This window comes from Stegodyphus dumicola, chromosome 2 (assembly GCF_044657685.1).
Source record: "Stegodyphus dumicola isolate Sdum_Otavi_A_Nest chromosome 2, ASM4465768v1".
In the NCBI taxonomy this organism is placed as follows: Eukaryota; Metazoa; Arthropoda; class Arachnida; order Araneae; family Eresidae; genus Stegodyphus; species Stegodyphus dumicola.
In genome coordinates this window covers 282,791,356-282,935,534 of record NC_140769.1, presented here as the reverse complement: position 1 = coordinate 282,935,534, position 144,179 = coordinate 282,791,356, and the positions used below count along the sequence as shown (strand labels likewise).

At 36.0% G+C, this 144,179-nt stretch overlaps 1 protein-coding gene and 1 long non-coding RNA gene across 2 annotated transcripts; both read left to right on the top strand.

Annotated features, from left to right (window-relative positions):
- The first annotated feature begins 48,984 nt into the window (after window positions 1-48,984).
- Window positions 48,985-52,372, top strand: LOC146998991 (uncharacterized). Its single transcript, XR_015039373.1, has 3 exons — window positions 48,985-49,152; window positions 49,399-49,464; window positions 52,252-52,372. It is a non-coding gene; the product is annotated as an uncharacterized LOC146998991 (long non-coding RNA).
- Window positions 52,373-64,643: 12,271 nt separating this feature from the next.
- On the top strand, window positions 64,644-112,442 carry LOC118205503 (ERI1 exoribonuclease 3-like). The gene is made up of 7 exons (XM_035377791.2): window positions 64,644-65,102; window positions 70,426-70,542; window positions 75,186-75,245; window positions 79,886-79,977; window positions 86,018-86,090; window positions 92,828-92,927; window positions 112,264-112,442. The coding sequence occupies exons 1-7, from the start codon at window positions 64,815-64,817 to the stop codon at window positions 112,359-112,361; spliced, it is 828 nt and encodes a 275-aa protein (XP_035233682.1). The 5' UTR covers window positions 64,644-64,814; the 3' UTR covers window positions 112,362-112,442.
- The last annotated feature ends 31,737 nt before the right edge of the window (window positions 112,443-144,179 follow it).

Here is a 144,179-nt window from a genome sequence, read left to right as displayed (position 1 = left end):
ATTGATGTACTCTTCGAGAGCAACATTTTGGCTATCTCGGATTTTTAAAATTCGCGAATGGAGTTTCTGTAGGGAATTTAAGTTCGATTTTTGGCCTATTTTTTAAACATTCAAAAATTCGCCATAAAAAAAGATGGAAGCTAGGACCACCAAATTTGGAGGGTTTGTAGGTAAATCTAGGGAGCCCTTTCACACCAAAATTTGCGACATTCTATCGAACCGTTTCGGAGATATTCGCGAGTTTTTGTTTTAACATTACGGCGAAATGGCACAGACCCCCCATGGTGATCCGCGATTGGCGAGCATGGGGAGGAAGGCCGAAACCCTGTTAGGTAACTTTTCAAATTTCAAGTCGATCGGACAATTAGGGCCCGAGATATGGGGGGGGGTCAAATTTTGGCCCATTTCCGTGACCCCATCGAAATTTCGGTCGCTTGCGCCGGGGTCAAAAATTGAGCTACGAGAAAACGCTTGCGGGGGATTGTTCATGTGTTTCAATGGGAAGTACTGTGTGAGCGGTTTGAAATTCGGTGCAACGGTTATAGGGAATTGTCGCGGCCGAAATGTGTCAAATTCGTGAACTTTGACCCTATGAAAGTGGGGTCCTATTGGGCCTAGAGAGAAACGTTTTTTTTTAAATCGATGTACTCTTCGAGAGCAACATTTTGGCTATCTCGGATTTTAAAAATTCGCGAATGGAGTTTCTGTAGGGAATTTCCGTTCGATTTTTGGCCTATTTTTTAAACCTTCAAAAATTCGCCATAACAAAACTATGGAAGCTAGGACTACCAAATTTGGAGGGTTTGTAGGTAAATCTAGGGAGCCCTTTCACACCAAAATTTGCAACATTCTATCGAACCGTTTCGGAGATATTAGCGAGTTTTTGTTTTAACATTACTGCGAAAAGGCCCGGACCCCCCATGGTGAGCCGCGATTGGCGAGCATGGGGAGGAAGGCCGAAACCCTGTTAGGCAACGTTTCAAATTTCAAGTCGATCGGAAAATTAGGGCCCGAGATATGGGGGGTCAAATTTTGGTCCATTTCCGTGATCATTGGGGCGGCCCCCATCGAAATTTCGGTCGCTTGCGCCGTGATCAAAAATTGAGCTACGAGAAAACGCTTGCGGGGGATTGTTTATGTGTTTCAATGGGAAGTACTGTGTGAGCGGTTTGAAATTCGGTGCAACGGTTATAGGGAATTGTCGCGGCCGAAATGTGTCAAATTCGTGAACTTTGACCCTATGAAAGTCGGGTCCTAATGGGCCTAGAGAGAATCTTTTTTCTTTAAATTGATGTACTCTTCCAGAGCAACATTTTGGCTATCTCGGATTTTTAAAATTCACGAATGGAGTTTCTGTAGGGAATTTCCGTTCGATTTTTGGCCTATTTTTTAAACATTCGAAAATTCGCCATAAAAAAATATGGAAGCTAGGACTACCAAATTTGGAGGGTTTGTAGGTAAATCTAGGGAGCCCTTTCACACCAAAATTTGCGACATTCTATCGAACCGTTTCGGAGATATTCGCGAGTTTTTGTTTTAACATTACGGCGAAAAGGCACGGACCGCCATGGTGAGCCGCGATTGGCGAGCATGGGGAGGAAGGCCGAAACCCTGTTAGGTAACGTTTCAAATTTCAAGTCGAGCGGACAATTAGGGCCCGAGATATGGGGGGTCGAAGTTTGGCCCATTTCCGTGACCCCATCGAAATTACGGTCGCTTGCGCCGGGGTCAAAAATTGAGCTACGAGAAAACGCTTGCGGGGGATTGTTCATGTGTTTCAATGGGAAGTACTGTGTGAGCGGTTTGAAATTCGGTGCAACGGTTATAGGGAATTGTCGCGGCCGAAATGTGTCAAATTCGTGAAATTTGACCCTATGAAAGTCGGGTCCTATTGGGCCTAGAGAGAATCTTTTTTTTTTAAATTCATGTACTCTTCGAGAGCAACATTTTGGCTATCTCAGATTTTTAAAATTCGCGAATCTAGTTTCTGTAGGGAATTTCCGTTCGATATTTGGCCTAATTTTTAAAACTTCAAAAATTCGCCATAAAAAAACGATGGAAGCTAGGACCACCAAATTTGGAGGGTTCGTAGGTAAATCTAGGGAGCCCTTTCACACAAAAATTTGCGACATTCTATCGAACCGTTTCGGAGATATTCGCGAGTTTTTGTTTTAACACTACGGAGAAAAGGCACGGACCCCCCATAGTGATCCGCGGTTGGCGAGCATGGGGAGGAAGGCCGAAACCCTGTTAGGCAACGTTTCAAATTTCAAGTCGATCGGACAATTAGGGCCCGAGATATGGGGGTCAAAGTTCGGCCCATTTCCGTGACCCCATCGAAATTTCGGTCGCTTGCGCCGGGGTCAAAAATTGAGATACGAGAAAACGCTTGCGGGGGATTGTTCATGTGTTTCAATGGGAAGTACTGTGTGAGCGGTTTGAAATTCGGTGCAACGGTTATAGGGAATTGTCGCGGCCGAAATGTGTCAAATTCGTTAACTTTGACCCTATGAAAGTCGGGTCCTATTGGGCCTAGAGAGAAACTTTTTTTTTTTAAATTGATGTACTCTTCGAGAGCAACATTTTGGCTATCTCGGATTTTTAAAATTCGCGAATGGAATTTCTGTAGGGAATTTCAGTTCGATTTTTGGCCTATTTTTTAAACATTCAAAAATTCGCCATAAAAAAGTTGGAAGCTGGGACCACCAAATTTGGAGGGTTTGTAGGTAAATCTAGGGAGCCCTTTCACACCAAAATTTGCGACATTCTATCGAACCGTTTCGGAGATATTCGCGAGTTTTTGTTTTAACATTACGGCGAAATGGCACGGACCCCCCATGGTGATCCGCGATTGGCGAGCATGGGGAGGAAGGCCGAAACCCTGTTAGGAAACTTTTCAAATTTCAAGTCGATCGGACAATTAGGGCCCGAGATAAGGGGTGGGGGTCAAATTTTGGCCCATTTCCGTGACCCCGTCGAAATTTCGGTCGCTTGCGCCGGGGTCAAAAATTGAGCTACGAGAAAACGCTTGCGGGGGATTGTTCATGTGTTTCAATGGGAAGTACTGTGTGAGCGGTTTGAAATTCGGTGCAACGGTTATAGGGAATTGTCGCGGCCGAAATGTGTCAAATTCGTTAACTTTGACCCTATGAAAGTCGGGTCCTATTGGGCCTAGAGAGAAACTTTTTTTTTAAATCGATGTACTCTTCGAGAGCAACATTTTGGCTATCTCGGATTTTAAAAATTCGCGAATGGAGTTTCTGTAGGGAATTTCCGTTCGATTTTTGGCCTATTTTTTAAACCTTCAAAAATTCGCCATAAAAAAACTATGGAAGCTAGGACTACCAAATTTGGAGGGTTTGTAGGTAAATCTAGGCAGCCCTTTCACACCAAAATTTGCGACATTCTATCGAACCGTTTCGGAGATATTCGCGAGTTTTTGTTTTAACATTACTGCGAAAAGGCCCGGACCCCCCATAGTGATCCGCGATTGGCGAGCATGGGGAGGAAGGTCGAAACCCTGTTAGGTAACGTTTCAAATTTCAAGTCGATCGGACAATTAGGGCCCGAGATATGGGGGGTCAAAGTTTGGCCCATTTCCGTGACCCCATCGAAATTTCGGTCGCTTGCGCCGGGGTCAAAAATTGAGATACGAGAAAACGCTTGCGGGGGATTGTTCATGTGTTTCAATGGGAAGTACTGTGTGAGCGGTTTGAAATTCGGTGCAACGGTTATAGGGAATTGTCGCGGCCGAAATGTGTCAAATTCGTTAACTTTGACCCTATGAAAGTCGGGTCCTATTGGGCCTAGAGAGAAACTTTTTTTTTAAATCGATGTACTCTTCGAGAGCAACATTTTGGCTATCTCAGATTTTTAAAATTCGCGAATGGAGTTTCTGTAGGGAATTTCCGTTCGATTTTTGGCCTATTTTTTAAACCTTCAAAAATTCGCCATAAAAAAACTATGGAAGCTAGGACTACCAAATTTGGAGGGTTTGTAGGTAAATCTAGGGAGCCCTTTCACACCAAAATTTGCGACATTTTATCGAACCGTTTCGGAGATATTCGCGAGTTTTATTTTTAACATTACTGCGAAAAGGCCCGGACCCCCCATGGTGAGCCGCGATTGGCGAGCATGGGGAGGAAGACCGAAACCCTGTTAGGTAACGTTTCAAATTTCAAGTCGATCGGACAATTAGGGCCCGAGATATGGGGGGTCAAGGTTTGGCCCATTTCCGTGACCCCATCGAAATTTCGGTCGCTTGCGCCGGGGTCAAAAATTGAGATACGAGAAAACGCTTGCGGGGGATTGTTCATGTGTTTCAATGGGAAGTACTGTGTGAGCGGTTTCAAATTCTGTGCAACGGTTATAGGGACTTGTCGCGGCCGAAATGTGTCAAATTCGTGAAATTTGACCCTATGAAAGTCGGGTCCTATTGGGCCTAGAGAGAAACTTTTTTCTTTAAATTGATGTACTCTTCCAGAGCAACATTTTGGCTATCTCGGATTTTTAAAATTCGCGAATGGAGTTTCTGTAGGGAATTTCAGTTCGATTTTTGGCCTATTTTTTAAACATTCAAAAATTCGCCATAAAAAAGTTGGAAGCTGGGACCACCAAATTTGGAGGGTTTGTAGGTAAATCTAGGGAGCCCTTTCACACCAAAATTTGCGACATTCTATCGAACCGTTTCGGAGATATTCGCGAGTTTTTGTTTTAACATTACGGCGAAATGGCACGGACCCCCCATGGTGATCCGCGATTGGCGAGCATGGGGAGGAAGGCCGAAACCCTGTTAGGAAACTTTTCAAATTTCAAGTCGATCGGACAATTAGGGCCCGAGATAAGGGGGGGGGTCAAATTTTGGCCCATTTCCGTGACCCCGTCGAAATTTCGGTCGCTTGCGCCGGGGTCAAAAATTGAGCTACGAGAAAACGCTTGCGGGGGATTGTTCATGTGTTTCAATGGGAAGTACTGTGTGAGCGGTTTGAAATTCGGTGCAACGGTTATAGGGAATTGTCGCGGCCGAAATGTGTCAAATTCGTTAACTTTGACCCTATGAAAGTCGGGTCCTATTGGGCCTAGAGAGAAACTTTTTTTTTAAATCGATGTACTCTTCGAGAGCAACATTTTGGCTATCTCGGATTTTAAAAATTCGCGAATGGAGTTTCTGTAGGGAATTTCCGTTCGATTTTTGGCCTATTTTTTAAACCTTCAAAAATTCGCCATAAAAAAAACTATGGAAGCTAGGACTACCAAATTTGGAGGGTTTGTAGGTAAATCTAGGGAGCCCTTTCACACCAAAATTTGCGACATTCTATCGAACCGTTTCGGAGATATTCGCGAGTTTTTGTTTTAACATTACTGCGAAAAGGCCCGGACCCCCCATGGTGAGCCGCGATTGGCGAGCATGGGGAGGAAGGTCGAAACCCTGTTAGGAAACTTTTCAAATTTCAAGTCGATCGGACAATTAGGGCCCGAGATAAGGGGGGGGTCAAATTTTGGCCCATTTCCGTGACCCCGTCGAAATTTCGGTCGCTTGCGCCGGGGTCAAAAATTGAGCTACGAGAAAACGCTTGCGGGGGATTGTTCATGTGTTTCAATGGGAAGTACTGTGTGAGCGGTTTGAAATTCGGTGCAACGGTTATAGGGAATTGTCGCGGCCGAAATGTGTCAAATTCGTTAACTTTGACCCTATGAAAGTCGGGTCCTATTGGGCCTAGAGAGAAACTTTTTTTTTAAATCGATGTACTCTTCGAGAGCAACATTTTGGCTATCTCGGATTTTAAAAATTCGCGAATGGAGTTTCTGTAGGGAATTTAAGTTCGATTTTTGGCCTATTTTTTAAACATTCAAAAATTCGCCATAAAAAAAGATGGAAGCTAGGACCACCAAATTTGGAGGGTTTGTAGGTAAATCTAGGGAGCCCTTTCACACCAAAATTTGCGACATTCTATCGAACCGTTTCGGAGATATTCGCGAGTTTTTGTTTTAACATTACGGCGAAATGGCACGGACCCCCCATGGTGATCCGCGATTGGCGAGCATGGGGAGGAAGGCCGAAACCCTGTTAGGTAACTTTTCAAATTTCAAGTCGATCGGACAATTAGGGCCCGAGATATGGGGGGGGGGTCAAATTTTGGCCCATTTCCGTGACCCCATCGAAATTTCGGTCGCTTGCGCCGGGGTCAAAAATTGAGCTACGAGAAAACGCTTGCGGGGGATTGTTCATGTGTTTCAATGGGAAGTACTGTGTGAGCGGTTTGAAATTCGGTGCAACGGTTATAGGGAATTGTCGCGGCCGAAATGTGTCAAATTCGTGAAATTTGACCCTATGAAAGTCGGGTCCTATTGGGCCTAGAGAGAAACGTTTTTTTTTAAATCGATGTACTCTTCGAGAGCAACATTTTGGCTATCTCGGATTTTAAAAATTCGCGAATGGAGTTTCTGTAGGGAATTTCCGTTCGATTTTTGGCCTATTTTTTAAACCTTCAAAAATTCGCCATAACAAAACTATGGAAGCTAGGACTACCAAATTTGGAGGGTTTGTAGGTAAATCTAGGGAGCCCTTTCACACCAAAATTTGCGACATTCTATCGAACCGTTTCGGAGATATTCGCGAGTTTTTGTTTTAACATTACTGTGAAAAGGCCCGGACCCCCCATGGTGAGCCGCGATTGGCGAGAATGGGGAGGAAGGCCGAACCCCTGTTAGGCAACGTTTCAAATTTCAAGTCGATCGGAAAATTAGGGCCCGAGATATGGGGGGTCAAAATTTGGTCCATTTCCGTGATCATTGGGGCGGCCCCCATCGAAATTTCGGTCGCTTGCGCCGGGATCAAAAATTGAGCTACGAGAAAACGCTTGCGGGGGATTGTTTATGTGTTTCAATGGGAAGTACTGTGTGAGCGGTTTGAAATTCGGTGCAACGGTTATAGGGAATTGTCGCGGCCGAAATGTGTCAAATTCGTGAACTTTGACCCTATGAAAGTCGGGTCCTAATGGGCCTAGAGAGAATCTTTTTTCTTTAAATTGATGTACTCTTCCAGAGCAACATTTTCGCTACCTCGGATTTTTAAAATTCACGAATGGAGTTTCTGTAGGGAATTTCCGTTCGATTTTTGGCCTATTTTTTAAACATTCGAAAATTCGCCATAAAAAAATATGGAAGCTAGGACTACCAAATTTGGAGGGTTTGTAGGTAAATCTAGGGAGCCCTTTCACACGAAAATTTGCGACATTCTATCGAACCGTTTCGGAGATATTCGCGAGTTTTTGTTTTATCATTACGGCGAAATTGCACGGACCCCCCATAGTGATCCGCGATTGGCGAGCATGGGGAGGAAGGCCGAAACCCTGTTAGGCAACGTTTCAAATTTCAAGTCGATCGGACAATTAGGGCCCGAGATATGGGGGTCAAAGTTCGGCCCATTTCCGTGACCATTGGGACGGCCCCCATCGAAATTTCGGTCGCTTGCGCCGGGGTCAAAAATCTAGAAAACGCTTGCGGAGGATTGTTCATGTGTCTCAATGGGAAGTACTGTGTGAGCGGTTTCAAATTCTGTGCAACGGTTATAGGGACTTGTCGCGGCCGAAATGTGTCAAATTCGTGAAATTTGACCCTATGAAAGTCGGGTCCTATTGGGCCTAGAGAGAATCTTTTTTTTTTAAATTGATGTACTCTTCGAGAGCAACATTTTGGCTATCTCGGATTTTTAAAATTCGCGAATGGAGTTTCTGTAGGGAATTTCAGTTCGATTTTTGGCCTATTTTTTAAACATTCAAAAATTCGCCATAAAAAAGATGGAAGCTAGGACCACCAAATTTGGAGGGTTTGTAGGTAAATCTAGGGAGCCCTTTCACACCAAAATTTGCGACATTCTAGCGAACCGTTTCGGAGATATTCGCGAGTTTTTGTTTTAACATTACGGCGAAATGGCACGGACCCCCCATGGTGATCCGCGATTGGCGAGCATGGGGAGGAAGGCCGAAACCCTGTTAGGTAACTTTTCAAATTTCAAGTCGATCGGACAAATAGGGCCCGAGATATGGGGGGGGTCAAATTTTGGCCCATTTCCGTGACCCCGTCGAAATTTCGGTCGCTTGCGCCGGGGTCAAAAATTGAGCTACGAGAAAACGCTTGCGGGGGATTGTTCATGTGTTTCAATGGGAAGTACTGTGTGAGCGGTTTGAAATTCGGTGCAACGGTTATAGGGAATTGTCGCGGCCGAAATGTGTCAAATTCGTGAACTTTGACCCTATGAAAGTCGGGTCCTATTGGGCCTAGAGAGAAACTTTTTTTTTAAATCGATGTACTCTTCGAGAGCAACATTTTGGCTATCTCGGATTTTAAAAATTCGCGAATGGAGTTTCTGTAGGGAATTTCCGTTCGATTTTTGGCCTATTTTTTAAACCTTCAAAAATTCGCCATAAAAAAACTATGGAAGCTAGGACTACCAAATTTGGAGGGTTTGTAGGTAAATCTAGGGAGCCCTTTCACACCAAAATTTGCGACATTTTATCGAACCGTTTCGGAGATATTCGCGAGTTTTTGTTTTAACATTACTGCGAAAAGGCCCGGACCCCCCATGGTGAGCCGCGATTGGCGAGCATGGGGAGGAAGGCCGAAACCCTGTTAGGTAACGTTTCAAATTTCAAGTCGATCGGACAATTAGGGCCCGAGATATGGGGGGTCAAAGTTTGGCCCATTTCCGTGACCCCATCGAAATTTCGGTCGCTTGCGCCGGGGTCAAAAATTGAGATACGAGAAAACGCTTGCGGGGGATTGTTCATGTGTTTCAATGGGAAGTACTGTGTGAGCGGTTTGAAATTCGGTGCAACGGTTATAGGGAATTGTCGCGGCCGAAATGTGTCAAATTCGTGAACTTTGACCCTATGAAAGTCGGGTCCTATTGGGCCTAGAGAGAATCTTTTTTTTTTAAATTGATGTACTCTTCGAGAGCAACATTTTGGCTATCTCGGATTTTTAAAATTCGCGAATGGAGTTTCTGTAGGGAATTTAAGTTCGATTTTTGGCCTATTTTTTAAAAATTCAAAAATTCGCCATAAAAAAAGATGGAAGCTAGGACCACCAAATTTGGAGGGTTTGTAGGTAAATCTAGGGAGCCCTTTCACACCAAAATTTGCGACATTCTATCGAACCGTTTCGGAGATATTCGCGAGTTTTTGTTTTAACATTACGGCGAAATGGCACAGACCCCCCATGGTGATCCGCGATTGGCGAGCATGGGGAGGAAGGCCGAAACCCTGTTAGGTAACTTTTCAAATTTCAAGTCGATCGGACAATTAGGGCCCGAGATATGGGGGGGGGTCAAATTTTGGCCCATTTCCGTGACCCCATCGAAATTTCGGTCGCTTGCGCCGGGGTCAAAAATTAAGCTACGAGAAAACGCTTGCGGGGGATTGTTCATGTGTTTCAATGGGAAGTACTGTGTGAGCGGTTTGAAATTCGGTGCAACGGTTATAGGGAATTGTCGCGGCCGAAATGTGTCAAATTCGTGAACTTTGACCCTATGAAAGTGGGGTCCTATTGGGCCTAGAGAGAAACGTTTTTTTTTAAATCGATGTACTCTTCGAGAGCAACATTTTGGCTATCTCGGATTTTAAAAATTCGCGAATGGAGTTTCTGTAGGGAATTTCCGTTCGATTTTTGGCCTATTTTTTAAACCTTCAAAAATTCGCCATAACAAAACTATGGAAGCTAGGACTACCAAATTTGGAGGGTTTGTAGGTAAATCTAGGGAGCCCTTTCACACCAAAATTTGCAACATTCTATCGAACCGTTTCGGAGATATTCGCGAGTTTTTGTTTTATCATTACGGCGAAATGGCACGGACCCCCCATGGTGATCCGCGATTGGCGAGCATGGGGAGGAAGGCCGAAACCCTGTTAGGTAACTTTTCAAATTTCAAGTCGATCGGACAAATAGGGCCCGAGATATGGGGGGGGGTCAAATTTTGGCCCATTTCCGTGACCCCGTCGAAATTTCGGTCGCTTGCGCCGGGGTCAAAAATTGAGCTACGAGAAAACGCTTGCGGGGGATTGTTCATGTGTTTCAATGGGAAGTACTGTGTGAGCGGTTTGAAATTCGGTGCAACGGTTATAGGGAATTGTCGCGGCCGAAATGTGTCAAATTCGTGAACTTTGACCCTATGAAAGTCGGGTCCTATTGGGCCTAGAGAGAAACTTTTTTTTTAAATCGATGTACTCTTCGAGAGCAACATTTTGGCTATCTCGGATTTTAAAAATTCGCGAATGGAGTTTCTGTAGGGAATTTCCGTTCGATTTTTGGCCTATTTTTTAAACCTTCAAAAATTCGCCATAAAAAAACTATGGAAGCTAGGACTACCAAATTTGGAGGGTTTGTAGGTAAATCTAGGGAGCCCTTTCACACCAAAATTTGCGACATTTTATCGAACCGTTTCGGAGATATTCGCGAGTTTTTGTTTTAACATTACTGCGAAAAGGCCCGGACCCCCCATGGTGAGCCGCGATTGGCGAGCATGGGGAGGAAGGCCGAAACCCTGTTAGGTAACGTTTCAAATTTCAAGTCGATCGGACAATTAGGGCCCGAGATATGGGGGGTCAAAGTTTGGCCCATTTCCGTGACCCCATCGAAATTTCGGTCGCTTGCGCCGGGGTCAAAAATTGAGATACGAGAAAACGCTTGCGGGGGATTGTTCATGTGTTTCAATGGGAAGTACTGTGTGAGCGGTTTGAAATTCGGTGCAACGGTTATAGGGAATTGTCGCGGCCGAAATGTGTCAAATTCGTGAACTTTGACCCTATGAAAGTCGGGTCCTATTGGGCCTAGAGAGAATCTTTTTTTTTTAAATTGATGTACTCTTCGAGAGCAACATTTTGGCTATCTCGGATTTTTAAAATTCGCGAATGGAGTTTCTGTAGGGAATTTAAGTTCGATTTTTGGCCTATTTTTTAAACATTCAAAAATTCGCCATAAAAAAAGATGGAAGCTAGGACCACCAAATTTGGAGGGTTTGTAGGTAAATCTAGGGAGCCCTTTCACACCAAAATTTGCGACATTCTATCGAACCGTTTCGGAGATATTCGCGAGTTTTTGTTTTAACATTACGGCGAAATGGCACAGACCCCCCATGGTGATCCGCGATTGGCGAGCATGGGGAGGAAGGCCGAAACCCTGTTAGGTAACTTTTCAAATTTCAAGTCGATCGGACAATTAGGGCCCGAGATATGGGGGGGGTCAAATTTTGGCCCATTTCCGTGACCCCATCGAAATTTCGGTCGCTTGCGCCGGGGTCAAAAATTGAGCTACGAGAAAACGCTTGCGGGGGATTGTTCATGTGTTTCAATGGGAAGTACTGTGTGAGCGGTTTGAAATTCGGTGCAACGGTTATAGGGAATTGTCGCGGCCGAAATGTGTCAAATTCGTGAACTTTGACCCTATGAAAGTGGGGTCCTATTGGGCCTAGAGAGAAACGTTTTTTTTTAAATCGATGTACTCTTCGAGAGCAACATTTTGGCTATCTCGGATTTTAAAAATTCGCGAATGGAGTTTCTGTAGGGAATTTCCGTTCGATTTTTGGCCTATTTTTTAAACCTTCAAAAATTCGCCATAACAAAACTATGGAAGCTAGGACTACCAAATTTGGAGGGTTTGTAGGTAAATCTAGGGAGCCCTTTCACACCAAAATTTGCAACATTCTATCGAACCGTTTCGGAGATATTAGCGAGTTTTTGTTTTAACATTACTGCGAAAAGGCCCGGACCCCCCATGGTGAGCCGCGATTGGCGAGCATGGGGAGGAAGGCCGAAACCCTGTTAGGCAACGTTTCAAATTTCAAGTCGATCGGAAAATTAGGGCCCGAGATATGGGGGGTCAAATTTTGGTCCATTTCCGTGATCATTGGGGCGGCCCCCATCGAAATTTCGGTCGCTTGCGCCGTGATCAAAAATTGAGCTACGAGAAAACGCTTGCGGGGGATTGTTTATGTGTTTCAATGGGAAGTACTGTGTGAGCGGTTTGAAATTCGGTGCAACGGTTATAGGGAATTGTCGCGGCCGAAATGTGTCAAATTCGTGAACTTTGACCCTATGAAAGTCGGGTCCTAATGGGCCTAGAGAGAATCTTTTTTCTTTAAATTGATGTACTCTTCCAGAGCAACATTTTGGCTATCTCGGATTTTTAAAATTCACGAATGGAGTTTCTGTAGGGAATTTCCGTTCGATTTTTGGCCTATTTTTTAAACATTCGAAAATTCGCCATAAAAAAATATGGAAGCTAGGACTACCAAATTTGGAGGGTTTGTAGGTAAATCTAGGGAGCCCTTTCACACCAAAATTTGCGACATTCTATCGAACCGTTTGGGAGATATTCGCGAGTTTTTGTTTTAACATTACGGCGAAAAGGCACGGACCCCCATGGTGAGCCGCGATTGGCGAGCATGGGGAGGAAGGCCGAAACCCTGTTAGGTAACGTTTCAAATTTCAAGTCGAGCGGACAATTAGGGCCCGAGATATGGGGGGTCGAAGTTTGGCCCATTTCCGTGACCCCATCGAAATTACGGTCGCTTGCGCCGGGGTCAAAAATTGAGCTACGAGAAAACGCTTGCGGGGGATTGTTCATGTGTTTCAATGGGAAGTACTGTGTGAGCGGTTTGAAATTCGGTGCAACGGTTATAGGGAATTGTCGCGGCCGAAATGTGTCAAATTCGTGAAATTTGACCCTATGAAAGTCGGGTCCTATTGGGCCTAGAGAGAATCTTTTTTTTTTAAATTCATGTACTCTTCGAGAGCAACATTTTGGCTATCTCAGATTTTTAAAATTCGCGAATCTAGTTTCTGTAGGGAATTTCCGTTCGATATTTGGCCTAATTTTTAAAACTTCAAAAATTCGCCATAAAAAAACGATGGAAGCTAGGACCACCAAATTTGGAGGGTTCGTAGGTAAATCTAGGGAGCCCTTTCACACAAAAATTTGCGACATTCTATCGAACCGTTTCGGAGATATTCGCGAGTTTTTGTTTTAACACTACGGAGAAAAGGCACGGACCCCCCATAGTGATCCGCGGTTGGCGAGCATGGGGAGGAAGGCCGAAACCCTGTTAGGCAACGTTTCAAATTTCAAGTCGATCGGACAATTAGGGCCCGAGATAAGGGGTGGGGGTCAAATTTTGGCCCATTTCCGTGACCCCGTCGAAATTTCGGTCGCTTGCGCCGGGGTCAAAAATTGAGCTACGAGAAAACGCTTGCGGGGGATTGTTCATGTGTTTCAATGGGAAGTACTGTGTGAGCGGTTTGAAATTCGGTGCAACGGTTATAGGGAATTGTCGCGGCCGAAATGTGTCAAATTCGTTAACTTTGACCCTATGAAAGTCGGGTCCTATTGGGCCTAGAGAGAAACTTTTTTTTTAAATCGATGTACTCTTCGAGAGCAACATTTTGGCTATCTCGGATTTTAAAAATTCGCGAATGGAGTTTCTGTAGGGAATTTCCGTTCGATTTTTGGCCTATTTTTTAAACCTTCAAAAATTCGCCATAAAAAAACTATGGAAGCTAGGACTACCAAATTTGGAGGGTTTGTAGGTAAATCTAGGCAGCCCTTTCACACCAAAATTTGCGACATTCTATCGAACCGTTTCGGAGATATTCGCGAGTTTTTGTTTTAACATTACTGCGAAAAGGCCCGGACCCCCCATAGTGATCCGCGATTGGCGAGCATGGGGAGGAAGGTCGAAACCCTGTTAGGTAACGTTTCAAATTTCAAGTCGATCGGACAATTAGGGCCCGAGATATGGGGGGTCAAAGTTTGGCCCATTTCCGTGACCCCATCGAAATTTCGGTCGCTTGCGCCGGGGTCAAAAATTGAGATACGAGAAAACGCTTGCGGGGGATTGTTCATGTGTTTCAATGGGAAGTACTGTGTGAGCGGTTTGAAATTCGGTGCAACGGTTATAGGGAATTGTCGCGGCCGAAATGTGTCAAATTCGTGAACTTTGACCCTATGAAAGTCGGGTCCTATTGGGCCTAGAGAGAATCTTTTTTTTTTTAAATTCATGTACTCTTCGAGAGCAACATTTTGGCTATCTCAGATTTTTAAAATTCGCGAATGGAGTTTCTGTAGGGAATTTCCGTTCGATATTTGGCCTAATTTTTAAAACTTCAAAAATTCGCCATAAAAAAACTATGGAAGCTAGGACCACCAAATTTGGAGGGTTCGTATGTAAATCTAGGGAGCCCTTTCACACAAAAATTTGCGACATTCTATCGAACCGTTTCGGAGATATTCGCGAGTTTTTGTTTTATCATTACGGCGAAATTGCACGGACCCCCCATAGTGATCCGCGATTGGCGAGCATGGGGAGGAAGGCCGAAACCCTGTTAGGCAACGTTTCAAATTTCAAGTCGATCGGACAATTAGGGCCCGAGATATGGGGGTCAAAGTTCGGCCCATTTCCGTGACCATTGGGACGGCCCCCATCGAAATTTCGGTCGCTTGCGCCGGGGTCAAAAATCTAGAAAACGCTTGCGGAGGATTGTTCATGTGTCTCAATGGGAAGTACTGTGTGAGCGGTTTCAAATTCTGTGCAACGGTTATAGGGACTTGTCGCGGCCGAAATGTGTCAAATTCGTGAAATTTGACCCTATGAAAGTCGGGTCCTATTGGGCCTAGAGAGAATCTTTTTTTTTTTAAATTGATGTACTCTTCGAGAGCAACATTTTGGCTATCTCGGATTTTTAAAATTCGCGAATGGAGTTTCTGTAGGGAATTTCAGTTCGATTTTTGGCCTATTTTTTAAACATTCAAAAATTCGCCATAAAAAAGATGGAAGCTAGGACCACCAAATTTGGAGGGTTTGTAGGTAAATCTAGGGAGCCCTTTCACACCAAAATTTGCGACATTCTATCGAACCGTTTCGGAGATATTCGCGAGTTTTTGTTTTAACATTACTGCGAAAAGGCCCGGACCCCCCATGGTGAGCCGCGATTGGCGAGCATGGGGAGGAAGGCCGAAACCCTGTTAGGCAACGTTTCAAATTTGAAGTCGATCGGAAAATTAGGGCCCGAGATATGGGGGGTCAAAATTTGGTGCATTTCCGTGATCATTGGGGCGGCCCCCATCGAAATTTCGGTCGCTTGCGCCAGGGTCAAAAATTGAGCTACGAGAAAACGCTTGCGGGGGATTGTTCATGTGTTTCAATGGGAAGTAATGTGTGAGCGGTTTGAAATTCGGTGCAACGGTTATAGGGAATTGTCGCGGCCGAAATGTGTCAAATTCGTGAACTTTGACCCTATGACGGGTCCTAATGGGCCTAGAGAGAATCTTTTTTCTTTAAATTGATGTACTCTTCCAGAGCAACATTTTGGCTATCTCGGATTTTTAAAATTCACGAATGGAGTTTCTGTAGGGAATTTCCGTTCGATTTTTGGCCTATTTTTTAAACATTCGAAAATTCGCCATAAAAAAATATGGAAGCTAGGACTACCAAATTTGGAGGGTTTGTAGGTAAATCTAGGGAGCCCTTTCACACCAAAATTTGCGACATTCTATCGAACCGTTTCGGAGATATTCGCGAGTTTTTGTTTTAACATTACGGCGGAAAGGCACGGACCCCCATGGTGAGCCGCGATTGGCGAGCATGGGGAGCATGAGCATGAGCATGGGGAAAATTAGGGCCCGAGATATGGGGGGTCAAAATTTGGTCCATTTCCGTGGTCATTGGGGCGGCCCCCATCGAAATTTCGGTCGCTTGCGCCAGGGTCAAAAATTGAGCTACGAGATATAAATTTGCGACATTCTACTTTGACCCTATGACTTTGACCGTGAAGTTTGACCCTATGACGGGTCCTAATGTGCCTAGAGAGAATCTTTTTTCTTTAAATTGATGTACTCTTCCAGAGCAACATTTTGGCTATCTCGGATTTTTAAAATTCACGAATGGAGTTTCTGTAGGGAATTTCCGTTCGATTTTTGGCCTATTTTTTAAACATTCGAAAATTCGCCATAAAAAAATATGGAAGCTAGGACTACCAAATTTGGAGGGTTTGTAGGTAAATCTAGGGAGCCCTTTCACACCAAAATTTGCGACATTCTATCGAACCGTTTCGGAGATATTCGCGAGTTTTTGTTTTAACATTACGGCGAAAAGGCACGGACCCCCATGGTGAGCCGCGATTGGCGAGCATGGGGAGCATGAGCATGAGCATGGGGAAAATTAGGGCCCGAGATATGGGGGGTCAAAATTTGGTCCATTTCCGTGATCATTGGGGCGGCCCCCATCGAAATTTCGGTCGCTTGCGCCAGGGTCAAAAATTGAGCAACGAGATATAAATTTGCGACATTCTACTTTGACCCTATGGCTTTGACCGTGAAGTTTGACCCTATGACGGGTCCTAATGGGCCTAGAGAGAATCTTTTTTCTTTAAATTGATGTACTCTTCCAGAGCAACATTTTGGCTATCTCGGATTTTTAAAATTCACGAATGGAGTTTCTGTAGGGAATTTCCGTTCGATTTTTGGCCTATTTTTTAAACATTCGAAAATTCGCCATAAAAAAATATGGAAGCTAGGACTACCAAATTTGGAGGGTTTGTAGGTAAATCTAGGGAGCCCTTTCACACCAAAATTTGCGACATTCTATCGAACCGTTTCGGAGATATTCGCGAGTTTTTGTTTTAACATTACGGCGAAAAGGCACGGACCCCCATGGTGAGCCGCGATTGGCGAGCATGGGGAGCATGAGCATGAGCATGGGGAAAATTAGGGCCCGAGATATGGGGGGTCAAAATTTGGTCCATTTCCGTGATCATTGGGGCGCCCCCCATCGAAATTTCGGTCGCTTGCGCCAGGGTCAAAAATTGAGCTACGAGATATAAATTTGCGACATTCTACTTTGACCCTATGACTTTGACCGTGAAGTTTGACCCTATGACGGGTCCTAATGTGCCTAGAGAGAATCTTTTTTCTTTAAATTGATGTACTCTTCCAGAGCAACATTTTGGCTATCTCGGATTTTTAAAATTCACGAATGGAGTTTCTGTAGGGAATTTCCGTTCGATTTTTGGCCTATTTTTTAAACATTCGAAAATTCGCCATAAAAAAATATGGAAGCTAGGACTACCAAATTTGGAGGGTTTGTAGGTAAATCTAGGGAGCCCTTTCACACCAAAATTTGCGACATTCTATCGAACCGTTTCGGAGATATTCGCGAGTTTTTGTTTTAACATTACGGCGAAAAGGCACGGACCCCCATGGTGAGCCGCGATTGGCGAGCATGGGGAGCATGAGCATGAGCATGGGGAAAATTAGGGCCCGAAATATGGGGGGTCAAAATTTGGTCCATTTCCGTGATCATTGGGGCGGCCCCCATCGAAATTTCGGTCGCTTGCGCCAGGGTCAAAAATTGAGCTACGAGATATAAATTTGCGACATTCTACTTTGACCCTATGGCTTTGACCGTGAAGTTTGACCCTATGACGGGTCCTAATGGGCCTAGAGAGAATCTTTTTTCTTTAAATTGATGTACTCTTCCAGAGCAACATTTTGGCTATCTCGGATTTTTAAAATTCACGAATGGAGTTTCTGTAGGGAATTTCCGTTCGATTTTTGGCCTATTTTTTAAACATTCGAAAATTCGCCATAAAAAAATATGGAAGCTAGGACTACCAAATTTGGAGGGTTTGTAGGTAAATCTAGGGAGCCCTTTCACACCAAAATTTGCGACATTCTATCGAACCGTTTCGGAGATATTCGCGAGTTTTTGTTTTAACATTACGGCGAAAAGGCACGGACCCCCATGGTGAGCCGCGATTGGCGAGCATGGGGAGCATGAGCATGAGCATGGGGAAAATTAGGGCCCGAGATATGGGGGGTCAAAATTTGGTCCATTTCCGTGATCATTGGGGCGGCCCCCATCGAAATTTCGGTCGCTTGCGCTAGGGTCAAAAATTGAGCTACGAGAAAACGCTTGCGAAGGATTGTTCATGTGTTTCAATGGGAAGTACTGAGTGAGCGGTTTGAAATTCGGTGCAACGGTTATAGGGAATTGTCGCGGCCGAAATGTGTCAAATTCGTGAACTTTGACCCTATGACGGGTCCTAATGGGCCTAGAGAGAATCTTTTTTCTTTAAATTGATGTACTCTTCCAGAGCAACATTTTGGCTATCTCGGATTTTTAAAATTCACGAATGGAGTTTCTGTAGGGAATTTCCGTTCGATTTTTGGCCTATTTTTTAAACATTCGAAAATTCGCCATAAAAAAATATGGAAGCTAGGACTACCAAATTTGGAGGGTTTGTAGGTAAATCTAGGGAGCCCTTTCACACCAAAATTTGCGACATTCTATCGAACCGTTTGGGAGATATTCGCGAGTTTTTGTTTTAACATTACGGCGAAAAGGCACGGACCCCCATGGTGAGCCGCGATTGGCGAGCATGGGGAGGAAGGCCGAAACCCTGTTAGGTAACGTTTCAAATTTCAAGTCGAGCGGACAATTAGGGCCCGAGATATGGGGGGTCGAAGTTTGGCCCATTTCCGTGACCCCATCGAAATTACGGTCGCTTGCGCCGGGGTCAAAAATTGAGCTACGAGAAAACGCTTGCGGGGGATTGTTCATGTGTTTCAATGGGAAGTACTGTGTGAGCGGTTTGAAATTCGGTGCAACGGTTATAGGGAATTGTCGCGGCCGAAATGTGTCAAATTCGTGAAATTTGACCCTATGAAAGTCGGGTCCTATTGGGCCTAGAGAGAATCTTTTTTTTTTAAATTCATGTACTCTTCGAGAGCAACATTTTGGCTATCTCAGATTTTTAAAATTCGCGAATCTAGTTTCTGTAGGGAATTTCCGTTCGATATTTGGCCTAATTTTTAAAACTTCAAAAATTCGCCATAAAAAAACGATGGAAGCTAGGACCACCAAATTTGGAGGGTTCGTAGGTAAATCTAGGGAGCCCTTTCACACAAAAATTTGCGACATTCTATCGAACCGTTTCGGAGATATTCGCGAGTTTTTGTTTTAACACTACGGAGAAAAGGCACGGACCCCCCATAGTGATCCGCGGTTGGCGAGCATGGGGAGGAAGGCCGAAACCCTGTTAGGCAACGTTTCAAATTTCAAGTCGATCGGACAATTAGGGCCCGAGATAAGGGGTGGGGGTCAAATTTTGGCCCATTTCCGTGACCCCGTCGAAATTTCGGTCGCTTGCGCCGGGGTCAAAAATTGAGCTACGAGAAAACGCTTGCGGGGGATTGTTCATGTGTTTCAATGGGAAGTACTGTGTGAGCGGTTTGAAATTCGGTGCAACGGTTATAGGGAATTGTCGCGGCCGAAATGTGTCAAATTCGTTAACTTTGACCCTATGAAAGTCGGGTCCTATTGGGCCTAGAGAGAAACTTTTTTTTTAAATCGATGTACTCTTCGAGAGCAACATTTTGGCTATCTCGGATTTTAAAAATTCGCGAATGGAGTTTCTGTAGGGAATTTCCGTTCGATTTTTGGCCTATTTTTTAAACCTTCAAAAATTCGCCATAAAAAAACTATGGAAGCTAGGACTACCAAATTTGGAGGGTTTGTAGGTAAATCTAGGCAGCCCTTTCACACCAAAATTTGCGACATTCTATCGAACCGTTTCGGAGATATTCGCGAGTTTTTGTTTTAACATTACTGCGAAAAGGCCCGGACCCCCCATAGTGATCCGCGATTGGCGAGCATGGGGAGGAAGGTCGAAACCCTGTTAGGTAACGTTTCAAATTTCAAGTCGATCGGACAATTAGGGCCCGAGATATGGGGGGTCAAAGTTTGGCCCATTTCCGTGACCCCATCGAAATTTCGGTCGCTTGCGCCGGGGTCAAAAATTGAGATACGAGAAAACGCTTGCGGGGGATTGTTCATGTGTTTCAATGGGAAGTACTGTGTGAGCGGTTTGAAATTCGGTGCAACGGTTATAGGGAATTGTCGCGGCCGAAATGTGTCAAATTCGTGAACTTTGACCCTATGAAAGTCGGGTCCTATTGGGCCTAGAGAGAATCTTTTTTTTTTTAAATTCATGTACTCTTCGAGAGCAACATTTTGGCTATCTCAGATTTTTAAAATTCGCGAATGGAGTTTCTGTAGGGAATTTCCGTTCGATATTTGGCCTAATTTTTAAAACTTCAAAAATTCGCCATAAAAAAACTATGGAAGCTAGGACCACCAAATTTGGAGGGTTCGTATGTAAATCTAGGGAGCCCTTTCACACAAAAATTTGCGACATTCTATCGAACCGTTTCGGAGATATTCGCGAGTTTTTGTTTTATCATTACGGCGAAATTGCACGGACCCCCCATAGTGATCCGCGATTGGCGAGCATGGGGAGGAAGGCCGAAACCCTGTTAGGCAACGTTTCAAATTTCAAGTCGATCGGACAATTAGGGCCCGAGATATGGGGGTCAAAGTTCGGCCCATTTCCGTGACCATTGGGACGGCCCCCATCGAAATTTCGGTCGCTTGCGCCGGGGTCAAAAATCTAGAAAACGCTTGCGGAGGATTGTTCATGTGTCTCAATGGGAAGTACTGTGTGAGCGGTTTCAAATTCTGTGCAACGGTTATAGGGACTTGTCGCGGCCGAAATGTGTCAAATTCGTGAAATTTGACCCTATGAAAGTCGGGTCCTATTGGGCCTAGAGAGAATCTTTTTTTTTTTAAATTGATGTACTCTTCGAGAGCAACATTTTGGCTATCTCGGATTTTTAAAATTCGCGAATGGAGTTTCTGTAGGGAATTTCAGTTCGATTTTTGGCCTATTTTTTAAACATTCAAAAATTCGCCATAAAAAAGATGGAAGCTAGGACCACCAAATTTGGAGGGTTTGTAGGTAAATCTAGGGAGCCCTTTCACACCAAAATTTGCGACATTCTATCGAACCGTTTCGGAGATATTCGCGAGTTTTTGTTTTAACATTACTGCGAAAAGGCCCGGACCCCCCATGGTGAGCCGCGATTGGCGAGCATGGGGAGGAAGGCCGAAACCCTGTTAGGCAACGTTTCAAATTTGAAGTCGATCGGAAAATTAGGGCCCGAGATATGGGGGGTCAAAATTTGGTGCATTTCCGTGATCATTGGGGCGGCCCCCATCGAAATTTCGGTCGCTTGCGCCAGGGTCAAAAATTGAGCTACGAGAAAACGCTTGCGGGGGATTGTTCATGTGTTTCAATGGGAAGTAATGTGTGAGCGGTTTGAAATTCGGTGCAACGGTTATAGGGAATTGTCGCGGCCGAAATGTGTCAAATTCGTGAACTTTGACCCTATGACGGGTCCTAATGGGCCTAGAGAGAATCTTTTTTCTTTAAATTGATGTACTCTTCCAGAGCAACATTTTGGCTATCTCGGATTTTTAAAATTCACGAATGGAGTTTCTGTAGGGAATTTCCGTTCGATTTTTGGCCTATTTTTTAAACATTCGAAAATTCGCCATAAAAAAATATGGAAGCTAGGACTACCAAATTTGGAGGGTTTGTAGGTAAATCTAGGGAGCCCTTTCACACCAAAATTTGCGACATTCTATCGAACCGTTTCGGAGATATTCGCGAGTTTTTGTTTTAACATTACGGCGAAAAGGCACGGACCCCCATGGTGAGCCGCGATTGGCGAGCATGGGGAGCATGAGCATGAGCATGGGGAAAATTAGGGCCCGAGATATGGGGGGTCAAAATTTGGTCCATTTCCGTGATCATTGGGGCGGCCCCCATCGAAATTTCGGTCGCTTGCGCCAGGGTCAAAAATTGAGCTACGAGATATAAATTTGCGACATTCTACTTTGACCCTATGGCTTTGACCGTGAAGTTTGACCCTATGACGGGTCCTAATGGGCCTAGAGAGAATCTTTTTTCTTTAAATTGATGTACTCTTCCAGAGCAACATTTTGGCTATCTCGGATTTTTAAAATTCACGAATGGAGTTTCTGTAGGGAATTTCCGTTCGATTTTTGGCCTATTTTTTAAACATTCGAAAATTCGCCATAAAAAAATATGGAAGCTAGGACTACCAAATTTGGAGGGTTTGTAGGTAAATCTAGGGAGCCCTTTCACACCAAAATTTGCGACATTCTATCGAACCGTTTCGGAGATATTCGCGAGTTTTTGTTTTAACATTACGGCGAAAAGGCACGGACCCCCATGGTGAGCCGCGATTGGCGAGCATGGGGAGCATGAGCATGAGCATGGGGAAAATTAGGGCCCGAGATATGGGGGGTCAAAATTTGGTCCATTTCCGTGATCATTGGGGCGGCCCCCATCGAAATTTCGGTCGCTTGCGCCAGGGTCAAAAATTGAGCAACGAGATATAAATTTGCGACATTCTACTTTGACCCTATGGCTTTGACCGTGAAGTTTGACCCTATGACGGGTCCTAATGGGCCTAGAGAGAATCTTTTTTCTTTAAATTGATGTACTCTTCCAGAGCAACATTTTGGCTATCTCGGATTTTTAAAATTCACGAATGGAGTTTCTGTAGGGAATTTCCGTTCGATTTTTGGCCTATTTTTTAAACATTCGAAAATTCGCCATAAAAAAATATGGAAGCTAGGACTACCAAATTTGGAGGGTTTGTAGGTAAATCTAGGGAGCCCTTTCACACCAAAATTTGCGACATTCTATCGAACCGTTTCGGAGATATTCGCGAGTTTTTGTTTTAACATTACGGCGAAAAGGCACGGACCCCCATGGTGAGCCGCGATTGGCGAGCATGGGGAGCATGAGCATGAGCATGGGGAAAATTAGGGCCCGAGATATGGGGGGTCAAAATTTGGTCCATTTCCGTGATCATTGGGGCGCCCCCCATCGAAATTTCGGTCGCTTGCGCCAGGGTCAAAAATTGAGCTACGAGATATAAATTTGCGACATTCTACTTTGACCCTATGACTTTGACCGTGAAGTTTGACCCTATGACGGGTCCTAATGTGCCTAGAGAGAATCTTTTTTCTTTAAATTGATGTACTCTTCCAGAGCAACATTTTGGCTATCTCGGATTTTTAAAATTCACGAATGGAGTTTCTGTAGGGAATTTCCGTTCGATTTTTGGCCTATTTTTTAAACATTCGAAAATTCGCCATAAAAAAATATGGAAGCTAGGACTACCAAATTTGGAGGGTTTGTAGGTAAATCTAGGGAGCCCTTTCACACCAAAATTTGCGACATTCTATCGAACCGTTTCGGAGATATTCGCGAGTTTTTGTTTTAACATTACGGCGAAAAGGCACGGACCCCCATGGTGAGCCGCGATTGGCGAGCATGGGGAGCATGAGCATGAGCATGGGGAAAATTAGGGCCCGAAATATGGGGGGTCAAAATTTGGTCCATTTCCGTGATCATTGGGGCGGCCCCCATCGAAATTTCGGTCGCTTGCGCCAGGGTCAAAAATTGAGCTACGAGATATAAATTTGCGACATTCTACTTTGACCCTATGGCTTTGACCGTGAAGTTTGACCCTATGACGGGTCCTAATGGGCCTAGAGAGAATCTTTTTTCTTTAAATTGATGTACTCTTCCAGAGCAACATTTTGGCTATCTCGGATTTTTAAAATTCACGAATGGAGTTTCTGTAGGGAATTTCCGTTCGATTTTTGGCCTATTTTTTAAACATTCGAAAATTCGCCATAAAAAAATATGGAAGCTAGGACTACCAAATTTGGAGGGTTTGTAGGTAAATCTAGGGAGCCCTTTCACACCAAAATTTGCGACATTCTATCGAACCGTTTCGGAGATATTCGCGAGTTTTTGTTTTAACATTACGGCGAAAAGGCACGGACCCCCATGGTGAGCCGCGATTGGCGAGCATGGGGAGCATGAGCATGAGCATGGGGAAAATTAGGGCCCGAGATATGGGGGGTCAAAATTTGGTCCATTTCCGTGATCATTGGGGCGGCCCCCATCGAAATTTCGGTCGCTTGCGCTAGGGTCAAAAATTGAGCTACGAGAAAACGCTTGCGAAGGATTGTTCATGTGTTTCAATGGGAAGTACTGAGTGAGCGGTTTGAAATTCGGTGCAACGGTTATAGGGAATTGTCGCGGCCGAAATGTGTCAAATTCGTGAACTTTGACCCTATGACGGGTCCTAATGGGCCTAGAGAGAATCTTTTTTCTTTAAATTGATGTACTCTTCCAGAGCAACATTTTGGCTATCTCGGATTTTTAAAATTCACGAATGGAGTTTCTGTAGGGAATTTCCGTTCGATTTTTGGCCTATTTTTTAAACATTCGAAAATTCGCCATAAAAAAATATGGAAGCTAGGACTACCAAATTTGGAGGGTTTGTAGGTAAATCTAGGGAGCCCTTTCACACCAAAATTTCCGTTCGATTTTTGGCCTATTTTTTAAACATTCGAAAATTCGCCATAAAAAAATATGGAAGCTAGGACTACCAAATTTGGAGGGTTTGTAGGTAAATCTAGGGAGCCCTTTCACACCAAAATTTGCGACATTCTATCGAACCGTTTCGGAGATATTCGCGAGTTTTTGTTTTAACATTACGGCGAAAAGGCACGGACCCCCATGGTGAGCCGCGATTGGCGAGCATGGGGAGCATGAGCATGAGCATGGGGAAAATTAGGGCCCGAGATATGGGGGGTCAAAATTTGGTCCATTTCCGTGATCATTGGGGCGGCCCCCATCGAAATTTCGGTCGCTTGCGCCAGGGTCAAAAATTGAGCTACGAGAAAACGCTTGCGGGGGATTGTTCATGTGTTTCAATGGGAAGTACTGTGTGAGCGGTTTGAAATTCGGTGCAACGGTTATAGGGAATTGTCGCGGCCGAAATGTGTCAAATTCGTGAACTTTGACCCTATGACGGGTCCTAATGGGCCTAGAGAGAATCTTTTTTCTTTAAATTGATGTACTCTTCCAGAGCAACATTTTGGCTATGTGGATTTTTAAAATTCACGAATGGAGTTTCTGTAGGGAATTTCCGTTCGATTTTTGGCCTATTTTTTAAACATTCGAAAATTCGCCATAAAAAAATATGGAAGCTAGGACTACCAAATTTGGAGGGTTTGTAGGTAAATCTAGGGAGCCCTTTCACACCAAAATTTGCGACATTCTATCGAACCGTTTCGGAGATATTCGCGAGTTTTTGTTTTAACATTACGGCGAAAAGGCACGGATATGGGGGGTCAAAATTTGGTCCATTTCCGTGATCATTGGGGCGGCCCCCATCGAAATTTCGGTCGCTTGCGCCAGGGTCAAAAATTGAGCTACGAGAAAACGCTTGCGGGGGATTGTTCATGTGTTTCAATGGGAAGTACTGTGTGAGCGGTTTGAAATTCGGTGCAACGGTTATAGGGAATTGTCGCGGCCGAAATGTGTCAAATTCGTGAACTTTGACCCTATGACGGGTCCTAATGGGCCTAGAGAGAATCTTTTTTCTTTAAATTGATGTAATCTTCCAGAGCAACATTTTGGGTATCTCGGATTTTTAAAATTCACGAATGGAGTTTCTGTAGGGAATTTCCGTTCGATTTTTGGCCTATTTCTTAAACATTCGAAAATTCGCCATAAAAAAATATGGAAGCTAGGACTACCAAATTTGGAGGGTTTGTAGGTAAATCTAGGGAGCCCTTTCACACCAAAATTTGCGACATTCTATCGAACCGTTTCGGAGATATTCGCGAGTTTTTGTTTTAACATTACGGCGAAAAGGCACGGACCCCCATGGTGAGCCGCGATTGGCGAGCATGGGGAGGAAGGCCGAAATCCTGTTAGGTAACGTTTCAAATTTCAAGTCGATCGGACAATTAGGGCGCGAGATATGGGGGGTCAAAATTTGGCCCATTTCCGTGACCCCATCGAAATTTCGGTCGCTTGCGCCGGGGTCAAAATTTGAGCTACGAGAAAACGCTTGCTGGGGATTGTTCATGTGTTTCAATGGGAAGTACTGTGTGAGCGCTTTGAAATTCGGTGCAACGGTTATAGGGAATTGTCGCGGCCGAAATGTGTCAAATTCGTGAACTTTGACCCTATGAAAGTCGGGTCCTATTGGGCCTAGAGAGAATCTTTTTTTTTTTAAATTGATGTACTCTTCGAGAGCAACATTTTGGCTATCTCAGATTTTTAAAATTCGCGAATGGAGTTTCTGTAGGGAATTTCCGTTCGATTTTTGGCCTATTTTTTAAAATTTCAAAAATTCGCCATAAAAAAACGATGGAAGGTAGGACCACCAAATTTGGAGGGTTCGTAGGTAAATCTAGGGAGCCCTTTCACACCAAAATTTGCGACATTCTATCGAACCGTTTCGGAGATATTCGCGAGTTTTTGTTTTAACATTACGGAGAAAAGGCACGGACCCCCCATGGTGAGCCGCGATTGGCGAGCATGGGGAGAAAGGCCGAAACCCTGTTAGGTAACGTTTCAAATTTCAAGTCGATCGGACAATTAGGGCCCGAGATATGGGGGGTCAAAGTTTGGCCCATTTCCGTGACCCCATCGAAATTTCGGTCGCTTGCGCCGGGGTCAAAAATTGAGCTACGAGAAAACGCTTGCGGGGGATTGTTCATGTGTTTCAATGGGAAGTACTGTGTGAGCGGTTTGAAATTCGGTGCAACGGTTATAGGGAATTGTCGCGGCCGAAATGTGTCAAATTCGTGAACTTTGACCCTATGAAAGTCGGGTCCTATTGGGCCTAGAGAGAATCTTTTTTTTTAAATTGATGTACTCTTCGAGAGCAACATTTTGGCTATCTCAGATTTTTAAAATTCGCGAATGGAGTTTCTGTAGGGAATTTCCGTTCGATTTTTGGCCTATTTTTTAAACATTCGAAAATTCGACATAAAAAAATAGGGAAGCTAGGACTACCAAATTTGGAGGGTTTGTAGGTAAATCTAGGGAGCCCTTTCACACCAAAATTTGCGACATTCTATCGAACCGTTTCGGAGATATTCGCGAGTTTTTGTTTTAACATTACGGCGAAAAGGCACGGACCCCCATGGTGAGCCGCGATTGGCGAGCATGGGGAGCATGAGCATGAGCATGGGGAAAATTAGGGCCCGAGATATGGGGGGTCAAAATTTGGTCCATTTCCGTGATCATTGGGGCGGCCCCCATCGAAATTTCGGTCGCTTGCGCCAGGGTCAAAAATTGAGCTACGAGATATAAATTTGCGACATTCTACTTTGACCCTATGACTTTGACCGTGAAGTTTGACCCTATGACGGGTCCTAATGTGCCTAGAGAGAATCTTTTTTCTTTAAATTGATGTACTCTTCCAGAGCAACATTTTGGCTATCTCGGATTTTTAAAATTCACGAATGGAGTTTCTGTAGGGAATTTCCGTTCGATTTTTGGCCTATTTTTTAAACATTCGAAAATTCGCCATAAAAAAATATGGAAGCTAGGACTACCAAATTTGGAGGGTTTGTAGGTAAATCTAGGGAGCCCTTTCACACCAAAATTTGCGACATTCTATCGAACCGTTTCGGAGATATTCGCGAGTTTTTGTTTTAACATTACGGCGAAAAGGCACGGACCCCCATGGTGAGCCGCGATTGGCGAGCATGGGGAGCATGAGCATGAGCATGGGGAAAATTAGGGCCCGAGATATGGGGGGTCAAAATTTGGTCCATTTCCGTGATCATTGGGGCGGCCCCCATCGAAATTTCGGTCGCTTGCGCTAGGGTCAAAAATTGAGCTACGAGAAAACGCTTGCGGGGGATTGTTCATGTGTTTCAATGGGAAGTACTGTGTGAGCGGTTTGAAATTCGGTGCAACGGTTATAGGGAATTGTCGCGGCCGAAATGTGTCAAATTCGTGAACTTTGACCCTATGACGGGTCCTAATGGGCCTAGAGAGAATCTTTTTTCTTTAAATTGATGTACTCTTCCAGAGCAACATTTTGGCTATCTCGGATTTTTAAAATTCACGAATGGAGTTTCTGTAGGGAATTTCCGTTCGATTTTTGGCCTATTTTTTAAACATTCGAAAATTCGCCATAAAAAAATATGGAAGCTAGGACTACCAAATTTGGAGGGTTTGTAGGTAAATCTAGGGAGCCCTTTCACACCAAAATTTCCGTTCGATTTTTGGCCTATTTTTTAAACATTCGAAAATTCGCCATAAAAAAATATGGAAGCTAGGACTACCAAATTTGGAGGGTTTGTAGGTAAATCTAGGGAGCCCTTTCACACCAAAATTTGCGACATTCTATCGAACCGTTTCGGAGATATTCGCGAGTTTTTGTTTTAACATTACGGCGAAAAGGCACGGACCCCCATGGTGAGCCGCGATTGGCGAGCATGGGGAGCATGAGCATGAGCATGGGGAAAATTAGAGCCCGAGATATGGGGGGTCAAAATTTGGTCCATTTCCGTGATCATTGGGGCGGCCCCCATCGAAATTTCGGTCGCTTGCGCCAGGGTCAAAAATTGAGCTACGAGAAAACGCTTGCGGGGGATTGTTCATGTGTTTCAATGGGAAGTACTGTGTGAGCGGTTTGAAATTCGGTGCAACGGTTATAGGGAATTGTCGCGGCCGAAATGTGTCAAATTCGTGAACTTTGACCCTATGACGGGTCCTAATGGGCCTAGAGAGTATCTTTTTTCTTTAAATTGATGTACTCTTCCAGAGCAACATTTTGGCTATGTGGATTTTTAAAATTCACGAATGGAGTTTCTGTAGGGAATTTCCGTTCGATTTTTGGCCTATTTTTTAAACATTCGAAAATTCGCCATAAAAAAATATGGAAGCTAGGACTACCAAATTTGGAGGGTTTGTAGGTAAATCTAGGGAGCCCTTTCACACCAAAATTTGCGACATTCTATCGAACCGTTTCGGAGATATTCGCGAGTTTTTGTTTTAACATTACGGCGAAAAGGCACGGATATGGGGGGTCAAAATTTGGTCCATTTCCGTGCTCATTGGGGCGGCCCCCATCGAAATTTCGGTCGCTTGCGCCAGGGTCAAAAATTGAGCTACGAGAAAACGCTTGCGGGGGATTGTTCATGTGTTTCAATGGGAAGTACTGTGTGAGCGGTTTGAAATTCGGTGCAACGGTTATAGGGAATTGTCGCGGCCGAAATGTGTCAAATTCGTGAACTTTGACCCTATGACGGGTCCTAATGGGCCTAGAGAGAATCTTTTTTCTTTAAATTGATGTACTCTTCCAGAGCAACATTTTGGCTATCTCGGATTTTTAAAATTCCCGAATGGAGTTTCTGTAGGGAATTTCCGTTCGATTTTTGGCCTATTTCTTAAACATTCGAAAATTCGCCATAAAAATATATGGAAGCTAGGACTACCAAATTTGGAGGCTTTGTAGGTAAATCTAGGGAGCCCTTTCACACCAAAATTTGCGACATTCTATCGAACCGTTTCGGAGATATTCGCGAGTTTTTGTTTTAACATTACGGCGAAATGGCACGGACCCCCATGGTGAGCCGCGATTGGCGAGCATGGGGAGGAAGGCCGAAACCCTGTTAGGTAACGTTTCAAATTTCAAGTCGATCGGACAATTAGGGCCCGAGATATGGGGGGTCAAAATTTGGCCCATTTCCGTGACCCCATCGAAATTTCGGTCGCTTGCGCCGGGGTCAAAAATTGAGCTACGAGAAAACGCTTGCTGGGGATTGTTCATGTGTTTCAATGGGAAGTACTGTGTGAGCGCTTTGAAATTCGGTGCAACGGTTATAGGGAATTGTCGCGGCCGAAATGTGTCAAATTCGTGAACTTTGACCCTATGAAAGTCGGGTCCTATTGGGCCTAGAGAGAATCTTTTTTTTTTTAAATTGATGTACTCTTCGAGAGCAACATTTTGGCTATCTCAGATTTTTAAAATTCGCGAATGGAGTTTCTGTAGGGAATTTCCGTTCGATTTTTGGCCTATTTTTTAAAACTTCAAAAATTCGCCATAAAAAAACGATGGAAGGTAGGACCACCAAATTTGGAGGGTTCGTAGGTAAATCTAGGGAGCCCTTTCACACCAAAATTTGCGACATTCTATCGAACCGTTTCGGAGATATTCGCAAGTTTTTGTTTTAATATTACGGCGAAATGGCACGGACCCCCATGGTGAGCCGCGATTGGCGAGCATGGGGAGGAAGGCCGAAACCCTGTTAGGTAACTTTTCAAATTTCAAGTCGATCGGACAATTAGGGCCCGAGATTTGGGGGGGGGGGTCAAATTTTGGCCCATTTCCGTGACCCCATCGAAATTTCGGTCGCTTGCGCCGGGGTCAAAAATTGAGCTACGAGAAAACGCTTGCGGGGGATTGTTCATGTGTTTCAATGGGAAGTACTGTGTGAGCGGTTTGAAATTCGGTGCAACGGTTATAGGGAATTGTCGCGGCCGAAATGTGTCAAATTCGTGAACTTTGACCCTATGAAAGTCGGGTCCTATTGGGCCTAGAGAGAATGTTTTTTTTTTTTAAATTGATGTACTCTTCGAGAGCAACATTTTGGCTATCTCAGATTTTTAAAATTCGCGAATGGAGTTTCTGTAGGGAATTTCCGTTCGATTTTTGGCCTATTTTTTAAAACTTCAAAAATTCGCCATAAAAAAATATGGAAGCTAGGACCACCAAATTTGGAGGGTTTGTAGGTAAATCTAGGGAGCCCTTTCACACCAAAATTTGCCACATTCTATCGAACCGTTTCGGAGATATTCGCGAGTTTTTGTTTTAATATTACGGCGAAATGGCACGGACCCCCCACGGTGAGCCGCGATTGGCGAGCATGGGGAGGAAGGCCGAAACCCTGTTAGGTAACTTTTCAAATTTCAAGTCGATCGGACAATTAGGGCCCGAGATATGGGGGGGGGGGTCAAATTTTGGCCCATTTCCGTGACCCCATCGAAATTTCGGTCGCTTGCGCCGGGGTCAAAAATTGAGCTACGAGAAAACGCTTGCGGGGGATTGTTCATGTGTTTCAATGGGAAGTACTGTGTGAGCGGTTTGAAATTCGGTGCAACGGTTATAGGGAATTGTCGCGGCCGAAATGTGTCAAATTCGTGAACTTTGACCCTATGACGGGTCCTAATGGGCCTAGAGAGAATCTTTTTTCTTTAAATTGATGTACTCTTCCAGAGCAACATTTTGGCTATCTCGGATTTTTAAAATTCACGAATGGAGTTTCTGTAGGGAATTTCCGTTCGATTTTTGGCCTATTTTTTAAACATTCGAAAATTCGCCATAAAAAAATATGGAAGCTAGGACTACCAAATTTGGAGGGTTTGTAGGTAAATCTAGGGAGCCCTTTCACACCAAAATTTGCGACATTCTATCGAACCGTTTCGGAGATATTCGCGAGTTTTTGTTTTAACATTACGGCGAAAAGGCACGGATATGGGGGGTCAAAATTTGGTCCATTTCCGTGATCATTGGGGCGGCCCCCATCGAAATTTCGGTCGCTTGCGCCAGGGTCAAAAATTGAGCTACGAGAAAACGCTTGCGGGGGATTGTTCATGTGTTTCAATGGGAAGTACTGTGTGAGCGGTTTGAAATTCGGTGCAACGGTTATAGGGAATTGTCGCGGCCGAAATGTGTCAAATTCGTGAACTTTGACCCTATGACGGGTCCTAATGGGCCTAGAGAGAATCTTTTTTCTTTAAATTGATGTACTCTTCCAGAGCAACATTTTGGCTATCTCGGATTTTTAAAATTCACGAATGGAGTTTCTGTAGGGAATTTCCGTTCGATTTTTGGCCTATTTCTTAAACATTCGAAAATTCGCCATAAAAAAATATGGAAGCTAGGACTACCAAATTTGGAGGGTTTGTAGGTAAATCTAGGGAGCCCTTTCACACCAAAATTTGCGACATTCTATCGAACCGTTTCGGAGATATTCGCGAGTTTTTGTTTTAACATTACGGCGAAAAGGCACGGACCCCCATGGTGAGCCGCGATTGGCGAGCATGGGGAGGAAGGCCGAAACCCTGTTAGGTAACGTTTCAAATTTCAAGTCGATCGGACAATTAGGGCCCGAGATATTTGGGGTCAAAATTTGGCCCATTTCCGTGACCCCATCGAAATTTCGGTCGCTTGCGCCGGGGTCAAAAATTGAGCTACGAGAAAACGCTTGCGGGGGATTGTTCATGTGTTTCAATGGGAAGTACTGTGTGAGCGGTTTGAAATTCGGTGCAACGGTTATAGGGAATTGTCGCGGCCGAAATGTGTCAAATTCGTGAACTTTGACCCTATGAAAGTCGGGTCCTATTGGGCCTAGAGAGAATCTTTTTTTTTAAATTGTTGTACTCTTCGAGAGCAACATTTTGGCTATCTCAGATTTTTAAAATTCGCGAATGGAGTTTCTGTAGGGAATTTCCGTTCGATTTTTGGCCTATTTTTTAAAACTTCAAAAATTCGCCATAAAAAAACTATGGAAGCTAGGACTACCAAATTTGGAGGGTTTGTAGGTAAATCTAGGGATCCCTTTCACACCAAAATTTGCGACATTCTATCAAACCGTTTCGGAGATATTCGCGAGTTTTTGTTTTAACATTACTGCGAAAAGGCCCGGACCCCCCATGGTGAGCAGCGATTGGCGAGCATGGGGAGGAAGGCCGAAACCCTGTTAGGCAACGTTTCAAATTTCAAGTCGATCGGAAAATTAGGGCCCGAGATATGGGGGGTCAAAATTTGGTCCATTTCCGTGATTATTGGGGCGGCCCCCATCGAAATTTCGGTCGCTTGCGCCGGGGTCAAAAATTGAGCTACGAGAAAACGCTTGCGGGGGATTGTTCATGTGTTTCAATGGGAAGTACTGTGTGAGCGGATTGAAATTCGGTGCAACGGTTATAGGGAATTGTCGCGGCCGAAATGTGTCAAATTCGTGAAATTTGACCCTATAAAAGTCGGGTCCTATTGGGCCTAGAGAGAATCTTTTTTTTTAAATTGATGTACTCTTCGAGAGCAACATTTTGGCTATCTCGGATTTTTAAAATTCGCGAATGGAGTTTCTGTAGGGAATTTCCGTTCGATTTTTGGCCTATTTTTTAAAACTTCAAAAATTCGCCATAAAAAAATATGGAAGCTAGGACCACCAAATTTGGAGGGTTTGTAGGTAAATCTAGGGAGCCCTTTCACACCAAAATTTGCGACATTCTATCGAACCGTTTCGGAGATATTCGCGAGTTTTTGTTTTAACATTACGGCGAAAAGGCACGGACCCCCATGGTGAGCCGCGATTGGCGAGCATGGGGAGGAAGGCCGAAACCCTGTTAGGTAACGTTTCAAATTTCAAGTCGATCGGACAATTAGGGCCCGAGATATGGGGGGTCAAAGTTTGGCCCATTTCCGTGACCCCATCGAAATTTCGGTCGCTTGCGCCGGGGTCAAAAATTGAGCTACGAGAAAACGCTTGCTGGGGATTGTTCATGTGTTTCAATGGGAAGTACTGTGTGAGCGGTTTGAAATTCGGTGCAACGGTTATAGGGAATTGTCGCGGCCGAAATGTGTCAAATTCGTGAACTTTGACCCTATGAAAGTCGGGTCCTATTGGGCCTAGAGAGAATCTTTTTCTTTAAATTGATGTACTGTTCCAGAGCAACATTTTGGCTATCTCGGATTTTTAAAATTCGCGAATGGAGTTTCTGTAGGGAATTTCCGTTCGATTTTTGGCCTATTTTTTAAACCTTCAAAAATTCGCCATAAAAAAACTATGAAAGCTAGGACTACCAAATTTGGAGGGTTTGTAGGTAAATCTAGGGAGCCCTTTCACACCAAAATTTGCGACATTCTATTGAACCGTTTCGCAGATATTCGCGAGTTTTTGTTTTAACATTACGGCGAAAAGGCCCGGACCCCCCATGGTCAGCCGCCATTGGCGAGCATGGGGAGGAAGGTCGAAACCCTGTTAGGCAACGTTTGAAATTTTAAGTCGATCGGACAATTAGGGCCGGAGATAATGGGGGTCAAAATTTGGCTTATTTCCGAGACCATTTCCGTGACCCCATCGAAATTTCGGTCACTTGCGCCGGGGTCAAAAATTGAGCTACGAGAAAACGCTTGCGGGGGATTGCTCATGTGTTTCAATGGGAATTACTGTGTTAGCGGTTTGAAATTCGATGCAACAGTTATAGGGAATTTTCGCGGCCGAAATGTGTCAAATTCGTGAACTTTGACCCTATGAAAGTCGGGTCCTATTGGGCCTAGAGAGAATCTTTTTTTTAAATTGATGTACTCTTCGAGAGCAACATTTTGGCTATCTCGGATTTTTAAAATTCGAGAATGGAGTTTCTGTAGGGAATTTCAGTTTGGTTTTTGGCCTATTTTTTGAACATTCAAAAATTCGCCATAAAAAAACTATGGAAGCTAGGACCACCAAATTTGGAGGGTTTGTAGGTAAATCTAGGGAACCCTTTCACACCAAAACTTGCGACATTCTATCGAACCGTTTCGGAGATATTCGCGATTTTTTGTTTTAACATTACGGCGAAAAGGCACGGACCCCCCATGGTGAGCCGCGATTGGCGAGCATGGGGTGGAAGGCCGAAACCCTGTTAGGTAACGTTTCAAATTTCAAGTCGATCGGACAATTAGAGCCCGAGATATGGGGGGTCAAAGTTTGGCCCATTTCCGTGACCATTCGGGGCCTTGATCTCGCCGTAATATTAAAACACAAACTCGCGCATATCTCCGAAACTGCTCGATAGAATGTCCCAAATTTCAGTGTGAACAGGCGTCCCAGTAAGTCCTACATTCACTCCAAATTTGGTGGTACTAGCTTCGATAGTTTTTTTTTTTTTTTGGCGAATTTTTAACGGTGTCCAAAATGACCCTAAAATGATTACGCAAATTCGGTCCAAAATTTCCTATCGCGAAATTTAAAAATCCGAGATAGCCAAAATGTTTCTCTCGAAGAGTACATCAATTTAAAAAAAAAGTTTCTCTCTAGGCCAAATAGGCCCCGACTTTCATAGGGTCAAAGTTCACGAATTTGACACATTTCGGCCGCGACAATTCCCTATAACCGTTGCACCGAATTTCAAACCGCTCACGCAGTACTTCCCATTGAAACACATGAACAATCCCCCGCAAGCGTTTTCTCGTAGCTCAATTTTTGACCCCGGCGCAAGCGACGGAAATTTCGATGGGATCACGGAAATGGTCACGGAAATGGGCCAAATTTTGACCCCCCATATCTCGGGCCCTAATTGTCCGATCGACTTGAAATTTGTAACGTGGCCTAACAGGGTTTCGGCCTTCCTCCCCATGCTCGCCAATTGCGGATCGCCATGGGGGGTCCGGGCCTTTTCGCCGTAATGATAACACAAAAACTCGCGAATATCTCCGAAACGGTTCGATAGAATGTCGCTAATTTTGGTGTGAAAGGGATCCCTAGATTTACCTACAAACCCTCCAAATTTGGTGGTCCTAGCTTCCATAGTTTTTTTATGGCGAATTTTCGAATGTTTAAAAAATAGGCCAAAAATCGAACGGAAATTCCCTACAGAAACTCCATTCGCGAATTTTAAAAATCCTAGATAGCCAAAATATTGCTCTTGAAGAGTACATCAATTTAAAAAACAAGTTTCTCTCTAGGCCCAATAGGACTCGACTTTCATAGGGTCAAAGTTCACGAATTTGACACATTTCGGCCGCGACAATTCCCTATAACCGTTGCACCGAATTTCAAACCGCTCACACAGTACTTCCCATTGAGACACATGAACAATCCCCCGCAAGCGTTTTCTCGTAGCTCAATTTTTGACCCAGGCGCAAGCAACCGAAATTTCTATGGGGTCACGGAAATGGGCCAAACTTTGACCCCCATATCTCGGGCTCTAATTGTCCGATCGACTTGAAATTTGAAAAGTTGCCTAACAGGGTTTCGGCCTTCCTCCCCATGCTCGCCAATCGCAGCTCACCCTGGGGGGTCCGGGCCTTTTCGCCGTAATGTTAAAACAAAAACTCGCGAATATCTCCGAAACGGTTCGATAGAATGTCGCAAATTTTGGTGTGAAAGGGATCCCTAGATTTACCTACAAACCCTCCAAATTTGGTGGTCCTAGCTTCCATAGTTTTTTTATGGCGAATTTTCGAATGTTTAAAAAATAGGCCAAAAATCGAACGGAAATTCCCTACAGAAACTCCATTCGCGAATTTTAAAAATCCCAGATAGCCAAAATGTTGCTCTCGAAGAGTACATAGATTTAAAAAAAAAGTTTCTCTCTAGGACCAATAGTACCCGACTTTCATAGGGTCAAAGTTCACGAATTTGACACATTTCGGCCGCGACAATTCCCTATAACCGTTGCACCGAATTTCAAACCGCTCACACAGTACTTCCCATTGAGACACATGAACAATCCCCCGCAAGCGTTTTCTCGTAGCTCAATTTTTGAGCCCGGCGCAAGCGACCGAAATTTCGATGGGGTCACGGAAATGGTCACGCAAATGGGCCAAACTTTGACCCTCCATATCTCGGGCCCTAATTGTCCGATCGATTTGAAATTTGTAACGTGGCCTAACAGGGTTTCGGCCTTCCTCCCCATGCTCGCCAATCGCGGCTCACCATGGGGTGTCCGGGCCTTTTCGCCGTAATGTTAAAACAAAAACTCGCGAATATCTCCGAAACGGTTCGATAGAATGTCGCAAATTTTGGTGTGAAAGGGCTTCCTAGATTTACCTACAAACCCTCCAAATTTGGTGGTCCTAGCTTCCATAGTTTTTTTATGGCGAATTTTTCAATGTTTAAAAAGTAGGCCAAAAATCGAACGGAAATTCCCTACAGAAACTCCATTCGCGAATTTTAAAAATCCGAGATAGCCAAAATGTTGCTCTCGAAGAGTACATCAATTTTAAAAAAAAGTTTCTCTCTAGGCCCAATAGGACCCGACTTTCATAGGGTCAAAGTTCACGAATTTGACACATTTCGGCCGCGACTATCCCCGGAAGTTTGTTAAGGTTTTTTTCTGTTGCCGTTGAGCTCGCGGTTTATCTGCCTGATCTTGGATGCACTTCTCCTGACAGAACTACTTTTACCTTTTTATAACCATTATTAGTTTTTTGTTATTTAAGAAAAGAAATGCAAAACGTCACTTGTTCTACCAGATAGGTCATGAGGCTTGCAGAGGTAAGTAAATACCTCAGCTATATATAAGAGCTATGATACAGATGAAGAAGACAACACAATAATGTATGACACCTAGATCTGGAGCAAATAACGAATATATTGTTCCGGATTTAATATTTAGTTAGCAAGTTTTAAGAGAATTGTAATTAAAATCGTTTTATTTTCACGTGTAATGCAGCGCGTGACGAGTTTTAAGAGAAGCTACGCCGAAAATGTGAAAATACTGGAGCACGCGCATTTAATATATAGATATCTGGTAATTTGTATTTAAACTGAATAAATATAATTGACTACTGTGTTAGCTGGGACCATAATTCTACTCCTTTGCTTTCCAGATATGTCAAGAAAACGGAAATTACCAGAACCTTCTTTCTTCTTCAGAAGATATATATAAAGAAGAAAGTCTGTGTGTTTGGTTGTCGTCTAATAGTTATCGCCAGCAAACGTTCTACAAATCTTTTCTGTGTCCTGGAAAAGTTCGACGACCACTTTTTCCAAAAACAAATAGCTAAAAATCAGAAATGTTAATTAAATACTCGGCAAAAGCATAATTTTCGCCTTTATTTTTCCGAGTGACAATAAGCTGGAGATGAAAATCTTCTTTATTTCGAAAGTTGTTGCCAATGCTTGCTTTCAAATAATAGAGTTTGTTAATAAAAAATTTCTATGTTTTACGACAAAATAAAAATAGCATTGCCAAACATTAAACACAATATTCCCGATTCCGAAAATTCGCGGGAAGCCATTTCGACTATACCCGTCTTCGTACGACTTTAATTAGCCGAAATATTAATTAAAAACTTTGAAAGCGTTCATTTTCGCACTCATTTTTTCCGAGTGGCAACAGTCTCCCGCGTTCAAGATAATAATGCTTTATTTCGAAACGTGTTGCCACTGCTCGCTTTCAAATCCTAGGGTTTGTTAATAAAATATTTCTATGTTTTACGATTTAATAAAAATAGTATTGCCAAACATTAAATACATTATTCCCGATTCCGAAAATTCGTTGGAAGCCATTTCGACTATTCCCATCATCGTACGACTTTAATCAGCCGAAATATTAATTAAAAACTCTGAAAGCGCTCATTTTCGCACTTATTTTTCCGAGTGGCAACAGTCTCCCGCTTTCAAGATAATAATGCTTTATTTCGAAACGTGTTGCCACTGCTCGCTTTCAAATCCTAGAGTTTGTTAATAAAATATTTCTATGTTTTACGATTTAATAAAAATAGTATTGCCAAACGTTAAATACATTATTCCCGATTCCAAAAATTCGTTGGAAGCCATTTCGACTATTCCCATCATCGTACGACTTTAATCAGCCGAAATATTATATAAAAGCTCTGAAAGCGCTCATTTTCGCACTCATTTTACCGAGTGGCAATAGTCTCGGCGCGTTGGAGATAAAAATGCTTTATTTCGAAAAGTGTTGCCACTGCTCGCTTTCAAATCGTAGAATCTGGTAATCAAATATTTATAAGTTTTATAAAATCTCTCTCTATATAAAAATAACAATGTCTGTTTGTGTGTTTGTTCGTTCGTCTTATTGATTTATAGTTAATTATGATAAATATTTTGCCACATTGAATCAACTAAAATTGAATCTAGGTGAAATATTGGATGGAACTGCAGCTTTTACAACCATTCGATTAGAAAGACGAAACTGTAGTAAAATAAATTAAAAAAAACATGTAAAAATTTTTGTGGGTGTGTTTCATACTTAAATTTAGTAACAATTATTACATAACATACATTTTTCTCAAAATATTAAAATATTAATTTAATAAAAATACAATTGTTTATAACGGAGCAAAAAAATGGCTCACATAAGTGATGGGACACCATTAGATACTATTACGTACTACAATAAAAATATTTTTGGGTTTTTTTTATTTTTACTTAAAAGCAATTGGCAATAATTTATAAAATCGTCTGTAGTATTTCTCTCCAGTTTAGTTTGGAATTTTTGTGTTTTTTAGCTCTGTGCAGCCATGAATGCTAAACGAAAAGAAACTTTGCCTGAAATTCGAAAATTAGTTATTAATTTGCGTATTGAACATGGAAAATCTATTAAAGAAACTGCTGAAACAGTTAACTTGAGTCATTCAACAGTATTAAATATCATTAAACGATATAAAAAGAATCATAGGATTCAGGATAAAAGAAGACCTAACCGACCATCAAAGCTATCCCATGAAATAAAGCGAATTATCATACTAAATATTAAAAAAAAATCCAAGAATGAGTGCTCCTAAAGGTGCTGCTGATTTACAAGCATTATATGGAGTAATTGTTAATCCTGAGGCTATTAGAAGAGTAATTCGATCTGCTGGATATCCCGGTAGAGCAGTCAGGAAAAATTTCTTCGTAAGTGAAAAGAATAGAAAACTCAGACTGGCTTTCGCAAAATCCATCATAAATATGAATTCTGATTACTGGAATGAAGTTATATTTGCTGATGAGAGTAAATTTAATATATTTCGTTCTGACGGTAGAATTTTGGTGTGGAGAAAACCCAGGGAAGAATTTCGCAAACAGAACTTGGTGCCAACAGTAAAACATGGTGGAGGAGGAGTTATTGTATGGGGATGTATGTCGTCCGCTGGAGTTGGTAATCTTGTTTTTATTGACAGTATAATGGATCAGTACAAGTATATTGACATTTTAAATCAAAATTTGAAATCTTCAGCACGAAAATTGAACCTTCATAACGATTTTAAATTCTACCAGGACAATGACACAAGCACACTGCTTTGAACGTTAGACTCTGGCTGCTGTATAACTGTCCTGAAATAATAAAAACACCGCGACAATCTCCAGACTTAAATCCCATAGAGAATATTTAGCAAGAATTGGAATCAAGAATTCGCAAACACACCATTTCTTCAAAACAAAAATTAAAATCGGTGCTTCAAGAAGAATGGGGTAAAATCACTCCAGAAATCACCAAAAAATTAGTCGAATCCATCCCAAGAAGATTAAATCATGTTTTAAAAGTAAAAGGAAATCCAACAAAATATTAAAACCTTTTAAAAAGTAAAATTTGTGGATAAATATTGGATGGAAAAGTAAGTGTCCCATCACTTATGTGAGCCATTTTTTGCTCCGTTCTAAACAATTGTATTTTTATTAAATTAATATTTTAATATTTTGAGAAAATTTATGTTATGTAATAATTGTTATTAAATTTAAGTATGAAACACACCCACAAAAAATTTTTACATGTTTTTTTTTAATTTATTTTACTACAGTTTCCTTTTGCAAAGGACAAGTGTCCCATCACTTTTGTGAGACACTGTAGACGCGCACTAAGAGCTGATTTTACGTAAATCCTGCCTAAAATGGATTTTTGTTATACAATAGAAGTTTCTCATATATTTGGTTTTCAAATGCAAGTTCAGAATTTTCTTTTATTGTTGCTAAAACTAGATATGAATACAATGTTGCCAATGAATGCATTTTCCTTTAAAATTATTAAATTGGTAAATAACTTGCATCTATCCAATGAATACATACAACATTTAAATGATAAGGTTAATACTAACGTTTATATTTAACTGTTATCATAAATTTCATGAAAACAAATGTTATTATTAAGAGAAATAATTATTGCGATGAAAAATAAAAGTGTTCTAGTTATCTATAAAAATTGCCATAAATAAAAAAAATCAAGGATAAATAATTACAATGGATTAAAAAATTTGATAACAAAGATATTATTATAGAAATATTTATTTTTCATGAAGCATATGATAACTGTTAAATATATATAAACCTTAGTTTTATGTTGGCAATCTTTCGTGGTGTAGGCCTTCTGGGGATCCCACCACGTTAAATAATGAAGACGCATCGCGATACACAGTGCCTCATGGGTGATGCGGAAATCTGTGTATGACAGATTCACTGACTGCCACTATATTTCCCAACTTTAAATTAAAAGAAATTAAATTAATTATCAATTCGAAATTAGATATTTCGTCCATATAAGAAGTCTAGGATCACATTCAAATAGATAGAATGCCCAGCAAAGCGGGCGATCAGCCAGTATATACACTCACGTTTGTGAAAATTGCAACACCAAGAAGGAATCGTCATAATTGAATGCAATTTAATACACAGTTGAGTGGTAGTGGTACAAATAAATGATTAAATGTTCAAAGCAAACAAACAAGAACAAGAGATCAGAATCAGTATTTTGTGTGGCCACCACGCGCCGCAATAAGTGCTGCTACACGACGTGGCATGGAGTCAAACAAAGTTTGAATGTCTGACTGAGGAAGAGCATTCCATATCGTTTGTACGCGTACCCAAAGTTCGTCTGCAGACGCAACAGGACGAGGATCACGAGCAAGACGCCGACCAATGACATCCCACACATGTTCAATTGGCGACATATCCGGGGAACACGCAGGCCAAGGAAGAAGCTGTACCTGCTGCGCTGCAAAGAAGGATTTAACAATCCGAGCAGTATGAGGGCGGGCATTGTCCTGTTGAAATACAGCGCCTGGCAAGCTTTGAAGGAAGGGAACAGCTTCGGGCTGTAGAACTTCACGGATATACCGGTTGCTGTTCAGATTGCCCACAATTCGTAGCAATTGAGATCGTCTATGATATGCTATGGCGCCCCAGACCATAACTCCGGGTGTTCGTCCACTGTGGCGTTCGATAATGCACTCCGGAAGGTGGCGTTCACCGACATAGCGTCTGACACGAATGCGGCCATCATGGTACCACAAATTAAAGCGGGATTCGTCAGAAAACACGACATGCTGCCAATCAGCACGCCAGTCTCTATGCTGATTGGCCCATTGTAGCCGCAGGCGGCGATGGTCGTGCGTTAGGGGGATCCTGTATAAAGGAGTCCGTGCGCGCAGTCCACACTGCAGCAGACGTCTACGAATTGATGAAGCACACAATGAAACACCTGTAGCTATTGACCACAGTGCTGCCAATTGTCTAGAGGAAGCTGTACGGTCCGTCCGCGCCATGCGGACCAGGTGTCTATCATCGCGAGCTGACGTCACATTTCGGGGTCCACTCCCGGATTTCCGAGTTGTCCGACACTCGTCCGTCCACTGCTTCCAAACGCGCATCACTGTGTTGCTGTTACGCTGCACACGAGAGGCTACTGCACGATACGACAATCCAGCTTCACGAAGGCCGATGATTCTCCCTCGTTCAAACTCTGTAAGTTGTTCAAATCTCGCTCTCTTTCGTCGACGAGGCATAAGTACAGATTGAGTTAACGTTTACCACTAGCAGATAACCACCGATAACCATACACGCCTCGCTACAGCCGTCTATTTATTCGGATCCATCAGCCGTTCAGAGGGCGCTGCTCAGCATACGCATGCGCTACGGATTTGCAATTCTAATCATTTGCATATCATGCGCTACTTTGCATTTCCTGAAAATTTCAGCTCACTCGCGTAAGTCCTTCATGGTGTTGCAATTTTCACAAACGTGAGTGTATATATACATACAGTGCTTAAATTGCGCCGAAACCCACCGGAGCTAGGCTCAGTTGCTTCTCAATTTTTAAGATAAATTACAATTCTAGCCGGAGCGCACCGGAGCCCTAAATATAATGAGCTCCGGTACTTCTTTTTATAAAACTGAACCACAATTTGAAGGGGAAAAATTTAGAATTCCTAACGTTTTAGTTTAACAATAAGCAGACCTTGCAATACTTTACTTCCCTAGAAATACGAACTCATGAAAACATGAGACGTTCAAGTAAAGTACCCTCATTCACATGCGGAAACCTTACCCTTTAAGAAGGGCAATAAATTGGGGGGGGGTGTTTAGGAAAGCGTAAATTTCTCGCCATGCCATCATATCTAGCGTATTGTTATCAATTTTTACAGTTAGTTATCCTCGCAGGAAGGAAAATTTGTGTGTCAAGTGACAGCGAATACAATAAGAGTGAAATACTGAGGTAATCTGCTCAAGCACGTCCTATATATCGTCTTCACATAGTATCTACTAATGTAACCAAATATGGAGGGGGGCGGAAAGCGTAACCAGCAACTTTAGATTCGTCCTTAGGAGTCAGATTCAGGACTCATTTTACCCCTGACACACATCCGCTTGATGACTATAATTATATCAGCAGAAAGCCGCGGTCAAAGAGAACGTTCTCCCTCACCAAGATTCCCCTCATTTTTTGTTTCCACCCACTCACACATACCCTTACGCCTTCATTCTGTTTCCAACCTGTTTTTAGATTATCTCAATTTTCATCAACTATTCTTTAAGTATATTTAATTTTTGGGATGATAAAAAAGAACTTTTTCCCCCCTTACGATCAGAGCTTAAATTAGGCCGGAACGCACCGGAGCCCTAACTAAGAAGGCTGCGGCACTTCTTTTATGTAATTGAATAACAATTTCAGTAGAAATTTTATCTCGAATACTTTATTTTTAGCAATAAAATTATATTAAAATTCACTTATTAAATTTTAATTTATCTTTTTACATTTAATTTAATTACTTTAATCTTTAATTATTTAATTATTTCAATAAATAATAATTAATTAATGATATAATAATTAACAATTAAACTATAATTATTGATTAAATAACAATTACTAAACATTAATTAAATAGCTATTAATTAATTTGATAATAATTAACTATTTAATTTTAAAATTATTAATGAGTTTAATAGTCATTTTATTTATTTATTTACTCTTGTTCCTCTTTGCTGACGGTCTTCCATACGGCTGCGGCACTTCTAATGTTAGAAATTAAGCCCTGTATATATAATGAAAATTATTTTCCATGACGGATGACGTATGTCAGTGGTTTTCAAAAATCTTGTGAGCTCGTAGAATCCTTACAAATATAAAGTTTTTTACAAACAACTCCATTCCAACCTTAGAAAAATGTATCTTAAAATAATATTTAAAGTAGATCAATGTATTTTAGGTACTTCACGTAAAGAAAATTTTTAAAAAAAATATTGTAATTTTAACTAACATAAAATGAATATAATTTACTCATTAATAGCATTAATGTTTTCTTCAGAGTTCACTTACCCTTGCCTATATTTAGTAACAGAAGTGTGGTTGCCTTTTTATTCACACAAACTGGCGAAATCTAGCTCTTGATGTTATCTACAATCGCATTTCGTATTCTGCATTTAATTTGTTTCGACGTTTTTTTTTTTTTTTTTTTTTTCTACGTGCGTTGTTGAGAAAGATTTTTTACTTAAATACGTTGTTCTGAATGGAATTTAAATATGTATATCCGTGTGAGAAATTTCCATATATTCTACAGGAACCTGCAACTAAAATTTCAGCTATGTTTGCAATTATTGCTTAAATATAGATTTTTAACGTCGAATCTATTGATATGTAGATAAGTTTTTCCTTTTCTCCACCAGAAAGCCAGGATTTATAGTAATACTCGAAAGGATTTTATTGTCTAGTCCTACTCAGCTTATCTTTTAAACCCTCGTACCCTTATATTCTCACATCTTCGCAGACACTCACATGTACACTTACGTATTGGACTCCGTATATTTGCGTAATTCTTCGTCGGTATAATTAGTGCCTTTTGTTCAAAATGTTTCGTAAAAAGTAGGCATAATTTGCAAATTCTTTCAGTTTTGCTCATGAGTGTATATAGGATATATGAGTACAGCGGTGACAAACTTTCAGGAGAGATAACTGCAATAAATATTTTTTAGATACATGTTCTCATAAAAAGAAAAAATCTGGAGCACAAAATCGAAAAAGGAAATTGCAACGAGAGGAAGCTAATCAGAAATTGGCGGGATCTCTAAATAGACAGTAGGATTAGAAACACAATAGCATTAGACGAGTTGTGTAGTTAGGGTGGGGCAAGGGGGGACATCCGTCCCCGAGTGTAGCATCAAGGGGGCGCCAAATTAATAATACACATTTCAGAATGAAATGTTTTCCATTCTCGGAACACAGAAAGGGGCACAAAATCTGTAGGTGTCCCCGGACGTTAAAACCTTAGCTACGCCCCTGGATTAGACGGTCAAGCAATTGAACTAGGACCGTCAACATCGACATCTGGTTTGTAATTACATAATGAAAATTTATCTCAAAATGTAAATTCATGAGAATATGATCAAGAAGAAGCCACGAGTTGTACCAATAGGTTAGGTTAGGTTATTTTAATTACGGCAAAGCCTCGAGGGCTATCTGCCTAAGGGAAGGGATGCTTTTCGTGAAGGACTTTCTAAGGGAAACTGGCTCGTGTACACGTTACACATGGGGAAAACCACGAAAACACTTATGCGGCCAGCCCGTTCGCAGGATTCGAACCTCGGACCGAACTACCAGTGTTCAGCGACTTTACCGCTCGGCCGCTCGTAGGGCCAGTTGTACCAATAGAAAACTTAGATATTGACATAGAAAATTCGCCGGGTAATAACATAATATCTTAAAACGAAGATTTTGACTTTGAATTTAAACGATCCAGCTACCTGGCCTGATGCAATTTTTATAAAAATTAGAGATTATTTAATTGAAAATGGCCCTCCTCGCTTGATAACCAAACATTTTCCGAGAGAAAATTCTGGAAGAAAGCTTTCAGAATCGTTCTACTATAGAACATCACCGAATGGTGAAAAAGTATTTAGAAATTATTTAGTATATTCATATTCCCGAAACGCAGTTTTTTGCTTCCTATGTAAACTATTCAGTGAGATGCATTCACAGCTTATTAAGGATGGATGTAATGATTACGCACATTTAAGGTGGTCTACTACAGCAGCATTACAATACTAAAAATTTGTTTACACGCAGAATCGCTAATTAAGAAACTATGTTGCGTGAAATTTGGCAGAAATATAAAGCAATAGGTCAGTTTTCGAATCACAATGTTAGAATCAGGTTTGGAATGAAATTTACTTAAATATTATATCTAAAAAAAATTAGTTTGAAATACGTAATTTTAATGTGTAGTTTGGAAAGCCATCAATAGATGGCGCTACGAGTTAAAATTTAGCTTTGCAATCTTATTTCTGCAAAAATTCACGAAGTAATTGAGGAAGCACTTCCGGAGAGAACCCGGTAAATGTAAACATCGCCAACTTTGGCGATAATAGTTCAAACCTGGTAACCCAGCGGATTTATCGTATTCGCATGTTCGAAGTTTGCAACCATTCCTCTTGCGTTCATTTTGTTGAATTATCACTGTCGTTATTCGCATTTGCAGATTTATATTAGTCTTCTCTTATTTATTATTATTTTTCTGAATTTTTTAACAACGAATAGATAGAAATATTTTCGTAGATAGATGCCGGTTCTTGGTTCGGGATGAAAGGAAGAAAATACGGCGGGAGGGGTGAATGCTAATTTGTAACACGGCTGTTCACGTTGTGTTCTGAATTATTAACAGCTCTAAGAACCAGCAATTTAAATAACTAAGTAATGCTTTTATTTTTATTATTGGTTATTGTCATCTAAAATTATGAGAATAAATCAATTTTCTGGCTTAAAATTTTAACAAGATAATATATTCTGATTCAGAAGTCAAACAACAAAAATCATTTTTTCGTTTATCACGTTTAACCGGTTAATTTCAGTACATTAATACTAATTTATATTTTTCAAATGAATTCTTATTTCCGTTATAAATGCTTATATATTGTCTTATGCTTAATATATTCTTTTCTGTGCTAACTTGAATTTAATACAAATTTATTTAGTATATCACGTTTAACCAGTTAGTTTTACATCTACATGCTTATTATCTGTGAATTTTTACTACCATATGCTTAATATATTGTTTTGTCTGCTAACTTGAATTTAAATGCACTAAAAATCACGTTTACAAAATATGACGTTTGCGGCTCGGCTCATCGTCGATGAACCGCGAGCTTGGCGAGTAAAAATGCAACGGCGCCAACGGGTTCTTTCCCGAAGCGCCAACGGGTTCTCTGCGGATGAAAACCCGTAATTGATTTTGATATCAGTTATAAATCATATTTTTTTCTAAATAATATTTAGAAGCGTTTCATATATTCCTTTATACACAGTTTTCACTAAACAGTGTCAGCTGTCAGCGGAATGACGTTTACGGCAACCCTATTGCATTGCTATTCCGCACTCGGTTTGTTTACATTTATTTGTACTGTGGTCAGTTAGCAAAAATATGCGAAAATATCAAGGACGACCGAAAAAACATCCTGGTGTTAATAAGAGATCCAGAATTCAACGAAAGCGTCAAGCTCAAGAAAAAAATATGAAATTAAATTCCCGAGATGTGGAAGATTCCGAACAAGCGGATGTTTTCGAAAGGTGAGAAATATCGACTACCTCGTGTTACATTATCTTGATCTTTACATTACGGTAACTTGGCGATTTTTTGGCGAAAATTTGGCGACTAACTCCCCTACAGCAACCCTCTATTTTTTTCCCCCGCCGCCATTTTGTCTTCACGAAGTAAAGACATGTTTCTTTTCTTCTTATCTACTGAACACTTCTTCCAACAATCTACTAGCCGAATTACACTTATGCTAGAAATTTTATCAAACAAAACTGCTTAATCATGACAAATATTCACTGCAAATTGGGAAAAAGTACACGCATTTTTCAAAATAACACATACACATAAACCATGTACACGCCGACTTATTTTTACTTAAAAAAACATCCCAGAATTGCACAAAAATGGCATTGCGCACACTCTTCACTATATCCATGTACACTGCTTTTTTCTCATAAATTAAAAAAATTTCACGAAAATACATGACAATGTTCTCAATCTTTAAACCCGGTAAAAAGAACATATATGAAATTACATGATCGCGAAAAAGTATTTACCCTTTACAAATATGAACATTTCCACATATAAAATAAATAAAATATCCAAAAACTTTTACCTCTAAATCATCTATTACATTATACACGTCACCAACGAATTCATACATGAAGCATTACAAATATTTATTATCAAATATTTAAATTATTTCCATGCACATTTATTTCACCTTAAACATACACCAAATTCCTACAAGTATAAAATTCACAAAATAACTATCATATAATCATATCATATTAAAATATAATTAAATTCAAAAACACCACTTAAAATATACATGAGCACATACATTCAATTAATAAAAATTACCTTACAATCCTAATTACTTTAAACTAAATCATTGCTAATAACAATTTTCCCAATAATACCAAATTCCTTTCCACCTTACATTTCCAACAATGCATAAAAATAATTAAAAATACTAACTTACCTAATCTCCTTCAGAATCTTCATTACGTGGCGGATACACTTTTCTTCATTCTCTTTCAGAATCTTTAAAATCATACTTATCTTTCAAAGCAAGATACCAGGTAAAATAAATAACATAATAAAACATGTTTATTTCTCTCTCACACAACCTTAAAAAACATTTCTTACTATCCTTTTCAATACCACTAAATACCCATTTCGAATTCACTTTACTTACGGCCATGGGATCCAAAAATTCACAAACACTATTTCACACAACACAGAATAAAGCCAAATACAAAATTTCCAGATTTTTTCCCGATTTCCCCCCTTTTCCGATTAAAGAACCATAATTCGTCCATTAATATCACATGACATATCCCATGATCTCTCATTTCCCCCACACAAAATAATGCGTAATCGGAACTCAGTACTGCTCACATTATTACCAAAGTCCCAGGTAGTAACCTTTATCGCCTCCAAAATGTCGCCAAACTACCAGTTACCGTAATGTAAAGATCAACCCATTTTCTTTATTCCTACATTTTTTAATTGGAAGGAATTTCATTCGCAGAGCCCTCTAATTTATTCTTACAAATCATGTAGTAATGTACCATTTTAGATAGATATAAATAACACATTTTGTAATTTTTCTAAACTGCGGTTTACAGCATGATATAATAGCTACACAAGGTATGGCGAAACAGTATACAGCAATATCTGTCGCACTGTCTGAGATGGGTGGTAGTCATACATAGCTTAATGCTTAAATTTGTTATGTGTTATTTATTTATTCATGTTTTTTTTAATTATGTTATAGCAGTTTATTTCTTTCATTCTTAGGTCTGGAAGTGAAAAATTTGACTTTTCTACGCCAGAAGTTACAGCTAATGTTCCTAAGACAAACCAGGCTTTCTTGAGGTAAGTTGGTTTATTTCAAAAATAGATATTAGCTGTGCATGATATTGAAACTCTTACAGTTACTTAATTATGGTTAACTAATTATGTATTAATTTAGAAGTCAAGCAACCAAAATCAGCGTTATATTTTCAAATAGTGAATATTTCGAAATATGATGCTGATTTTTGTTGCTTGACTTCTAAATTAATACTTGGTCAGCATGTTATTGTATCTTAATTAAACTAATTATGGTTCTTTTCTTCTCAGTTCTGATCTGGACATTTCAGTTATTGACTCTGACGTAGAAGGTAGAAATACAAGCTCTCTTTTGGGGTAAATATGTATTTCTCTATGCCAAAATTAAAATGTCATCATTTATGTTTTTCTTTTATGGTGTTACATTATGTTGTTTACATACTGATAGCTATTAAAACTGTTAAATATAATATTGTAGCTATCAAAAAGAAGGGGATGAATTTGATTTGTACCAAATTTGGACGTTTTGCATGAAAGAACTTGAAAATAAAAGATTTTTTTTTAAATATATTCATTGAAATCAGTGAAATTTTCAGACGGGACACTGAAGCAAATGAAAATATTTTGGGGTTCGATTCTTTTGATGGGAGCCTCATCAATAAGCCTACTATCTTTTTTAAATATTGCTTCTTTTTCATTGTTTTCATGATGTTTTATGTTCCCTTCATGAAAGAGATTTTTAATAATTTAAATTTTGTTAATAAAATATAACAAAATGAAATCTGTGATTATGTGGCTATTATTTTTTCCATATATATTTATTTGAGGAAAGCCAAAAATTTTATTATTTTACAGAATTTTTAAGAAAAATATAAGGATAAAATTTTTTAAATAATTCTGATTACTATCTTTGCTTTCCTCTCGTAATGTGCCTCAAGTTAGAGCAATTAGACAACAAATTTAAGTCATGTGATCTTTTTTTCCCCCAAGTTTTGTTTTAGGCTTAGGAGTATAAATTGCTTATCCCCACAAGACATTGCATCTTCTTAGTATGCCATCCTAAGGCTCTGTTCAGATGATGGTATAAATGTCATAGACGCATAATCATAAGGCATAAAATGTGGGAGTTCCATTCACACCTGCGAGAGAGGGTCTAAGCCATAGCCAATTAGAGAAGCTAAATTTGTGCATGCATGTATGTGTCTACAGCTTTCTCTCTCAATAAGTTTCATGTATATGCTCTGATTGGCCGACTCTTATATCAAGTCGGCACAAAGTTGAAAACTTCAAGCTTAATGCCCAAACTAGTTTTTGTGACACAGCAAGGTCTGACTACGAAGCGTTGTTAGTTGGGAATTATGACATTTATACAACGGCACAGATGCATATGCGCAGTCGTAAAGGTCTTGAGCACACGCGTGAACGCCTATGCGCGTGCATCAACGCGGCGCATGCGCAGAAAGATTTTAGCTTTGAGGTCTGGATTATAGATCATTCCGGATTATGTCCGAATTAACGACTTTTGACTGTATTTATCTTTTATAAGTCTCTTGTTTATTTTTTTGTTTACTGCATTTCTTCTGAATAACAATTGTATATTTGAGTTTTCTGGGTGTGAATAAGTATTTTTTAGCTTTATTGTACCAGTACAAATATTGTATTTTGAAATCTCTGTATTTGAATTTGTAGAATTTTTGTTATAAACTACATATATTTTGTAAATATTGTTTAATAATAAAGAGTTTGGTGAGGTGAATAAACATATGAAGGCAGAATTATTCCAAATTAATCTGGCCAACATTAATTATTGAAAATTCTAACTTGAATTTGCCCTTTAGCCATTTGGCTTCTCAGTGACATCTCTGAAGACCTTTCTTTTCATTTATTGCTGTAAACTGCGCTTGCAGTGAAGTATTGTGGTTTTACTCCTATGTAACATGAATGCCAGCCATTTCTATGAGGAAGATCTCAAAATCACTACTTCTGTTGAAAGACTGGAGTATAAAGGGTCTAACTTATTCTTATGCTGTGGTACTATGGTATAAATCAAGTGTGATGTGTATATTAGTTTTCTCTTAGGATATCCTCTGTGAAGATACTGCTTCTGCAAAAAAAGTAATTCTACTAACCTTTTCAATTATCCATCTGCTGTTTCAGATTGAAACCAATTTCCTGCATCTGATTGATGTTTTTTGATTTATTTCTCATGCAATTCTGATCTGACATCATCTTTTAAATATTAGTAGATATATATCTGCATTAGTGATAATCAGCTGTGAGCACATAGTGCACCATCTGCAACTCATTTGGGTATAAACTATGCTAGTGATTATAATGTGCCTTGCTTTTTCCCATATGCCATATGTTGCATGAAATTTTGTTATATGAATCTAGCTTCCCCTGAGGAATTTCTGTGATCTTTCTAGTATGTATGGTCAAGAATTAGGCTTGTGATATACTGTCATGATTTTGCCCACATGTTCCCTGAATATACTACCATTTGCTTAGGAAGACTTCCAAGAAGAATACTGTTGTGGGTTCTAAGCCTAACTATGGTTTGGAACTATGTTTATAATGAATTATTGGGATTCTGCACATGTAATGTGGATGCAATTCTATTTCCATTTAGAAGATTTTCTGCAAAGGCAATGCTTTAGCTGTGAGATAATTCTGTTTTGGAAATAAAACTGATATTTATTTAGATCTGTGGTATTTATAAGGCAGTTTATCAATAGCAAGTAGCATCTTGCCTCTTTGCTTTGATCAGGGCCTGTGCAACCAGTGGTAGTCAAAATATTTAGAATTTAGATAATAGTGCATAGCAAAATTTTATAATTTAGCAGAGGGCACTGAGCAGCAGAATTTAGAGGCGAAAAAATGTTCAGAACTTACGAAGACATCAGCCAGCAGAATTTAGGATATGCAGAGATTACACTGAGTGGCAATAGTGCCATATGTTACATTTGCTATCTGCATTATTAATTTGTGAAACAATTTCAGCTGTTTGAAAATGCATTTTTCTGTTAGAAATTTGTATTTCTTGTAATTTCTCTTTTTTTTTGGAGGGGGGGGGTATGTGATGTACTCTGTTTTCGAGAATATGGTGTTAAAAATATTTTATCTTTTTTTTTTTTTTTTTTTCAGGTGTAAATTTTGTGCATGATTTGGCTTTCATTGAGATGTCTCTGGGTAAGGAGTTACTAAGGAAGAGAAACTTACATGCAGGTTGAAGCATGCAGTGTCAAATGTATAAGGAATATAAAAGATGCTGTATATTAGTATAAGTTTGAATAACCATAATAAAAAAATTTCTTGAAAATTGTGTTTTTTCTGCGAGTTATTAAAATTGGAAATAATTAATTACAATATTTATGAAAATTTTCGAAAATAAAAATACAAGTAGTATTTAAAAAGTACTGCAAAACTCATTTTTAAGTAGAAAAATTATTCTCAGATGAAATCCTTTCGATTATGCAAAGGGACTATTTTGGTATTTGAAAGGTTCATTTGAACTCAACAACTGAAACTAACGTATCCCCAGTTCATTGATACCAACCATTTTGTTGGTATCAATGAACCCACTACTTTCTAAAAGCATTTCTGTCAATTACTAAGGGCTAATGAACAGGTGTTGAATTCTCAAGATGAATGTTGCCGAAACAGAAAAAAGTTTACTTCAGAACATTTTGCAGTAGCTCAAACAAAGTCACGGAACTGATCTATACTGTAGTCAGGGAGAAATTATTCCCCTTCCTTTTCTTTCAAAAGCTGAGTTTCCACAACGCACAACGGGAGGCCGTTGCTAAAAGCTGTGGAACCAGTTTTATAGCTATTTTTAGCAACTTGTGAGCTGTTTTTCAGATAACACAGTAAATCTCGGGGAGGGGGGGGATTTGAAATCATGAACACTGCCGGTACGGCAGAATTTAGGTACAGCAAAATTGTAAAATTCAGCGAAGCATCAAGCAATAAAATTTTAGAATTTTGGGGGAAGGGCACTTGACAACAGAATTTATTGCATACAAAGTCAGCAAAATGCATAGCGCCGTACCTGATTCATGATACAGCAGTATTCGTTACCAATAGCAAACTTGTTTGAGGATGAGTTCGAAAAAATGTTTTCTAGTTGTTACCTAAAATCGGTAAACAATAATCTTTGAAAGATTATTCGATTATATCGCTACTAATACGGAAAAATTTGAATAGCAATCAGAAGCCGTATCTCTAGGGTCTTCACGTCACGATTTATTTTTATTTGTTCGAATATAATAGTTAGATCTCTCTTCCTACAAGTATGTATCTTCGTACGTATAAAGTATCAAAAATAATAAAAGTAATTAATAAATTTTCTCTAGTTGCCCTGAAAACTACATCTGAATATAAAGATAAGAAAGACATCAGTAAATTGCTGTTATTTGCTGATCATAATGGTAATCAACCGAACGTGATCCCATATACCGTCTTCAAAACTTTGATTTTTATCAAGCTTCATATAAATACTAGGTTTTTGTTAGTCACGTAACTAGGCATCTTAAATTTAAGATGACAGATGAAATAACACTAGTTCTGAATTAGCTCACTCAGGAAGTAAAATTTTCTCCTTCCCGTCAATATAGCGTATTTATAGCTCCCAATTATGGCGATCACTAACTAAATATGTTATGGATTAGAAGCCTATTGCACTCCATAAGTTTTTCTTTATTTGCTTTATGTGCATGCATGCTTGGTTGAGGAAGAAATTAAAAAGCCCCCCCTTTTTTTTTACTTAGATTATTGGAATGTATACGCCAGACATTTATTTGTTGAGCTGTAATTATAATTTGGAACATTGCGCTAGAGCCGTTGCAGCCGAACCGAACGTCAGTTTGTTTAGAATTAGAGTTTGATTACGCCAAAGCAGGTGAATTTGGAAAACACCAAAATCGGTCATGCATCCAACTCGTTCATCGAGGCTTGAACTCCGGATGAACTACCAGTGTTCGGCGGCTCGCTTGCTAGAATTTAGGGAGGAACTGATTGTTAGAATTGCGTTAGGCTCTTTGAATGTAGCAAAGCCACGAGGGTTACCTTCTTAAGATGGAAGGCTTTCGTGGAGGAATTTTCTGAAGGCTTAGATTAGGTTATTATGGCAAAGCACAGTAGGATGCCTTCATGTTGAACTTTCTTAGAGAAATTGGCTTCCCATACACGTTACACATGGAGAAAATTATGAAAACGTCTATGCAGCCGGCCCGTTAACCTTGATTCGAATCCAGGTCGGAACTACCGGTGTTCAGCGATTTAATTCCTCTACCGCGGGAGGGCCTAATTGTTGAAGGGAACTGGCTTGTATTCATGTTACACACGGTGAAAACAAACAATGCAACCAGCTGATTTGTCTGGCATCGAACACAAACCAGTTCGAACTTCCAGTATTCAGTAGTCTTAACCACTCGGCCACTGGTGGCGTGTGGTAGGAGCCACAGATAATGTAGTGAGTAGCAAAAATCCCTAATAGTGGCCCTGGTTACTACTAGGATTGTAAGTATATTGGTAATCATGCAATCTACAGCAAGGAAATTTCGGAGCTTAATTGCAAAGTCAAATGCGACACTCCGATAAACGTGGTATATGTAGAGATGGAAAAATTTATTATTTAAAATACTTGTATTTATTAGTAAACATTTTATAAAATTTATTCTTAATTTAGCGTTTAAATTCTAAGAGAGTTATCTGAGTATTTTTTCTTCCTCTGGTAATCCAATAAAATTGAGTAAATTTATGTTCTGTAATATCTTTGCGTGTTATATGCATAGTTTTTTTTTTCGTTCAAAGTTAGACAAGTTTACACAAACAATACAGGTCGAAAAGGGAGCTGGTCTGCGCCCGGTGAGCCTGTCGGCAGCGTCGCAAAGCGTAGTTTGACTAACGAAAAGATCATGCTTTGGATCTGGTGAGATTGCCGTGGTATTATCCATAAAAATGGTTGGTGTTGGTGTATTTAATTATGGCAAAGCACACTAGGGCTATCTGCCTAAGGGGAAGGAGGGCTTTCTAAGGGAAACTGGCTCGTATACACGTTACTCAAGGGGAAAACCACGAAAACTCCCATGCAGCCAGCCCGTTCGCGGAATTCGAACCTCGGACCGAACTACCAGTGTTCAGCGACTTTACCGCTCGGCCGCTGGTGGGCCCCATAAAAATGAATCTCTCCATTAGTCGCACTATGCATCACATAAACGTCAGCTGTGCGCCGCATGAGCTGACTCAAGCAGATAAGGTCAGACGTGTTCGAGCCTGTACTATTCTTCTCGAATATCAACGCAAAATTAAAGTTCTGGACCAGATAGTCACTTGTGTTGAAAAATAAATTTATTTTAACAACATAGGCCAAAAATTTAGTTGATCTGCGCCCGTGAGTCCGTTGGCAGCATCGTAAAGCGCAATTTGACTAACAAAAAGATCATTCTTTTGTATTTGGTGGGATTGCCGTGGTATTAATCACAAATAGTATATGGAAAAAGGTAAAACCCTTGACAGTAAAGAATACGACGAGATGCTAGTGCATGTTGACGCTGCTAACAAGGAAAAGAGTCGAATTGAGTTCCGGCGCAGAAAGGTAACGTTCCATCAAGATAATACCATACGTGTCTGCATTCACCGGCTGGCATCTGTACGGACTCGAAAGGGATCTTTCACCACATCCACCATATAACCCCGACATCGCACGTTCGGACTTCTACCTTTTTTTACACTTGCAGCTACATCTTGCTGGTCCTATCTTCACTTCTGCACAAGACATCGAAATGAGGTTGACCTGTGTTTGGACTCGGGCCACCAAGTTTCCGGGCCGAAGGTTTTGAAAAACTACCAAAACAGAAAAGCATAGATTTTTGGTAGTGATTACTACCCGCACTAAAGGTACTGACTGCTTTTTTTTTTTTTTCCCTAACTTTATGAAAAACGTTCGTGTTTAAAATTTTCGTTACAACCATTAAATTCTGTAATTTATGAATTCCTTCCCACTTATGTATTTATCAGCTGTACTTTATGAACCTGATATTCCTACAATTATCAGCTGTACTTTATAAATCTGATATGTAGAAACGCAATTTGATTTTATGCATTTCAGTATCAAGTGAAATCTTTAAACTAATCGTTCATTATAACACTTTATGTTGTTTTCATTCAAAGCTGAACTCAGATAATGTGCCGAAGTTGAACTACCAGTAATAGGCGACTTTAGCGCTCGCCCGCTAGAATTTAGAGAGGAACTGAGTGCTAGAATTGGGTTAGGCTGTTTGAATATAGCAAAGCCACGAGGTGGCAGATAGCAGATGCCTTCGTGGAGGAAGTTTCTGAAGGCTTAATTTAGTTTATAGCAAAGCTCCCCATACACGTTACACACGGGGAAGATTATGAAAACGCCCATGTAGCCAGCCCGTTCGCCTTGATTCGAACCCAGGTCGGAACTACCAGTGTTCAGCGATTTAACCGCTTGGGCGCGGGTGAGCCTAATTGCTGAAGGAAACTGGCTCGTATTCATGTTGCGCAACAGAAAAACAAACCATGCAGCCAGCTGGTTCGCCTGGGATCGAACCGAAACCAGGTCTAACTTCCAGTAATCAATATTCTTAACCACTCAGCCACTGGCGGCGCGTGGTAGAAGTAAGAGCCCCAGATATTGTAGTGAGCAGCAAAAACCTCTAATACTGGCTCTGGTTACTAGTAGGATTATATATTGGTAATCATCCAATCTACAGCAATGAAATTTCGGAGCATAATTGTGAAGTTAAATACGACACTCTGATAAACGTGATAAAGATGGAAAAATTTTAAAAAAAGGAAACTTACTATGCAAATACATGTATTCATTAGCAAACATTTTATAAAATTTATTCTTAATTTAGCGTTTATGAATTCTCAGAGAATTATCTCATCGGATTATTTTTTTCTCCTCTGGTAATCCAATATAATTGAGTAAATTTATGTGCTGTTAATATCTTTGCCTGTTATGTACATAGTTTAGTTTTTTTTTTTTTTCGTTCAAAGTTAGATAAAACTGAACGTACGTTACACTGAAATTACTTTGTCTAGAAAGTAAGCCGCTTGGATAGAAACAGATGTGGGGTTTCAGTTTTAGAAGACATGAGATCACTTTCTGTAAAGTAATGTTATAAAATTTTGAATTTGAAATAATCGTACTTCGTTTTTAGTAGCGCAAAATGATAAAGATTTAATGAGAATATAGCAAAGCATCTTTTTAGAAACGCTGTTATAATTTTGCTATTTTATTTTTTTATGGTAGGTCAAGGAAAAAGGCAGGCTGCTAAATACGGTAACAGCACATTGCTCTGTTTTATATATAGCGAATCCGCTCTGAAATGAGGCCCGAAGCAGTAAAGTAGCTGAACACCAGTAGCTCGGTCCGACTGGCTGCGCTTTCGTGGTTTTACCCTGTGTAACGTGCACAGGAGTCAATTCTCCTTAGAAAGTCTTCCACGAAGGCATCCTTTTCCTTAGGCAGATAGATCGTACCGGTGTTTATGTTATCAACAGTACTGGTTATTTTCAAAAATGATCATCCTAGAAAGATGATTGCCAAAAAGTATTCACTTCGCTTATTTATACGTTATGCATGAATATACTCTTTTTAGTCAATCTAACATATATAAATTACTAATGCTTAAAACAAATTCAATTTTCAATATTCTGTTTCCTATTTGTTCCTGTTCAATGAAACAAATTCATTCACAGCAAATCCAAATGCGTCGCTACAGGAAGATGATAAACCAGCTCAGTACGTAATTACAGTTGCATCCGGAAAAGAGTACATATACATATAAATATATAATATATATATATACGATATACAATATATATATATATATATATAAATATTACCGTTTTTTAGGATGTATCTATAATATGTATCATTTTACTTTAGTAAAATATAATATTCAATTTTCTAATTTAGAATTTCTTCCCCCTTATCATGTATTATCAGCTTGTACTTTACCCCTTCAATTATCAGCTGTATTTTATAAACCTGAAACATAGAAACGCAATTTGATTTTATGCATTTCAGTATCAAGTGAAATCTTGAAACTGATTGTTCATTATAACACTTTATGTAGTTTTCATTCAAAGCGGATCTCAGATAATGTGCCGTGTACTAGAAAAATTTGATAATGATTTATCCACTTTTGAAATAAAAAAAAATAATAGTTAGGAGTGTTATACGATTTTATAATACAAGTAAAAAATATATATAAAGCTTTGGAAAGTGCTAACACATATTTATGGAATATTATGGATGGATAAGCAAATAGAATATGATGTGCATGCTATATATGTATACACATATCATCAAGTATAAATTCATTTACATATAATTTTTATGTCGCGATGAAATTACCGAAATGCTTAAAAATCTAGTTATTTTTAAAAACTGTTTTCTTCCGCAGAATAACGGCAAATTATGAAACATTACGCAACATTGAAAAGCGTGATGAACAAATTTTGCGAAAAGAAATAGCGACTGCTGCACGTATCTCATAGATATCTTTCATTCAACACAAAAGTGAAAAAGTTCTATTCCTGTTCAAAACATACCCTGCAGTCTGAGTCACAGACGGAAGAAATGACAGCAGGTCCTTTTGTTCAACTGAGGGGATGTGTTTAAGTGTTTTATGGCTTACTCACTTTCCCGCCAAACGAGTACAAAGAAAGGGAAGCGTCGTTGCCATAGTAACCGGGCTGTAGGTAGTCTTACAGATTTGAGTCTTTAGCGCTCAACGTTCGTAGCACCATCTGTTATTAAAAATCGACATGAGAAAGGGGTATTAAACGCTCTTAACCCACATTTTGAAAATACGTGAAAGCAGTGCATCTCACCTTAAACATAGTTCACAATTTAGTGAACTCAAAATGTCTTTGTGTAATTTATGTACTGTTGATGCAGCTCAACAAAGACTTTATGATGCAGAAGCTTCTGAAGTTTCAAATTAAATTTCGGCAGTTTTTTGCATGCATATTGTTTCCGTTCGCTGGTAGATATAGGAAATAATATATCAGAAATATATCATGTTTGCGTTTGTTGCGGGAAAAAAGTCTATGATATTTTAATCTCCGATGAGCTACTACTGCCATCTGTTGGCAAAAATACGAAACACTTTGGTGCTGTAGTGTAAATATTGCTTCTGTTATATTGCTTTCTATCACTGGCAGTGTAAATATTGCTTCACACAAAATGCAAATTACGATTCAGTATTTCGTTAGTCATTAAACAGTGTTTTAAATGAAGTGGAAATTAATTCAAAGCTTTAACCATCAAGTTGTTTTATTCTAAACTATAATCTCTAGATTTTTTAAGTTCAAAGGGAAAATTTGCCCAGAAGGACTATCAGTTTCGCTTTGCGTTGATTCACTACAAGCGTTATTTCACTTTTCAAATTGTTGCCACCTAATATTATCGCCCTGTATTATATTTAAAGAAAATAAATACTGAAGAATCTGTATAAATGTATGTATGTTTCTCGCATTGCGATAAAACAAAGTTACCAAGAGCCATCAATTCTGAATAACGAAATCCTCCTGCCAATATTCGCGAATTTTTGATTAACAAACTTCAGGATTTCAAAGCGAGCCATGGCAACGTTGTACAGAAAAAAACATTCTTATCTCCAGGGCACGAACTGTGTATCGGAAGTTATAAAGACAGGCTCATCTTACAAAATATTAAAAAAGCGCCCCTTTGGACGTAATTTAAAATCTGAAACCTTTCAGGTTTTTTAAATTTTATTTCAATTTATTCTAAATTTGAAATTTTGAGCAAAGTATATTAGGCACGAAACGAACTTTTTTATCTGAATCGGTTTTCAGACTGTTGCCATCATATGTTAATTTCATGCATTACTTTTAAAGAAATTAAATAATGAAGAATCTGTATATGTATGTTTGTTCTCCGCAATGTGGAAAAACGACGACACCTACAGCCACTAAAACAGTCCTATCACAATAAATTCGCCCATTTTTGATGATTTATTTTTTAAAATTTGTATTTTTAAATAAGTTTTATGAATTTTTCGAAAAAAATTTTGAATTGAAACCTATCAAATTTATAATATCACACCTGCAATAAATTAGAGTTTTTATTCGAAATTTCCAAAGATATACGATATCTGAATTTACATATTGGTGAGTTTTGAAATTTGGCATATTTGTTATAAGCGATAATAACGCCAAATGGGGTTTACGCACTTTGTTAAAATTATTTGAAATTATGAATGATGCCTTTTTTTTTTTTTTTTTTTCCAGCTCGTCTACACTGAAAAAGTGGAAAGGAAAATAAGTTGCTATAAATTAAGAAGTTCGCCAAATGAATTATTCTTGGCGCAAACTGAGAAAAATGGGCCAAGTTAAATTTTTGAATTTCTCCCTAAATTTCGCACCAAATTTTACAAAAATCTAATATCTAGGCATAATATGTGTCGTAGAATTGAAATATGGAAAAAAAATGGCATGCCTTTTCAGAAAGAGGCCGATTTTGTGTCTAAATACCTATATTAGAAAAATGTTATATATAAATCTAATACATATCCTCAGTTCCGCTTCTGAGACATGAAAACTCAATTTGAATTTCGTTAATCGGCCCTGTAGAACGGGAGATATAAAACTGTCGCCCTTTTTCTGTTTGTTTTTTGTACAGTGTACATCTGGAAGCCTTAATTTTTAATTTCCAAATTGTTCTTATTTATTTCATATCTTGTACAAATTTAATGAATTTTTGATTAAGAAAAACGAACTGAAAACGAGCAGTGGCAGCACTGTTCGAAACAAAACATTTTTATGCCCAGCTCGCGAGACTGTTGCCATTCGTAAAAATGTAAGATTGTAAGGTAAAATGTAAGATCTTTCAATTTTGAATGACAAACTCGGCTATTTATAAGCAATGTATTGCCACTGCCGGAAGTAAGATGCTTTTATCCTCTACATGCCAGACTGTTGCCATTCAGTAAAGCCTAATATTTAATTCTCAAATTTAACACGAAACGTCTTTAAAAAAAATAAGCGATTTAATTGCAAGAACATTAACTTCAGTAAAATTTATAATAATGAATATTTTTTCTACTTTTTAATAACATTGACTTCAAAAAATGCATTAAAATCATAAGATATCTAATTAGAAATATTCAACGTTTTTATGAAAAGACAGTAGTTGAACTCATTAAAATCATCATATACTTTTTTATGATAGCTACTGGCCGCGCAAGCGGTTAGTTTATAAAGAAATAATATAGTGAATATAAAAAAATGTATGGCAACACTTAAAGCCTTATCGGGGAATTCTAGAGATATGCTGTTTTAAAATATTCTGCTATTTTTCTATTGAATTTTATGTGGCACAAATGCGAAGAACGTAATATTTACTAAATGTATTAATAATATGAAGACCTAAAAAGTTTTGTGAGCTATTTTACTAAGAACCTGAATATTAATACGACGAACGATTGAAAAAAAATAGAAAAATGTATCCCAACATCACAGTATAGGGAATTCTAAATATATGCTGCTTTTAAAATTTTGGTAATTTGGCTATTGAATTATATGTGGTGAAAATGCAAAGAAAGCGATATTTAACAATAAAGTTAAAATGACAATAAAAATTTTTGTTTACAGAAGTGAGTCCAAGAGTAGATTGGTAACTTGAGATACTAAGAGAGAGTATAAAAGGCCTTAAGACAAACCGTATGACGTTAAAATCTGATTCTTTCAGATTTTATTTCTTTCATTTTTTTTTTTTTTTTTTTAAATTTTTATTTGAAATCAGTGAGAAAAGTTGTCAGACAACGTAACTAACGTCGACTATTTTTTTTCTTTCCTTAGCTTAAATTTATTTTATTTAAACTTAAGATAATTTTTAATTTTCATAACCAGCCAATTTTAAAAATTCTGAAAATAACATGATGTAGATAATACACCAATGAACATTAATAATAGCAATAAAAATGCGTTGTTAAAATGTAATAATTAGCTGATTTCATGAAGCAGGCAAATTTTTGAAAAAGAAGTTTTCAAAATTTTTTTCCCAGGTGACGATCTAACAAATTAAATATTCAATTATATCTTTTACACTGCGATGAAATTACTTTAGTTGCAATAAGAAAAGTAATAATTTTAAAGTAAATTTATGTAATAGTTTCAAGTTATTATGTCCTTTACATAAACTATTGATCAAATTTTGTTACTGTTATCAAACTTTGAAATAAAGTTTGCTAAGAGAAGGAACTGAAATTATACTCTTTTCCTTCCTAAGGTGTGTAATGAAAATTGGTTTCAGTTGAGTTTACAATAAGATAATTAAGAAAAGTTCTTAGGTACAGCTTGAGTATAGGACCCAATTGGCGATTTTTGGCTTGGCGCACTTTTTGGACGGTTTTTTTCTGGTAACCCAGTAAATTCTAGAATACTTCACGTCGGCAACCCTGTCGCATTCCCGCGTGTTTTAAACTGGAAAGTGTCATTTTCTTCGAAGGAGCAAAATATTGATGTATTCAACAAATGTCTAGAAATTGTAAGGGACATAAATTGGACAAAGTATAGGATTTCTTTGTAAATTTACCATAATTTTGTAAACTTTTCTCATTCTGTGCATGTAGATAGATGATATCGTCTCATTCGCAAGGTTGCAATATCGCTATATTTCAGCATATAAACAAGCAAACTTCATCCTTATTTTCCTTTCGGATTTTAAGCGCATGTTATATCAGTCATTTCAGGCGTCAAACTAGCTGGGGATTAGCTTGGAACCGATAAAGTCAATAATTTTTAGCTATAGACGATATTCTTCTCAACAGATGGCACCACTAATGCAAAGCTTTGATACGCAGCAGATCGTCAGCTCCGCAGTTTTGACCTCTGAAGTAAAGTTCTTGCTGAAAATGGTGAAATAAATTAATTCAAGCTATACGTCTTCAATTACCTAATTAGTAAGGAGAAAGCCATGCAAAGCATGCATTTGTACAATATAATATGTTCCGCATAGAAAATCATTTTTATTTATTGCGATAAAAAGGCGTAAAGCTAAAGAGAACATTTCGTAAACTGAATTGCAAAATGAGAGCTTTTTAAATGTGATTATGAGGCGAATCAACGGATAATTTAAACACTTGCTTCGGAAATTAATTTGTGAATTCACTCACTGCATATAAGTGTCGGTGTTGATTTAGCACATAGTCGCACCACGTGTTCTTCCGTTAAAAAGGATATTTTATTAAAAAAAAGGAAAAAAGGAAAAATAAACAGGGAAAAGGATGAATTTTCGAGACAATATGCATAATACAGTGGTACCTCGATATACGAGTGTTTTGAGGTACGAGCCGCCGAGCGAGCGATATTTTGCTTTGAGATGAGAGCAAGATTTGGGGTACGAGGAATCGCACATTACACCGCTGCACACGATCGCAACATGCGCGCGAATGTCGTGTGCAGCGTCTAACAGTTTCAAGTTGTGCACCAAGCACATTTTTCGGCGCTGCTTTGAGGTGACGGAGAACAAAAACCTTACCCTTCGAGAGTTCTGGAAGGACCACTTTAACATCGTAATATGCCTAAGAATTATTGATCAGGCCTGGCTGAGTGTTACAACGAGGATCTTAACCTCTGCATGGAAGAAGCTGTGGCCTGAGGCTGTAGCTGAAAGGACTTTCGAAGGATTGGAACCCGAAGTGTCAGTGGTAGAGGACATTGTTTCTCTGGGAAAATATATGGGTCTGAAGGTGGATGAGAGAGATGTGAACGAACTCGTCGAGGAACAGTCTCAGGAGCTGACAACCGAGGAGTTACACGATATCTACATTCGCAGCAGCATGCGATGGTTCAAAGAAAAATTAGTTTTCAAGACGAGCCAGAGATGGAGGAGGTTATCCCTACAAGAGATATAAAGGAGATCTTGGGAATGTCGGAGAAAGTTGTAGAGTTCATGGATAAAAATCGCCCCGAAAAAGTTGCAACTTGTCGTGCATCGGAGTTGTTCGACGAAACTTGTCTAACTCATTTCCGCAATATCCTGAAAGGGAGGAAGAAAGAAACCTCCTTGCACAGGTTTTTTTTAAACGATCTGCAGATGGAAATGAGCAAAGCATGACGAAAAAAGCGAAAAGCAGTGACGAAAATTAAGCTCTTCCGTAAGCACTTCACTTTTTCTTTTAATTATGTTTTTATAGAATATGTATTTGTTATTTATAAATAAATGTTTCTTCTTTTAAATACATTTTTCTTATTTAAAAAACACTTAACAAAAACAACTGAGGTGGTGTTTTGGGAGCTAGAACGGATTAATGACATTTCAATTAATTTCAATGGGGAACATTGCTTTGAGATACGAGCAAGATTACGGAACGAATTAAACTCGTATGTCGAGGTATCACTGTCTAGGTAAATATAAAATAAAGAGGACATCTTGATCGAAGTGTTTTTTAAAGAAAATAGTTCATTTTAGCTTTTTATTCAGAGAGCCGATAATAACAGTGAAGTGAAGTGAAGTAATTGTTTGTTTATATCTTCTTTTCCGTACATGTGTTGAAGTTTAAAATGCGCTGTATCCATTTGTGATCAAAAAATTTTTTCACGGTAGCAGATGTTAAGAAAATGCTTGTTTAAGTGTTTCTTGAAATTACCACGTATAGTTTAGAAGGGAACTCAGAGTTTTGTGTATATTAATCGTCATGTTGCATATGCCATTTAGATTGTGTTTGAGATCAAAATGTGCTTTAGCCACATTTTGTCAAAAACTGTTTTATAGAAGTAGACCAAATGCATCTAACATTACTCCAAAATTTAATTTACCTAAAAAGTCTATAAAAGTTCCTAAGCACCGAAAAATCCCTTTATTCGAATCTCATTCTCTGGAACTAGCACCGAAGTTATCTAAGAGGCCTGCACAGAATTTTGATTATTTTCTTGTTATTGATTTTGAAGCAACTTGTGATTCTCCTAGTAATTTAGCTCCACAGGTCAGATAATCTATATATTTTTTGTATTGGTTATATACTTAATTGTATGTGTATTGTATGACAAAATTTTGTCATGAATGTATAACAGTTTGAAATAGTAAATAATTTGTGTTCTATTACCTAGACATTTCCAAGGGTAATATTCTATTTAACGTATAAATGTACACAGAATGTAATTCATACAGAATCAAACATCATATATACAGAATGTAATTTGGTAAAAGAAATATAATTTTGTTATTATTTATTTAATGGAATACAGGTATGAATATTCAGAAACTTTTGAGCTCACCGTTAGCCAAGTAGTTAAACCTACTGAACACGGGTACTTTGACCCATGTTCAAACCAGGGTTAGGTTTGTTCCGGGACACCAGAAAACAACAGAAGAAATTAACAGTGATGCATTCGTGGGCCTGCTAAAGGGATTAAATTAGTTAATAAAACTTTAACATATTTGAAATTAAATGTTGTTTCTGCTGTAAAACATAAAGTAATTATTTTTTTCTAAAAATCCAGTGAAAAGTGTAGAATTATTCATGTAGTATATCGTAGTGTTTTTTGCTCTTGATCATGTTGGCTCAGTAAGAAAGTGATCATTATAATTTTATGAACAAATATTTTTTTTAAAGTTTGTGCACTTAAATGTTAGTTATAATGAACATTTCAGTGTTTTGAATGTGCCCCGATTTGTACGATATTTTATTTGTCTTTACTTCTTTTCTTTGCCCATGCACATAATGAAAGTATTTAAATTGATTAGTCGTGTAGTAATGTTATATATAAAAATATAATAATATTAATCTGAATAAAATAAAAAAAATTGTTACGGTTGATTTTAACAATCATAAAAAATTTGAGCTAATCTTTGGAATATGGTAACAGGTAGTTTGGCGACATTTTGGTAAGGCGATAAAGGTTACTAGGTAGGACTTTAGCAATAATCTGAGAAGTACACAATTCGAATCACAGATTATTTTGTATCAGAGAAATGAGAGATCATGAGACATGCCATGTGACATTTTCCGGAAAATTCCGATCGTAATTTTAGCTAATAAGCACTTAGAAACAATTTCGCTGCTAAAGTGCAGAATTGCCCACTTGTTTGTTTGGCGCTTTTTACAAGAGTAAGAAGAATTGGATTTTTGTCAATTTTCTTTGACTTTTTAAGTGAAAATAGGTCGACGTGTACATGAATACCGCTTATGTGCAATTCTTAAAAACACACGAAGCAGTGGGCGATTCTGCACTTTCTCCCAATTTTGCACCTAATCTTCATCATGATTAAGCACTTTTGTTCCATAAAAGTTCTGGCATAAGCGTAATTTGGCTAGCAGATTGTTGGAAAAAATGTTGAGTAGAAAAGAAAGAAAAAAAAAAAAAAAAAAAAAAATTACCTTTACTTCGTGAAAATAAAATGGCAAAAAAAAAAAAAAAAAAAAAAAAAAAAAAAAGGAACTACTCTGATATGCGCCCTCAAGTCGCCAAATTTCGAGCCAAATATTTTTGGCGAGAAACTTCACGCTGCCATATTACTATCTAAATTTTTTGTCTACATTTCGAACTTTTAGCCTAAAATGTCTCCAAAAACGCGGTTTTCGCACATGCAAAAACTATGTTTTCAACATACAATTTAGCTAAAAATCCAAAAACAAAAAATTTAGATAGCAAAAACGTAAAGTTTCTAACCAAAAATATTTGACAAGAATCCATGTACACAGCGACATGTTTTAACTTTAAAAAACATCTACGAATTGCACAATGTAGGCAACGAACGAATCTACAAACTACGCACACCTCGCTTTAATAAATTAACATAACAACAATAAATTTCAAAGAATACTATGTACACAGCATCCTGTTTAAACTTAAAAAAAATTCTGCGAATTGCACAATTTAGGCAAGGAAGGAATCTACAAACTACGCACTCCTCGCTTTAATAAAATAACATAACAACAATAAATTTCAAATAATACCATGTACACAGCGTTCTGTTTCAACTATAAAAAACATCTACGAATTGCACAGTCTAGACACTAAACAACAAAATAAACTAAAATAACTTTCAAACAATTTAAAAAAACAACAATAACGACAGAAATTCATACTAAAGAACCAATGAACATAACATTCTACAAAATAAGAACAAGGATAAAATAAAATGCACTTACCATGAATTAATGCGTTTTCGAATAGCAGAAATATAAATTTCATACCGCCACGTAATCACCATCGTATTTACATGACAGCCAGACACACTATCCAGAAAATTTATACTATGGTTCACAAATAAATAAAATCACAAATCCCTACTTCTATCATGCACTGCCATTAAAAATAATCTCCCAGACCCTCTTTCCACACATCCAAATACCCACTACCCCTCAACAGGATAGCCACGATATTTCCTTTTGCCGAACTTCAATTCAACAACTACCATTTTATCTTTCCCTCCCATCTTCTCAGACACAGAGGTGAATCAACGAGCTCCAGCGAAAGATTTTTCAGCGTCAACAGGGTTGCCATAGAACACGCAATCGCGCCAAAAACCAGCACAGAACACATATCGCCACATTTGGTGAAATTAGGGCGTATATTAGAGTTGTACCAAAACAAAAAAACTAGCAAGGTTGGTCGCCAAAAAATCGCCAAGTTATCATAATCTGAAGATTTACCCAAATTTGTTGTTTCAACTATGGAAGAAACTTGTCTCAATAAGTAGAAATGAGCCCAATCCCAATCAATATTGTGTCACTTTTTGAACATTAAAAGTATAAACAATTCAGGTGTAGTTGTACGTGAAGTGAAGATAAGCAATTATTTTCATGGAAGGTAAAAGCGAGTGGAACCACATTAGTGATTTTCAAAACAGAGATCAGATGAATGTCTGCTCACGTGGATTTTGCTGATTCTTTTTCAAAAGTGACAAAACATGGAAATCACATATCATGTAAATTCGTAGCTTTCTGGGAAATATGCAATAAGTATTTGTAAAATTTGAGGGTATCTTTTTCCTTGCATTTTGCTGAGTTGCACTTAATTTCTGTTAATTCCATATGTAAATGGGCTGGCATTTCCTTAATGTGAGTTGAAAAAAGGGCAAAAAACAGAGCTCATCTTTCGATAGATCTGATATTGTGGAACTTTCTTCAATTTCAGTCTTCAAATGAAGCTACGTTTTGTGCAAAACAGGCTCCCTTTTATTCTTTTTTATATTCTCTATTTTTGTTATTTTCTTGGACCAAACCAAGGTCCACAGAAAATGAGTCGGTTGATCTTTACATTATGGTAACTTGGCAATTTTTTGGCGAAAATTTGGCAACCAACTCTCCTACAGCAACCCTCTATTTTTTTTTCCCTGCCGCCATTTTGTCTTCACGAAGTAAAGATATGTTTCTTTTCTTTTTATCTACTGAACACTTCTTCCAACAATCTACTAGCCGAATTACACTTATGCTAGAAATTTTATCAAACAAAACTGCTTAATCATGACAAATATTCACTGCAAATTGGGAAAAAGTACACGCATTTTTCAAAATAACACATACACATAAACCATGTACACGCCGACTTATTTTTACTTAAAAAAACATCCCAGAATTGCACAAAAATGGCATTGCGCACACTCTTCACTATATCCATGTACACTGCTTTTTTCTCATAAATTAAAAAAATTTCACGAAAATACATGACAATTTTCTCAATCTTTAAACCCGGTAAAAAGAACATATATGAAATTACCTGGTCACAAAAAAGTATTTACCCTTTACAAATATGAACATTTCCACATATAAAATAAATAAAATATCCAAAAACTTTTACCTCTAAATCATCTATTACATTATACACGTCACCAATGAATTCACACTGCAAGCATTACAAATACTTACTATCAAATATTTAAATTATTTCCATGCATGTTTACTTCAACTTAAACGTATACCAAATTCCTACAAACATAAAATTCACAAAATAACTATCATTTCATTAAAATATCACTAAACCATGTACACGTCGACTTATTTTTACTTAAAAAAACATCCCAGAATTGCACAAAAATGGCATTTTGCACACTCTTCACTATATCCATGTACACTGCTTTTTTCTCATAAATTAGAAAAATTTCACGAAAATACATGACAATTTTCTCAATCTTTAAACCCGGTAAAAAGAACATACATGAAATTACCTGATCGCGAAAAAGTATTTACCCTTTCCAATTATGAACATTTCCACATATAAAATAAATAAAATATCCAAAAACTTTTACCTCTAAATCATCTATTATATTATAAACGTCACCAACAAATTCATACCGCAACCATTACAAATACTTAGTGTCAGATACTTAAATTATTTCCATGCACATTTACTTCAACTAAAACGTATACCAAATTCCTACAAACATAAAATTCACAAAATAACTATCATTTCATTAAAATATAATTGAATTCAAAAACACTACTTAAAATATAAATGAGCACATACATTGAATTAATAAAAATTACCTTACAATCCTAATTACTTTAAACTAAATCATTGCTAATAACAATTTTCCCAATAATACCAAATTCCTTTCCACCTTACATTTAGAACAATGCATAAAAATAATATCCTCAAATAATTAAAAATACTAACTTACCTAATCTTCTTCAGAATCTTGATTACGTGGCGGATACACTTTTCTAATTCATTCAATAAAATTATTGAAAGATTTTTTCTGCAAATTTTTCCTCCATACTTCCCCCGCTAAATAAAAAGCAAACTTCTCTTTATCACAATGCCTAAATACCCATTTCGAATTCACTTTAGTTAGGGCCATGGGATCCAAAAATTAACCAACACTGTTTCACACAACACAGAATAAAGCTAAATAAAAAATTTCCAGATTTTTTCCCGATTTCCCCCTTTTTCCGATTAAAGGACCGTAATTCGTCCATTAATATCACATGACATATCCCATGATCTCTCATTTCCCTCATGCAAAATAATGCGTAATTGGAACTGAGTACTGCTCACATTATTACCAAAGTCCCAGGTAGTAACCTTTATCGCCTCCAAAATGTCGCCAAACTACCAGTTACCATATTGTAAAGATCAACCAATGAGTCAAGGGCTGTATGGGACTTCTGTAGCATGAGTTTAATATTTCTGATCTAGATGATATTTGTAGCATTTATTCATTTATTTGTTTTTTAAAAATGTTTAGTATTTATAATTATATATGGTTTAATTATTGAGAACATCCAAATATTTTGCGTAGTGATTTCTTTTAATTTTTTTAAAATGTAATATTTAATATTATTATTATTACTTATTTTGTAGGAAATAATAGAGTTTCCTGCCCTTAAAGTTTCCGGTAAAACTTTTGAAGTTGAATCCACTTTTCATTCTTATGTTAGGCCAGTAATAAATCCACAACTCACGTCTTTCTGCACTGAGGTAATTAAGTATTAGATAACAGTGTAAATGAATCTTATCTATATAAATTTTTATAAGTTTTTGTACATGTGTTTATTATTAATTTGGCTAATCTTTGGAATATGGTAACAGGTAGTTTGGCGATATTTTGGTAAGGCGATAAAGGTTACTAGCTAGGACTTTAGCAGTGTACATGGATAAAGTGAAGAGTATGCGCAATGCCATTTTTGTGCAATTCTGGGATGTTTTTTTAAGTGAAAATAGGTCGACCTGTACATGGATGATACCGTGTATGTGCAATTCTTAAAAACGCGGCAAGCAGTGGGCGATTCTGCCCTTTGTCCCAATTTCGCACCTAATCTTTGTCATGATTAAGCACTTTTGTTCCATAAAAGTTCTAGCATAAGTGTAATTTGGCTAGCAGATTGTTGGAAAAAAGTGTTGAGGAAAAAAAATAAAATGCCTTTACTTCGTGAAAACAAAATAGCGTCCAAACAAAAGCTAGCAGGTTGCTGTAGAAGGGTTGGTCGCCAAATTTTCGCCAAAAAATCGCCAATTACCATAATCCAAAGATTAACCATTAATTTTTATGTGTGTGTAATTATTGTAAGTTAGATTTTAGTGCATATTTTCAAACTCACATCAACAGAATGAGAGAAAAAAATTACATTTAGAATCTCTTTAGTGAGTAGAGTGAAACATTTTTGGTAAAAATATATTTACCGATACCCCTTGGTGAAAATTTGTGATTTTTGACGGTACATGGATACTGAGATTGTGCAATTCTTTGACTTGTTATTTTGGCTTGTGTAGCAGTGATTCACAAAGCCAAAATAATAAGACAAAGAATTGCACAAACTCGGTATCTATGTACACATCAACCTATTTTCACTTATTTTCACTAACCATAAAACATCAGAGAATTGCACAAACTTGACATTGCACACCCCCTTGACTTTTTCCATGTACACATATATCTATTTTCACTTAAAAACTCAAAGGAGCACCCAATTCTGCAGTAGATTCAAACAAAAAATACATAATCTCAGTAAACTACATCTTAAATCAAACAATAAAATAACATAAAAAAAGAAATTCATCTTATGCATCTAAGCACTACACAAGGCAAATATCCACTTACCTTATTTATAAATTTCAGGAAATTTCACAGAGTCCAGAATTACCCACTGCTCTGCGCATTTCTCAAAATTGCCAACTTGAAAATAACAAGTTAAAGAATTGCACAAACTCGGTATCCATGTACACATCAACCTATTTTCACTTTAAAAAAATCAGAATAATTTTTTTAGTTTAGTATATGGTTATTAATGTGGCATTTATTATTTTTGTTTTTGTAATTGAGGGGGAATCCAAAAAATATAAAAAGTTTTTTTAAAAAAAAGAAGAAAAGAAAAAAAAAAAATCTGAAAAGATTCAGTTTTTAATGTTGCACCAGATGATGTATTAAGGTTTTTATGATCTTGTTAAGCATTGCAGGTAACCGGTCTGCTCTTGGAGTAATTCCTGATAAAATACAATTTTTTTACCTTTTTGGCTTTATTAGTAAGCATCGTTTTTTTCGCACATATGCTTATATAAAATTCAAGAGCAAAATATAAATTCACAAAACATTAAAAAACAGCATATCTTTAGAATTTCTGATAGAGTGGTAGGAGTTGCCATACATTTCCTATTTTTGTATTTTAATAGATTGGATATAGTTTATTTTTGATTCACATGCATAATTCGTGTCAGGGAAGTTTTCAGTTAGGCAAAGGATTCTAAATTACTTTGGTTTTCTAAAAAACTTTGTTTCTGAACTCTTGTTACATTGGCAATTTACATTTGATTAATTTTGATTCTTAGTCATTTTGCTTTCTAAATTCCTCAAAATTCCTTTAGTTTAAATTTCTTTTTTAAGTAATTCACTACATTTGGTTTTGAATATTACTACAGTCAAAAGTCGTTAATTCGGACACCCATAATCTGGACCTCAAAGCTACAAACTTTCTGCGCATGCATCACATTAACCTTTACGTAAGACCTTTACCGCTGCGAATTTGCGTGTGCGCGTGCGCAAAATACGTTTATGAATGCGCTTTTAATGTATAACGGACGGTATAAGCTAAGCTAAAATTATCTAATTCAGTTAATGTTGCAGATTGTGTTGTTCCTTAATCTTCGAATTGGATTCGGCTTATTATTTTTTGCAGACTATTAGAGCAATTTTATAAAAGTAAACTTGAACTTTCGATTATGTCAAATAGAATTTCCGATGCTGGAATTTCCAAAGGATCTACAAAACGAAAGTATGTTTCGATGTCCAACAAACAAAAAGTGTAATTGCTGCAAAAAATGGATAAAGGCGTATCCTTTGTTTATCTAAACTTTAACGTTTGTTTATCTTTAACACCGCAGCATGCTATGAATTGGAAGTTGATCTGTCAGCACTATCCTTATCTTCAGGGCAGATGTTTTTATTTTATTTGGCTTATAATTCCTTACTAAATGTATTATTTCATTTCGATGTACTTGTCTTTGATATGATTTAAATCAAATTCCTCGTCATTATAATTCACTTCCGATAGCGAAGAAAGTAACAGAGGTTATTGAAAACGAAAAAATTTCGATTGACAAATCAGTCAGCATTCTCGACACAGCAATTATAGGACTTGAACAGCGGAACTTTGTAACTGAACAAGAAATTATGTCTGTTCATAGAATTAAAGAAAATGTATTATCACATAAAAAAAGGAAACAACTTATATTGAAAGAAATGTTTAATAAAGTAAACAAATATATATTAAGCTCTTTTTTTTTTTTTTTTTTTTTGTAAATTTTGATACCCTTTAGGTCATAATTGTTCTTTATTTCATAAATTACAGTTTCATATTTTTAATTTTATAATTTCTGCATGCCATCTTACTAGATTTAAACTGATGATCTATAATCCGGAATCACCGAAGTCCCGACGAGTCCGGATTAATGATTTTTGACTGTAGTTTATTTTTGATTTACATGCATAATTCGTGTCAGGGAAGTTTTCAATTAGGCAAAGGATTCTAAATTACTTTGGTTTTCTAAAAAAATTTGTTTTTCAACTCTTGTTACATTGGCAATTTATATTTGATTAATTTTGATTCTTAGTCAATTTGCTTTCTAAATTTCTCAAAATTCCTTTAGTTTAAATTTCTTTTTTAAGTAATTCACTGCATTTGGTTTTGAATATTACTATACCCATGCCCATATGGATGATGAAACACGAGTAATTGACGAGAGGTTTGGAGGCAACTAACTTCCCCTTGATAAAATCTGTCTCCTGCCTGCTCAACAATTATTCACTTATGCAAATTAATTTAATCTTAAAAATTAAAAAAAAAATTTGGGGAATTAATATTTTGGAATATTATATATTTTTTCATGATTTTACATATGATCTCAGAATTTAAAAGATATTGTAAATTAGTTCAGTGTTATTTACACTGAACTAATTTACAATATCTTTTAATATCTTAATCTTATCAGCAACAATAATTAATCATTTTTTGTATGCAATTAAAATTTCATAATTTAAAATTAAATTTAAATTAACGGTACTTACGTATTAACGCAACCAGGCCAAAATTCGTATAAATTGCCAAATTTGGCGACCCTACTTACGGCAACCCTACATGTTATACGTAGTTTTGTAAAAAGAGCACGTGGAGATTCACAAAATTTTCCTGCATTTTCGTGCAAATTTTCGTAATTTATGAGAAAATAGCAGTATACGTGGATAAAGCGGCGTGCAATGAATTAGAAGTTGATCTGTCAGCATTATCCTTATCTTCAGGGCAGATGTTTTTATTTTATTTGGCTTATAATTTCTTACTAAATGTAGTATTTCATCTCGACATACTCCGTCTTTGATATGATTTAAATCAAATTCCTCGTCATTATAATTCGCTTCCGATAGTGAAGAAAGTGACACAGAGGTTATTGAAAACGAAAAAATTTCGATTGACAAATTAGTTGGTATTCTCGACACAGCAATTATAGGACTTGAACAGCGGAACTTTGTAACTGAACAAGAAGTTATGTCTGTTTATAGAATTAAAGAGAAAGTATTATCACATAAAACAAAGCAACTTAAACAACTTACATTGAAAGAAATGTTTAAGAAAGTAAACAAATAAAATATTAAGCTTTTTTTTTTTTGTAAATTTTGATACCCTTTAGATCATAATTGTTCTTTATTTCATAAATTACAGTTTCATATTTTTAATTTTATAATTTCTGCATGCCATCTTACCAGATTTAAACTGATGATCTATAATTCGGAAAAATCGATAATCCGGAATCGCCGAATCCCGACGATTAACAACTTTTGACTGTATAAGAGGAGTACCATAATTTTCAAAAATATATTTTAATGAATTTGTGTTATGGTTTATTTGTTTACATTTCGATATTTTTTCCTCTGTTATGTTTCTAAAATCATTTTATTTTATAATAATGAACTTTTCTCATATTTTATGCAGTTAACAGGCACCATAATTTTCAAAAATATATTTTAATGAATTTTTGTTATGGTTTATTTGTTTACATTTCAATATTTTTTCCTCTGTTATGTTTCTAAAATCATTTTATTTTATAATAATGAACTTTTCTCATATTTTTTTCAGTTAACAGGCATAATTCAAGGAATGCTAGATTCTCAGCCTGTTTTCAAAGATGTTTTTAAGGTTTGTTTCTGTTTTACCTGTGAAACTCTTATAACATTTATGCTATGTTTATAACATTTATGCTTATATTTAACTAATACATATCTGGTTAAACCAAGAAGTGTATTTCACTAAACATATAGTTTTGTGTCTAGTTAATAATTTATTTAACTGAATATGGCAAAGCATATCAGACCTATCTCCCTATGAAAAGGGATGTGTTTGTGGAGGCTTTTCTAATGGATATTAGATTATAAATAATTATGTTACATATGCCAACATTCCTGGTTTGTTACATATGGGAGACTTGATTTGTCGGCATGTTGCTCAGTAGTTCACCGAATTTTTAATTTTTAGTCGTTACTAAGGAAATAATTTTCCAGTTATAAGCAAAATTTAATGAATTGATGAGACTTAGATCGTGCAAATTCCATTTCCTTAAATCTAGTGATTTTCAGCATAATTTTCTTTGTTAAATTTTATTTGATCTGAATTATCTTAAATTACTGTAGACCATTTTATGAAGATTCAGCCAATGTTTAATCAGTTAATCTTTGTATTTAATCTTGTTTTATATCAATACATGTTACATTGCTAAGTTCATCCGCAATAATATACATATATATATAAGAAAAATTAAATTAGCAGCACAACTTAATTTCCCTTCTGTATTCTAAAAATAGTAATCTCTCTGCGCTGCGTCATTTCAAGATTAATCCATGTCATATGACCCTTACAAAATTCTGATGATGTAAATAAGTCTAACAGTCAATAATAATTTTACAGCAGTATTAATTATTCAATCAAAATGTATAGAGAATCAAAACTAACACAGTCTGAATTAAGATTTCACCTGAACATAACACACTACATCACTACTCTTCAATCTAGCTGGTCTGCTGCTTACTTCTTACCATAAAGTTATCAGAAATGTTAAATTCTTGAAATGGCATGTTCTTTGTGGCCATAACATGTTTCGTGAAATAAAATAAAAGATTTTATCTGCCTCGGCTGCGAGTTTCCTATTTATTGTGAATCGGCATTTCAGCACTCTACAATATCGAAAAATTCCCGCTGTTCATTACGGATTCCAGCGTTTGTGTTCTACACCATTAATATTGCAAAGTCCCTTTTTTATTACACACACACACACACACACACATATATAATTATTATTATTAACTTTATTTTCATTGTATTAAAAATTACTTTGATAAATAAAATGTCATTTCCTACTCAAAAGGTTTGGAGTAAAAAAGATAAGAAAAGTAAAAAGTGAAATTAGAATGTAAAATTACAAAAATGTTATTAAATATTAATATATTTTACCTCAGAATAATATCATAAACAGTTGAAAAATCTGAATAGGAATTTAAGTCAGTTTTAAATTCTTTGAACTTTCATTGTTGGACAATGCAAAAATCTGCCCGAAACTTCTACTTTTCATTAAAAAACCTCCCACTTTTTCACATTTCAAGTTTAGGAGCTGTGCATAAGGAAGAAGTTTTAAAAAACACCATGCAGTCTGTTTTTGATGCAATATATTCAAATCTAGTTTAACTGCCAGTGTTTAGTGTTTACTCTGGCTAGTGACAGTCTGAGCTAATTAGTTAACTCTTGGAATATTATTATGCAATTATCCTTAAATATAATTTAATAATATTTGTTATGCTCTCATTTTTTGTATTTATGTTTAACAGCATATATTTCTGTCATTGTAACCTATATTTATTAATGTAATATTCATAATATTTTAGAACTTGTTTTCCTACTATCTTTAGATCATCATCATGTCAGTATTTTACTGTATCAACTAAAGTATTTAAACATATTTTTAATAACCCTTTTTCTTCTTTTCTGATTATACTTCTTTCATATTATCTTACACATGTTTTGGTATTTATGTATTATGTGCAAATTGAAATGATTTGCAGAATTTGATAGTAGTCACCTTTGACAGTCAATGAGAAAATATATTAAGTATCTTTTTCCCTTTAGCAGATTTGTAGCAAAATACTGTTTCCTGCAGAAATTTTTCAGTTTCTTTTCCGCTGCAGGCAAATCGTGCAAACATATTGTTACAAAATGTACAGGTGCCGTAAGATGGTTTCCCTGCAAAGCAGTTTTAGAGTTGCCATGAAATAGCAAGGAAGGCAGGGTTGCCACATTTGGCTAGAAATCGCCCATTTGGCAACAAAATTGGCAATATGCCATGGACGGATGGAGAACCTTCTGGAACGAATTCTTACCGGTTTAGCCCAGAATGTTCTCGAACACAAGCGGAAAGCTATATAAATCCTGCTGGTCTGCAGTGCGAATGAGTGTGTCTCGAGTTAATCTATCTATGCAGAGTCGATCGAGTTGACAGCCGAGCAGCGAGTGCCAAGTGGGTCGTCAAGTGCACTGAAAGAATCTCTTAGTGTATCGCAGTTAGTGCATCGTCGAGAGAGTGTGTTGAACTCTGGGAACGACTGAACCGAAGAGTCGGGAGCTGTGCTTTGTGTGTCGTCGAGTGCATCGCGAGTTGTAGCGTGGAGAGTCCCGAAAGTACATGGAGTTCTGAGAACAACCGAGCAGAGTCAGGAGCTGTACTATGGTGCTTTCCAGTAAAGCTTTCTTCACTGTTATAGCCTGATAGTGTGAAGGCTGTGTTGCTGATTGTGTCAGCATGTTTATACTAGTTCTTCAACCACTGTAAAAAAGTGACTTTGGAGCTGACCTGATTAATATTGGCTAAATAAAGTGTGTTTTGATACTTTATTAAGTGCTATCGTCGTTATTCACTCCAAATCCACACGAACCCCATACGAACGTGAAGGAAGAAAATAATGTAACAACTGGTGTCAGAAAAGAAAAATGTAAACACATGTTTTAAAATTGGGTTCAAAAACAAAAAAAATATCACAATTTATCTACAAAAGTCATTCCAATTTGAAATACGACAAAAAAAAAATGACATTTGAAAATGGCAATGGCTTATTAAAACTAAAGAATTGTTATATGCATGGTCACCACAATTTGGCACTTTTTAAAAATTTGGTGACTTTTATTATGGTGGTTATGCTAATGCATAAGTATCCTTTTCTTCTTCTTTAGCTGCAAAAATTCTGTCTGAATTTACAAGAATGATTCAATTTTTCCCCCTTTATTTCAAGAGATTATTTAAATCTTCCCGTTTTTTTATTATAGATATATATTTTTCATTGTAAATATCTTTTATTTTAAATTTGATCAATGATTGGAATTTCATGGTATTAAAATGAAATTGATATTTTTATGTGCAATTGACTAAAGTTAAATGATAATTGTTTTATGCAGTTTTGTTTGTAATTTAAAAGGTCTGAGATATGTAAACATGAATATATAAACTGCAACATAGAACATAGACTAAAGTGAAGTTTTTAATATTGGTAAAAAGTTGAAAAAATATAACTAAAATTTCAACAATTTCTGATTATATACATACCTCTGGTTTCAATATTCAATAGAACAGCTGTGTTTTTGAGTATATACCCGAAAGTAGCGAACATTGCAGGTGTATAGCACTGACATGTTTGAGTACATGAAGATGCATATGCTTTATATTTAATTGTATCTATCAGTCATAAAACTTAAAATGCCTGCCATATAGGTTTTTATTTTTTCTCCCAGAATTTTTCATTGTCTATAAAATGCTTCTTATAATTATTTCTGAACAAAACAGCACCTATAAGCCGTAAAGGTAGCCGAACAAATGTTTTTCACCAATTCGCAAAGTTGCCATTAAAGTTGGTGACTTTTCAGGTGGTGCAGATAATCATCAGGCACCACAATTTCTTTTGAAAAAATTGCTGGTAGAATAATGAAATTGTATATTTGCTATTTTAATGTTCAAGTTTTAATGCTGAAATTAGTTTCTGTAAATTTGTTGGTTCCTGCCCACATGTACACTGAATGTTTCGCATTATGGAACTGAATATTCTACATATACACTGAATATACTATATATATATATATATATATATATATATAAGAAATTTGTCTATAATTGTTTTTGCTATGGGTTTTCTGTAGGTAAACAGTAGTTAAATATGATAAATTGCATGGTTAATCTTTAAATTTTAACTTAAAAGTATTCAGTAAAATGATAGGCATTATTTTATATACATTTAGTTTACTAATACTATAAAATACATAATTATCAATACATAAATAATACATAATTATGTAAAAAATAATACATAATTATCAATAATTGTAAGACATATTTAATGTTAATAAATAAATATCTTGTAATAGGTTGATAAATTTAAATCACTGTATTTTGTTAGAAATGATTATCAATTAACATACAGAATATGATTTGACAAACTTTAAAATTCATAAAGCATATTTAAAATGTTTAAGTTATGTTATTATTTTCTTAGAATATATGTTAGTTTTAGTCCCTCAGGCAGCTAGTTACCATGTGCTTCGCCATATGAGTAAAAATAAATATTCAGAAATTTAGTAATGAAACAAAGTATTATTTGCTGTTAAAATTATCAAAATATAAATACAAAATTATCATTGCATTTAATTACTGCTAATTTCTTTTCAAATTTCATTTACGATTTACAACTTATTTCTGTTTTTGGATAAAAATATTTTATAGAGAGTAAATTTCTTTTTCTTTCTTCTAGAATTTTTTGATATGGCTAGAAAAAGAAAATCTGCTAGAGCCAGGAGTAAAATTTGCATTTGCCACTTCTGGTGATCCTGATTTGGATTATCTGTAAGTTTTTAATATTATACTTGTATTTAATATGTGAGTTTCATTAAATATTTATAATATATAAATATTTATATTTGTGACTTAAATTATTATTTTTTTAAATATAGGTAATTAAACATTTAGAAAAAGTATAAATACTTATATTCTAATCGATTAATTCAACTTTGCTAGAATGTTAAATTGTGTTAGTTTTCTTTGTTGTGTCCACAACAGTTGCAGTGAATCCTGTAAATTTTTATTTTTAGAATTTTAATAAGCCACAGATCTCACAAACGTGAAGAAAAACTATTTTTGACCTTATTTTTTACTTTAAAGATTTAATTTTTTGTTAAAAATCAGTATGCAAATAACGTAGAAATATTTTTGAGAATAAGAATGTAGTGGTATTAATTCTTAAATCCATATATTAATTCCTACATGATTAACAAGAGAAGTTATGATTTTATAAAATAGATCTCGTATTTTAAAACTTAACACTCATGTTCTAAATAATTTAAATATTTTCTCAGTACACATGGCATAAGTAGTCTGTTTTTGCAAAGTGAGTATTTTAGAAATGAAAATAAAATTTATTAACAATTGCTTATTAGCACCTATAGGAAGTAGAAAGAAACCATTAAATAGGATAATTAGCTCTTCTGTCTGCTATATTAAATCAAAATATAATTAAATTCATAATTTTCTCAGTCAGATGTTTCACTCTATGGCCAATGGGAAGGAATCACAGATACTGTCAATTTCAACATCTTATCAGATTAAATTATAATCAGAAAAATGCCCTCATTCATATTTAAAAGCCTTCTTGTCAGTTTAGAAGGCCACATTTAATGTATCCATTATTAAAATTTCTATATGAAAAATGCTCAAATCTTATTTTTTGTGAAACATAAGCTATGAAAATAAGAGTACAGAAATATGTAATAATAAAAATTGTGGGAAGAGATATATAGTCTGAGATAACATTTAGTTAAGTAATTAGTTAATGACATGCTACCCCCTCCCGCCAAATTTGCCATAAAATGGCAAGGAATGGGAGGGTTGCCACATTTGGCGAGAAATCACCCATTTGGCGACAAAATTGGCAATATCCCATGGACGGATGGAGAACCTTCTGGAACGAATTCTTACCGGTTTAGCCCAGAATGTTCCCGATTACAAGCCGAAAGCTATATAAACCCTGCTGGTCCGCAGTCAGTGTGTGTCTCTCATCGAGGGTGTGTGTGCCTCATCTAGCGAGCTGACAGTCAGTCATTGAGCGAGTGTCTCGAAGTGTAGCGCCGATTTGGCGGTCGAGTGCATCGAGAGTCTTTTAGTGCATCGCGAATTAGTGCATCATCGAGTTTTGTCTTAGACTGTGCAATTTAAAATTGCAATTTGTCTTAAACTGTGCAATTTAAAATTTGTCTTAGACTTAGAGAGCTATACTCTTGTGTATCGTCGAATGCATCGTGTAGAGAGTCTCAAGAGTATATGGAGTTCCGAGAATGACCAAACAAAGTCGGAAACTGTACTCGGGTGCTTTGCAGTGAAGCTGTCTCCACCGTTATTGCCTGACAGTGTGAAGGCTGTGTCGCTGATTGTTCCAGCGTGTTTATAGTAGATTTTCGACGACTGTAAAAGGTGTTATTGGAGCTGTCCCTGATTAATATTGGCTAAATAAAGTGTGTTTCAATACTTCATCAAGTGTCGTCATTATTTGCTCCAAATCTACGAACCCCGTATGAACGTGAAGGAAGAAAATAACGTAACTGGTGTCAGAAGAAAAGAAAAACGTAACACTATATTCTCTAAAACGATTTTGAATCAGTATAAACCTTTAAATATAAGGAATAAGCACAGGAAAGTAATCTCTTAATATAAAGAGGTATTAGATGGGTTAGTATGAATGGGACTGTGGCACATATAGTTCAACTATGACAGTTGTGACTGTGAACACAAACACGCTTGTGTCATTCTGACTGATTTATTTATGAACTTGGGAGGATGCGCATGAATCGTGTAGTAGGGACTTTTCTCTGTTCATATTTTTTCCTTGTGGATTTTCACTGCAAGTAACTAAGGAAATATACTGATCATAATTTGAATTAACTATTTGATTACATTTCATTTAATTTTGTGCATTTGTTTATTTATTTTTTTATATATTGGTGAAAATATGAGTGTTTTCAAAACTTAATTTTGCTGTACATACATAATTTTCCGATAAAGTATTACAAATAACTGTTAATTTATAATAATAGTTATTAGAATTATTTAATTATTTAATTTTTTCGTATAATTTTTCATTAATAATAATTATCATTTCAATGAATTCTACTATAATTATTATTATGATTCATTATAATAATTTTATGATCATAACTGATTATTATCATAGTACTATAATTAATAATTATTATGTGTATTTTTTATGTTTTAGGTAAAATATATGTTCATTGATACAGACTGAAAAAAGAAATTTTCCAATAATTACTAATAAAAATTTGATGTGTACACCACATGACTGTCTTGTATAGAATATTAAATTATACACATTTTTCCTCTGCATTTCGTTTAAACTTATTTCCTCGAATTTCATTAGAAATATATTTCTGATTCAATTAAGTCAGATCTCACTTTGCAAAAAGGCAAAAATACACAAAAACTCAAAATATTTATATTAAAAATTGAAAGATATAGAAAAACTTAAAACATTAAATACAGTTAAAACAATTAAAAAAAAATTCCAATTAAAATTACAGTTTCTATGGAAAAACGAGCAATTCAACCAATGGGCTAGAAAGTAGATTTTTCAGTGCACAAAACTGAATGTTTACTTTTGGTCTAAATAAATACTTTTGGTCTAAAGAAATATAGCTGCTGTAGGGTAAAAAATTAGGCTTAGCTGTACTAAACTTTTAAATTGTTGGTAATTCTTCCACTATAACATGCAGGCTAACTCAAGGCATAAAAACCTTAACTGGATGATAAGAGCAACATAATTCAATCATTTTTAAAGCAAAAAATGCACAATTTACCAACATATAAGTATTTAGAAACTGAGCTCCAGGAGTGGAGTAGCAGAGTGAGTATATATGTGTGTGTATATATTTATATACATTTGGTGCAGCCGATTGCCACCAAAAAGGGAGGTGCACAACTGCATGCTATAGAAGTCCTATATATAAAATTTCAACATTCTGAGTCATTTTGAGTTATGTGAGATACATATGTACATACAGATGCCATGGAAAAAATCTCTTCTGAATCCACTTTAATTCATTTTTATAATTTGTTTGGGGAAAAAGAGTCCTTTATTTTGTCCTCACATACAGATATCACACGAAAACATCATTAAATTGAATTTGATAATGGGCAAAACTGATGTTTTCATTAAAATATGGTACCCAGAATGTTTCGTGATTACAGTACTTCCTTTACTTCATTCAAGGAAGTAATAATATGATAATAATTATGTAGTAATAAATGATTATTATAATTATTTAATTAATTATAATGATTATAATAAAAATTGCTATATTTCTTTTTGATTTTTGATTTAAAACCTGTGTACATTATTATACATATATAGGATGGAGGAAAATTTATGTAAGGAAGGAAAAAGAAAAAAATCTTTTATAAAAGATCGCAGTATTGGCAAAAGTCACATTAAATCAACTATGATAAGGGGAAATCCTGCTCATATGGGGTGGAAAACTATTGACCGTTTGACCTTTTTTTTTTTTTTTTTAAATTACAAAAAGAAATCTTCTGCTAAAAAATATAGTTCCATTATTTGTAGTGATTAGTGATTATATTTTTAAAAGTAAGAGATGAAATATGTACTTTTCATTTAGAATTCCTATGTTATGAAAAAAAAAATTTGGTTTGGAGTTGTAAAGTAATGTGAATCTTTACATTTATTTATGCAAATCTGAAACAAAGGTGTGAAAGACAACTAATGATCACATGTCCTGGGTGATTTTCCCCTACACCCTTGTGTTGGCAGTTTTAAGTGTATTGGCAGAATGCCAGCCAAGGTTGTGTTTTGCTATGGTTGAATTATAATTCTTTCATGCAATCTTTTGCATCTGTTATCTAATCTTGCACACAGAGTTACTCTCAGTTTAACGTAAGCCTTTTCTTACAGTGTAGTTTCTTTTATGTCACAGGCTATATTCAATGATTTTACAAACTCGCAATTTCTTTGTGAATCGGAGGTTTATATTAAAAGTTGCTGTATCATGACATTTCTATATAACATTCTTTTTAAATTTCTGGGGAAACTTTTGATTCGCATTGTATATGTAATATTTAAAATTCTTAAACATTTAATGATACAGTCAAAAGTCGTTAATTCGGACACCCATAATCTGGACCTCAAAGCTAAAAACTTTCTGCGCATGCGCCGCATTGGCACATGCGCACAGGCATTTTACGCTTGCGCGTAAGACCTTGACTACTGCGCATATGCGTGTGCACAAGTGCAGAATACGTTTTCGTCTGCGCGTTTAATGTATAACGGACGGTGTAAGCTAAAATTATCTAATTATCTATTTCAGTTAATGTTGATGATTGCGTTGTTCCTTAATCTTCGAATTGGATTCCGCTTATTATTTTTTGCAGACTGTAAGAGCAATTTTATAAAAGTAAACTTGAACTTTCGATTATGTCAAGTAGAATTTCCGATGCTGGAACTTCCAAAGGATCTACAAAATGAAAGTATGTTTCGATGTCCAACAAACAAAAAGTGGAATTGCTTCAAAAAATGGATAAAGACATGAAGAATGTGACAGAGAGGTTAGTGAAAACGAAAAAATTTCGATTGACGAGTTAGTCGGTATTCTCGGCACAGCAATTAACGAGACTTGAACAGCGGAACTTTGTAACCGAACAAGAAATTATGTCTGTTTATAGAATTAAAGAGAAAGTATTATCACATAAAAAATGAAGCAACTTAAACAACTTACATTGAAAGAAATGTTTAATAAAGTAAACAAATAAATATTAAGCTTTTTTTTTTTTTTTTTGTAAATTTTGATACCCTTTAGGTCATAATTGTTCTTTATTTCATAAATTACGGTTTCATATTTTTAATTTTAGAATTTCTGCATGTTATCTTACGAGATTTAAAATAATGATCTATAATCCGGAAAAATCGATAATCCGGAATCGCCGAAGTCCCGACGAGTCCGGATTAACGACTTTTGACTGTATTTAAATACTATTTAAGCATAAGTCTTAAAAATAAAACTACATACATATAATTTAGTATAAGTGAGGTAAATTACCCTACATATAAAATATACGTGTATTTAAGTAACTTCCAATTCACTATAAATGTCCGTTTCACTTTTCAAACTGTTGTCACCAAATGTTAGAGTTATATTAAATGCATTATATTTGAAGAAATTAAATAATGAAAAATTTGCATAAATATATGTATATTTCTCACATTGTGATGAAACAATGGTACATAGAGCCATCAAATTTTCATTGATGTAATCCTTCTGTGAATATGGACATATGGAAGCTCAAATTTGGAATTTGGAATTTGTTTTATTATCGATTTCGTATTTTGTAAAACTTTAACGAATTTTGGATGAACAAACTCAAAGATTTCAAAAAGCGAGCAATGGCAACATTGGACAGAAAAAACATATTTATCTCCAGCGCGTGAGACTCTGTATCGGAAATTCTAAAGATATGCTCAATTTAAAACTATTTTGCGATATTGCTCTTAAACTGAATTTTATGGTTTAAGCGTGAAGAGCATGATATTGAATAAATAAAGGTAAAAGACAATATGTTAAAAACGTCCCTTTGGACGTAATTTAAAATCTGAAAACTGTCAGATTAAAAAAAAAAAAAAATATTATTATCAGTTTTTTTTTGGTACTTCCATGATGTATTTTAAACATGCTCACGTATTTTAAGTGCTTTACACTAACTCTATCTGTATATGGATTTTAGCTTCTTGTTGAATTGCATGCAATTCAACGTGTAGTTCATTTAATAACTGTTAAATTATATATTTAAATATTTATATATTATTTTTCAGTTTGCCTGTTCAATGCGAGCTGTCAAGGATTGATGTTCCTGAATTTATGAAACAATGGATAAATGTGAAAAGAGTAAGCTAATTTAAATAATATTTCTTGGTTTTTATTTTGGAAGTCATTTATCAGATGTATCTATTAGTATGAGTGTTTTATATATTATTATTTTCCCATTAATTTTTGCTAATATAGAGTTTCTAAATTTTGTAAACTGTTATAGGCTAAAAAAAAAAAAAAAAAAAAATTGGAATGTACAGCTTTACTAAATAAAATTCCATTAAAAAGACTGTGAGGATTTTGGTTCCAGTGCAGTTGTTTTTAAAGATATACACATGTTTCTTCTACTTTATGGAAGCAAAAGTACCATTAATATACATGGGAAAGTTTTTTTCAGTATTCCTAGGTCTTAAACACATGTATAAAAACATTAAATCATATTAAATAGTACTTCAGTTCCATTAATCATATTAAACAGTGTTTCAGTTCCTTGAGGAATACTTCAGAGATAGAGTTATTGCTTTGGGCAATTCCAAATTTACCAGAGCGGGCATGTAATGGCCTCCATACTCACCCAATCTTACCTCTTGTGACTACTTTTTGTAAGGCACCTTGAAGGCCACTGTCTTCCAGAAAAATCGTGCAACACTGGACGAGTTTGAAGAGTTGATTTGTGAGGCACATGCATCCATTTCCATTTCCATTGACACACTACAGGAGGCGTGTGAAAATTTAATTTTTTGTTTGTGGCACCTCTGTACTGCAAAAAATGGATATTAAAAAAAGATTATGATGTAATTGCAATGATGGCTTGCAGAGGACATGTTTGTTACTTTTTTCGAGAATGTACTGTGACTGCAGTGACACCTATTGGCAACTTTCGTGACTAAATGTGAAATTTCTTTATCAGATTTTATAGCTGTTCCAATAACTTTTGTTTCATTCTTCTTTTGATCTTTGTTTTTGAGTTATTTTAAAAAGAGGTTCCTTTGTGGGGAACACTGTACATTTGACAACTAAGGTTTACCCATTTTTTTTGTAATATAATTAATTCTTTATAGAAAATAAAAGCAACTTGAAGGGTATCTCAAAATCTGTATGCTTTTCCACAATTAAATCTTAATTTTCGTCTTTAATTATTACAAAAAAAAATAGCTTTTGAATAATATTTTTTCTCTTTTCTCCATTGAAAATTGTGTATAGATTTCTGTCATAAACCTAAAAGTTAACTGATGTAGATTTTTAATATTTAATTAAAATGAGATAATTTTGCATATTTTTGAGTTTCAAAGCATAGACTTATTTATCCTTGGCATCCAAGTTTTAATGCTGCTGTATATCATTATATGTTGTGAACATATCCATTCAGCTAGTATAAAGGGTGGGGGGAGCTGCACAAGATCTGCCTTTTGCTGCCGTCTGATATAATGGTTGATTGTCACATGATTCATGTGCTACAATTGTTGTTTCTGTTTTGAGGAGTTGAAACATTCAGATACGTGTAGTTCATATTCTCCTCTTTCTCCAGATATATATTTTGTCTAGTGGCATATTTTTAGTGTTAAATGTATTCCAAAGATGTGCAAATAATTTGACTTGCTTATTATCCAGTAAGCATAAAACTGTTTCTAAATAGTATGTTTAATTCCAGTTATGGAGAAGCCTTAAGCAGCATTCAGACAACGGTGTAAAGGCCATAAGTGGTTTAAGCCGAGCTGCATTGCCAGTCAACCAGTATGTGCTATGTCACAAAATCTGGTTTAGGGCTTTTGGCATAAAGTTTGAAGTTTTCACTTTTTGCCGACTTGGGATAATCGTTGACCAGTCAGAGCAAAGGCTCAAAACCTGAATGGGAAAACAGAGCGGGAAAGCTGTAGACACAGCCACACATGCACAAATTTAACTTCTCTAATTGGGTGTATCTTAGACCTTGTGTTGCAGGTGTGAACGGAACTCCCACATTTTATTCCTCTGTGACATTTACACCGCCGTCTGAACACAGCCTTGTGTAACAACACATTCATAACATCTGATCTATCTTTTTATGTAACTCCAAATGATTCTCTAATCCAGTACTTCTTAATTTTTTTTTTCATTCAAGACCCCTTTTTATGATCAAGATTTGTTCACAATCCCAAATACAGTCAAAAGTCGTTAATCTGGACTCGTCGGGACTTCGGCGATTCCGAATTATAGATCATAAGTTTAAATCTGGTAAGATGGCATGCAGAAATTATAAAATTAAAAATATGAAACTGTAATTTATGAAATAAAGAACAATTATGATCTAAAAGGTATCAAAATTTACAAAAAAAAAAAAAAACTTAATATTTATTTGTTTACTTTATTAAACATTTCTTTCAATGTAAGTTGTTTAAGTTGCTTCATTTTATGTGATAATACTTTCTCTTTAATTCTATAAACAGACATAATTTCTTGTTCAGTTACAAAGTTCCGCTGTTCAAGTCCTATAATTGCTGTGTTGAGAATAACGACTAATTTGTCAATTGAAATTTTTTCGTTTTCAATAACCTCTGTCACTTTCTTCGCTATCGGAAGCGAATTATAATGACGAGGAATTTGATTTAAATCATATCAAAGATGGAGTACATCGAGATGAAATACTACATTTAGTAAGGAATTATAAGCCAAATAAAATAAAAACATCTGCTCTGAAGATAAGGATAGTGCTGACAGATCAACTTCCAATTCATTGCGCCACGGCATTAAAGATAAACAAAGTTTACATAAACAAACGTTAAAGTTTAGATAAACAAAGGATATGCCTCTATCCATTTTTTGCAGCAATTCCACTTTTTGTTTAATGGACTTCGAAACATACTTTCGCTTTGTAGATCCTTTACATATTAGTAAATATATATCAGAAATTCTATTTGACATAATCGAAAGTTCAAGCTTACTTTTATAAAATTGCTCTAACAGTCTGCAAAAAATAATAAGCCGAATCCAATTCGAAAATTAAGGAACAACGCAATCTGCAACATTAACTGAATTAGAAAATTTTAGCTTAGCTTATACCATGCGTTATACATTAAACGCGCATTCATAAACGTATTTTGCGCACGCGCACACGCGTATTCGCAGCCGTAAAGGTCTTACGCGCATGCGTCAATGCGACGCATGCGCAGAAAGTTTGTAGCCTTGAGGTCCGGATTATGGATCATTCCAGATTATGGGTGTCCGAATTAACGACTTTTGACTGTATTAAATATAAAATAAAGATGCAAAAATAAATATTTTACCTTAAATAATTTATGTATTTGTTGAATGGTGTTGTGTGCGTACAGGTTCATATTAGATTGAATGCCCAAGTCTGATAAAAGGTTAATAAAATTTATTCTTATCAAAAGAATTATAACAGAACACTGGAATTTCCCCAGAGATATTTGTACAAGTGTTCACAATATCATGCAATATAATCAGTATTGTACTTCAAACTGCTAAAAACGTTAAAATACAATGCAATGCAAAGAGAAAGCTAATCTGATCTCATACTGAACTCTAAATAACAACAGCAATTGAACTTAATCAATTAAATTAATTAACATTAATCAAATTAAAGAATTGCAATAACAGTAACTACGCAGAGATATCTCTCTCTGGCTTTAAATAGTTTTTAACCGGCCGCACGAGATAGGTCTAGCATTTTCTGCTTCTCGAGATTTCTGGAAACCAAAAAGAGGGTGGAATAATAATTATAGCTAACACAATGGTCAATTACGTTTATTCAATTTCAATACAAATAAAAGAAATACAGTCAAAAGTCTTTAATCCGTACGTCCATAATCTGGAATGATCTATAATCCGGACCTCTTTCAAGCTTTCTAGAAACTTTCTGCGCATGCGTCAACGCATGCGCATATGCGTTTACACATGTGCATAATACATTTACACATGCACGTTTAATGTATAAAGGATGGTATAAGCTAAGCTAAAATTATCTAATTATCTATTTCAGTTAATGTTGCAATGAAATATCAATTTCACGCTGCTCTGCGAGGGGGGGGGGGCGTCGCAGCGCACAATGAATTGGAAGTTGATCTGTCAGCACTATCCTTATTCAGAGCAGTTGTTTTTATTTTATTTGGCTTATAATTCCTTACTAAATGTAGCATTTCATCTTGATGTACTCCATCTTTGATATGATTTAAATCAAATCCCTTGTCATTATAAATATCACGAATACACATCAAATAGTTTTCTGGTTGCAATTTTCTAATTTTGACTATGCGTAATGTATGCTTTACGCATGTGCACGTTGAAAGAAATGTTTAATAAAGTAAACAAATACATATTAAGCTTTTTTTTGTAAATTTTGATACCCTTTAGATCATAATTGCTCTTTATTTCATAAATTACGGTTCCATATTTTTAATTTTATAATTTCTGCATGCCATCTTACAAGATTTAAATTGATGATCTATAATCCGGAAAAACCGATGATCCGGAATCAGCTAAGTCCCGACGAGTGCGGTTTAAAGACTTTTGACTGTATTCATTTATTCAATGTTAAATGCACATGCTCCTGTATTTTTACACCTCCGGCATAGCTTTCTCTTAAAATTTGTCACGCGCTGCATTGCACAGGGAAATAAAACATTTTTAAATATAATTCTACTAAAAATATCTAACTAAATACAAAATTCATAACAGTATATATATATATATGTAATATATTTAGGAGCAGGAATTTTGATGGCGTAGAAGTGTTGATCCATAATGACTAGGAAATTGTAGGCAAAGACAGATTAAATCTTCAGTTTTATTTTCAGCAACATGTTGCGGCTACACACAAGTCGGCACATTAAATGTGCCTGTTCCAAAGGGCTTACATTTTCGATATATTTGCAGCAAAAAAGAAGAAGTAGACAGACAGCAGTCCAGCTAAGGCAAAGCTTGGAAAGCAAGTGCGTAATGTTCAGGATGAAATCCTAAATCAAACTGAGTTAGTTTTGGTTCTCAAAGCATTTTGATTGGATAGTTAATATTGCTGTAAAATTATTATTGGCTGCTTGAGTTTTAGTTCAGTTTTACATCACCAGAATTGCGTAAGAGTCATATGACATAGATTTTTCTCGAAATGACGCAGTGCAATGCTATTTTTAGAATAGAGAAGGGAAATTAATTTACACTGCTAATTTAATCTTTTACATATTCTTTATTTTTCTTATATATATATATATATATATATAGGAAAAGGTGTTTTGAGATCTGCTTCAAGTATACAAAAATTGATGAAAAAAATCACATTTTAGTGAGCAGGATATGCATGTTTTTTTTTGCTGGATAATAAATTAAATCTTGGTGCAGTATTTGGCACTGTTGGAAGTAAAACATGTTTCTGTGACTGATATTTAGATTTAATAATCATTAAAGCTGAAAAAGTCATTTCACATAAGTATGAAGATGGGGGAAGAACATTTAATGGTATTTCAAATATTGTATGAATTTCAGATCTAGCTAAACTCCAGAATTCGCTCTGGGAATTTGGTGGAAACTCACATTTTGAGTCAGTTGATGGCTGAACATTTCACTGGGGGTTTATATGGCAGGTGATCAATCTCATTAACATCAATCAAGACTGTTTTGAATCTAAGATAATTTTTTGAAATTCAATATAAAGTATTTTCAGAATTTTGTTTTAAGGGTTTTTATAGTGATCTAATAATTTTTGTTATTAAAGTTTTACGACTATTTTTTCTTTTCGATTATAAAATTGTCAATAGTCGAAACCATTATCAAAAGAATATTTTTGTACCCAGTTCTTCCAAATGTCAATCTTTTTAATAAAACTTTCAATTTTATCATTCTCAAATTAAATATATTGCTCTTTTTTCCCTTAAAGAGACAAGCTGAGTTTAGCTTTTGAAAAATGTTTGACAAATAGCACAGCTTTGATAGCCATAAATCACAGTTTTGATAAAGAACAGCAAGATCTGATTTTGATACAATTCAAAATATAAAAATTTTGTCTTTTAATAACAACAATCTTCTTAAACTTCACCCACTTGAAACTAAGGTATAATGATAAATTTTTGTATTTGGAGTCTATTTCTTTACAGAGATTTGACAATAAATGGCTGTTAAGGATGGGTCTTTAAATAAATATTGTAATTTTCACACAGCATCTTGAAGCACATTGTTTAATTTAATTTCTAATTCTCTCCCCTCTGCAAGAGCCTCTCGATTGATCAGCAGTGTGCAAAAGTTATATGATCATAACCAGCAACTTTAATAAATCATTTAAAATTTATATTTTAACCTGTTATCACTTTTACCTATCTACTCCAATGTAATTTTTCATTCTAAACCTCCATTTTTATAAAATTAGTCAACTTTACTATATGTGTCTTTCCCTGTTGTGTGTTCTTCCAAACACAAGGATGAAAAAGACGACAAAATAGCAATTCATTATCGACGTTTTCTTTATAAATTTAGCTGACATATACAAACATATTAGCTATTTTTTAAATATCAATGGTTTTATCCAAGTTAAATATAAATTTTTGGTTTTCTTTAAGTCTTGTAATAAGTTTCTTGAATTGATCGTTGCTGATTTCAGAAATTGTGTTGGTGACAGTATCAACTGACAAAAGGAATTTTCCAATTTCATTCACCATTTTTACTTCCATGAAGTAGTTCTACCATTTTAATGGCAATGGGTAATACAAGATCTTCAGTGGTGTATGACTTTTTATTTTTAGCATTTTTAGAGTTCTTTTGATTAAGAGCCAGTTTAATTCTCTCACTAAATAATATATTTATGTTAATAATTCTATTAAATTTAATTCCAGAGCTTTTGTGAAGTCAGTCCTTATACATGGCCAGATAACTTAACTGCTATGGTCAAGCTTTGTGGTTTAGAACATGTTGGAGAATTACATTCTGGTCTTGGTAAGTAATTTGTTTTTTGGAGTTTCTTAATCAAATTATCTTTGGTTTCTGCTGTGTCTGTAAAAGTTTATTATGTCCATTAAGAGTTCTTTTCAGGCTGTAAAAATCTTTAAAGCAAGCTTTTAAATATGTGTCATGGTGTCAGGTGAAGAAAACACTTTACTGGAAGATAAAGCTGTTATTCACTTTCATTGAATTTATTTTTTCAGAATTTTATCAAATTTTTTAGAAAAGAATCATATTAAATGTTTAAATATAAAATTAGTGGGAAATTTTTTCGTTTATGGTGTCGCACAAAAATCTGTGTTTATTCTAAATATTATGTAATTGACATTTTTACATTTTCGTTTCATGTGTGTGGTGATTAAATGTAATGTATTGCTTTGATAGATATGTTAATTAATGGGTGCTATGTCGTGGAATTTATTTCAGTTTGGCAGAAATGTTTGTGCTTCTAGTGGTATGAAATGAAGGTTATAAAATTGTGTTGTTCTTATGTTGCTTTGAGAGCCTGATATTAAGAAAATAAGCCATAAGACTTGAATTTTATTCTATGGGATACGTTTGATAAAAATTATGGGTACTTATGTACTATGTCGACTACCTTGGCAACATTTGCCGATAAAAATCTTCATTGGTGTTTTTTGGTTTATGTTTATAAATTGTTTTAAAAATAAAAGCCCTAATTATAAAGGGGAACAAAAACTTAAAAAACCATTTTTTGATATCCATTAAAATCCTGAATTATAAAACTTCATATCATGGCCGTTTTTACAAATGCATTCTTTGGGTAAAATTCCAGCCTCTCTTGAAAAATTCTATCGCTTCTTTTTCATTTAACCCTCCGAGCATTACGGGTTTAGCCCTGAAATTTCAAACTTCCTCAAAATGTCATGAATAAGTGGTATTTTCTTGATTTTAATTTACAAATGACTTTCTCATTTTGCACCTTGATTTCTTTTCTTCCAATATACATCCTAACTGAAATCAAATACATTAAAAGCTAGCAGAAATTTTCATGTATAATGAATATAGAAGGCAGCCAGCCGTATACGGAATTTTCTGGCCGTAACGCTGAGAGGCTTAAAGGAAGTTGGAAAATACTGATATCCATTGGGAAAAAATAATCACAAAAAGTTTCACGTGTTTAACCTGGACGTAATAATCTGTGCAAGTGTAGCAAAAAAAAAGGGTGTGGTAATAGCTAGTGCGGGATAATACTCTTTATTTTAGTACCCTCTATAACCTATGTTAGGGTTAACCTGTATAAACTACAAGGATCACCAGTTTTGGCGAGATATCTAGTTAGTTGTCATAGTACGTAAGTATCAAATTATGATGTAGGTAGATGATGTGCTTGAGGAAAAATAACTGTTCATCATTACCGAGATCTTGTTTTTTGATTCCCAACCATATACAGTAGATAGTTTTGCAAGAATGAACTACAGTCAAAAGTCGTTAATTCGGACACCCATAATCCGGACTTCTAAGCTACAAAATTTCTGCGCATGCGTCGCGCGTAAGATCTTTACCGCTGCGAATTTGCGTGTGCGCGTGCGCAAAATACGTTTACGAATGCGCGTTTAATGTATAACGGACAGGATAAGCTAAGCTAAAATTATCTAATTATCTATTTCAGTTAATGTTGCAGATTGCGTTGTTCCTTAATCTTCGAATTGGATCCGGATTATTATTTTTTGCAGACTGTTAGAGCAATTTTATAAAAGTAAGCTTGAACTTTCGATTATGTCAAATAGAATTTCCGATATATATTTACTAATATGTAAAGGATATACAAAGCGAAAGTATCTTTCGGAGTCCATTAAACAAAAAGTAGAATTGTTGCAAAAAATGGATAAAGGCATATCCTTTGTTTATCTAAACTTTAACGTTTGTTTATGTAAACTTTAACGTTTGTTTATCTAAACATTGTTTATCTTTAACACCGGATGCGTGCAATGAATTGGAAGTTGATCCAGCACTATCCTTATCTTAAGAGCAGATGTTTTTATTTTATTTGGCTTATAATTGCTTACTCAATGTAGTATTTCATCTCGATGTGTCTTTGATATGATTTAAATCAAATGCCTCGTCATTATAATTCGCTTCGGATAGCGAAGAAAGTGATAGAGGTTATTGAAAACGAAAAAATTTCAATTGACAAAATAGTCGGTATTCTTGACACAGCAATTATAGGACTTGAACAGCGGAACTTTGTAACTGAACACGAAATTATGTCTGTTTATAGAATTAAAGAGAATGTATTATCACATAAAAAACGAAGCAACTTAAACAACTTACATTGAAAGAAATGTTTAATAAAGTAAACAAATAAATATTAAGCTTTTTTTTTTTTTTTTTTTTTTTGTAAATTTTGATACCCTTTAGATCATAATTGTTCTTTATTTCGTAAATTACGGTTTCATATTTTTAATTTTATAATTTCTGCATGCCATTTTGCCAGATTTAAACTGATGATCTATAATCCGGAAAAAAACGATAATTCGGAATCGCCGAAGTCCCGATGAGTCCGGATTAACGACTTTTGACTGTATTAAAGATCCATATAAGGATAAAAAAGAGCGAAAGCTTATTGGCTCATGGCCTATTTTGTTTTCCTTTGGAATTGAACTCTGTTTCTACTCCATTTCTTTATCTGAGGGCCATGCAAATATATTTTCACACTTGAGCAAAGGATGACAATGGCAGTTTTTTAAAATAAAAATAAGGAATAGGAAAAAGTTGATTATTACTGTGTTTCAAAGAATGAATAAAAATGTAAGAAAATGATAATAAATGTATCATAAAATATATCATTTTTGTCAAAATAATTTTTTTGACCATAAATTTGATGCCTCGTTATGCCACACACCTGCCTCCTGCCTGTGTAACTTACCTCTTAGTACTATGCTTCTATATCTCCTTAACCCCCAGCTGAAAGTGATTATAATTAGGACAATAACTTTATTTTAACATGAATGCCCACAGTTATTTTCATAAATCTTAGGAATATTTTAAGATTTTACAAATATAAGGTTTTACCATAAATGTGGAATCAATCCATGAATTTTGAACTTTTTGTATTATGTTTTGTTTCTAATATTCATATTATTTTTATGAATAATTTGCTGAAAAATAATGCTGTCCGAAAATTCTAACTTAAAGTTTAAACTTTGAATTATGCCAATCAATGCTAGAGTTCTGAATATGAAGGGAAAAAAAAATCAAAGGTACATAAAGTTACTCCCTGTTGGCTGTTCCTGCCAGCACATTTTTCTTTGAAGGTGATTGATGCTGTATGATGCTTTTTGAAGAAAACATTTGTCGTTGAAAAAAAACCTGTGTATATACAGGATATACTGTACAAAAACACCATCCACTAAAATGATAGTCTGAATACATTTCTAGAATCTGAAATATAAATTTGTATTGAAATGTATAGTATAATTTTTATGAAAAGTTACCAACTCATTGGCAACTCTCTAATTAAAAAAAAAAAAAAAAATTCTGTCAGGCTAATTTTATGACTTAACTCTTTCGCACCGAAGTCGTCCAAAATGCCTGACCATTCAAACATCGGCAGGTCACTCAAACGCCTGAATTATTTTCTACCTGGTGCATTCCATCATCACGTTAGTGCATGGCTCATTGCTGTTGGGTGTTGTTAAATGACATGCCAATCATTATTTTGAAGCAACTAAAAGTAGTTTTATTATTTGAATGCGCCTTCCTTCTCCTTAGTTTAGCATCAATGTTTTAGCTATTGATGCCTAAGTTACGAGCCTGTTCTAGAAGCGTAGCTAGGATTTTCAGCACCCGGGGACAACTGAAGAAATTCCGCCTCTTTCTGTGTGCCAAGAATGGGAAACTTTCATTTTAAAGTTTCATAACATCAATTTTGCACCCCCTGGATATTGCTCCCGGGGACAGATGTCCCCACTTGCCCCACCCTAGCTATGCCACTGGCCTGTCCTAAGGGATAATGGCACACAGTGTTGAAAACACATGATGATCCCAAGAGAGTAGTTTTCGCTTTACTTAAATAGGTAATTCTGCTTGGCATTAGGGGAAGAAATCCATTCCAACAAAAATACATACATACAGGCGTTTTATATGTTTGAGTGAAATAGATTTTGGCCGTATTGATGCAAAAGAGTTAAGGGTATTGTTCTATTCATAAATAATAGTAATCAAAAAGCATTTTTTATAAGAAACAAAACATTTTATGAGAAAAGCAAAATTCTGTATGACCTGTATGTTTACATATTTAGAGCTGGTAGATACCGTTCGATGGAAGGATGATAAAATGTAAAGCATGTCATGGTGCGCACATGCATAAGTTGGTTGTTGCCACATGTATACTCAAAAACAGGACAAGAACACAACCTGGGGTTGCAAATAATCAGAAAGTAGCAATTTTTATATAGTTACGTGTTAGTTATTTGTGTCGCTGTTTTATTTTTGGTATACATATACCCAAACTATTGGTGTAAATTTTGAGTGTGAAATTTTTCACAAAGTTGTTGCACAGATCCAAGGCTGTGAAAGTTTTGCAAATTTTCACAGTTTATCCCATGACCTTCTGTGAATTTTGCTTTTTTCATGTTAAAATCCCCTCTCTAATTATAATGACATGAGAAAGAAATTCATCTTTTGTGCAGAGTCAAACCCCCAGGTCCATTCATATATATTTTTCTTAAGTATTTTGAATCTAATGGGCTGAAACTTTTATGAAGCTGAGTGTTTCTTTTGTGATGTTGTAAATATTCCCAGCAGACAAATTAATCTTTTCACTTGGCATTTAAATGATTACTCAGCAAATGTTTTGAATAAACCCAGCATTTATTGCAATTTGCTCATCAATATTTTAAGCATGCATTACCTTACCAATTCATTACTTTTTTTACTTCCTTGTATGAAGTAAAAGAAGTATCGTAATTGCAAAAAATTTTGGATACCATATTATAGTTGAAATATCCATTTTGATCATTCCCTAATCTATTTTGACGATTATTTTACGTGAGGTCTGCATGTGTGCGCAGAACAAGGGATTTTTTTTTTTTTTTGAAATGCATTGTAAAATGAATTTAAAATAGATTAAAAAGGGAATTTTTTTTGTGACATCTGTATGTTCATGTGTGTATATATATATATAGTGTAATGCAAAAATGATTACCTCTGTAATGTTGAAATTTTGTATATGGGACTGCTATACCATTTAGCTGCATACCTCCTTTTTTTTTATTGCATTCAGCAGTACCAAACATGCATATATTTATACATACCGACCCCCTTACCCAGCTTACATTTCACAGCTGTTGGTTATAGTCATATACTTCCAATTACAGAAGTGTTTATTTAAAAAAAAAATATTCAAAGTTTTGGCAATGTCAAATTAAATTAAATAAATAATAATTTTGGACAAGTAACAAAATAACTTTCAGTGTGGTCTTCTTGTCCTTACATTTCGGAAATTTTTAATACTCGTTATAAAAAAGTAAAAATACAAGAAGTATGACTCCTGATGAAAAAAATTGACTGGGGTATTTAATTTTAAAATTTGCTACTTTTGATGCCATTTTCAACTTGAGGAATCAGTTAATTAAATTAGAATATTTTGAGGAAATATGTTTAAATGAAGTGCAGCAAAAAATGTGTATAATTTAATAGGGCATGAAAGGAAGTCATGTGGTGTCCACATGAGACTTTTTTTTAATGAAATCAATTATCCCATATTTTGACTATTTTTGGAATATGGTATTTTAACCACAAACAAGTTTTCATGGGATCTTACAATTTGCAAACTTATTGTACAGAAAGAAGCTTATTACAGCCCTTCACTGCTATTTCATAAAACTTTTAATTTGAATTATGATGTCCTGAATTTTCAGTGTCTTAAAATGTAGCAATCATGATCTGATGCCTTTTCATTTGTATGATCTGGCCAACCAGCAGCCGAGCGGTAATTATGCAAATGCAAGACTTATGGAGCCATCATAAAACACGTACAAGGCTATTACTACTTGGAATCTTTCATATAATATCTAAAGGCTTTGTTTTAGAAGATGTTGCTTATATCTCCACTTCACACATACACACTATTATATCCATCATATTGTTCCTAAAGTGGGACGATCTGCTCCGGAACTGATTCAAAGAAGCAATTCAGTTTAGAGAGCGAATTTACTCCAATTCCAAGAAATAGAGTTATAGCTCTTTTACAGTTCACAAAAATTTGTTCTTGGAAGCATGCCAGGAATAGAGATGTGCCATTCATTCACAAACTGGGCCCACCAGCGGCCGAGCGGTAAAGTCGCTGAACACTGGTAGTTTGGTCTGAGTTTCGAATCCTGTGAACGGGCTGGCTGCATGGGCGTTTTCATGGTTTTCCCCATGTGTGACGTGTATATGAGCCAGTTTCCCTTAGAAAGGTCCTCCAAGAAGGCATCCCTCCCTTTGACAGATAGCCCTCGAGGCTTTGCCAAAATCACATACACACACACACACATTTGTATGATCTCTGTATACAAACTGACAATTTTTTTAAATGGTAAAGATTACTATTCAATGTAGCCAAACAAAAGTCATTTTGCTTCACAAAGGAGAACAACTGAAATAACACATATTAAGAAACAATGCAACTCATACATTCAAAGCGTGATAATAGATTCAAGAAATTTCTGTTTTTCAATAAATAAAACTTGACATATAAATTCAAGTGCCTTTATTAGAAATATAATAATTAAAAAATGCTTGTTTTTCATAATGCAGTTTTATTCTCTATATTGCAGTATTGATGTTTGTACATATTTCCATCGAATTGTATTCTACATTGCGTGGTGAATCATGAGGTTACGTTCAGATTGGGGATCAACTTTTATTATTTGCTGTGATAAGATTTACATCATTCCAGCAGTTTTTTATAGTTGTTCAGCTTTTAATTCTTGTGCATGCATTTCAATATGGTCATCATTATCCAAATTATCCTTTCACTTTTCTCAAGCCCATTGTTTATTTATATTAATACGTGTTTCATTATTTAGTTCATTAATGTTGAATTTATCTAATACAGTAAGACCCCGCTTAACGCGGGGCATACGTTCCATCAAAGTAGAGCGTAATGCGAAACAGCGCTAAGCAAGGCTATCTTAACATGTAAATAATGGGGTTAGGGGAAGACGGATAAAAAATGGTTAGGCATTAAATTTAATAATGTTTTTTAATAAAAATAAAATCAAACATTTATTTCTTACAAAAATAAAAACAATATAAACGCATATACTTTTAAAAACAAATAAAATTCTCAGTCAGATCATTCAGTCTATTCTGGGTTTCCAATTTTCTGCCTTTTTGTCAAGAAGGCATTATGATAGATTGGCTTAATGGCATATTGCGTTCAATTTCGTCGTCAATCCATATAGACAGTCGTTTTCCCATTTCCTCTATAATGTTATTTCTAGAATGGGTAATTCTAGTTGCAGAGCTTGACCTAGTTGCAGTTGCCGATGACGGTATTTTTTCTTTATTCTTAAGAATTGTCCCTATTGTTGAAGTTGCCAAAATCAATGCAGCACTAATTTGAGATTGACGTTCACCAGAATCTAATCTTCTAATCACTTGCATTTGAGTTTCCAGTGAAATGCTTTTTCTGGTTGCTTTCTTTTCTTGTTTTTTATTATCACCCATGATAAAAACTAAAGATCATAATATTTGTCATTGTATTAATCGTTATAGTATTATACAAATTTAAACTTACAATAATGTCAACAAATGTTTCAAATGATAAAAATGCGTCCACAAAGCAAGAAACACTACTACACTGTTACGGATATGTTATTTGGAAACCTAGCGCTGCGCACAATTTCGGAGAATCCCCGGGTTGAAATAAAAGAGCGCTAAACCGAAACAGCGCTAAACGAAACAGCGTTAAGCGGGGTCTTACTGTATACTCAATTATGTTTGTAGAATCTAACTCATTAAAAGCAAGATGATGTTAAGTTTTTACTACGTTGTTAGTGACTCGTGCAAAAATGAATTTCAAAGGTGTGGTATGTTTCCATACGAGATGAGATGAGATGTGGTATGTTTCCACACTGCTGTCCCATTGTTTGCTATCATTTCCTGTCATGCTTTACCTATATATTTTTGATAACATTTGTGATGCTGCGAAGACTTGAAAGGTTCTGTTGAATTAGGCTTATTTTTCTTATGTGGCGATAGTTAGAGCATGAAAGGTTCAAGTATGGGTACATTTGTATACAGCAAGGAACCCCATAAAAAATTGCAATATGTGTTGTATCTTATAACTTTAAAACTGCATAAAAATAATTAGCTCCAAAACAGATTTTATTATATAAAGGGACAAAACATGGTCATCTATATACAGTCAAAAGTCGTTAATCTGGACTTGTCGGGACTTCGGCGATTCCGGATTATCGATTTTTCCGGATTATAGATCATCAGTTTAAATCTGGTAAGATGGCATGCAGAAATTATAAAATTAAAAATATGAAACCATAATTTATGAAATAAAGAGCAATTATGATCTAAAGGGTATCAAAATTTACAAAAAAAAAAAAAAAAAAAAAAAAAAGCTTAATATTTATTTATTTACTTTATTTAACTAATGATGAGGAATTTGATTTAAATCATATCAAAGACGGAGTACATCGAGATGAAATACAACATTTAGTAAGGAATTATAAAGCCAAATAAAATTAAAACATCTGCCTTGAAGATAAGGATAGTGCTGACAGATCAACTTCCAATTCATTGCGCGCCGCGGCGTTTCCCCCCCCCCCCTCCTGCCGCAGAGCAGCATGAAATTGATAAACGGATTTCGGAATGGTTAGATAAACAAAGGATATGCCTTTATCCATTTTTTGCAGCAATTCCACTTTTTGTTTAATGGACTTCGAAACGTACTTTCGCTTTGTAGATCCTTTACATATTAGTAAATATGTTTCAGAAATTCTCTTTGACATAATCGAAAGTTCAAGCTTACTTTTATAAAATTGCTCTAACAGTCTGCAAAAAATAATAAGCCGGATCCAGTTCGAAGATTAAGGAACAACGCAATCTGCAACATTAACTGATTAGATAATTTTAGCTTAGCTTATACTGTCCGTTATATATTATACGCACATTGATAAATGTGTTTTGTGCATGCGCATGCGCATATTCGCAGCCGTAAAGATTTTATGCGCTTGCATCATGCGCAGAAAGTTTGTAGCTTTGAGGTCGGGAGTATAGATCATTCCGGATTATGGGTGTCCGAATTAACGACTTTTGACTGTATTAAAAAATAAGGTTTTATATTGAATTTGTGAAATTTATTTTATTTTGTTCAATTAAAAATTAGTTTGTAATAAAATGAAATTTTAAATCAGATAATAATGAATTTGGACTGGTAGAAACCTTACTGTACTAGGTTTTGCTGTATTATTATTATGTTTTCACCAAAGTTGAGAGAAGCAGTATGGGGTGGATGCTTCTTCATGTATAAATGTCACAAAATCCATAGCTTGCTTTCCTTCCAGGTTAAAATTAATTTTATTTAAGGTTAAAATTAATTTTATTTATTAAGAGGTCAGCATCTTGCTGAGTTTTAAGAGTGATAGATCAAAATTAAAGCACTCTATCGATCGTTCGAAGTGCAGTACGATTGCAATTAAATCTATGTAATTAAAATGCAATTTAAAATAATTTAAATAATTTAAAATACAATTAAGTAGACATAATTGCAATTAAATATTTATGCAAAATTTCTTTATCATGTATCATTTCGTGAGATTGTGTGCTAATTGCAGTGCCATTTTTTTTTTAATTCTTTGGAATGGAATTTTTAAAATTTGTAATTTTTTACATAAAATTGTTTTAAATTAAATTTTTTTTTTGTTCTTTAGTATATAAATTTGATAAATATTTACTACCTTTTAGCTCATATTGCATTTGTATAGTAGTAAAAGCCAGAGCATGCAATATGAGCTACCTTTTAGTTGCAATATGAGCAATATATGAAAAATGCAAATATTGCATTTGTACAGTAGTTAAAGCATTCAACTAAATGGAAAGCTTCAGTAACTGGACTATTTTAGAATTTAAAGTTCTTTCCTCCTTTTTTTAACTGAAAAATTATGCAAATGCAAGACTTATGGAGCCATCATAAAACACGTACAAGGCTATTACTACTTGGAATCCTTCATATAATATCTAAAGGCTTTATTTTAGAAGATGTTGCTTATATCTCCACTTCACACATACACACTATTATATCCATCATATTGTTCCTAAAGTTGGGCGATCTGCTCTGGAACTGATTCAAAGAAGCAACTCAGTTTAGTGAGCGAATTTACTCCAATTCCAAGAAATAGAGTTATAGCTCTTTTACAGTTCACAAAAATTTGTTCTTGGAAGCATGCCAGGAATAGAGATGTGCTATTCATTCACAAACTCGGCCCACCAGCGGCAGAGCGGTAAAGTCGCTGAACACTGGTAGTTCGGTCTGAGGTTCGAATCCTGCGAACGGGCTGGCTGCATGGGTGTTTTCATGGTTTTCCCCATGTGTAACGTGTATACGAGCCAGTTTCCCTTAGAAAGTCCTCCACGAAGGCATCCCTCCTCTTAGGCAGATAGCCCTAGTGTGCTTTGCCATAATTAAATACACACATACACACACACACACATTCACAAACTGATTAACTTTACTGAGCAAGTGAACACCTGATTTGCGAAAAGAGAGTAAAGTTCTTGTTGGAAGCACACCAGTAAAGTTTAATTCTCATTTTAGGCAAGAAAAGAATGTTTATTCTCTTATGTTAAAAGTGAGTTTAAATATTATAATTTCTCCACATTTTGAAAAATTTTTGTCCTGGAATTTTATTTTTAGTTCTGTGTGGAAAGGAGATTGTAGTAAATATCAAAACTGCAGTTCAATGAAATCAATTCAGGGAGTTAGTGTTTGATTGAATCTATTCATCTGTTCCCACCTGTTCGTTCAATTCTTTGTGCTTTTCGCTTTAGCCTCGTTAACTGCTCCCAATCCCTCGGCTCTTTCGATTCTTTCTGCTGTTTACTCCATCCGTGCTAACTGCTCTTGATTTACGCCTTGTTCCTTATCTTTTATCATCAAGGTTATTTTTGAGCTATGAGTTGTAAAAACTAGTTCATTTCAGTGAGCGATGAGTTCTGATATGATCCCATAAAAGAGTGGTTTTACCCATCTGTAATTGTTCCAAGACTTTTCCCATGGAACTAGACACTAATCACAGATATTTTTACTTTTGAACCCTTTTGGACATACAAAAACTGTTGCCATGCAGTCTGATTTAGCCATAATAATTGAAAAGTGTAATGCCACAAATAAACTTCACCATGATTTTATGTAAACTCTGTGAACTCTTGATAAGCTGGTTTAGTTTTTTGCTAAGAAGGCTATAAGTTATGTATATTTTCACCGTATTTTGGGTAAATTATTAAAATTTGAAATCTCTCATCCACTAAACAGTATGCTGTGGAATATTTCCAAAGTTATGGGATCCTGGTATCAAAGAAGTGTGTGTTAGTGGGTATGATATGTGACTTTATTTGAAATGGATAAGTAATAATGATGCAGAGTGAAAAAGTTTGGTAAACAATTTAATTTTTTATACACTTTATCCGTAACTTGCATTTACTGATTATCTAATTAGATGAAGAATTGCCTATTCCTTGAATTTTCCGTTGGAATATCTGATGCAAATTTAGTGAGATCTTTGCCATCTTTCATGTTCGATGGGATGTCATAGTAGCTGAAGATGTTTTACTTTTATATGTTTAAGGACTTTGGTTCTTATGTTTGAAGTGCATTTTTTAAAAAAAATTTAAATGTTAGCTTTGATAATAAATCAGATGACTGCTTTTATATTTTTAGACTTAGAATTTCTACCATTCATTTGGCTTTTCTACACTTTTTAAATGTTCAATTATCTTTACACATTCAGCATTTTCCAACTTTCTGGATAGTTGAGCTTTTACTGTATGAACAAAATCTTGAACACAGTATTTTAACACTGAATAATTTAGTCATTAGTTGTTTGATAAACATTTAAATTTTAATTAAAAAATTCTAATTATTTATATCTCAGATTTCTCAGTGTGAACATTAAAAAATTTATTACAAAATATTGTAATTTTGTAAATTAGAAGAGATTTGGTCAGCTTTGGTATGTGCAAGTAAATAGGTAATTTATGAAAACCTCTTTTTATGCCAATATTATGTTATTTTCTGGAAATAATTGTAATTTTCATTGTAAAATTAAATTGCTGTATTCAAGTATCAGTATTTGAAAGAATTGTTTTATTTGTATTTCAGGGTTTCATTAATATTATGTTTTGTTATTATATATTAATAGTAATAGCTCAAACAGTTTTGTACTCCATGTATGAAGTTACTCTCCTGCTATTTATTCTATATATGTTATACATTCTCTCTTGTAAACAGCAGATTTTGAAAGTCTTTATTAGTAGTAATTTAAGTAAACATAAAAATTATAAAATCATTTATTTAAAATGGATTGAGGGATTTTAAAATTTTTTATCACTTCATTCATTTTTTAAGAAAAATGATATAAAAAATCTTTCATGAATGGTTGCATGAACGACTGATGCCATTCATTTCATTCTGATTGCTCAAAATTATTTTAAAGTAAGATAACAACTTATATCAGCTGTAGATAATTTTGTGTAATATATTTTACATTAAAGAAATGAAAGTAGAAAAATTTCTTTAATATATTTTATAAAATTTCAAATGCTGTTTGGAAATAAGCATTTGATTTAGAATAGTAACTCTTAACTTTTGTTACTTTTTTATTTTCACTTTTTTCAGAGATTTTATTTTTTTTTTCACTAAGTCTTCAGAGATTGAATTGTAATTATTCTTTAGAATAACATGTTCGTGTTCATCTATGTCATTGATGCTTTTATCTAAACCATCTTCTCTCATCATCTTTTTCTCTTCCTCCCTTTTTTTTTTATGGTATAAATCAGCGGTTCTCAACCTTTTTTACTAACACATACCATGTACACAAAAACTGAAAACCTTTTGTACCACCATTACAAAGTAGTACTACCACGACCACTCTTAGCAGATCGCATAAATTTACGAATATTAAAGAAAAACCTGAATCAGGATGTTGGGGTTTTAATTTTTGAATTTAATAGTTAAAAATACTTTGCTTCTTTACGTACCATCCATTTTACTCTTACGTACCACTGGTTGAGAACCGCCTGGTATAAATTATTTATTAGATATGCACAGTAAAAGTAATGCTCATTAATTCATTGTCTGGAACTGGCTCTTTAATGCAGTGATTAAAGCACCTCCTACACTAATAGCTGTTTGCTTGAATCTCAGATAAGGTATGGATAGTTGTATTATTTTTTTCTTTCCTTGCAATATTGATTTACCTTAAAATTAGCAAAGAAACAGTTTTGTTTTTTATCTTGCAAAATTCTTTGTTTCTAAGGAAGTGAGACCTGTTTGCCCTCGAAATCGGTTGTGTAATTTTAAATTTTACTAATTTTAAGTTTTACTTTGGCATGTTTCTCTTCCGATTTGACTGGTTTACTTCATTTATGTGGGCTGTGTCCCCAGTGCAGATGCACTGAAGTGCTAGATTCAATCATCCCCAGAAAATCTGTTACTGGTAATTGTTCTGTTATTGTGGTAGGAATAGTCTCACATGATCTGATGATAAAACAGACAACTATTAAGAAATATGTACATTTCCTGAAATAGATATTTGAATATAGTATAATAATGTTAAAAATATAATTCGTATTTTTTTCCGATGGCCAAATACTGTGCTAGTTAAGTATTCTTTCAGAATGGCCGAATCCATCCTCATTTAACCAGTTCATCACCAAGAACAAGCCCCGGGATGCACTATAGGGGGTATCTAAATTGTACCAATAAGGCCTATATCACACGACATTTGTTTCACACGAACAACTTTTACAGACAATTTTTCTGTCTGGTTTACTATTGGAAGAAACACGTGCAAAATTTTCCTTCCTTTCCAAAAAAATTGCAAGTTGTTCGTTTTCAACCAATCAGCTATCAGCTTGTTTGTAATGGGGAACCAATTTCCCCTGTGTTAACCCGAAAGCGATCTATGATGATTGGCTGTTGTGACAAAGCAAATAATTGTTCCAAACAGTTGTTCTTCTGAAACAAACCGCCGTGTGATAGCAGCTAAAGAAGGCTAAAACCCTGTCCCAATTTTGAAGAAGAGCAACTCAGGGGACTGCCCCTCACCTTTGGAGCAGCCTATGAACCAGTGAAGTGTCCTGTTCAAAGGTTTCTGGTTGGAAAGAACAAACCGTGTAGTATAGTGGTAACCTTGGATCAGTGATTAGAGAACTTTGGATTAGGCAGCTATGACCTTAAAAAGTGAGCAGAATGAATTGTGTATTACTAACAATGGAAGACTGCAAATGCAAGTGAAATCTGACTTTTATGAAAATCAGTTGGGAGAAAAATTGGACATACACATTTTAGTGATTTCATATCACTTTCAGGCTTTTGGAAAAGTAAATAAGTGGTAAAAGTAAATAAGGGGCTTCCTCTAAAATTACTGAGGTATAATTAAGACACAATAACATGCCGAATAAATACTAATTCAGAAGACAAACAACAAAAATCAGCGTTATATTTACAAAATTTCCACAGGACTAGTTTCGATGGTTTTACCGAACCACCATCCTCAGCTGCAAAACCGCGCAAATGAACAAGATAGGAAAAAATGATTAGATAAGATAAGAAAGCCTAGACAAGAATAAGCAAGTGGCGTCACCTGTTGGTGAAACCAGAACTAAAACATAATTTCTTTAAAGGCCGAAGGCAAATTTGTGAATTGAATGTGAAATTATTTTCACATTCATAAAAATCTTTCTGTTCTAGTTAACGATCTTAATTCCAATCCAAATTTGCCTTCGGCCTTTAAAGAAATTATGTTTTAGTTCTGGTTTCACCAACAGGTGGCACCACTTGCTTATTCTTGTCTAGGCTTTCTTATCTTATCTAATCATTTTTTCCTATCTTGGTCATTTGCGGTTTTGCAGCTGAGGATGGTGGTTCGGTAAAACCATCGAAACTAGTCCTGTGGAAATTTTGTAAATATAACGCTGATTTTTGTTGTTTGTCTTCTGAATTACTGAGGTATGTTGTCTGTAAGTTTGACCATCTATGCTGTTTTAGAATAGAAATATTCTTTTTTTGATGAGAATAATTAAATGTCTTCTTGTTGTTTATTCTCGGTTGTCTGACGTAGTCAGCACAAACCCACGAAATTCCTTGTGGCAAGGAGTGCAAGATTACTCCTGACGTTGGCAACAGCCTTGGGCACCATTCAGGTGGCAGTGTGATTTAGCTCAGTTCCGCCTCCAATTTTGATGGAGAGAACCCCAGGGGGATGGGTCCAAGAGTCTCCTCTTCCATCAAACCACACGAAAGGACTTTCGGCTCGCTGCAAATTTAGAGTACCGCCATGCCGAACCGACACTATGCATTTACAAACATCCAAGCCTTCTCGGGGATTTGAACCAGGCCCTTCAGCAGGCAGTCCAGCGACGCTAACTATTGTGCCGGTTGGGTGGCGAATAATTAAATATGATGAAAAGTGTGTTTTGTTGATTATGAAGTCTTTAAAAAGACTCTAGAAGAATTAGCTTCTGGTCTTGTGAATACAGGAACACAAAGTCGGAGGAAGGGTGTACAAGACCCTTTTATTCGAATACATAGAAATAGCAATGATCCAACTTGTGTTTACACGAGCCATCACTTCTGCCTTAACTTAAATACGTAACGTTGAAGTAATTCAAACATAATAGATTAGCCTAACGACTCACAGGATAAAGTAACGTGCAGGAAAGGCTCTGGTTTGTAGAAAACGGCAAGATAAGCCAGATGGCTAGAAGCACTCAACGCCACAGAATCAAATCGCTAATAGTCACGGTACAACGTGGCCTGAAATAGGTAGAACATGCTCTAAAAGTAACTTATCTCATTTACATTTTGGCATGAAAAGTAACTGAACTTAAAATTAACTATTAGCTAAAAATAAATAGATAAAAACCTCACAAGATATATATCGGTGATCTTGTTGAATAGCTTGAAACTGAACTTTCATCCAAATAGGACCGTGGTGATTGATGATGCCCAGCTGGTATACTTTTGTAAAATCTGGTGAATCTGTTAATGTTAAGATGCATTATATTCAGCTGCCACGCAGACGGTATAGTGGCTAGGGGAGCCTACTGCGGCACCGAAGGTCCCGGGTTCGAATCCCAGAGAGAAGGCATGGTTGTAACTGTCCATCCCTTCATAGGAGGCAACGGTGGCTGCGTATTTAGGTGCCTCCCACAATAAAATGACCTTCTGGCCTTAGGTGTGGCCAATGCTGAATAGGCAAGTGCTTGCCGCTGGATTTAACTAGATAAACTGAGTCCAAAATCATGATTTAACACTCTAAATTGATCAACAGAGATGGAGTTATGGTGCTTTTTGATAAATGTGCAATGGCATACATTAAAACAACATTCCAACGACATCCATTATGAAGATGGTGGTATATTCATTAGATCTCTGGCCAAATGAATATTACTTTTTTAATTGTATGGATTATTTTTGATGGGAAAATGGTTCATCAGTAATACAGCTATTAAAAATATTTTTTAGGGAATTTCTGAAATACAGTATATTGGATCTACAAAACTGGCATGAATATTTTTTGTGTCCTGAAAAAAGAAAAAAATTGCATTTAATGGTGCCTATCTTGAGCAAATAAAGCGAGTTTTAATTTAATTATTGTTGATTGAAGTTTCATTACCAAATTTGTACATGTGCAGCAGTCTAATATTTTGCGACATTAAAGTTAGTACGAGGGCTGCTACATATATTTCTGGCCTATTAATGGAAAAAACAAATATTTATGGCCGAAAATGGTTTTATTGTTTTTCAAAATAGTCTCCATGAAGATTAATACACTTTTGCCTACGTTTTAACCAATTTTCGAAGCACTTTTTCAACTCCGGTTGAAGTAACTCCAAAACATGCGTCATCGCGTGTCGCAAGTCGCTGATCACGTAATTAATTTTTGATAAAAAAAAAAGTCGTTGAGTGTCAAACCAGGGCTGTACCGCCGATAACCCATTAATACGATGCTTTGCCCCGTTAAAAATTCCTTTGTTTGAGCCGATGTGTGAGAGGTCGCATTGAATTGATGAAGAATGAATCGCCTCTTCTTCTGCTTTTTTCGAATTTCTTCGATGACTTCTGTTAACCATTCGGAATTGGCTGTCTTGCGTTGCAGTAACGCCACTCTCACCACGTGACAGGTAATGCCGAAATAAAAGCAACCATTTCCTTCGATGTGCTTCTTTCGCGAACAACTTTTGTTGGATTTGGCTCGCCTTGGAAGACCCATACAGTCGACTGCTGTTTTGTTTCGGGCTCGTATACATAGATGCATGCATGGTTCGTCACTTGTTTAGTTGTTATACACAGTAACACATTTTTGTAACGTGTCCTTGCATCATTCGACACGAGGCTTCTTTGGACGATCCAACGCGAACAAATCTTTTTTAGAGCCAAATTTTCATGTAATTATTTCATGTGCTATTGATGCTTGTCATACTAATGCCCAAATATGCCTCAATCTCATGGTCACATGACGATTTTGCTTTATCAATTCACGCACAGGATCGGTATTTTCTGGCACAACAACCGATTTTGGACAACCTTCACGGAATTCGTCCTGAAGCGAACGTCGACCACGCTTGAATTCGTTATCTCAGTTTTTTTTACAGTGCTGTAGGTGAGTGCCCCTTCGATCAGCGACAAATTTTGCTCAGTTTTGGCGATGAAATCCTATTTCTGGTTACCGTGATAGTTTTAACTTTGTTTTAGCTTCTTGATTTTTTTTTTTAAAGTGAAAATGGAGCGATGTATACATGAACAAAGGTAGAGTAGTGCGCAATGCCTAGTTTGTGAAATTCTCTGATGTTTTTGGAAGTGAAAATAGCTAGATGTGTACATGGACACCGAGTTTGTGCAATTCTTTGATGTCTTATTTTGGTTTTATGTAGCGACCATCTTGAAATTGTGCCTTTCTGGCGACGATCTTGGAATCGCCAAAAGAACAAGGGGCACCCAATTGTAAACTTTTACTTGAAGAAAAAAAAAAAAAAAAAAAAAAAAAAAACGTACGGAAATGTTCGTGAGTCGATTCCCTTTTTTGCGGAGATGAATTTTTGGTACTTTTCCGTTTTGCCGGCGCAAGCGATAAAGTCGCCAATAATGGTACAACCGATGCCAAACGGAATATTCTCGCTGGTAACCTTTTACGCCTCATTTTCAAAACAAGTCGCAGCTTTTTCTTATCAGATTGATTGTTTCTTTCAATACTGGCATACAATTACATAGAATTTTTATCAGATAGTTCAGTTTTATGTCTAAGGCCATTTTCGGTCATTAAGTCAATTAGGATGCAATCACAGCTCTTACCCGAAGCCGAAAATATAGAAAAGGAAAGTCAAGGGTTAAATTCATCAATTCTAATGAGAATGTATTAGCGAAGTAAAGCACTGCAGTTTTACATAATTCCTGAGTAAGCTATTCGTACGCATTGAAATATTTCTTGCATTTAAACTTGTGTTCCAAATTAAGATTTAACTTGAAATTAATGTAAATAATTACTGAGAGCATTAGATTTTTGTAGAGTAGTTTACGTGAGATGAGATCGCTTGGGGTCACGTGATATGAACCGGCGAATTAGGATGTTGAACCATGAAAGCATAGTAAATTCTTAAATTAATGTCTTTTTACAAATTTATTGTTTTTATTTATTGGCTTTTTATAAAGTTTTAAGCGATATTAAAATGTTTATACCTTCAAAAAAAGAATTCTTAGAACTAAAATTTTTTTAATATTTTTTATGTGTATACTGTATGTTGTCGCCAATAAAGTCTGCTTGGCGAGATTTGCGCCGGCGAAATGGAAAAGTACCGAATTTTTCAGTTTACTGTAAACAACAGAAATCACGCTAAAATGGCAAAACGTTCTGAAGAAGTTATGATTAAAAATATCAAACTTCCAACGGGAATCGTCTGCGGTCGCCTAGCAACACTTATTGTTGCCAAGGCCAGAAATGTAAATAGCAGCCTTCGTAATATAGAAATTTATAGCTCCAAAATTTGTATATTAATTATGTTATTTTTTTCAGTGTAATCATTCATTGAATATGTGTAATTTTTTGAATTAAAATTTGATTGCATTCATGTTGAAAAATTTCAGATGATGCCATGAATATTGCTCGTGTAATGGCCAACTTGGCAGATCGAGGAGTTGTGTTCAATAACAACGGGTTTGTAAAGAAAACACCCGAAGAATAATTATCTATTTTGTATGTCTTGTAGAAGTATTCTTTCCAAAGTTATATGTACTTGTAAAATAAAGTATTTATGTACATTTTATATAGTTTAGTCTTTTCATATTCTAGTGTAAATATTCTTTTGTAGTTATTTACGTAACTATGTATCTGAAAACTACGCGACTTTAACTGTATGCAGCTGTCTGAGTTGAAGTAAAGCATATATTTAACGTTACTTAGTTTAAAATATTTTATTTATCCGTAATTTGATTTTTCTATTTGGGCACATGCTTTTGAGACCGCATTGGCAAAAGCAGCCAAAATAATACCTGTAATACCTGGAGCTGTTTCATCTACCAGCAACATTAAAGCAGAACAGAAGTGCGGACTTCCAATCCTTTTACAAAAAAAAAAAAAAAAAAAAAAAAAAAAAAAAAAAAAAAAAAATGTGGAATTGGCAACATGGTTTGATGATGCGTCCAGCCCAAAAAAATCCGCAACAAACAGTGATACATCGTGAATGCGTTTGTTTCTCAACAATCACTCGTGGATTTTCTAAACCCCAGATGCGACAATTCTGTAGATTAACCAAGCCATTAAGACGAAAATGAGCTGAAGATGATGATGTTCGAAACATTGGCATCCGCTTGTTGTTCCATAAACCATTGAACGAACTCGCTGTGCGTAGTCAGTAGGCCTTCAATTCTTCAGTTGAACTTTGAAACATGAAGATGCAAATTTTTCGTAAGAATACGCTGTACAGAGTTTTTGAAATGTCCAGTTCTCGACTGTGGTGCCGAATTGATGTTCCTGGACTGTCAGCAACACTCTCACGAACTGCTTTGATGTTTTAAACGACTTGTTGACGGATAACCAGATTGTTTAAGATCACTAATTGATCCAGTCACCCTAAATTATTTAATTAATCTCTTCACAGTTGATGAAATTAAATCCATTCCGACGATGTTTACAGAGAAGAAAATATCTTACACTCAAGTTTACAAACAAGGCCTGGACATCGGGACACAAATCCAGAAGGAATTTTGGAAACTGGAACAACAGGTCGAGACTTAAGAGATCATCAACTCTGAATTATGACAATGAGATCAGAGAAAATATTGCTCTCAAGCGTGATACCTACATTGTCCTTCAAAAGCCTAACCTACCCTCTTACATCCCCATTAACACCATACTAGATCTGGTGGAATATTGTACAAAAAAGGAAACTAAAGCTGTTATCAAGGCAAAAAGTACTCGAACAATTGGGTCCTTTTTGGGAGTTGATTTGGTAAACATTTACACGGATGGGTCATCAGATGAGACTATCCAACAGGGCGGAGCCGTAATTCACAATATTGTACCAAATGGGGCCACTTTACTCCAAAACCATGCAGCAGGCAACATCGCTTTGAACTTCACATGTGAATTAAGAGCAATCCAGGAGGAGCCTCTGAGAATTTACATCGACTTGAATGACAACGATAAAGCCAGAGTACTTGTAATTTACTGTGACTCTAAAGCTGGCCTAGAGGCAATACTGCAAGGACATTCAAGACTCACCAAGGATGTACACCAACACCTAGAAACAATCAACCAGATTGGAAAGATATGCTATGCAATGGATTTTTGCACATGTTGGAATCGATGGAAACGAGGCAGTCGATAAACTAGCTAAAAAGGCAAAAAAAGCTAAAAGGCAGTCGATAAACTAGCAACTGAACAACTCAATTCCTGTCACTCTTGAAGAGGCTAAGGCCATTGCCAGATATAGACTCAAAGAGAAATCTCTTAAAAAAGATCACCAGACAGTGAGATTGATGCAAACAGAGAAATTACAAAGATTGAGAACCTGCCATTTTAGATTGAGAACCTGCCATTTTAGAGGAATGAAAATGAATGCAGATGGTACCAGATCATACAGAACTTGTAGAAACTGCCCCGAAACAGACCTTTCTCCAGAACACATCTTCACCTGTCCGGCAATACTTGCAGCTCTGCAAAGCGTGGTGGAGTTTCTTTTCGAGCAAGAGTTGTATTGTGAAAAAAAGATTGTGGAATTGGCAACATGGTCTGATGATGCCCTCCAGCCCCAAATTCGCAACAAACAGTGATACATCGTGAATGCGTTTGTTTCTCAACAATCACTCATGGATTTTCTGAACCCCAGATGCGACAATTCTGCAGATTAACCTAGCCATTAAGATGAAAATGAACTGAAGATTATGATGTTCGAAGCATTGGCATCCACTTGTTGTTCCATAAACCACTGAACGAACTCGCTGTGCGTGGTCAGTAGGCCTTCAGTTCTTCAGTTGAACTTTGAAACATGAAGATGCAAATTTTTCGTGAGAATACGCTGTACAGAGTTCTTGAAATGTCCAGTTCTCGACTGTGGTGCCGAATTGATGTTCCTGAACTGTCAGCAACACTCGCACGAACTGCTTTGATGTTTTGAACGACTTAACTGAAGGATGGCCAGATTGTTTAAGATCACTAATTGATCCAGTCGCCCTAAATTATTCAATTAATCTCTTCACAGTTGATGAAATTAAATCGATTCTGACGATACATTGCGAACTGTAGCTGCCAAATCTTCGTTATTTTTAAAATATTGCTGGACATTAGAAAACACGTTGTTCATTTTCAATAACCCGGAACTATCAGCTGTCATGCTGCCTTGTTTGGCAACACTTTATCGCATAAATGGCGCAGAATTAAAATCTTGCATGAATTTTGGTATAACCTTTTAAGTATTAAATTATAAGGTATTTCCGCCCCCTTCTTAGCATGCCTTCGTGGTGTAGTGGTCAGCACACTCGGCGCGTATTCGAAAGGCCTGTGATTCGAGTCCAAGCGAGGGCATTGCTCATTTTTCATCTCTCCTGCTTTAAAAAAAGGCCTAATGTCTCTACGAAACCTAAAAATATAATCTCATTTCCTTTAGTTTAAAGCAAGAATAATTATAAACCTGTTTTTTAAAAAAAGAAAACGCATGCAGTGTCTAAGGAATGATTTGCTGAATACATCACTGTCAGGCATGTGTGGCTTGTTCTGAAAATACAGACATGAATAGATAAGCAGTTACGTATAACATATTAGGTATATAAACTTAATAAGGAATGCTTCAAGTTCTAATCTTAGTCCTAACAAATATTTAGTTTATAAAAACTGAGGTATTTATCAAATGGTATGCGAGGAAATATTACTTAAATATAATTGCGACATATTCTATTAAATGAGATGAAATGTAGGACACTTTTACTGGCTTTTAATAACATATTTTTTATTAGCTAATACAGGGGCTGCTCACACATTTTTTAAACGTTGTATATTGTATTCACAAAACTAAATTACATAAAATTCTTGTTTTAAATGTTCTATTTGACATCCCCTATTCTGAACTATCTTTCGACACCGCAATTTTCAGGATAATAATTCCCTTTGAAGTGGCAGAAGAGAGATTCTATCCCATTCCTCTCGAACAGCTTTCCAGAGTCCTGCTAGGGTTTTGGGACAAAGTTTGGATAATGCAGTTTTTAAAAGTCCGAAAGCACAAAAATCCATAGGTGACACATCGGGAGATTAAGTAGGGATATCAGTAAAGGGTACCAGTTTTTTGTCCCATTTCTTTTAGGAAATTTACAGTGGATTTTGATGTGTGACTGCTAGCTTTGTCCTGATGGAGTCTCACAGATGGATGGCACTGTGGGTAAGGCGATGGTGTTTCATTCAGAAAAATTGGCGATGAAATATGTTCCTGATAGTATTTGGAGTTAATCTTGACATTTTTTTGCACTCTCTTTATTTTTAACTTGCCATTATAAGAGAAACCAGCAACAATCATGAATCCCTTAGAAAAACTTTCTTTCGATTCTTTGAACCGTGTACTTAAATTTTTTCTTCCCTATTATGATAATAAATGGCTCCTTTTTTTGTTACAATCATTTAAATACACCCATGCTTCATCTATTGTGACAATTGTTTTCCATTTTTCTTTGGATAAGTGTTTCTCATATAGAATTCTGCAGCGTGTCCTGCGTTGAGCGATATGCTTTGGAGGAAGACGAGGCACATTGCGTTTTTTCGCTTTCTTAAGATTTAAATCAACGTTTATCATTTTATTTACAGTGGACTACAGAGCATTTTAATGATTTTGCTACTGTCCTTTGACTAGGGGGATTTTCTTTTAACATTAAACAACGTACCTTTGCAAGAGTCGAAGACGTCCGTTTTTTACGTGGATACTTGTTTGGAATTTTTGTCCCACTTGAGGTTCCAATTGGACGTTTGTTTCCTTTCTTGTTGATGATATTACCCATCGACGCTTTAGATATCACAAAACCATGAGTCTCACATCGTTTTTGGCTAACGGAGTATGCATATTTCTCTTCGAAAAGAGTGTCAATGTAGCCTTCGAACCACTGCTTTGTTAAATTCGCCATTTTGAATAAAAACAAAACTTTCAAGCCACAGACGATAATTTTGACTTTTAGAAACATAGTGCAATTGCAATTACTTCTTTTGCAGCAAACGATTTTTTATTACCGCTTACCAAAATCGTCTAAAAAATGTGCGAACAGCCTCTGTAAATATGTCTACATATTTATTTTGTAACGTCTTGAGCTGTTAGCTGTTCCTACGAGAACGTCACCATGATGTTCTGCCATATAAGAAATATATATATATATATATATGTGTATGTATATAATCAAATAATGTAATAGCTGGAAAGTTCGCGAACCTTCTTAAAAAATGCATGCAATCATGTAATAATTATTTTATATTATTTGCAGTAGGAAAAGTAATTAAAACATATGTAAAAATTTAACGTGAAATTTAGTTCTAAATGCACTGAATATTTCGAAACAAAATAGTAGCTGTTAACTGGATTTTTAAGACATTTGATTGTCATACTGTGTGTGCAATGAATTCTATAGCCATAGAAAGAAATAGCGAAAATTCTTTAGCTGTTAAAATGCAACTGAAAATGAAGTTTGGCGTACTGGATTTGATTACATTGTTATCTCATTCGTAATTCTTTGGTTCTAATATTGTAACTTAATTAATATATTAAAGCAAGCTGGTTACGTGGTCGCATTTCACCAGTTCATAAGATCTCTGTAATCATGTTTAATGTCTCTAGTCAACACCAGATGGCAGCACTAAAGAAAAATAGTTCGTAAACTGACACACAGTTGGCAGCACTATGCTGCCTTTTGGTAATTTTATTTTAACTTTAACGTCAAATGTAACCTAAAAAAATAAAAATGAGATCAATAATAAATTAATAATATGAGAAAATATCTTTAAGTTTTAAACAGTTTGCAGAAGATTGTAATCTTTTTCGTAAGTTTCTATTATGGAGCAAAGAAGAGAAATTAAATTTGAAATTGTTTGTTTATGCAATAAAGTGGTGACAAGAGAAGAAATTTAATACTCTGTCGCACAGAAATGCCTACTTTATATTCGAATTATCTGTATTCAGTAAGGAAAGGCTGACAGCCGATAGCGTTGAAAATTAATATGATAAAAGACACTAAAAACTAGTTTTTTGATTTAATTTACTGTTTTCATTGATTCAGTTTTATTCTAATTTTAACCCTGACTAAGACTTTTCATTTTATTTACGTGTACCAAGTTTTTTGATGGTATTCTCAAAGAAATCCGAAATAAAAATAGTTTAACTCACTCTTCGCTGTATACAGATGCCAGAATATTACTAAACGATGTAATAAAATAACAATTTATAGGCAGTCAAAGATTTCAGTGTAGCTCAAAGCTTTAAGGTTCAATTTATCAAATATAGCTATGTGAAAAAATATATGTAATAATAAGATAAAAATTCCTATTATCAATATGAGGTCTTCACAAATCCATCTAAGACATTTTCCTAAAGATAAAATTGGGGGGGGGGGGAGTCATTTTTCAAGAAAACTGGAAAACTTCGAAATGGGAAAATAATTTCCCACTGTTGCTTGGTTTATTCGGTTTCATAAAATCATTCCCTTTAGCTCATATGGGCTTTTAGACTCGAAATGGTGTTTTGTGTCGAATGGCTGGCCATAAATGCTCTGTTCACTTTTCATTCGAGTCCATTGCTATTCGGTAAAATGTAAGTAATGTATCTTACAGATTGATGTTGATGAATTTAATTATGGCAAAGCACACTAGGGTTATCTGTTTAAGGGAAGGGATGCCTTCGTAGAGGACTTTCTAAGGGAAACTGGCTCGTATACACGTTGCACATGGGGAAAACCACGAAAGCCAGCCCGTTTGCGGAATTCGAACCTCGAACCAAACTATCGGTGTTCAGCGACTTTACCGCTCGGCCGCTAGTGGGCCATCTTACAGATTGAAGCTGTCTGTTGTGGAATAACAAACTAAGCTATTTGAAAGCAATAGATGCGGTTCTTAAGAATATTTCTTTCTTTCTTTTGAATTGGATCGATTTAAATAATAAAGATGCAATTCATTCCTGAACTATCTGATTAAAAATACAGTACAATTCCAGTTATCCGAACTTCTACTATCCGAATCGCTGATTATCCGAATTACTTTCAGAATTTAAGGAAAAAATTAAGAGGGAAACGTGTTGTTTGACAATCAATGATTTCAGACATTAAAAGGAGCAAATCTACACTTTTTAACTCCGTGTCACCAATTGAAAACGAAAATTGGAAGTTCTTCAAGAAAATCAATAAAAGCAGCAACAAACAAAAATTTAGAAGATGTCGTTTTCAAATGGTTTTTTTGCAGCAACGTTCTGTGGGAAACCCAATCTCGGGTCCGCTTGTTTGTCAAAAAACTAAGATCTTAATCCATTCTGGAATTATCATTTAAGTTATTAAATTATCCTATATATTGACTCAGCATAGCGTCCACAACAAATTAAGTCAGTTTTTACGCCTTCGGTGTCTTTTGCCGAGTGAGAACTGTGCACCGAAAAATCTGCCTTTTTGCCCGCTGGCCGAATTACTTGTTTTTGCGTAGAAACTGTAATTTTAATTGTAAAAATTGTTCTTTAATTTGTTTTAACTTTATTTATGTTCTATTTTTTCTATATTTTTCAATTTTTAATAAAGATATTTTTAAAGTTCATGTATTTTTGCCTTGTCGCGAAGTGAGATCTGAATTAATTGAATGAAAAATATGTCTCTAATGAAATTCGAGGAAATAAGTTCAAACGAAATGCAGCAAAAAGGGCGTATAGTTTAATATTTCGTACAAGGAAGTTATGTGGTGTACATGCTACCGTGAAAGACCGAAATTGGAGAATGTCGACTTTCACCGGAGAATGTCAACATTCACCAAATACGTCGGTGAAAGATCGAATATTTCTTTACATTCTTGTACATTTGGACCCTCACCGGTGTATGTCGAAAAGAGAGGAGTATATGTACACGCTGCCATTCCAAAAGGAAGAGTTCCACAAATAAATGCAGTTGTAAAAGCAAGGGACTCTTGTGCAATTCAAAGTGACATAATAGTTTAAGTTGTTGCAATAAATAAGATTTGAATCACATAATTTGGTAAGTTTATAACTTCTATTATTTTCCTTTCTCATTTTGAATGTACTGTGTGTTTCAAGTTCTTATGTTCTTAAGTTCTTATTCTGAGTCTCAAGTACGTTTTTTCGTGAATGAATTACGGAGAAGGAATAATATAATATTGTTATATGTTCAACATTCACCATTAGTACATGGTGAATCTCGACATTGACCGGTGTAAGTCAGAAATAAGAGTATTTGGAAAATATTTCGGACATACACCAAGAGACTATGTGAATGTTGACATTCACATAGTCTCTTTATTTCCAACTTTTTATAGCTGACTACATAATATAGCTGCTTTAGAAACTAGTAACCAGAAAGTTCGTGTTGCCACAAATATTTTTGTAATTAAATCCTCTTTGTGACAAAATATTTCGCCATGTTTCCACCTTGCGCGCATGCTAATTTTAAAAATGGCTAATGGTACATACTTGAGATTAGATGGAATTCTTTATATGGGCAATATTTTCTAACTGAACCAACAATCTGATGAATATTTTAATATTGAAAAATTTTATGGACGAAAACATTAAGAATTTTTTTAATAAAATACATTTTATAAACTCAACTCAAAATAAAATAAAAATTTAGCGTGAAAATTTTAGAATTTTAGGTTCACAGTAGTTTCCATATGTTATAAAAGCTATATATTAAATATGGAATTAAATTATGAAACAGAATGTTTTAAACTATGCGCTTAAGTTGGAAACATGACGAAAAATGTTGTCACAAAACGGATTAAATTATACAAATATTTGTGGCAACACAAACTTTCTGATGACTATTTCGGAAAGCAGCTATGTTACGTAGTCAGCTGTAAAAAGTTCGTAGTGATTGCTTTTAAAATAAATAAGTTATCCCAATTCTTGCACCAGTCACCTATTCGAACATCTTATGGGTTTTAAGGTGTATGAGTCCCCTTAAAAAGAAATAGCTACATTCATATACAATATCAGCAGACTAATAATAATTAATAATTATTGTTGCATAGGTGCGTACGGGATCATAATAGATTGACTGCACAAGTCTGATAAAAGGTTAATAAAACTTATTTTTATCAGCAGAAATATTTCAAAACTCTGGAATTTTCCACAGAAATATTCGTAAAAGTAATCACAGCATTACATGGTGAATGTCGACATTGACCGGTGTAAGTCAGAAATAAGAGTATTCGGAAAATATTTCGGACATACACCAAGCGACTATGTGAATGTTGACATTCACCGGTGAAAGTCGACATTCTTTAACTTTCGGTGTTTCACCGTAACATACACATCAGATTTTTTGTTTTTATTATCATTGTGATTTCAGATTCATATTAGTAGATTATATCACAAAACGGTTTCTATACCGAACTAGGTAGGAAAACAATGCAATGAAATTGGAAATTTTTTCATACCAAATCTGCGCAAATCTCTTCCCAAAACATTCCGAACTTCGCTCACCTCTCCTTACTAAATCATACCACAGATGAACTCCAGTTCTCGATAGTTGCTGCAAATATTATGAAAAACCATTCAAGCTGTTTAAATAGCTACTCCTTCTGTTGAGCATCGTTCCAAGAAAAACACACTTCATCTTGTTAGGTATTATGTGCACTGCAGATCGGAGTTATAAACCCTACAATGAAACTGCATTCAAGCAAGAATACGTTTAACTGAAAAGGACTGAGAGTGTATAATGGAACACGAATGTTTTTCTAATACAAGTTAGATAAACACGCGGCTTGTGGTTGGGATTTGCAGCTACCCTAATACCCGAGGGGGCATTCAGGGCTTAAGATCACTTACGTTCGACAAATCCTTTGGATTTGTTTTCCCAAGCCCCGGGGGTCGCTGCTAATCCTGTCGGATACGGGTGGTCGTGAGAATATGTATTGAGCATGCTAATATGGCAATATCTCCCTAGGGTTTGGGCGCTTTTATATTTGCTACGATGGGAGAAGTTTAAACGGGCTTGTTTGGTTAGGTGCTTAATTTCGATTTCTTCAACTGTATACCACGGGATTAAATCTCGCATGGGATATAAATATAAATTTAAGACAGATATAAGATAATAAAAAAAAAAAATCTGATAAGTTTAAGATTTTAAATTACGTCCAAAGGTGCGTTAACATTTTCTCTGTTACCTTTATTTATTAAATATCACGTTCTTCGCACTTAAACCATAAAATTCACTTCAAGAGAAATATCGCAAAATAGTTTTACATCGAGCGTATTTTTAGGATTTCCGATATAGAGACTCATGCGCTGGAGATAAAAAATGTTTTTTTTTCTGTACAACGTTGCCATGGCTCTCTTTGAAATCCTTGAGTTTGTTAATCAAAAATTCGTTAAAGATTTACAAAATATGAAATCGATAATAAAACAAATTCCAGATTTCAAATTTGGGCTTCCACATGCCCATATTCGCAGTAGGATGACGTCATTCAAAATTGGATGGCTCTAGGTACCGTTGTTTTATCACAATGCGAGAAATATACATACATTGATGCAGATTTTTCATTATTTAATTTCTTCCAATATAATGCAGGACTCTAACATTCGGTGGCAACAGTTTGAAAAGTAAAACGGAAATTTATAGTGAACCAACGCAAAATCGCAAAACGAAAACAATAGTCCTTCAGGGACAAAGCCCCTTTGGATTAATAAAGAAAAATTTATAATGATTTTAATGAGTCAAGGTTAATGGCATGGATTTTAACTAGTAGAAATTCATAAAATTATTTAATTAATTTATTGTAATAAGAAACCAAAAGTAATGCTTTTTGATAACAGGATACACAACGGCCGTTTTGTAACAACGTTTTGTAACGCTCAAAGGGGCGTTAGCCCAGAAGAGCTATTAGTTTTGAAACGCCATTTTTGCGTTGACTCACTAAAAGCGTTTTATAACTTTTCAAATCGCTGCCACCAAATATTATCGCCCTGTATTATATTTAAAGAAATTAAACAAGTAAATATAAAAAAGTTTTTTTAAAGTCACTTATGAGAATTTTCGGTACATTCCGAGTAAGCCTTTGTAAAATGCAAACAAAATTCTTAGTCCAAAGGGCAATTTGCCCAGAAGGACTATTAATTTCGTTTTGGCATTTTGCGTTGGTTCACTATAAATGTCCGTTTCACTTTTCAAACTGTTGCCACCCAATGTTAGAGTCCTGCATTATATTTAAAGAAATTAAATAATGAAGAATCTGCATACATGTTTCTCGCATTGGGATAAAACAACGGTAAATAGAGCCATCCGAGTTTGAATAATGTAAGTCTCCACTCGAATACGGGTACCCAGAAGCACAAATTTGGAATTTGTTTTATTATGTATTTCATATTTTGTAAAAGTTTAACGAATTATTTATACGTAGCGTATTCGGAAACTAAGTACCGTTTCATTCTAGCGCCGTCGCATCCCTGTGGTAGGCGTCCCGCGCATGCGCGCTAGTCTTTTTTGTTCACTGACTTTCAATTGTCGCCATTTTGGTTGCTCTATGTTGTGTTTTCAGTTTGCTGTGCACATTCAAAATGTTTAAGACAATTAGTTCTCCCGCTGACTATGAGATTCGTGCCGTGATTAAATTTTTGAACGCGAGGAATGTTAAACCGGCCGAAATTTATCGTCAAATGACAGATGTTTACGATGAATACGCGATAAGTGATGGAATGGTGAGAAAGTGGGTAAGAATGTTTAATGCAGGTCGAACAAATGTCCACGCCGAGGCTCGGAGTGGTCGGCCTTCTGTTTTCACCGATGATTTGGTAAGGAATGTTGATGAAGCAATTCATGAGAACAGACGCTTCACAATGACAACTCTTTCAGAGGCATTTCCACAAATTTCACGTACTGTTTTGTTCGAAATTGTGTCTGACCGCTTGAATTATCGCAAACTGTGTTTTCGATGGGTTCCAAAAATGCTCACTGATGTTCACAAAACAAAGCGACTTGGTAGTGCCCTGACATTTCTCACGTGGTACAGTGATGAGGGAGAAAACTTTTTAAACCAAATTGTGACAGGTGATGAAACTTGGGTGTGTCATTTCACACCAGAATCGAAACAACAATCGATGGAGTGGAGACACACTCATTCTCCGAAAAAACAAAAGTTCAAAGTGACAATGTCATCACAAAAAAATCATGTGCACTGTCTTCTGAGATAGGAAAGGCGTTTTGCTTACTGAATTTCTTCCCAGAGGTGAAACCATTAATGCGGCACGATATTGTGAGACTTTAACAAAACTAAGGCGTGCCATTCAAAACAAACGAAGAGGAATGCTCAGTAAAGAAATTGTGTTGCTCCATGACAATGCTCGGCCCCATACTGCTGGTGTCACTCAATCGTTAATTCGACAGTTTCATTGGGAGCAGTTCGATCACCCGCCGTACAGCCCGGACTTGGCGCCATCCGACTATCACTTGTTCCTGCACATGAAGCGCGAGCTTGGTGGCAAGCGCTTTGGATCTGACGATGACACGAAAAATGCTGTGGAGTCGTGGTTATCGAAACTGGCGGGAAGTTTCTTTGACGATGGTATACAAAAACTGGTCACCCGCTATGACGAGTGTTTGATCATTGGCGGAAACTATGTTGAAAAATAGTTTAAGACAGGTATTTTCATGTAAAAATAAAATTGGATTCGAAAAAATTGTTTTACTATTTTTTTTTTTTTTTTTTTTTCAAAAGGGTACTTAGTTTCCGAATACGCCTCGTAACAAACTCAACAATTTAAAGTGAGTGATGACACTCTACCGGGAAAAAAAAACATTTTATCTCCAGCGCGCGCGACTGTGTATCGGAAATTCTACAGATAGGCTCATTTAAAAATTAGGGCCCACCAGCGGCCGAGCGGTAAAGTCGCTGAACACTGGTAGTTCGGTCCGAGGTTCGAATCCCGCGAACGGGCTGGCTGCATGGGTGTTTTCGTGGTTTTCCCCATGTGTAATGTGTATACGAGCCAGTTTCCCTTAGAAAGTCCTCCACGAAGGCATCCCTCCCCCTAGGCAGATAGCCCTAGTGTGCTTTGCCATAATTAAATACACCGCACCACCGCATACACACCGCATTTAAAAATTATTTTGCGATAATTGCTTTTGAACTGAATTTTATGGTTTAAGTGCGAAAAACATGTTGTTTAATAAATAAAGGTAACACACAAAACGTTAAAAAGACGCCCCTTTGAGCGTATTGTAAAATCTGAAAGCTTTCAGATTTTCATTTTTCCAACTGTTTAACCGATAGTATCAATTTTTGCTCTCGAATTGTTCTAAACTCCTGTTTAAGCTAATGTCAAACTTCAGTAGTAAAATATTTGGGCTAATCTTTGGAATATGGTAACAGGTAGTTTGGTGACATTTTGGTAAGGCGATAAAGGTTACTAGCCAGGACTTTAGCAATAATCTGAGAAGTATATTTTATCTTGTATCTTGTGTGAAACAGTGTTGCTTAATATTTGGATCCCATTGCGCTCTCTAAAGTAAATTCCAAATTTTTATTGCATTTATGTGATCATCTAAAAGAGTTGCTTGAGTGGTGTATCAGTGTAGGATTAATTGCTGATAAGTATGAATGTCCAACATGTGGGAATGAAATGAGATTGTGTGAAAGGAAGGGTATTACAGATAAGTTTGAATGGCAGTGGAAGAAATGTGGTGAAAATGGACTTTCCGGAAAATTCCGATCGTGATTTTAGCTAATAAGTACTTAGAAACAATTTGCACCTAATCTACGTCATCATTAAGCACTTTTGTTCCATAAAAGTTCTAGCATATGCGTAATTCGGCTAGCAGATTGTTGCAAAAAATGTTGAAAGAAGGGGGGGGGGGGAACTAGCAGGTTTGGTCGCCAAATTTTCGCCAAAAACTCGCCAAGTTACCATAATTCGTAGATTTACCAATATTTGTTAAAAATTGTCGGTTTATAGATAGAAATATATGGTAATTTCGCTTAGGATGCTGTAATTTCATATTTCAATCTTTGACTGTAAAATAATTTTCTGTGAATTATGCAAATTGTTTCGTTCTAGCAAGTTTTAATAAATGGCGTTTTACCGAGTTGAAATTTTGCTAGAATTTTGCAAAGACAATGAAATTTCGTATGCCAGTTTATGACAATAACATTCCTACATGCCGCCCAGTCGGTATAGTGGCCCGGGAAGCTGATTGCAATACTGAAGTGCCTGGGTTCGAATGCCGGAGAACTGTCCGTCCCCTTATAGGATAGGCGATGGTGGACCACCTATTAGGTGCCTCCATAATAAAGAGACCACCACATCTGGCCTTGTATAGATTAATGGACTGGATTACATTTGTAATTATTCACAATCTACCATTGGAGGGGAAAAAAAAAAAAAAACCCATTCCTACTGAGCACTGCTTGGATAGAAGTAGGTAATACTGTTGGATAAAAACCACATTTTGTATTCCAGAGATATGAAATAAACAGTTTATCTACTTAAAGAAGAAAGTTCTGAATTCAGTACACTAATTTTTTTTTTTTTTTTTTATATGACCGAACAACTGAAATTTGGAGTTCCTTTTCTTTACTTTTGATCATGTTTATCTAGAGAACATTATGTGAAAGGATAAAAAAGAAGGGGAATTTAGGGAGAAAATCCCCTATTTAAGGTCTACAATAGTCGTCTGCAGCTATCCAAACATTAGCTGCCATTGTTAGATGCAAATACGAGAGTGCTGAGTGCCCACGTTTCGAAAAGGGAATCCAAGCACGAGGAGTTGAGAGAGAGTTCTTAATCCCAGAAATACGGTTGTTAAAATATTTGCATTGGCTGGTAATGGCAGTCTCATTAAGTAAGGATAAAAAATAGATTTCAAGTTGTTTATTATTTTCGTGTGAGCTTTTGCAGTAGAAGTAGTAGTTAGGTTTATCGTTTCATACTGCATATGAGAAATTTTAATTAAACTGAATTTTACAAAATTGTGATAACATTATGATAACAATGAATACTCTGTCTCGCATTGGTAAGATTTATTATTAGCCAAAGCGCGTTAGCCAGAAAGTGTTTTTAATTCCAAAAATGACATTTTGCATCGATTCACTTTTCAAACTGTTGCCACCCAATATTATCGACATGTATTATATTTAAAGAAACTAAATAATGAAGAATCTGCATGAAACGTTACTCGCATTGTGAAAAAATAACGGTACCTAGGGCCATCCAATTTTGAATAACGTAGTACTCCAACCGAACATGGGCACTTGGAAGACCGAATTTTGAATTTGTTTTTATTATTTATTTAAAATCTTGTAAAATTTTAATGAGTTTTCGATTAACAAATTCGGCGATTTCAAAGCGAGCAATGGCAACACTCTACGGAGAGGAGGGGGGGGAGGGTTATCTTCAGCGCGCGAGACTGTGTATCGGAAATTTTAAAGATATGCGGTTTTAAAATATTTTGTGATATCGCTGTTGAATTGAATTTTATGTGTTTTAAGTGCGAATATGTAATAAATAAAGGTAGCATACAAAACGTTTAAAAAAACCCTTTTTTTGGGCGTAATATAAGATCTGAAAAATTTCAAATTTTTTTTTTTATTGCTACTGTTGTAAATAATGTAAAATTTGTTGTGACATATATGGTTCGAATTACCGATCTTCGGAAAAAAACTTTTATGTATGGCTACGGTTTGGTAATATCGTGTGTTGGATGTATATTTAATACTTGCATTTCTTTTTTTCTTTGTATATTTTATTTTCTCACTGTTTAATTTTATGTTGTGATTTACAGTAATCTTGTTACTGGAAACATTCTTTATTTTACTATCGAGTTTGTGTGAATGGCAACAGTTGTTCATGTTTATGTTTCAGTAGAATAGCGTTCTTAGCCGCATTTTTCTTAAAGAATATTTGATGTTTTAGAATATCAATAAAGTTTTTATACAAAGCTAATGCTTTTTAGTTCGAGGCAACTATTTGGTTCCTCAGGTGAGGTATTTAATGATATTTAATATATTGTAATTTGTAATTGTATGTTTTAGAACTGTGTTTAATGAACTTTTAAGTACTAGTACTGCAAATCGTCTGCATGACGTTAGAAAGATAAGTGGAAATATATTTGCTGCTTAAGTATCTTGTTGAAGTTATTTGTGCTTATTAATCATTATTCATGGTAATAATGACAAATTAAGTGAAGCTGATCTTAAAGATTAAGAGGACGAATGAAATCTACCCTAACGCGGCTTCACAGTAGTTTCAGTAACGAAATTAAAAGCGCGATTAGAAAGAATTGAACAAATATTTAAGGAATTTGATCAATATGATGCCGCTTTACCCGAAGAAGCTTCTGAAATTGCTGAATTCGAAGCTAAATATTTTGAAACAAAAGTAATGTATCAATCCGCCATTGAATCCTCAACGGCCAGAAATGTTTTGATTTGAAATCCCACTGCAGTTGAGGCTAGCTTTAAACGTCCTCGTTTAAACATCCCGAGTTTCAATGGTAAATATACTGATTGGCTTAATTTTAAAGATCTGTACATGGCGACAGTTCATACCAATCAGCCATTATCGAAAATTCAGAAATTCCAATATTTGATAGGACTTTTAACAGACGAACCAGCTGCTATTATTAAGCACATCGTGTGTGTTGTTGTTTTGTATTTGAGAATAAATTGAAATACTATGATAAATTTCGAAGTTTTAAAGGTGCTACTTTGGTAGACGGTTGCATGGATTTTTGGCGATTTACGTTGGCGTAATTGTTGGCGCGATTTTTACAATCGTCAGCCATCTTGAAAAACGCTGTTTTTACGCATAGTAAAGTATTCGAAACTTTTTTGTTGAAAATGTCGTTTTTTAAGACGGCAGGTAAGTATAAATAAATACATTTACTATGAGTATAAAATACTAAAGTAAGGCTATTATTACTTTCATATAGCAAAAAAGAGAATAAAAACACCACTATAAAAACATTGTGTTAACGTTTAATTAGATTAAAATATTACTGAAATTGAATATCGAATTAAAAACCATCCTACCAACATTTAAAAGAATTAGAATATTATTAAATTCATATACTCTAAAATACGTTATATAAAATATAATTAACATTAAAACATATGTGACAGTAATTATCTCAGCAATTTTTGAAAATAGTGTATTAATTTTTTTAACAAAAATTGAAGTATACAATTATAAAATAAAAGAAAAATATGTACTTACATTTTTTTGAGTAAATTAAACTCTTGTTTATTGATAAGTACCACAAAAAAAATCGAAATCATAATTGAATCGGCTCTTTTAACCATCTTCATCTGTTATCCACATATCTCGCGCTTCATTGAAGAAACAATTAGCGAAATTCCTCCAAAAATTTAAAATACATTTCCTCTGACGCTATTAACAATTTAAAAATAAATCTTTGATTAGGAAAGACAAGTTAGCCAAAATAAGGTCTCAAAGGGCAATTTTTGGTGCTACTTTGGTAGACGGTTGCACGAATTTTGGCGATTTTTTGGCGATTGTTTTTCGGCGAGCAATACGACTTATGGTAAACCCATTGCTAGACAAATTGGTTATGGTAACCGATACTTTGTTGTCATTTTATTTTAAAAATAATGCGTTTAATTATGCATAAATTCCGTGTTTTAAATATTATTTGTGACTTCAAAATAATAAAAATGAATTTAATTTTGCATTTTTTATTTGAAATAAAAATTTTATTGTTTATGATATTTTATGGAATTTTATGTTGTGAATGATGTGATGAATGACGTCACATTATTTTAAAAGTAATTGGTTTTAATATCTATAAATTTAATCTAATGTTTTAAACATTACTTATGGCTGTTAAATATTAAAATACAATTTAATTTTGCAATTTTTTTAAATATGATTTTATCATGAATGATTATCTAACTAATTTTAATTCTATGCGTGATGTAATCAGCTCCCTGATTGGTTACTGAATATTTGTGCATTACCGCGCCATTTTAAAATTTTATTATTCATCTCTTCGAATTCCTCAGATTTCAAAGCGAATGGATGTCTGTGTTTCGAAGATAAATGTTGTTAGTGGTAATTACCAAGAATTATTGGTATCGGGATAAAAAAATTTCCGTTTGAGACCTTATTTTGGCCAACCTGGATTTCTTAATCAAGATTTATTTATTGTTACAAGGGTCAGAGGAAATTTATTAAAATTTTTTTGAAGAAACCTCGCTAATTGCTTCTTCAATGAAGTGCGAGTGATGGGAATAACAGATGAAGATCGTTTTTTTTTCTGGTACTTATCAATATACTTAAGGTAAAATGCTTAAAAAAAGTGTAAGTACATATTTTTCTTTTACTTTATTATTGTACACTTCAATTTTTATTAAAAAATTAATACATTTTTTTCAAAAATTCCTGAGATATTTATTGCCATATATGTTTTAATGTTAAATAATTATATCCTATAAAACTTATTTTAAAGATTTGAATTTAAGTAATTGAAAAATTTAATTCTTTTAAACGTTGGTTAATGTTTTTAATTGAATATTCAATTTAAGTAATATTTTATTCCAATTAAATGTTGGCGCAATGTTTTTATAGCGGTGTTTTTATTCTATTATATGAAAGTAATAATTTAACCTTACTTTAGCACTTTATACACTTAGTAAATGTATTTATTTACATTTACCAGCCATCTTAAAAAGCAACGTTTTCAACAAAAAATTAATCCATTATATTTAACGATATTTATTTTTTTAGAGTTTCGAATACTTTACTATGCGTGAAATACGTAAAAGCAGCATTTTTCAAGATGGCTGACGACTGTAAAAACCGCGCCAACAATTGCGCCAACGTAAATCGCCAAAAATCCGTGCAACCGTCTACCAAAGTAGCACCCAATTTTTTTATTCCAATACCAATAATTCTTGGTAATTACCAATAACAACATTGTTCTTCGAAACGGAGATATCCATTCCATTTGAAATCTGAGGAATTCGAAGAGATGAATAATAAAATTTTAAAATGGCGCGGTAATGCACAAAATATTCAGTAACCAATCAAGGAACTGATTACGTCACGCATAGAATTAAAATTATTTAAATAATCATTCATAATAAAATCATTTTTAAAACAAATGCAAAATTAAATTGTATTTTAATATTTAACAGCCATAAATAATGTTTAAAACATTAGAGTAAATTTATAGATATTAATGAAACCAATTACTTATTTTAAGTAAGGTGACGTCATTGATTACATCATCCACAACATAAAATTATATAAAATATTTTTACATTAAATTTAATATTATTAATATTAAATTTAATACATTTTTATTTTAAATAAAAATGTAAAATTAAATTGATTTTTAATATTTAGAAGCCATAAATAATATTTAAAACACGGAAGTTATGCATAATAAAACGCATTATTTTTTTAATAAAATGACAACAAAGTATCGGTTACCATAAATAACTTATCCAGCAATGGGTTTACCGTAAGTTGTATTACTCGCCAAAAGAAAAATCGCCAAAATCCGTGCAACCATCTACCAAATTAGCACCGTTTTAAAAATATAATTTCATCTTATGAACTTTGCACAATTATTTACATACGTCTTACTTTACATTCGCTTACCATCCATTCCAAAATAAAAATGTAAAATTAAATTGATTTTTAATATTTAGAAGCCATAAATAATATTTAAAACACGGAAGTTATGCATAATAAAACGCATTATTTTTTTAATAAAATGACAACAAAGTATCGGTTACCATAAATAACTTATCCAGCAATGGGTTTACCATAAGTTGTATTACTCGCCAAAAGAAAAATCGCCAAAATCCGTGCAACCGTCTACCAAAGTAGCACCGTTTTAAAAATATAATTTCATCTTATGAAAATTTGCACAATTATTTACATACGTCTTACTTTACATTCGCTTACCATCCATTCCAAAACACCATTAACATATAAGAAAAAGGATAGCCTAAAGCGGGTTTTAGGAAATTGATTACAAAAAGCGCTTCGCGAGTTGGAAAGTTTGGGAAATGCTGCCCTTAATTAACATCCAAAAGAAATACGGCATTTGATTCTACACAGACCGCAAGCAGAATAAACGTCAAAGTTTATTTCATAATCCCCCAACGCACCTAAATAATGCCAAGACTTTCTTTAATAAGTCGTATAAAAGTTAGTCCTGTACCTAGTTTTCTTATACTTAAAATAAAAAGAAACCTTACCTCTCGGTCTTCGACCGACTATCTCCAAGCTTGGGCAAAAGCTAGTGATAGTGAAGTTAAGAAACTGCAAGCACTGCAAAACGAGGTTTTACTCATCATCAGCAATGCACCGTACTATACCGGACTTCATTTCCAGAATGAATGAAAATTTCTTTAATAAATGCATTTACAATAATCCTGCCAATTTTTCAGACATCCTAGCATACGAAATCCTAGCAGAAAGATAAGAGATACCATCCTTTTGCCGCCATCTTCTAAACTAAGATCACGGACCACCGTACTAACATTCCGGACTTCATTTTCAGAATGAACGAAAATTTCTTCAATAAATCTATCTACAATAATCCTGCCAATTTGGCAGACATCCTAGCATACGAGATCCTAGCAGAAAGGTAAGAGATACTGCCCTTTTGTCGCCCATCTCCTAAAATAAGATCACAGACCACCGTACTACCATTCCGGACTTCATTTCCAGAATGAACGAAAATTTCTTCGATAAATCCATTTACAATAATCCTGTCAATTTTTCAGACATCTGTAACAGATTTAAATAATATTAAAATCTTGTAGTTTAAATAATTTAAATAGATGAACATTAAGGTATTTGTGAATGGCAATATTTGAAACCAGACTCGAGTGCCTCGTGCGACTCTCGCACGAAGAATGTAATTTATTTTTAAATGATAGAATATGTTTTCTCTTCTTGTTTGTATGTCGCCATTTTGAGTGCTAAATAAAGTTTTTTTCTGTGTTCCATCATTGGAGTTGCTTCATATTGCCAAAGAAGTATCACAGTCTTAATTATTTTGGAGGCACCGACCAAGATCGAATAATCGTGCGTATTTTTATTTTATTAGTTCATCACTGAACATAATATTAGTGATACCAGATTATTACTTCCTGTTCATAAAGAATTGCTTTATTTTATTAGTTCATCACTGAACATAATATTAGTGATACCAGATTACTACTTCCTGTTCATATAGAATTGCTTTATTTTATTAGTTCATCACTGAACGCAATATTAGCGATACCAGATTATTATTTCCTGTTAATATTAAATTGTCTTATTTTATTACCGTATTTGATATTATATTTAATATTCATTTTAGTTGTGCAGACGGTAGATATTTATATTGCTCTATGTTATTATTCTTATTTTAATCACAATTAATGTGGTAGAGAGAATGAACTTCATATAATTTAAATATTTCATTTTTGAGCGATTTTGAGGAAATATAAGGAACACAGTGTTCGTTAATTTTAAACGTAGAAACAATGTCTTACTTAGGAAGAGCTCGTAAGGAAGATTTGCAAAATCTCGCAGCTGAACTGGGAGTTCATGTGACTGCAGATTTGAAAATAGTTGATTTAAAACAGAAAATTGTTGAAAGTAGAGATTATGATGAAGTCTTCGTCAAAGGAGTTTTAGACACAATAATAGAAGAACGGAAAGAGAGGGAGGAAAGAGAAGAAGGGAAAGAGAGGGAGGAAAGAGAAGAACGTAGGAGACAGGAAGAAGCAGAAGAGCGGAGAAGGAACGAACAGTATGAATTAGAGAGATTAAGACTTGAAGCAGAGACAAAGTCTCAAAATACCGGACAGATCCGGCCGACGGAGTTGCTTCATATTGCCAAAGAAGTATCACAGTCTTAATTATTTTGGAGGCACCGACGAGATAATCTCCGTTGGGGGAGAGGTTGTAACAGATTTAAATAATATTAAAATCTTGTAGTTTAAATAATTTAAATAGATGAACATTAAGGTATTTGTGAATGGCAATATTTGAAACCAGACTCGAGTGCCTCGTGCGACTCTCGTACGAAGAATGTAATTTATTTTTAAATGATAGAATATGTTTTCTCTTCTTGTTTGTATGTCGCCATTTTGAGTGCTAAATAAAGTTTTTTTCTGTGTTCCATCATTGGAGTTGCTTTATATTGCCAAAGAAGTATCACACATCCTAGCATACGAGATCCTAGCAGAAGATAAGAGATACCGCCCTTTTGCCGCCCATCTGCTAAAATAAGATCACGGACCACACCGTTCTACCATTCCGGACTTCATTTCCAGAATGAACGAAAATTTCTTCAATAAATCCATTTACAATAATCCTGCCAATTTTTCAGACATCCTAGCATACGAGATCCTAGCAGAAGGTAAGAGATACCGTCCTTTTGCCGCCCATCTCCTAAAATAAGGTCGTGGACCACTGTACTAACATTCCAGATTTCATTGTCACCCATCTCCTAAAATAAGATCACAGACCAATCAGGAGTACCTTCCTCTTCGAACACACCATCCTAGCAGCTAACTTCCAGAAGCAAGACGCTTCATTTTCAGAAAATAACTCTACGGAATCACAGCCGTCTGGCCGAACTTGGGATACATCAAAGGAGTTTGCAAGAGCAGCCTAAAACATCGCCAATTGAAAACCAGTATAACCCCAAAGTTCCAGTGCACACCCACGTGTTCACCCTAGATGCAAAGCGCATCTGTATTTTTCTCCCCTGATATTAGTCTCAACTGCGGTCAATGTATCTGCGGATTTCAACTCGAGTCAGGCCCATTTCGGGACTCAATCATGAACTGGAACCTTTTCTCCTGCTGAGTGCCAGTATACTCACCGTAGTGTCATAGTATCAAAGTTTTCCTATAAGATCTAAGCTCACCAGAAGCCAAGAAGTAAGACCGTTGAACACAGATTAATTTGACCAGGTTTAAATCCCGAAGAACAGGTCATCTCAGTGGCTCATTGGATAAGACATAGAGCTTTGGTTCCTTAGTTTGAGAGTACGAACTAATTAATTTGTTTCGGAATATACTTCCCCCTAACTAGTTACTCCGTCGAACCATGTCTGCCATCTCTCAGACGGTATAGTGGTTAAGGTCATAATAGTCATAATACAGGGAAGACCCAATCCTCCTAGTCCCACTGGACCATATGATTATAAAGGGTCGACCCCCTCAAGACCACAAAAGGAAAGAAGAGAGAAAAAGAAGCTAATTAACTAAAAATAATTGGAGCTTAATTAACGAACTAAAAATAAGGAAGAGACATACAAACAACGAAGCACAACACCAAACATTCAAAATCCAAAAACAGTTAAAAACCCCACGAGCAAACAAACTCTCAAGAAATATTCATTCACATGAATTTTCGGAACAGGCACAGGTGGTCCAAAGCCATCGAGGAATTCCCAAATTAAATAACCTTCAGAAGGTCAAACCGAATTCCCTACAGTATTACTTTAATAGCATATTATTTGTATATTCGTAATTCTATTTAAACTATTAATTTATTTTAAAAATTTACTTTAATAGTCCTACCACTATCTGAATTCAAATGTGTTAATTATCTTTAATAATCATAGAAAAGAAGCTCCAGGACTGCCAATAACCAAAACTGGAAAAATTTTAAGACTGACATGCATCATATCAAAACCCTAGTAACTACTCCATTAAGAACAGAATATAAGAAAAATTTTAAAACTTTAAAATTTCAGAACATTTTAAAATCAAAAACTACAATTAAAAATTTAAGAAAAAATATAAAAATTCCATAAAATTTAAAAATTAAAATCCTAAAACTCAAAACCACCATCAATTTCGATAATATAAATCTGGTAATCATCAGGATTCTCAACATTTGTAAGGCCATATCTATGTAACAATCAACTGCATCTCCTCGAAATACCGCATTTACAAAACATCCACAATGCATTAAATAAAACAGTACACGGAAAATTTCAAAATTTTCGTAGTAAACCTATAAATACTCATAACTGAGAATATAATACATATAAAAAAAAAAAAAAAAAAAAAAAAAACTGAAATTTTTCAGATTTTAAATTACGCACAAAGGGGCGTTTTTTTAACGTTTTGAGTGTTACCTTTATTTATTAAATATCATGTTCTTTGCACTTAAACCATAAAATTCAGTTCAAGAGCAATATCGCAAAATAATGTTAAATTAAGCATATCTTTAGAATTTCCGATATACACAGTCTCGCGAGCTGGAGATAAAAGTATTTTTTTTCTATATAACGTTGCCATTTCTCGCTTTTAAAGCATTGAGTTTGTAAATCAAAAATTCGTTAAAGTTTTACAAAATATAAAATCTATAATAAAACAAATTCCAAATTTGGGATTTCAGATGCCCATATTCGCAGTAGGATTTCGTCATTCAAAATTCGATGGCTCTATGTACCATTGTTTTATCACAATGCGAGAAATAGACAAACATTTATGCAGATTTTTCATTATTTAATTTCTTCAAATATAATGCAGGACTCTAACATTTTGTGGCAACAGTTTGAAAAGTGAACCGACGTTTATGAGTCCGACGCAAAATGCCAAAACGAAAGCAATAGTCCTTCGGGACTGAAATCCCTTTGGACTAATAATAATCAAAAAGTGGTTAGGGTAGCCGACTACGTTACCGAAGGGTTAGGGTTCGAATCCCGGAGAAGACGTAGATGTTTGTAAATGTATAGTGTTGGTGCGGCATGGCAGTACCCTAAATATGCAGCGAGCCGAAAGTTCTTTCGTCTGGATTGGTGGAAAGGAAGACCTCCTCGGATCGCCTACCCCCCGGGGTGCTCTCGCTGTCCAACAAATAGGACTCTATTTGTCTCTATCTCTCTCAACAACAACTCTTGCAAACCTTTCCACATTTCTGAATTAATGATACCTGTACTAATATAAAAATATGTTTAATGTAAAGAATTTTTCCATGTATATGTAATATGTTTATGTAAATTTTCCAAACTGCAACCTGTTTAGGTAAAATTTCTAAATTGTAAAAGTTGAATTTTTGAAATATATAGCAGCTAGGGGTCGGTCCCTCTTGCGGGATAGCCGGTAGTAGGTAGTCCCACATCATGGACAATCAACCGATATGCCTAAATGGCGGCGGTAGGGTTGTCTATGTTGTAGTTCCCTGCCCTGTCCAACAAATAGGAAATTTAACTGCTAAGCTAAGTAAGTCATAACATGCAGCTGTATTTAACATCCTAGCATCGAAATATATAGTATTATATGTAAAAATATGTACGTAAAATTTTATGTATATGTGGCACTGTAACATTTTGGAGAACTGTTAAAAATGGTATCCTACTTGCTATCTGTAACCACGGATAAAGATATTAGATGGCATCTGCCAACGTGATAGGAGATTCGAATCCCGCGAACGGGCTGGCTGCATGCATATTCACAAAGCCTACAGACCATTTCTCTAAGGTTTGCTTTAATTGGATGAAACATCTGCTTGGCGATCATATTTGCAATGGCGAGTTATCGCCCTGTAGGCATGGTAATTAACGTCAAACAAACGGAAATAGCGTTTATTTTATTCGATATTTTTTTAGTTTATGAATGAAAGCTTGGAGGAATTGTGTGGAATATATTTTATATAACTTACTGATCTTATTAATAGTTTATTTGTATTTGAATTAAACTTTTAAAAGTACGTAATTTTTTTACAAGAAAAAGGTGTTTACATGGAGATAGCATATGCACTTTTTCGTCATTTCTGTTAGAAAGAGCCTCTTGTGTAAATTTTCATAGCGCATTAATTTATACAAATAAAGGAATATTAAAAAATAAACCAAATGAAAACATTCAGTAAACATTTAAGGGTGTCGATACGTATTCTTTTTTACCTAAATTATGAAAAGTAAGTATAACTAAAATTATATTTTATTCCATTATGCGCTATTTCTATCGAAACGCTTTTCGGGATCTTGGATCGTAATCTTGCTACTGGTACCTACTAAAAGAGCACAAACCAGTAAATAAAAATAAGAAAAATTAACAAAAATAGAGAAAATAAAGGTGTTTAATTTTTAACACCGCACCCAAACAAATAATGACGAAGTCATTCAATGAAGTTAAAATAAAAATAAATCCGTGTAGAGCAGAGTTTATGATAGCTACGAGCGGGGATAGAACCGGCGATCTAGAAGTCTGAGACCTCTGAGCTGCGGTTTCGCCGGTGAGTTACGCACAATTTTTGGTACACCATGCTTAAATACAAATTCTTAAGGCGATGAACCAAAAGTCGCCAAGCACTAGGTTCTGTAACCATGCGTTTCCTGTTTTAACCAATCGGAGCAAACAGCAATAGAAACGGTCTGTAGGCTTTGTGAATAAGCTGGCTGCATGGACGTTTTCGTGGTTTTCCCCATGTGTAACGTGTATACGAGCCAGTTTCCCTTAGAAAGTCCTCCACGAAAGGCATCCCTCCCCTTAGGCAGATAGCCCTAGTGTGCTTTGCCATAATTAAATAAACCACACCACACCACACCGCCAACGTGATAGTTACACCGAGAGACTCGTTAAGTCCTAGAGTCGGTGGTCATTTTGGTAGTGTTTCCGGAGTGCTCTCCTTCAAAACTGGGGGTGGAAAATAAAAGTGCAACCTCTCTTTGGAGTTGGCTCTGGCGACCATTGTTCCATGTAATATGGACAAGACAACAACAACCATGTCTGCCGACTGCGAAAAGCATTTCGCCTGATTCGAAGAAACTGAATCAACTACTCCAGCTTTCTGCTTTGCTTGGTTTAATCCTAGTATCCGGTGCACATGGGATTTGGCTACTTTTGGCGAATTTATGATAAGCAGTAAACGGGACATACACGATGAGTAGTTAAACGGGTCATTTTGGTGTTGGTGATAATTTTAAAATTGCGCCAAGGCTGCACCGTATACTAGGATTTTACCCTTTGCTTTTTGTGAATGTGCTCTTGAAATGTGATTAAGTGTTAAACTGTTTTTTTCTACGGTGATTTAGTGTTTTTGTGCGCGTTTAAAATTGGACATGAATGTGGCGGCTGTCTACGAATTTCCTCCACTAGAGACTGTTCATGATAACGCTAAGCAGTACTTAAGGAAAATCCCGTCGACCACAAGAGACGGCACCAAAAAAACCCATTTACGAAATACAAGGAAAAACGTTCTATTCTTATTTTTCTTTCAAATTTGTTATATTATCATTTATTACTATTTAACTTTTCATTTAAAATTTCCATTATTTTTTAATTAATTAATTTAAACAATTATTTTCGCTTTACTCCAAGGATAATAACTAACACGTGTAATCAAGATTACACCAAACGCAGCGTGTTGGAAGAAGACTACTATTTTTGGCGAAAAAAATCGCGTAGTTTGGCGTCTTTTCTTTAATAGGCAAAAATGGTCGACGGGAATTTCCCTAAGTACCCGCTAAGCTATTATTCTTGTTGGCTGATGCCTTGTGGATGACGGTGAAATGTGTCTTGTGTCAGTGATTCTACAGATTTAATGGAAATTTTTTAAACCTTGATACCTAAGATCCATCGCAACGCTTTAGATAAATTTTCTGGCTTGTATTTTTCTAATTTTTATATGTTGGATTGTGTACGCGTGGATACGGTTATTAAGAGTCTGGGATGTAGTATGTGTTAAAACTAATATTGAGATGTTAAATTTTACGGTTAGTGAAATTCTTGGGATTCTAAGTTTGATAATTTACCACGAGAACTCGTTGCTCATGAAACTCGACTTCGTCAGTATTATCCCAAGACCAAAATAAAACTGAACGAATGTGACAAGTTAATGAGGTAAGTGCACGTTTTCATTGTTAAATAGAGTCCAAGAAACCCTGGTGTAGATCTAAAATTGAAAATCGGAGAAAAAAAATGATGTGTTTGTTTTTCTGATAAATCTGGTGTATTTGTAAAACCTAGCAAAACTGCTAAAAGCACGAGGTCGACCAAACTCAATGTGAATTTACACTTGGCAAATAAACTCGCTGGTTTGAAAGCTGAGGATGTTAGTTACAGAGATTCTGTGTCGCCTGAAAATTAATCTAATGTTAATGTTGTTGATTCTAAATATTCCGAACGATTTCAGATTTTAAATTATGTCCAAAGGGGCGTTTTTTTTAACGTTTTATGTGTTACCTTTATGTATTAAATATCGTATTCTACATACTCAAACTATAAAATTCAGTTCAAGAATGTTATGAAGAAAAAGTTTCGACACCAAGGTTAAATAGTTTTACTTCTAGGTACCATGTTATATCTGAAATTCCTATATTGTTAAATGTTAAATATGAAACTACTTGCCGTAAAAGGCAGTAATCGTATAGTGAAACGTGTACAGCATTTTTGCGTTGTGAAAAAAATGCATTCCGGGACCGCGCCGTGAGAGGATCGAAAACATAAAACATATACAAGATATAAAGGAAACGTTCATATTAAATATATAAAGAAAACATACTGTAAGAGGTTCCAGATTAAATATCAGTTTATTCAATTACAACACAATAAGAAAAATCTTAACCTCATCTGAGAGTCTGTTCATTTAAATTCATAAAAAAACTTAAGGTTTGTCTGGTGATTTAAAAGAAAGGAAAGGGAAACAATTTAAGGCCTGAGAGTTAAATTTTAGATGTGACGTTGTTTTTTTTTCTGCTAAGGACGTTTTTGAAAAGCTTGCCTAAAGTTCAAACACACCAAAAAAAATAAAACTTATCTTGAAGGGACATCTTGAAGCGGAGGACTCTTATCTTATCCCGCGTTGATGTCGGCCGGGCTCATCTTGACACTGGTTCTAAAAATGTAGACCCACTTCACTACTGTAGAACAGAAACAGGAGCACTGCTGCCCAGGACGGCTATCCGCTTGGTCCTGAAAGTCCTATGTCAACACGCAGGTAACTCGTTCAAATTTCGCCGGTCAGAAACGTTGTTGCTAGGAAATTACGGCTCGCCTGTTCTTACTCATCCCAAGAGCAAGCTTCACGGGTAACGTCCCAAGTAAGTTCCACCCACCAGTCAGTAAGGAAGAGAATCAAACTCCAATTTTCTTCAAGCCAGTTTTCAAGAGCAACGTCCACAAGTCCAGCAAACCCGAAAGTCAGCGAGTCCAAGAGTAAGTGTGTAAGAGAGTCTCGCCTCTTAACCAAAACGCGGAGCCGGGGAGCATATCTGCCGCTCCCCGCCGGAAAACACCTCTCGGAGTCACTTACATTTTGTCCAGCAAGTCCAAAAATCAGCGAGTCAGTCCGAGAGTCAGCCAAAAGTAAGTGTGTCCAACTCAAATTTCCTTCTTGTCCTTCACCAAACGGGCTCCCACTATGGCTTCACTTATCGCCCCCTTAATTATGGCAAAATCTTCGTTTTCAACTCCAGAATGCGGAAATAAGGGTGATCGCGCATGCGCGCCCTTCTTCACTTAGCCAACAACCGGACCCTCAATCGCCAAAACCTGAATGACTTACATTGAAAGACAAGTAGCAACCTTTGACCTTTCCGTCACGTACTTTCCTCTCTTAAGGTCAACTAACAATGAAAATTCTTTCTCGAACATTCTAAAGCGCGCGAAATCATGACTTGGCGAAAATTGCCTCCCTTTCCCTGCTTCTTTCACAATGAATAAAAGTTTGTACAAGATTTACAAATAGAGGAAAATAAATAATACTCTTTTAAACTAAATAATATTCCCAGAAGCATCTGTCTTTCCCCAAAAATTAAAGCCTTAAATTAAATAATTCAGAATCAAAATAAAATTTAAATTTCCATAAATCATAAAATCATTCACCTAATTTTTTTATAACGCTATCAGATAATTTCTCTACATAACATTCCTTTCCCCTAAGGAATTAAATTTTGGTTTACCAAAATTTAGCAGACAGACACTTCTTGAAATACCATGACTCATACTGTGCAATAAGGCTAAAGGATAACATAATGTAACAATATTTCACACGACTCCTTGGTAACAGTGACGTTACTGACACATTAAATTTCAAGTCCAAAATGTGCAAGTAAAACAACAAGATTAATCAAAGCAATTACTAATTAAAATACTCAAGGAAGATCATCAAAAACAATTAATCAAAAACATCAATTAAATCACTTAATTAATTAAACCTAGAAATACTCAGAACACATACAAAAATAAAAATATAAAATAAGGCGTTAATCACAAACAAAATATGTCTAAGATCAATCAATAATTTTATGGCAAAAAGAATTTCTCTCTTTTTTTTTTTTTTTTTCAGTTCAATACATCACACTAGTGTTGCAGTCTCTGTGTGGCCACATTTCTGAACGTTTATTTATCTATTCATTCCTTTTCAGTCCATTAATGCAAACAATTTCACCTGAGGTCGAACACATTCTACTATTGCGACAATTTCTGCTGAGCACAATCATGGAGTACATTAAATGAGTACGGAGTTGTCAATGCAAGCGAGGGAAAACCCTGTAGTTAGAAATCATTGTGTTAACAACTCCCCCCTGCAGCCTTCAACGCGAGAAAATGAAAGCAACCAACCCCGGAATGTGAACTCAGCACCACAATACTCCTTAGTAGAGGAACTTGACCTTAAAAGAAACCAGATTTCACCCTCCTACGTCTCACCTTCGACCAAGGAAGAACAATCACTCTTTCAAAGTTGAAGAAGACTTTATCTTTCAATTTTTGCCTTACAATAGATAAGCCACTGAATGTGTTCGGATACTCACACCCGAAGAAGGAAATAATCTAATCCAATTGTTCACACCAAAAAAAAAAAAAAAATGAAATAAATAAAAATAAGATAATTAACGCGCCGCAGATACATAAAATAAATTCCTGAGAAAATAAACACACTAATAATTCAAACAATTCCAAATAAAATATGTCACATGAACGTATTCAAATAAGGAGTAAAGACCCCTAAGTACTACGAAAATGAATAACTTCCAGGAATGAATCCCAAACAATCACGTCTAAGAACAGAAGCGGCCTGATCAGGGCCAAGCATTAGAAAAGAAAGGAACGTTACAACACAAGGAACCTCGGAACCAGCCGAAAATACCCCACACAAAGATCAGAAAGAAGGAAAACGTGATTGTCCAAAAATTCAATTCAACCAAAATCAATTCCGAAAATAGCATCCAGAATACGCTGTGCAAATACCAATTAGAATTTTATCCAAGACACACAAAAATAATAGTAATAATACAACCTAATGCATATACAAAATAACGTTTGGCCAAAAATTTACAAATACTACCAAGATACACATATACACATAAAATGAAAATACAATTAAACTGTAAAAATTTCGTACATAATTCAAATGAGCAATGAGATCAGTGATACTTAAAAAAAATTTAAACTGCAATACCTAAACAAATACACAAATAGTCATTATGTTAAACCATATCAAGTCAAAAAAATATTTCACTGTAATTCAAATCAAGCCAAAAAAAAAATCAACCAGCAAGAGTGAAGTGCCGCTAAAAATTTCAAACCTCACGGTAAACACTAGTGAGTAACAACACCAAACTTAAGTCCCCTTAGTAAGACAACACCAAAAAAAAAAAATCCAGTAATTCTAAAAATCCCTTAAGTCCACGAGAAAAAAAATTCAACCTAGTCAAAGAAATCAATCAAAGCTGGACTGAAGCACGTTACTAGAACACTAAATAAAATATCACAAATCAAAAAGGTGTTCAAAACAAACCCCCCAATTTAGGCGAAAACTGAGATCTATTCTGCATCAGACTCTTCCAAAACGTTGTATAGTAACCTAAGTAGCAGCCTTCAGCAACACCTCCACCCAAACAAAAGAAACAAAGTAACTCTTTACGGCGTCCATGTAAGCTGAGAAAAGCGCTGTATTATGAAGGACAGACCTAAACTTTTACGTATCAAGCAAACCCCCAGACACGTTGAAAGAGAACATAAGATCTCTTATCTCGGAAAGAAAAGTGCGCTGACTGAAACGTTACAATCCTGAACCAACACAATGAAAAAGATACAACAATAGTTTTCTCAGATAACAAGTTCCTGTTTGCCCTGGTGTAAGAGGTCAAGTGCCACCATGAAGTGCAAGTATTTACAAGAAAACGAGCTTTCAGGACATTACAACTTCACGCAAGACCTAACTGCAAGCAACAAATGCAAAGTTCTCAAAAGTGCCAAACTAAAAAAAATACTCGTAACTCAAAAATCCCTAAAAATCACACAAATGAAATCCATAACTCAAATTCTACTATTTTCCTATGACCACAGAAATCTCAATTCTTCCACAGAAACCAAACATCAGAGAACTTACATTTTACGGACC

What these genes read in the sequence shown, in the direction of transcription:
- LOC118205503 (XM_035377791.2), top strand. Translation starts at nt 64,815, where the DNA reads ATGTTGCATATGCCATTTAGATTGTGTTTGAGATCAAAATGTGCTTTA. An exon ending in AATGGATAAATGTGAAAAGA is followed by an intron (nt 86,091 to 92,827) that starts GTAAGCTAATTT and finishes ATTTAATTCCAG; the next exon opens with AGCTTTTGTGAAGTCAGTCC. An exon ending in AGAATTACATTCTGGTCTTG is followed by an intron (nt 92,928 to 112,263) that starts GTAAGTAATTTG and finishes GAAAAATTTCAG; the next exon opens with ATGATGCCATGAATATTGCT.